General features: G+C 55.6%; 4 protein-coding genes and 1 pseudogene across 16 annotated transcripts in view; 2 read left to right on the top strand and 3 right to left on the bottom strand.

Moving 5' to 3' along the window:
* Nucleotides 1-643: 643 nt before the first annotated feature.
* Nucleotides 644-75,616, bottom strand: POU2F2 (POU class 2 homeobox 2; the record flags this gene model as incomplete). 12 transcript variants are annotated; one of them, XM_082863152.1, is made up of 17 exons in its annotated part: nt 644-1,644; nt 1,894-1,967; nt 2,101-2,302; nt 3,447-3,513; nt 4,694-4,870; nt 4,949-5,097; nt 5,188-5,329; nt 5,635-5,796; nt 8,138-8,229; nt 8,320-8,425; nt 18,299-18,535; nt 18,775-18,891; nt 22,149-22,205; nt 22,356-22,390; nt 22,503-22,568; nt 56,297-56,357; nt 75,575-75,616. In XM_082863152.1, 15 exons carry the CDS (start codon nt 22,558-22,560, stop codon nt 1,313-1,315), a joined length of 2,007 nt encoding a protein of 668 aa, XP_082719278.1. The 12 variants fall into 12 exon arrangements, with proteins under 12 accessions (XP_082719278.1, XP_082719282.1, XP_082719284.1 ...); XM_082863156.1 differs by lacking the exons at nt 18,299-18,535; nt 56,297-56,357; nt 75,575-75,616 and adding an exon at nt 30,808-30,835 and having other exon boundaries at nt 18,775-18,957; XM_082863158.1 differs by lacking the exons at nt 18,299-18,535; nt 56,297-56,357; nt 75,575-75,616 and adding an exon at nt 30,808-30,835 and having other exon boundaries at nt 5,635-5,748; nt 18,775-18,957.
* Nucleotides 75,617-80,948: 5,332 nt separating this feature from the next.
* On the top strand, nt 80,949-81,888 carry LOC309976325 (transmembrane protein 25-like; annotated as a pseudogene). Its single transcript has 2 exons — nt 80,949-80,953; nt 81,181-81,888. The product of its transcript is annotated as a transmembrane protein 25-like (transcript).
* Nucleotides 81,889-93,965: 12,077 nt separating this feature from the next.
* DEDD2 (death effector domain containing 2) lies at nt 93,966-109,717 on the bottom strand. The gene is made up of 5 exons (XM_082862006.1): nt 109,621-109,717; nt 108,642-109,008; nt 106,713-106,835; nt 103,141-103,281; nt 93,966-94,482 (listed from the first exon to the last, which is right to left on the bottom strand). The coding sequence occupies exons 2-5, from the start codon at nt 108,967-108,969 to the stop codon at nt 94,103-94,105; spliced, it is 972 nt and encodes a 323-aa protein (XP_082718132.1). The 5' UTR covers nt 108,970-109,008; nt 109,621-109,717; the 3' UTR covers nt 93,966-94,102.
* Nucleotides 109,718-113,304: 3,587 nt separating this feature from the next.
* ZNF526 (zinc finger protein 526) lies at nt 113,305-115,783 on the top strand. The gene is made up of 2 exons (XM_082861861.1): nt 113,305-113,367; nt 113,457-115,783. Exon 2 carries the CDS (start codon nt 113,474-113,476, stop codon nt 115,496-115,498), a length of 2,025 nt encoding a protein of 674 aa, XP_082717987.1. The 5' UTR covers nt 113,305-113,367; nt 113,457-113,473; the 3' UTR covers nt 115,499-115,783.
* Nucleotides 115,784-118,299: 2,516 nt separating this feature from the next.
* The window catches only part of GSK3A (glycogen synthase kinase 3 alpha), a 9,528-nt gene continuing 5,931 nt past the window's right edge, over nt 118,300-121,896 (bottom strand). Inside the window, exons 6-11 of the mRNA XM_082863601.1 lie at nt 121,791-121,896; nt 120,740-120,837; nt 120,566-120,661; nt 119,992-120,178; nt 119,561-119,653; nt 118,300-118,976 (exon numbers count right to left, since the gene is read on the bottom strand). The exon at nt 121,791-121,896 is cut by the window's right edge and continues 1 nt beyond it. Coding sequence (XP_082719727.1) covers nt 118,903-118,976; nt 119,561-119,653; nt 119,992-120,178; nt 120,566-120,661; nt 120,740-120,837; nt 121,791-121,896 — 654 coding nt within the window. The 3' untranslated portion in view covers nt 118,300-118,902. The remainder of the gene's footprint in view (nt 118,977-119,560; nt 119,654-119,991; nt 120,179-120,565; nt 120,662-120,739; nt 120,838-121,790) is intronic.

The following is a 121,896-nucleotide window of genomic DNA, read 5'->3' as shown; positions in this document are numbered from 1 at the left end:
TGGGGGCCACAGGTCACGGCACTGTCCCTGCCACACGGACCCTGATGGGGACGCCATCTCGAGGAACCCCACCACTGGGGTGCGTGCGTGTGTGCATGTGTGTGAGGGGAGAGGAAGAGGCATCTGCCAGTATCGGAGGGGCACAGGGTGGGAAGAGCGAGGTGAGTTCTCTTTTTGGTTTCTGGTCAATGTCAAAGAACGTGAAGGATCCCACGGATAGGCACTGGAATATGAATTTTTTTTTTTTTTCAGGGAAACTGACAGACGAGGATGGAAAAAAAGACAACTTGAAAGCCCTCACCTCATCCTCTCTTGCCTGAAGCTTCCACCTTCCCTCGGACTAGGGATGGGGGGGAGATTCCAGAGCAGAGGAGGGTGACAGGGTTGAGGGGGGACATGTGAGAGCTAGAACTTGGCAAAACGGCCTAGCCCACCCTTCAAAGGGAAAAAGGGGGAGGTACAAGGGGTGAAAAGTCAGCCCAGGCCTTCCCCTGAACTCTCCCCTGGCTGGGGGAGGGAGGAGGTTGAAGCGAGACCCCCCTGCCCGGGCAGGGAGAGCTGGGGGCCAGGCGAGAGGGGGGACACATGACAGGGACACATTCTGTTGAGTACAACGCTAAAGATTCTGTACATCCTTTGGATGAAGCTACTGAATATTTGGTGTAAAGTTGTTCAGGCCCTTTCTCTTTCACCTTCTGGAAAGGAATATTTGGCGGGTGGTTCTGAGCCCACCCCATCAGCCCCAGGCTGTGCCCTCCCTGCCTGGGCTGGCCCAGGACTGAGGGCTGCGGCTGGGAGGCTGGTACATTCTCTTCTTCCTTCTCTGCCCACGCCACACGCAGCGGGAGGCTTCGCCCCGCAGCCAGGGGCCCGCGTGTCCGCCCTGCCGAGGCTTCTCCGCCCCTGGCTGGGGTTCTTATTTGGTGTCGTAGCAGTGAGGGTGAGCACACTGAGGTCTGGCTCGAGACTGGTTTTTGGTTTGTTCGGTTTGGTGAGGGATTTTTTGTTTGTTTTTGGTTTTCTTTCTTTTTTTTTTAATGTTTGTTTTTCACCTCTTGTTCCTTTGGGGCAGCTGGTTTCTTTGTGATTATTTTTGGTTTTCTTTTTTCTGTTGGTTGGTTTCTTTTCTTTCTTTCTTTTCTTTCTTTCTTTTGGTTGGTTGTTTTTTTGTTTCTTGTTTTTTGGTCTTTCCTCCCTCGTCACTCCTGCTCCGAGGACCCTCTGCATCCCCACCAATGGCCTCCTCGCCCTCTTCCCAGGTGGGGGACGGAGGCGGGGGTCAGAGGAGGAGGAGGGGAGGCGTGGCGGGCCCTCACTCAGGCTTGGACCCTACCTCGGGCCCCCCTGGGCCTCCAGTGGTCTGTGCTGCCGCCTCACTGCAAGTGGAGGAGGATGACGAGGACGAGGACGAGGACGAGGAGAGGCCAGGAGACTTGCTGGAGATGGAGGCCGCCACGGCCGCCGCGGCTGCCGAGACCAGGCCCACACCGGGCGGGGCGCTGAGCAGGGGCAGCCCGGCGTGGTTCAAGAAGAGTGACGAGGTCACCAGGCCCGGACTCCCTGGGGCCGCGCCAGCCGCCCCCAGCACCAGGTTCCCGCTGCTGTCAAGGCTGGTAAGGGGCAGGGTTCCACCAGAGGCCAGGGCTGGCGGGGAGAGAGAGAGGCTGGGCTGGGGGCACCTTCCGGCGTCCCACCCGCAGTGCCCCGTCTTCCCGTGTGACCCACGGACCCCCGTCAGCACCCCTCACGCCTCCCCCAAAGGTGAGATGGGTATGAAGAGGCGAGCGATGCAGTGCGCAGGGGCAGGATGGCATGGCTGCAGCAGGAATGGGGTGGGGCTCGAGGCCCCGGGGGCAGGGCTGGTGGCGAGGGGCGTGGCATGCGGCAGCGCACCTTGGATAGTGGCCAAAGGGTTGTTGCTCGTGAGGGCTGGGCTCAGCCCGGAGCTCAGCCCCACCACTGTGCTTCTGCAAGAGGCAAAGCAGAGGCATTAGCGGGGGCAGAGACCCTCCCACAGAACTGGGGGCGCAGCTCCCCACCCTGGAAGCAGCAGCGGCCCTGCTTCTCCCCACGGCCTCCTACCTGCAGCTGCCCACTTACCCCGTGCTGGGGTTCAGGCCCGACAAGCCGATAGCCGAGTGGCTGCCTTGAGGGCTGGGATTTGTGCTGTTGGTGGTGGCCGGGGGTGGGGGAGTGACAGAGGGGATGGAATTGAGGGGGGGCGCGGCCCCGCCCCCGGCCCCACCCCCTCCAGCTGTCCGGCTGGGGTGGAGGGTCCCCACAGCTGAGGATAAGGTAGTAACTGCCAGAGAGAGACAGAGAGATGGAGACTTCAGCTTCCACTCGTCCTCCACGGAGGTCGACGCCTGCTGTCTTCCCTGCCCCGTCCCGCGGCACCTCCTCAGTCAGAACACACTTAGGCCTCCTGCCCTTTCTTCTCACAGCCATTTCTTTGTGCCTCTGCCACGGTGACAGTAATCGCAGTAGAGCAGCTGCCTCCCACCGAGCCTGTGCCCTATGCCAGGAGCGTGCTCACACCCTGCTTATCCAGCCCGGAATCTCACCTCTGGGCCCCTCTGTTCAAAGAACCAAGGGTTCCCAGAAGACAGAGCCCTATGGCTCCCTCTAGAGGCCAGGCACGGGCGTGTGGCCGTGCACACAGAGGCTGAGAGGGCTCTGAGCCCAGACTGAGACCAGACACCCAGGACAGCAATTCCCGGCCCTGGGACGTCCCAGCTGTGCCTTCAGGTGAGCACCTTCATCTCTCTGACCTTCAGTTCCCTCATCTGGAAAATGGGGCAGATAATGGAACCTATCTTATAAAATGGGTGTGAAGATTAAGTGGGTCAATATTCTTTATAAAGAGTTTAGACCAGTGCCAGGCACACCCTTATTACTTTATAAACTTCCACTTATTATTTCTTAACCTGGGGAGGGGAAATATGGCGTCTGTTTTTACATTATTCTTACATATGGTGTTATACATGCCCTACCCCAGGAAGGGGCAAAGGAGGGCTTTGGGTACAAAAGTGTGTGTGAGTGTGTGTGTGTGTGTGTACACACACACACACGTACACACTCTTCTGTGTATATATTCATGGATATAGCTTCTGTATGTATGTTATATTCACAATAATTTTATAACTGAGGCTCAGAGAAGTAAGGTCACTTCTGGAGTTCACACAGTTCATAAATGCCAGAAAGAGAACCCAAATACATCACCTTTATCAACCCCGTGCTTTTCTCACATGAAATCGTGGAGCAGATGAAGCCTGAGCTGCTCTGGCAGGGAGGGGTGAGGCTGCCCTCTCCCCTTTCCTGCCCCGCCCCCCGACCTCCAGGCTCAGCCTTGAGGCCTAGGGGTGCCCTGAACCGCTTGAGAACCTTGCGCTCGGGCCCGCGCTGTGTTCTCCCAATCCCCCTCACCATCCTCTGCCCTCCCTGACCTGTTGTGCTCAGACTGCTGGAAGCTTGGGACAACTGCAGGGTCCCGGCGCCCCCTTGGGGCGTGACCTGGGGAGAGAGGAGAGAAGGCATGGTTAGGCCACTGTCTTCCAGCAGCTCCCATGGTGCTCGCTGTGGTTACAACCCCCGCACCTCTGCCTCCAAGACGGAGAAAGGGGGCTCTGACTGCAAGGCTGTTTGTATCAGTCGTTCCCTGCCTCTCCTCTGACACTGTCCAGTTGCAGGTCTGAAGTATGTGTGTGTGTATATGTGAGAGCGCGCAAGCACACGTGCTTGTGAGGCTAGGGGGTGGGGTGGGTTATGAGGATAAGGTGTGTCTCTGCATCACAGTGTTGATACGTTATACTGCTTGATTTTCTGGGACCACCCACCAGCCTCCTTCTTAGCCTCCCTGCCTCCAGTCTCATCCTCCATCAATCCCAGAAGCCTCACTCTAAGTGTGACCCAGTCCCTCCAGGCTCAAAACTCATCCTTAGCGCCTCACTGCCTACGGTTCAAGTTCAAGCTCCTTCAGCATTTGACTTGGTGTCTGGCCCCTGCCCATCCCCCACCCTACCCCCATACTCATTCATAAATAATCATTCCAGCTCTAAACCGCACTGGAGTTCCTCAAATTGGGCTCGGCACTCTGGCTTCTAGGTCTTCATGCACGTAGATCCCTTTGCCTGTCCTTCACGTGACTAACTCTTGTCCTTAAACTCAGCTTAGATGATCCCTCCCTTTACGTCACTGGGGAAGGGGGCTCCTCTGGGCCCCTTGCTGCTCTCTGTAGTGTCACAACCCTTTCCACACTAGATGGAATAAAGGGATGTCCCAGTGTGTCTGATCTCGAGCAGGCTGTGGACCTGAGTGCACAGCCAGGGGTATAATGATCTCCCTGCCAGCGTCTGTGTGGTCGTGAACCTGTGTGAGGGGGGATGCCCGTATCCTTTACCTAGTATCCATCCCCGTGTGGCTACATCCTGTGATAACTCTGTGTTTGGCTACGTCAGTGTGTGTCGGTGGGTGCTTGTATCCCCCATGTAAGACCACAGTTCCCTGGAAACGGTGTTTCTCTGTGTGACTGTTGCCCCACCGCTGTGACAGCCTGTTCCCAAGGGTGACTCTCCCTGCCTCTGTTCTAGGAACTGTGGCCAACCGGGTAGGTTGTGCTTCACATGAGGTGCCTGCCAGGGGGCGAGGGTGTGCCAGAGCTTTGTGGCCCCACCCCTCGAGGGGCTCTTGGTACCAGATGGGGGCTGTAGCTGGCTGGCTTGCCCGGGCTGGGCAGCATGGGGGCCGCGCTGCAGGGGTTGATGCGTTTTTCCTTCTGGCGCCGGTTGCAGAACCAGACGCGGATCACCTCCTTCTCCATGTGCAGCTGCTCTGCGATCAGCAGGATCTCCTCTGAGGTAGGCTTCTGGTTCTGCGGGCAGAGGGCTCGTTAGCCCGGGGCCCCTCCTCCCGCCAGCCCTCAGGGCCGCCCGGGAGGGTGGGGCCTCACCGCTAGAAAACTCTTCTCTAAGGCGAAGCGGACGTTTGTCTCGATGCTGGTCCTCTTCTTGCGTCTCCGGCCGGGGAGCCCGTCGAAACCCAGGCTGGGACTGCTCAGCTGGTTGGGACTGGGCAGGCTTGAGTCCACAGACATAGTCTCTGTGTCCGGGAGGAGACGGGGTCATGAGAGGGCGCTTCCCCCGGCCCGCCGCCCGCAGCCCGCCCGGGAGCCCCCAGCCCAAGTCCCACCTGCGTCGTTGAGCCACTTCTCCAGGAGAGGCTTGAGTTTGCACATGTTCTTGAAGCTCAGGTTGAGGGCCTCGAAGCGGGAGATGGTCGTCTGGCTGAAGTCGTTGCCGTAGAGCTTGCCCATGGCCAGACCCACGTCACCCTGGGCCAGTGGGGCAGGGATGGGGCTGCGTTCAGAGCCGGGCAAAGGGCTCAGCCCCGCCCACCATCTGGCCACACCCCACCCCGCCCACCAGGTGACTATGCCCCCCCCTTCACCCCGCCCATTAGGCAGCTACGCTCCCTCCCCCTGCCCACCTGCCGGTCACGCCCCTCACCCCGCCTACCATATGGCTACGCTCTCTACCCCGCCCACTAGATGACTAGGGCCCAACACCCCGGCCACCAGCTGGTCACACCGCCCTGTCACCCCACGCCCACCGCCTGTCCTGCCGGGTGGCCCCAGACCTGCGTGAAGCCCAGCTTGATGCGGCGTTGCTTGAAGGTGCGAGCGAACTGCTCCAGCTCCTCCAGGTCACTGGGCTCCTCGGGATGGGATGGTGGCTCCAAGCATTTGGGGGGCTGCGGGTGCGAGAGGTGCGGGTCGGGCAGCGTGGGGCGGGTCACGGCCTGGTGGGGTGGGCAGGTGGGTGGGATGCAGGACCGAGGACCAGGACGGGGCTCAGCATTGGCTGCACAGTCCCCCCTCCCTCCCTCCCTGCCTTCCAGCCTCTTCCTGCAGACTCCCCTCCACCCACCCCCAGGTGGCCCCTCCACACTCATTGCCAATCAAGGTGACATTCTGCTGCCCCACAAGGGCCCGCTCACTGCCTGAAACTCTCTGCACATTCCTCCCAGTCCGCAGGCTTCATAAGGAGCAGCCATCTCCTTTCACCAAAGGCTCTTTCCCTGAAGCTGGGGGAGGGGCTGGTGGTTTTAGCCTCCTCTCAGGCAGGGAATCAAGGATCAGCTCTGCTACCGAATTGCTGGGTAACTCAGGCAAGTTTCTTAATCTCCCTGGGCCTCAGTTTCCCCCTCTGCAGAATGGGAACAATCATGGCTACTCTACCTACCCCATGGGGTTGTTGGGAGAATCGGGTTAAAAGTAAGTAGGCTGCAAATAAAGAAAAAGTATTTTTAAAAATAGACAAGGAGGGTGACTGGGGGAATTTACAAGGAAGCAACGGTTCTCTCTGGAATGCTTCATCTCCCTAAAAATAAAACATCTAAGTAGGTGGTGGGTACAGGGATGTTGGACGCACAAGTCCTTGATCCGTTATCCAAAACCCTGGGACCAGATGTGTTTTGGAATTCAGAATTTTTTCAGATTTTAGAAAGCCTACATGGGGCATATATCATAGATAATGTGAACCTCCACCATTAGGGTCAAGGCATCACCCCATATTCGGACATATCAACAGCTGTCAGCAAAACACAAGTACCACACAAGAGGGATAAAGAAAAGTCACACGCCGCCTGGCATCAGGCTAAGACAGGTTTTGCAGACTTCCCTGGTGGTGCAGTGGTTAAGAATCCGCCTGCCAATGCAGGGGACTCGGGTTCGAGCCCTGGTCCGGGAATATCCCACACGCCGTGGAGCAACTAAGCCCGTGAGTCACAACTACTGAGCCTGCGTGCCACAACTACTGAAGCCCGCACGCCTAGAGCCCATGCTCCGCAACAAGAGAAGCCACCGCAATGAGAAGCCCGCGCACCGCAACTAAGAGTAGCCTTGCGCACAGCAGTGAAGACCCAATGCAGCCAAAAATTAATTAATTAATTAATTAATTAACTTTTTGGTTTTTTTGAAACAGTTCATATATTTTTTAAATTTTATTTTATTTATTTTTTTGCGGTACGCGGGCCTCTCACTGTTGTGGCGTCTCCCATTGCGGAGCACTGGCTCCGGACGCGCAGGCTCAGAGGCCATGGCTCACGGGCCCAGCCGCTCCGCGGCATGTGGGATCTTCCCGGACCGGGGCACGAACCCGTGTCCCCTGCATCGGCAGGCGGACTCTCAACCACTGTGCCACCAGGGAAGCCCCCCATATATTTCTTAAAAGGGCTGTTTTAAAAAATAGGTAGGAGGGAACTTTAAAATCCATAATCATGAAAAATTATTATTAAAGTTTAGGACCCAGTGGGAATTCCCTGGTGGTCCGGGGTTAGGACTCCACACTTCTACTGCAGGGGGCGTGAGTTTGATCCCTGGTTGGGGAACTAAGATCCCTCAAGCCCCAAGGCGCGGCCAGGAAAAAAGAAAAAAAAAAAAAGTTTAGAACCCAGGCAGCAAACTTCAAGAAAGGCCATGGGGACCAGGCAGGAGGACACCAAGGCAGCCTGAAGAACTCACGCCTTCCAGGAGGGGGCCTGAGCTCACGCCATGTGTACGCAGATCCAGCCTTCCCAGAGCTTCTGGCTTGTCAAAAGAAGCTGGGAATCTGGTGTTTTCCGGGAATTTTGTTGACAACCAACTCAATTTTTAAATGAGTGTGGGCCCTTGTTGGCAGTCTCTGGTCTGGGAAGGGGACACGAACTAGTACCCAACAGACCCTCAGGGAACGCCCCCCATTTGGAGTGCTGGAAGAGACCTGAGGCATTCATGCCCTAAAGGCCTGTGAACCCCCTGAAGTTTTGTGTTTGTGCACACGTGCATTTGGGGGCAGTGGGGGCCGGATTCAAATAATCCATCAGATTCTCAAAGGAGTCCATGTGCCTGCAAGGGTTAAGAGCCACTGGTCTGGCTGACTCCCCTCATTCCGTGGAGGAGGAAGCTGACTCAGACAGGGAAAGTGGCTTGCCTGGGGTCCCACAGCAAATTAGTAGCAGAGCAGCGCTGGGCCCCAGGGCTCCTGACTCCTATCTTGGCCCCTGGGGCTGGTGGGGGGGGGAGCAAATGGAGAGGAGACCCTCACTGACCACCACTCCACGCCATCTGGCCACAGCCTGACGCACTCAGTGGACCACTCACCTGTGTGGGCAGCCCTGCCCGGGGCTGGGAGGTCAGAAGAGCTCCCTGGGTTTGCTGAGGTAGCTGGAATAGATTTGGCGTCGGTAGCAGGCCTGGGGGGACAAGAGGGATCGCACGGGGTGAGGGGGGCAGAGAGAGTTCTGTGGAGGCGTTGGGGAGGCCATCCGGGGTGAGGGCCTTACCTGGCTGACTCTGCTGGGCCTGCGGCAGCAGGAACTGAGCAGGTGGCTGGAGGTGGTGACCCGGCACAAGCACCAGCTGCTGGAGCTGAAGGAGCTGCTGGATGTCCTGACAGGGAGCGGGGTGGACAGAACGACAGCCTGAGTCCTGGCCCCGCTCTTCCCTCTGCATCGCCTGAGCCCCGAGGGGTGCACCGCAGGGCAGGCTGGCATAAGGCATAGAGGGATGGAGCATGGGTCACTGGGTGCAGCCCTGAGCTAAGGGCATCCGGGAGGCCGGAGCACCCTACATGGGTCATCACAGGAGGGCTTGCTCTCTATTTACCTTTTCTTTCTTGATGAAACATTTGCCTTGTCCTATATAGGATCAAGGATCCTATAGGATCCTATAGGATCAAATAGGATCGTTTAAAAATGTAAATCAGACCAAGTCTTCCTTTTAAAACACTCCCAAGGCAAATTACATCATGTCCGGGAATAGCTCTAAAATACTCCAACCCCTAGCGGCTGATTAAATTGGTACAGAGACTTTGGAAAACTCTCTGGCACTCTTATGAGTTGAATTGTGTTCTGCCCCACCCACCACCAAAAAAAAAAGATATGTTGGAATCATAACCATCCCCTAGAACCCCCGAGTGTGACGTCATTTGGAGATAGAGTCTTTGCATATGATCACGTTAAAATGAGGTCATATTGGGGTGGAACCTAATCCGGTACGACTAGTGTCCATATAATACGGGGAAACTTGGAGACAGACGCACTACAGCTGCACTGAGATACTATTTTTACCTAATGACAGTGCATGACACACTATGTTGGGGCGTGAGGGGAAACAAAAATTCTTGCACATCGCTGGTGAGAGGGTAATCCGGCAACGTCTATTAAATTACCAGTACACATATCCTTTGACTCAGCCACTCCACTTCTAGGAATTTATCTTAGGGATATACTTGCACTTGTGCAGAATGTCCTCGCTAGAAGGATACTCCCAGTAGCAAGCAGTGTTTTAGCAAAAGAGTGGAAACAAGCTGAATGTGTAGCAGCAGGGGATGGGTGAATGAATTAGGGTAGATCTTCATGACAGAATATTATGTGTTCATCATAAAGATCGAGGACACTCTTTGTCCTGATATGGAACAATCTTCAAGATGTCCTGTGGAATGGAGAGCTCAAGAGGAAAAACAGTGGGTATGATGTGCTACTGTTTGTGTTAAAAAAAAAAAATTATACCCTGGTACCTGCTTGGGTATGCATAGATTATACTTAAAAAACGATACCAGAAACTGGCAACGCTATAAACCCTTCTGTACCTCTTGAATTTTGAACATTTACCTTGTCCAAATAAAGGAATAAATACCCAGGTGTCCCACCCCCACTCGCCCGGTTGAGTAGTCACTTATGCCCAGCATCCCTACTTTTCCAACCACTCGTCTTGCAAGAGTTCCAGGCTGTTCCCTGTCCACCTGCAAAGGCCTCTGCTTTCTCCGTGTGCTTTAGCAAGTGGACAGAGTCCCCAGATGCTCCCTGACCTCTCAGCTTTCTCACTCTAGCTGCCAATCATCTAAGAATACAGTTTAAGGAGTCTGACATCCTACTCTATATCCTTTGAAACTGCATCCACTCTGCCTTCCCTTTTGAGACCCTCCCCACCCACCCAAGAAGGCCTCCCTGGCTATTTCTCTTCCGCACTTGGATTGACCCTGGGCAGTGAGTGAAGCCGGGGCTTTAAGGCCTGCCATTTACGGTGGACCCTTCCAAGACCCCCATACCTAATCTTGTTTTATAATTTTGTCGTCTTCTTCTTCTTTTTCTGGCTGTGAGGTGGCTTGCAGGATCTCAGCTCGCCAACCAGGGACTGAACCTGGGCCCTGGCAGTGAAAGCGTGGAGTCCTAACCACTGGACCGCCAGGGAAGTCCCTTTTCATCAAATTTGTAATATCGATTGTACATCCAGCTCCTTGCCATGGCCCTGCATGACCTGGCCTTCCTCACCTCCCACGACTCTCTCACCCCCTAACTCATCCAGCCACACTGGTCTCCCTCCTGCCACTGAACCCAGAAAGAAATCCCCACCTCAGGGCCTTTGCACGTGCTATCCCCGCCCCCCCCCCCCCGCCCCCCGCCGCTCTTGATCTGCACATGACTGGCCCCTCATCATCACTTAAGCCGTTATCAAATGCTCCTTCCTCAGAGAGGCTTCCTCTGGCCACCTGCTCTGACACGGAGATTTTTTTCCCCCTAGTCGCTCTCTTACAATATGTTCTTTTCCTTCCCTCATAGCAATATCAGCTTCCTGTCTGTCTCCTCAAGAAGGGTTGGTGCCAGCTCCACGAGGGCACAGATTTGTTTGCCTAATTCCTCACTGTAACCCTCATGCAGAAAGGTGCCTGGGCGTGGTGGATGATCCCCAAACGCTGGTTGACCAAAGGAATTCAAGAAGGAGAGAAAGAGAGAAGATTCTGGGTGAACAGTGAGCTGACTCAAGACTGGGGTTAGGGACTTCCCTGGTGGCGCAGTGGATAAGACTCTGCCTGCCAATGCAGGAGAACGGGTTCGAGCCCTGGTCGGGGAAGATCCCACATGCCGCGGAGCAACTAAGCCCATGAGTCAGAAGTACTGAGCCCGCATGCCGCAACTACTGAAGCCCGCGCGCCTACAGCCCGAGCTCCGCAACAAAAGAAGCCACCGCAATGAGAAGCCCGCGCACCGCAACAAAGAGTAGTCCCCTATCGCCACAACTAGAGAAAGCCCGCCCGCAGCAACGAAGACCCAACGCAGCCAAAAAAAAAAGACTGGGGTTAGCCAGTAGAAGGCGCCATTTCTCCACAACTTAGAGCCATCTGAATCGGCACACCAGCTGAAGCCACTTGGGGGCGCGTTAGGACGGAGACAGGGTGGAGAAATTGGAGTAGGCGGAGGGATGCCAGCGCTCCGCAGGCCCACCCCTCCCCACCCCCTCCCCGTAGTGGATCGTCTGCTCTGTCCCTAACCCGTGAGAAGAGTTAGCGCAGCCCATTAAAACCGAGAAGCGGGGAGAGAAATTCTTGCTCATCGCTATATTCTCTTCACTCCCCTGCCCCAGTGCAGGCATAGAACGGGCAATCCATGAATTTTCAGCGAATGAATAAGGTAACCCTTAGGACTGGTGGTGTTTGGGGGCAGACTGGCTGTGCTTTGCCACAGGTGGGATCTTGGCCACAGACTGGGGGCAGAAAGACTGAGACGCAGGGTTCATATGACACATATGGGTTCATATGGGTGAACTGCAGTGTAATCACCCACTGGGCTTGGTTCCACCTGGTGGGGAGAAGGCAGCCTTGAGCAGGAACTAGAGGCCGCTGGGGCCCCAGAGCCGTGCAGGTGCGCTGCCTCACTCCAGCGCGCAGGGCCGACTCCCCTCTCCCCCATGACTGGTCTCACATGCTACACTCCCGCAGCCCCAGTGGGGACGGTGTTGACATGCACGTCGACACTCACTTGCCGTCTCTGATATGGCAAATTTTGACCAGTTCTGGACACTGCGTGCTGCGAAGACGTGGACAGCCTAGAGTGACGTCCAGAGTGGGGAAGGGATGGGGTCTGGGGACCCTGTAAGTTACTTGCAATTGATTGTAGAAGGGAACGCCTAGGGAGGAAGGCAGTGAGCACCGTCCTGGGGGTCAGCTGGGTGAAACTGCACCCCCAGAATGGTGCAGAGGGAGTTCCCACACTGGGTGGGAAGGTCACCTCGGTGTGCAAGGATCCCTTCCAGCTGAGAACCGTGAGGGCTAGAGTCCTGGCCATCGTGCCTGCTTTTTTTTTTTTTTCTTTGTTTGTTTTTGTTTTGTGGGATCTTTGGGGATCTTAGTTCCCCACCAGGGATTGAACCCGGGCCCTTGGCAGTGAAAGCGCGTAGGCTTAACGACTGGACCGCCAGGGAATTCCCGTGCCTGCTTCTTGCTGTGTGACTTGGAGGAAGCCAGCTGTTTCTCTGGGCCTTACTGTATAGGGTGACAATGCACGGTGTCCTGGAACCACCTGGGCTCTGGAGATGGCCAGACACCTGACTCTGTCCCTTACACACCGTGAGACCATGGGCCGTTCCTTACCCTCTTTAAGCCTCAACTTCCTCAGGTGACACCTCAATAATTCTTACCTCATGGAGCTGTTAAAGGATTAAATGAGACAACAGGTGGAGAACGTTTAGTCTGATCCCTGGTTCACTGAAGTGGTCCTCCGTAAATGGCAGTCCTTTTTAACTGAGTCATTTCTCTCGGGGCTCAGTTTTGTCATCTATAAAATGGGAGTAATAATGTCTAACTCTTCACTGGGTTGTTTTGAGGCCTGAGGAATATTATTATTCTCAAAGCATTTTGGAAATCACAACCTACTCCTCCAACACCAGCATTTGCTAGCACTGCACCCTCACATCAGCCGCCTCATGTCACCCCGTGAGCTCTCGAGGGCGGCAGCCCCACCAGTCCATCCTCTTCCTGAAAACTTACAACTTCCAGCTCCCGCCCAGACCCTCCACTGAGCTGCAGCCCCGAATATCCATCTGCCTATTTGATGTCTCCCACTTGGGTGATTAATAGACTCTGAACACTACCACGTCCGAAGTGAAACTCCTGGTTCCCCAGCCCCACCCTCCAAAACACCCTGTTCCTCCCCTGCCTCCCCCAGCGCAGGAAACCACCTCACCACCACCAATCTCTGAAGCCAAAATCCCAGGAATCATCCTTGACCTATCGGATCCACACGAAATAGCATCCCGGACCCCACCTTCACCCTCATCGCCACCTCGATGCCTGCAAGGACTTCCCACTCCTTACTTCTAGCCCATTCTCCCCACAGCAGCTGGAGGGAGCTTTGTAAAGTGTCAGTTGGGACCCTCGCCAGCTTAGAACCCCGAACAACCTCCCATCATACCCAGCACACATTCCAAACTCCTTGATCTTGCCCGTGAGGCCCTGCAAAAGCCAGTCCTGCCTGCCTCCCCACCTCACCAGTTATTTGTGTCCCGCTCACTCTGTCCCAGCCATTCCACTTTCCCCTGTACCCTGAACAAGTCAAGCTGGTTTCCACCTCAGGACCTTTGCACCTGCTGTTGCCCTTTCCTAATCTCTCCCGCTGCCTTCTTCATGCCTGACTCATTCAGGTCTCGGTTCTCAAAGGCCACCTTCTCAGTGAAACTTTTCCTGACCACCCCATTAAAAGTGGCTTCCTCCCTTGGGACTTCCCTGGCAGTCCAGTGGTTAAGGCACTGCACTTCCACTGCAGGGGGCACAGGTTCCATCCCCTATGCCGTGCAGCAAGGCAAGAAAAAAAAAAATTGTGGCTTCCTCGGTCTAGGACAGCGCCCTGTGTCATTTTCTTCATTACACTTATGCTAAAACCGTCTTGTTTTGCTGATATGTTTACTTGTTTACTGTCTCGCCACTAGAACATAATGTCCTCAAGGACAGCCACCTCTGCCTCATTCACAGCTGTCCCCTCAGGGCCATGAATGAGCACCTGGCATACACAAGGTGCTCGATAAGTATTAGTTGAATGAATAAATGACTATGATTATTCCAGTCCCTCCACCAGGGGAAGCTCTAAAGGTTGGAGGTGGGGGGTGGACAGAGGTAGCCTGTCTCTAGCGTCGGATCTGCTATGTACCCCCGTCCCCCAGAGGTTGGCCCTGCCACATGGAGCCCACGAGGTCCTGGCGACTGGGGCAGAACACCGTGGAGCAGAGAACCATTCAACAGGGAGAAAAAAACACCTACCTGCCAATTGCACATTACATTCCATGCTACCTCATGCTAAAATTCCAGGACAGACGAGCAACAGCAGATCCCAACCCAGGAGTCCTGGAGTGACTGGCATGCCTCTGGACCGGCCCAGCTCCTGGACTCTGGGGCCTGTGGTGCCAGGTGGGCGGCTGAGCTGACCTGGCATCCCCCGCCCCTGCTCCAGCAGCAGGACCCAGCTCCTCCTCTTGGGGACCTGCCCTCCCCCCCTCTCAGGTCACGCAGTCCAGGTGGGGCTGACCCCACCCTCCTGGGAGCTGGGAGCAACGACTCACACCTGGCCACTGGGTGTGTTTCTTCTCTCTGGGTGGGGTGGCTGCAAGTCTTGAAGTGCTGGTACCCATTATGCCCGACCCAGAATGAAAAGGGAGACAGATCCCTGGGGCCAGGCCTGATGTTCCAGGCTGGGCCTTTTCTGTGATCTGAGCCAAACAAACAGTCCCTTTTCCTCTTCAGCCGCCTAGAGTGTGGCTGTGGCCCCACTGACACCCGCTCCTGGCTCACCCTTTGCTGCCTCCCACCCCTCACCTCCCCAAGCCTGCCCTGCTCTCTCGCTTTGCCTTCACCAGTCCCACGCCTGGAACCCTTTCCCCAGCTCATCCACCTGGTAAACTCCTACTTGTTTCCCGCCTCGGTTCAGATACCACCTCCTCCAGGAAGCCTTCCCTGACTCCCTCAGACACAGACCCCTTTCTTTTCCCGCATCCCCCACCACATCCAGCAGGTTTCTCTGCGAAACCCTTCTTCACTAGGTCCTACCCCCTGAAAGATCTTCTCAAGCTTTATTTGCCGTGGTCTTATTACGAAAATAGGGACGTTCCTCCCCGCCCCCACCGCCGCCGCTCTCCAAATACAAAATGATGTTTTAACAGTTAATGTAAATTTTCAGTCAGTGCCTACCCTACCCCAGGCATTCTGAATTACTCCCCTGGAGAGATGTCTTCCCTACCCTTGATTGAAAAGCTGCAGCAAAACATCCCTCATTGCTTCAGTAAACGTCTGTGTGGCCCCCTCGGTAGAAAGCATCATGCTGAGTTGAGTGCTGGACACACAAATTGTAAACCTGTATTATAGGGACTTCCCCGGTGGTCCAGTGGTTAGGACTCTGTGCTTTCACTGCCGAGGGCCCGGGTTCGATCCCTGGTCAGGGAACTACGATCCCACAAGGCAAGAGGCGCAGCCAAAAACAAAAAAAAAGTCCGTGGTAAAATTGTATTATAACCGTCCCTTCTGTACAGGCTAGGGAAATGCAGGGAAGGTTCCTGCCAAACTGACCGGCATTCCTTTGGAAGTTGGCAATAGAAGGACAGAAGGGGGACTTTCCCTTCGTACTTTATATAATTTTAAAGTGATAGGGTTATGGATGCTTTTTGACTTTTGTATTATTTTTCAAGTAAAGCATTTCTTAGTGGCTCACTGGTGTGTCTGTTTCCCTACAAGACAGGGAGCCCCTCTGGGGACAAGGCTGGGTCTGAGTCATGCCTGCTTCCCACCAGGGCCTGACCCAGGAGGCGGGAAGTGTCTGTGAAACGAGGGCAGGACAGAGCTGGGCAGGCACAGGCAGTTGCACTGGCAGGCACGCGACACAGGCTGGGGAGAGGGTCAAGCCCAGGGCCGAGGCCGGCTGTGGCTGCAGCGGGCAGCGAAGGCAGAAGGACGGTGGTCCCCACCCCGGCTTGGGCACGGTATGGTGACCGGCTCATGGGCTGTACGGGATAAACATTGGTCTGTTGGGGAAGTGAGATCACAGGGTGACAGAACTCCCAGAAAACAACTTCAGCCCAGCTTTGCTCTTGCAGGAGACAGATGGAGATCAGAGCTGAGGGAAGCTGGGGCAGGAGGAGAGAGAGGAAAGGGCTGGGCAGGAGGGATTCGAGGGGACCTTGAGAATCAGGGCGTGGGCAGGTTACAGGTGGCAGAGGGTCGGCCTGCTGCTGCTGGTGGCCGTAGGGGGTCCGGAAGAGGTGGTTCTGGGGGGTGTATGAACAGGAGTGCCTGCTGGTCACAGGGGCTGAGGGCCTGGCTGGGTCTGCGCTAGGCTGCCCCGTCCCTCCTCCCTCCCTGGGTGATCAGGGCTGTGGCAGAAGGAGAGGCAATGGGCTGGGGGCCCCCAGAGGAGACAGGAGGCAGGAAATCAAAGCAGCTGGAGGGAGGGAAGTCATGGAAGACTTCCTGTAGATGCAGGCTCCCAAGCTGGGGCTTAAAGGATGGAGAGGAGCTCTCCAGGTAAAGGGAGGGGGCTGACTTCCAGGTAGAAAGGAGAACAGGCGCAGGAACACCAAGACTGGAGGAGCCCTGAGCCTCCACCTTGCTCAGTGAAGCGCCGTGTGTGCTACAAAGCAAACAGATCACCGGCTGCTGGGGTCTCTGGTCGCCTGGGTGGGAGGGGTGCCAGTTAGAGGCAGCAGCCCCAGATCACGTGGTTAGAGCCCTGGACTCCCAGGCCTGGCTTCCAGGCTGGCTCTGCCACTTGAGCTCACGGTGTGACCTGGGGCAGGCAAGTCACTTTGCCTCCCCGGCACGCCCGCTCCTCCCCCCACCCCCCACCGGCGCCCTGGCCAGGACGAGGATTTGTGGATTCAGGGAGGTCACGTTAGCATAGTGCGTGGTACAAAGGCAGCACCCGACAGACTACCTATGGCAACGGTGGCAAGCCAGGCATTGGGAGGATCTGTTTGGAAGAGTCGCTGCAAAGCAGCGAGGCCAGATTGCTCTGCGTTTCTGCAGAGCCAGGCCCAGCGGCAGGAAGCTCTAAGGAGACAGAGACGCACTCAGTGTTAAGGACAGCCCCAAATGGGAGTGCTGGTCAGCAGTGGAACGGGCCCATCGAAGGCCTACCGCCGCCAAGGGAACAGCCTCGCGGGTGCTGGACAGCTCCCTGGTGTAGACAGCATAGGCCAATCCCTCGCTCTAGGACTTGCCAGGCCCTTCACTGCGCTGGAACACGGGCCACAGACTCAAACGCTCTACGGAAACCAGGTTAACAGCACAAATGGGTGACAAGGCAGGGGTGGAAGGAAGGGGTGGGCTGGAAAAAGCAGCCTGTCGGAAGAGGAGGCCTGCCCAGCCTCTGCTCTGCTCCCGCCAACCATCCTTATGGGAAGTCTGTTGGCCAATATCACGGTTGAATTGTGTCCCCTAAAAAGAGATGGTAGGGGACTTCCCTGGTGGTCCAGCGGCTAAGACTCCATGCTTCCACTGCAGGGGGCACGGGTTCGATCCCTTGTCGGGGAGCTAAGATCCCACATGCTGCAAGGTGCGGCCATTAAAAAAAAAAAAAGAAGAAAGAAATGGTAGGAGTTCTAACCCCTGGTGCCTATAAACATGACCTTGTTTGGAAACGAGGTCTTTGCAGATGTAATCAAGTTAAAAGGAGGTCATCAGGGTGGACCCTAATCCAATGACTGGTGTCCTTATAAGAAGGGGAAATTTGGACACAGAGACAGACACACTCAGAGAAAAGATGGCCACATGACGGCAGAGGCAGAGACGGGAGTCATCCATCTACGAGAAAGCCAACGGTTTCCTGCACCACCAGAAGCGAGAAGAGGCAAAGAGGGATTCTCCCATAGAGCCTTGAGAGAGACCCCAGCTCTGCTGACACCTTGATTTTGGACTTCTGGTCTGAGATGATACATTTCTGTTGTTTGAAGCCACCCAGTTTGTGATACTTTGTTATGGCAGCCCTGGAAGCTAATACAGCCACTCATGCATGATTCCACGTAGACCAGAAGTCTCCAGAATGGGGAGAGAGAATGCAGTGTTTCCTAACTCACAGACCACAGGCCCCTTTCTGAAAGAGCGTCTCACTGGATGAGCCAGGGCACTCGATGTGGGGCACCGATTCTGATTCTCAGCCTTTCTTTTGTAGCCACACAGGTCCTGTGCATGGAGGTGACCCCTGGTTTCCTCTGCTGTAAACTGAGGATAATGTGTCAGCCTCCCAGGTGGCTGCGGACCCTCAGCGAGATGCACAGAAAGCAGAGTCAGGCGCGCCCATCGCGTGGAGGGTGTCCTCCCCCTGAGCCTCGCTTTACCCCTCTGAGAGATGGGTGGCAGCATCTCCCGAGGCTTCCTGGGGTTGCCGGGGACCGCCTGGCCCAGCGCTGTGGTCAGAACGGTCCGCGTGGACCGGCCAGCCCCCTGCACCGGCTCGGCTTCCGCGGGGCCTCTGCTGGAGGGCGTGTGCTCCCCGGGGCTGCCCTTACCTGTGCTGTGAGCTGGATGGGTTGGGACAGGGTGAGCTGTGGGGTCCCGGGGGGCTGGCTGGCAGGCTGTGGTGGCGGCAGGTCGCCTCCCCCGGAGGAGGCTGGGGGCTGCGAGGTCGAGGAGGAGGAGGAAGAGGAGGAGGAGGAGGAGGAGGCGGCGGCGGCCGCGGCGGCCAGGAGCTGGGCCTGCGCTTGCTGCAGGAGGAGCTGCTGCTGGGCTGGCATCAGCGCCGTGAGCTGTGGGCGGGGCGGGGCGGGGGCGGGGCGGCAGGGGCCGGAGGAGGGGCGTGGGGGGAGCAGAGAAAGCAGACAGGGGTTAGCGCCTGAGCCAAGCGGGTTAGGGGGCAGGTCTTCCAGGAGGACAGAGGAGGGCGAGAGGCAGGCGTTGAGAGAGTGGCCGTGGCCGTGGCCACCAGTCCTGTAACAGACGGGAGGGGGCTGGCCTGTCCCTGCCCCCGTGCACCCCAAGTACTTACCCCGGCTAGCTGGCTGCCCGTCAACATGAGTTGGGCCTGGGGCAGATGCGGCTGAACCGGCTGGGGGGGCAGGGGTGCCGCTGGGGCTGAGTCACTGCTGGGGTCTTCAGCCTTGATCTGGGGGGGAGAGAGGCAGGGTCCGGGACCCCAGAATGTTAAGTGGAGGCCAGAGAGAATGCCCACCTGTGAACCAAAGAGAGGGCACGTGTGTGGCAACGGCAGCCCCGCGCCGCCAAGGGAGAAGACTGGGGTGCGGAGGCCGGGCCTGCAGTGGCCCGCGGGGACCTCGGGCCACCTTTCTGGCCTCAGTTTCCGCACCAGTCAGAAAAGGCTAACACACCCTCTGCACCCGAACTCCCGACAGGAGGGGGTCACCCTTGGAGAGCGCTTGTACCCTCCTGGGGGTCAGTTCGCCATCTTTTAAAATGGGAAAGGATGCCAGTAGGGGCCCCGGGACATCAAAGAAGGGGGTCCTGTGTGCCACACCCCTCATCTGCTTCAGCCAGAGGTGCACCTCTTATCTGTCCAGTGGAGTAAGACTTTATTGGAAGAAAGCGGATTAGGGTATGAAATAAAAATCACCGCCTTAGAATATGGGTCATGAATTCAAAGCCTAAGGAGCAGGCAGACAGCACAAATGGGTGATTTGGGCAAGTGTGGACGGAGTGGGCTGAAAAGAGTACGCCCGCCTGCCGGAAGGGGAGGCCTGCCCAGCCCCACCCTGCTTCTGCCGGCAAAAAAACCAAAGCAAAAATGCTGCAGGACAGCAAAGGATGTCTGCAGGCCAGATGTGGCCCAGGTGCTGCCAGCTCTCAGCCTCCACCCCAGAGTCCGCTGAGCCCCTCCTCCTCTCTCTGTGGAGGATACAGATGCATCTCGCGTCCACCACGTAGGACAGACCAGCATAGAGGGGTCCCAGCCTTCTTCCTCTCCTACCTGAAAATACCAGACAATGGTGGCCTTGCCTGAGAGGTCTGCTGGTGAAAGACACACTCTCAGGCCCAGAGGGGACATGAGGGATCATCCTTCAGCCCAGTGTCCCAACAGTGTTTTGCAAAAGGAGATCCAGAGAGGGAAAGCACCTTGTGTAAGGCAACACAGTGACTTGCCAGAAGCGAGCATGGCATTTGCCATACTGACTGAGACAGACAGACAGAGGCCTGGGAAAGGGCCAAGTAACAGAGGGTGAGTGGCATGCCCCAAGGGACGGGATACAAGTGTCAGGAAGTCTAAGGCGTACAAGGATGCAGCGTGAAACGACAGTAGATACTAGAAGTCAGAGCAGTGGCTGCCCTGGAGGGGAAATGAAGGGCTTTCTGGAAGTCTGATCGTGTTATGTTTCTTGATCTGGTGCTGGTGACACAGGTGTCCAATTTGTGAAAATCCACAGAGCTGGACACTGAGGATCTAAGTGTATGTCATATTTTAATTAAAAGTTTTTAAAAAACCAACATTGTGGGCTTCCCTGGTGGCGCAGTGGTTGAGCGTCCGCCTGCCGATGCAGGGGACGCAGGTTCGTGCCCCGGTCCGGGAAGATACCACATGCCGCGGAGTGGCTGGGCCCGTGAGCCATGGCCGCTGAGCCTGCGCGTCCGGAGCCTGTGCTCCGCAACGGGAGAGGCCACAACGGTGAGAGGCCCGCATACCGCAAAAAACAAAACAAAACAAAAAAACCAACATCGCGTGCCATGGTGAGAACACTATCACTTCATGGCTCTTTCCTTCTCTCTCTTTTAAGCCTCCATTAGGTTCTAGGACGTCTCTAACACCTTCCAGCCCTGGCTAATCGCCCCTTTTAACAAACAGAGAACCGGTCTCAGGCTTATACCCGACAGTAGGCAAGAGTCTCTGGGTACATTTTAATAATCATTGTATTTATTTCCATGGCAAGTGATTCTGGTTTTCCATTCATGAAATTTCCATTTAAAAAAACGTTTTATTTCAGCTGCTGAAAAAGCAAGACAGCTCATGAGTTGATAATTGTTGAGGCCGATTGACAGGTACCTGGAGGTTTGTTTTCGCTACGGTCTTCCTTCTACTTTTGTATCTGCTTCACACTTTCCATAATAAAATGTTTTTTTTTTATTGAGCCAATTTAACAAAACTATGATGTAAATAATTGAACGCGGTGGTGTGTGCATTTGTCTGAAATCATGATGGAAGCACATGAATCACTGCAATTAGGGAAAGACTGACACAGAAGAGCTGCAGTGAGGTGGAACAGCAAAGGCCAGGAGCGGTGACCAGCTGTGGATGGAGACCCAGAGTCAGAGGCCGCTGCTGCGCTCTCTGCCTCAGGCTTTCCCCGGGAAGCAGGCCCAGGCTGGGGAAGGGGAGCGAGAACCCTTTCTTCCTTGGGCCCCACTAGTCTCCTAGGGGAGAAGCAGGGCTGCTGTGGAGCAAGGAGAGGCTGCAAAGATTCAGCTGAGGGAGGGCTGGTGCTGGGGGTATGGGTGATGGATGCCCTCGGCTCCAAGGGCTATGGCCAGAGCCCAGCCTGAGATCAGAGGGAACACGGTCAGAGTCAGAGCCCTTCTCCCCGGGTCCCGTCCAGCGCCCTCAGAACAAGACACCTGCCCACCAAGTAGATCAAGGCACACCAGCCACGGAAGGGACCTCAGAGACTCCCCTCTCCACCCCCACCCCCATTTCCCATGTTAGAGAAGAGGAAACCGAGAAGCCCAGAGTGGGGGAGTGATTCTCCCATGGTCACAGAGCAGTTCCTGGTGCCCCCGCCCCATCCTTCTGCCACCTTTGGTCAGGGTCAGGAGTCCTGCCCGTGCCCCCTCCTCTGTCCCTGCCCTCCGCGCCATCTTCAGGCCTCTGGACCTGCCGGCTGCCGCCGCCAGACTGGAGGGTGGAGACCTGGGCCCCAGACACCCCAGGCAGCCCAGCAGTGCCCAGGAGCAGGGCCCCATCTGGATCTGGCATTTGCTCTACGTGGTCACTTCCGGCCTCCCCATGGTCCTCTCCTCCAACATCCTCACTGGGCCTGCCCTCCCCTCCCCACTCCCCAGTCCTCCGCTGGCCCCTGAGTGTGTACTGGGGGGGATGGGGGGCGGGGCCGGCCCCTGTTCGGTCAGGGACGTTGGGATGGGTGCGGGGCCCTCAGCTTCCTGTTGTTCATCGCCCTGGGGCTCTGGGGGGGATTTCCCTGGCCACCCCCACTCCCCCAGGGAAGGGGAAGGAGCCCTGGTGAGTCACAGGCCTGGGGCGGGAGCCCGAGGGTGAGAAGGGGCGGTGGGAGGAGTCCCGTCACCGAGGTACCAGGCCCTGGGCCCTCGGCAGGCATCTGGGACCCTCTCCCAAATGCCAAACCCGGCCCATCGCAGGACACCTCTCCCCCTGCCCTGGCTGCCCTGACAGGTGCTCACCTTGGTGCTGGGGCCAGTCGGGGACACAGAGAACGGGGAGGTCTTATTCTGGGGGTTCTGCAAAGAGTGAGTTGGGGTGGGAGATGGGAACAGTGAGATGAAGCAGCTTCTGACACCCTGCCCTCCCCCACAGAGCTCCCCTCTGCTCCCTTCTCCCCCCTCCCCCCCTCCCCCTCCCCACCCTCCTGCACTTCCATCCCTCCTGACCTGATGGTTAGTGTCTGGTCCATTTCTTTCCGTGTCTGCAAGGAGAGGGACAGAGTGAGTTGTCATGAGCCACCCCTAAAACTCCCCCGGCGCACCTGCCCTCCGCCCGTGGTGACCTCTGCCCTCCCTGCCCCCTTCCCCACTCACCTGTGTGCTCTGACGGGGAGTCCAGACCTTGCTTCTCGGCCTCCAGGGGCTTAGACATTCTTATTTCTGGGGACAGAGGAGGGATGCAAGTGGGGTGAGGGTGCAGAAGGCTGAAGAGCTCTGGGGCCCCTCCTCCGGCACCACCCCAGCCTCTCCCCAAATACTCCCACACCCCCTGCCGCCTTGCAAGTGTCTCTTTCCGGGAGACATGCCCTCTGCTCTGAGCCTCTGCTCTCCTCCGGCAGGACAGGTGAGGGGCCTTCGGGCCCTGGGGATCCCCTTCACCCCTCCAGGAGGTGGCACAGGGAGGGTCAGCCCCCGAGCCCCGGTGAGACCCTGGGGCAGGGTGGGAGGTTAGAGGTTGGCCGTTGGTCCTGGCAAGGCTCTGGCCGCCCAGGGGGAGGCTGGTACGCTCCAGAGCAGCGAGTCAGCCCTAGGCTTCCTCTCAGGCTGCCGCCCAGGCGCCCATCCTGCCTCACCAGGTTTCGGTGAGGCATGTTTTCCACTCTGAGTAGGGCCTGGGAGGTGTGAGGGGACTGCAGCATCCCCAAAGGAACGAGTTGTCAGATCTCCGGCTGTGATTCAGCCGCCCTCTGGCCCCCTCCCCGGCCCACCACTTTCCTGTCCATACCCCACTCCCACCGGCCTCCCCTTCAGGTACTCAGCACACAGGTGGCCCCACTCTGATCTTTGTGACCCCGACCCCATCCGCTTCTGCCCCGACCTTGTCCTCAAACCTAATCTTAGACCTTACCTGGGACTTCAGCCTTGAATTGCAGCTGCACACCCCAATCCAACCTACAGTCCCTGCCCCTACAGATGCAATCCCACCCTATAGTTCCGCGGGCAGAGGAAATGAAAGAAGGTGGCCGAGGGGAGTGGCAAGCAGGGGACACAAAGCAATGGAGGCAAACCCCCGTCCTCACAGCTCTCTGATGCTGGTCACGGGAAGGTGAGTGTTACCAGGGCCAAGCACAGCGCCAAGTATGATTCAGAGCTCATGCCGGCAGTTGGTGCTAAGATTACCCCCATTTTACAGAGGAGGAAACTGAGGCTCCAGGGGGAATGGCACCTCCCCAAGAACACAGTGAGGCAGCAGAGGCACCCTGATCGGACCTGGGTCTTTGGGACTCCAGGGCTCCCACTTCTTTTTTTTTTTTTTTTTACGGTACGCGGGCCTCTCACTGTTGTGGCCTCTCCCGTTGCGGAGCACAGGCTCCGGACGCGCAGGCTCAGCGGCCATGGCTCACGGGCCCAGCCGCTCCGCGGCATGTGGGATCCTCCCGGACCGGGGCACGAACCCGCGTCCCCCGCATCGGCAGGCGGACTCCCAACCACTGCGCCACCGGGGCAGCCCCGGGGCCCCCACTTCTGGCCAGTGTCGCTGTGGCCTCTGCTGGGCCCGTCATGACTTTCACCACCTCGTCTCTCACGGTCACCCCAACCCAAGCTTACCCTGACTCCGACTTGAACCCAGCCCTTCCTGGTCCTAGACCCCCGCACAAATCTGGGTTTCTGCCCGACCCGTTCTGAATCCTCTTTGCCCACCCTGATTCCCAACTCCTGTCCAGACGACCCGAGTCCTTCATCTGACCTCAACTCCCAACTCGGCCTCAGACCTTACCCCTGACCCTGACTCTGACCCTAAAGTCTCCCCTACAGCTCACTCCAAATCCCCACCAAGACCCCACCCCATCAAAGGAGATATCCAACTCCAGTGTGCTCTACATCCAAGATATTCAAAGGCCAGCTAGAGAGAGAGCTGGGACAGCGTCACCAACTGAAAAAAAAAAGTCCAGAAATTTTGCAATTACTCGACACGGAACGCCACTCGGATTTACAATTCCCGATTAAAAAGCCAGGTCACACACTGCTGGTGGGAGTGGAAATCAATACAAGCATGATTCAGGAAAGCCGAGCGGTGCCCCGTCCCTGTGGCCCGGCACATCCACTCCCAGGCACCCATCCAAGAGAAAGGAGCGTCCTGCCCACCATCACCGCCCCCGGCACACGTGTTCCCAGCAGCGCTTTCATAACCGCTCCCCCCCCGCCGCCGGAAATAGCTCAAGGGCCCATTAACGGGAATGGGTCAACAACACCGGTACATCCATACAACGAAGTACTCCACAGCCGGGGAAAAGAACCAGCTCCTGCATCACACACGCTGAATCTCGCAAACATGATGCCGGGGTAAAGACGTGAGACACAAAAGTGGACAGACAGGAGGACTCCCATTATGTGAAACTCAGAAACAGGCAGGATGACATCAGATGATTAAGGTCAGATTAGTGGGCACCTTTTGGGGGGTGCTAACTGGGAGAGGGTGTGAGAAAGCCTGCAAGGGGTTGGAAATGTTCTGTTTGGTGGTTATGTGGGTCTGCACATATGTAAAAATTCATCAAGCTGTACGCTTAAAATTTGAGCACTTTATGTATGGTATGTTTTCACAAAAAAAGAGAAAAAGTTTGAGTTGGGACTTCCCTGGTGGCGCAGTGGTTAAGACTCCACGTTCCCAATGCAGGGGGCCTGAGTTCGATCCCTGGCCAGGGTACTAGATCCCACACTCATGCCACAACTAAGGAGCCTGTGAACCACAACTAAGGAGCCTGCGAGCCACAACTATGGAGCCCTTGAGCTGCAACTAAAGGAACCCATGTGCTTCAACTAAGGAGCCGGCAAGCCGCAGCTAAGGAGCCCTTGAGCTGCAACTAAAGGAGCCCACGTGCTACAACTAAGGAGCCAGCCAGCCTCAACTAAGGAGCCTGCCTGCCGCAACTAAGACCTGGTACAACCAAATAAATAAATACAATTTTAAGCTAATAACAATAAAAATAGTAAGCCAGCATATAGTCCTATTAAGGCATGAGCTTATGAGGGTTGGGGTGCAGGTGCCCAGATGCTACAGGAGCTCAGGCCCTGTTTCTGGGCACTGGGAAGGGGGCAGCAAGTGGCTAAGGACACTGAGAGAGCCAGGGGATGAGGCCCCCTCCTGACTCTGGTATATCAGACGTGGGAGTCCTGCCTGATCCTGGTTCTAATCTCCCAGACCTTGGCCCTGCTCCAGGCAACCACAAATCCTGACGTGGCCCTAAATCCCACCCCTCCCAGCATCCCTGAAAGCCGTGCCCCAGCCCCCTCCCCGGCCCCCCCCTCCAGCCAGTGTCCACATGGCCACGGGAGCTCCCCGCCTGGCCCTGAACCCTTCCATGGCTCCCCATCTCCTAAGAAAAGCCCAGGCTCCTCATCCTGGCCTTTAGGGTGTGACCCTTGTCACCCTCTGCTGCCCATCTCTTGCCACTTACGCAACTTTCTCTTCAGCCACGCCAGGTATCTCCCTCTGCTTGACGGGGAGTCCAGACCTTCAGGTTCTTTACTCCCCACCTAGCTAGCGAACGTCCCTCCTGATCACAGACCAGGGTGGCCTCTGACCTCACCTCCACCCCAGAGAGTCCATGCTCATTCTCTCTTATGTGCTGAGCTGTGCCCCCCAACATTCCTATGTTGAAGTCCTAACCCTCAGTACCTCAGAATGTGACTGTCTTTGGAGATAGGATCTTCAAAGAGGTAATGAACTTAAAATGAGACCCTTAGGGCCCTTAGGGTGGGCTCTGATCCAATATGACTGGGGTCCTTATAAGAAGAGGAGATTGAGACGAGATTGAGACAGGGACATGCCCAAAGGGAAGACCGTGTGAAGACACAGGGAGCTGACGGCCATCTCAAGCCAAGGAGAGAGGTCTCAGAAGAAACCAACCCTGCTGACACCTTGACCTTGGACTTCTAGCTTCCAGAATTTTGAGAAAATAAATTTCTGTTGTTTAAGCCATCCAGTCTGGGGTACTTTGTTATGGCAGCCCTAGCAAACTAATGCAGCCTCCCTTGGTCGTGCCTTCTCGCCGTCCTAGCCCCGAGCCCGCAGGGCTGTGGTCACCTGTGTCCCTGTCCTTTCCCACTAGCCCAGCGGGCAGGCCTGGTCTGACTCAGCGCTGGGTCCCCGGCATCACCCAGCTCAGAGAACAGGTTATGTTTGCTGAGCGTCCGTCCTTCCCTGCAGCTCTCTCTGTCTCTTACTTGTTCCTGCCTCTGTCCTGCTGTCTGTCTGCCATTTAACAAATGTTTCCCGAGGCCTTGGCGTGGGCTGGTCCCTCTGCCTGGAACGCTGTTCCCCACTCTATCTGCCTGGAGATCTCCTACTCATCCTTCAGGGCCCAGCACAGGCTCTGTCCTCCATGAAGTCACCATCCCGGATGACTTCAGGCAGAGGGTCTCTCCCCTGTTCCCTCCACCCTGGCTCCATCTCTCCTGTCACTGTCCTAAAGGCTGTAGCCATCTGGGCCCCAGAATGTCTCCTCCTTCAGGCTAGAAACCCCTCAGGGGCAGCTCTGACTCATCTGGGGTCCCCAACGGGACATGTGGGTTGAATGAACAAGGGTGGCCCTGCTCTCCCTCCTCCAGGCCTTCGCTTCTGCTCTTCTTCCACCTGGGGCAACCCTCTCCTTCTCGACTAGCAAATTCCTGCTCCTCTTTAAGGCGCCAGCTCCACGTCACCTCCTCTGTGATGTCCTCCCTGACTGCCCAGGCGGTCAGTGCCTCTCTCGTCTGGGGTCACCCTGTCCCCTAACACACACTGACAGCCTGGACAGTGACCCCCACCCCAGACTGTGGTCTCCTTAGGGCCCAGGCTGCACAGTCTGCGACTGTGTCTTTGGAATGAACAAAAGCATGAAAGAGTCTCCTCTCCTTGCTGTCACCTGACACTTCGACCCTCAGCCTGGTCCCCAAGCAGCTCCAACCTAAACATTTAAGGTAACATCCCCTCTGCAGGGATACTGGCTGCAGAGGAAAAAGTGGTTTGAGGGGAAATTGCCACCACTCCATTTCCCTTATTCTCACGGATCCTGCCCCACACTAGTCCCAGCTCCCACACAGCCCGCGCACCCCTGCAGCGCTCAGCTGGGCCAACAGCATGGCCAGAGCTGTCCTTCGCCCAGGCCTCTTTTGCTGCCCTCTCCTCCTCCATCAGAGACCAACCCAAGAAAAGGGTCTCATCAAATCATCCCCACCAGCAATGAAGAGGGAACTCCATCTCCACCGCGACCCAAAGCTAAGTGCTGTCTTAATGGGGACTCCCGAGGGTGCGGCGACCCTGGCAAGGGGCCTGCTGAGGCTGTCTCAGCCTTGGCCCAGGCAGGGTTCTCTCTCTCTCCCTCTCAATCTCTCTCTCTCTTTTGACTCTAGAGAAACACTGATGCCTAATCCCTCCCCCGACACTCTGATTTCATTGGGACAGAGACGTAGGCATCAGAAACTTTTAAGCCCCCTTCCAGGTGATTCTAATTTGCTACAGCCCCCTGGCGCCTTCGGAAGACCCCCCTCAAAGCCTCGTTCACTCGCAAGGAAAGTTTGGCTGGTTGCTTCGGGTCACCCCTCCCTTCTCCCATCGCAGGCAGCGTGCCACTTTTTGGAGGAACAGGCAAGCAAAAGCAATGCAGAGCCCGACCGGGCCCCTCAGACCCCACCATCCTTGGGTCAGACCCACCAGGGGCGGCCACGCCCCGGGCTCACACTCACTTGCCCGACTGCCCCAGGCCTGGGACGCTGGGTCCCCTCCACCCTTCCTCGCCCCTCCCTCCCCGGACTTTCACTTCTCCTCTGCATTTCCCCCAGCCGGTTTTAGCAGACTTGGGCCAGCTTCTCGTTAGCACTTACCGAAAATGGGGCTAAATATAGAGGGCCCAAGGGCTTCCCCTCACCCCTCCTGGCCCCGCTTGGCCTGTCCCCTGGGTCCCCTGTCTACAAAGACTGCTTTAATCAAGGCTGTGGCCTGGGAGCCCCTGTGGGCAGGGTCTGCACTGCTGGGAACCTCTGCTCGCCCACTGGCCCAGCCCAGCCTCCCCAGGAGTCGCATTTCACACCCCCATACCCCGCAGCTGTCCCCAGGCGGCCTCCAGGGATTGAACACTTCTGAGTGTCAAGGGGGACAGATGGAGATACAGGCAGCAGACACAACAAGAGAGGTGGCCCTACAGCTGCGCTGACAAAAGCTGCCACAGACACTGAAGCCACAGCCAGGCAGGGCCCCGGACACGGACGGAGACCACGCGAACGCACACGGGGACAGGTGTGCGCAGATCCCAGACAGGAATGTTTGCAGATGAAGACACAAGCCCAGACACAACGACACAGGCAGATATGCAAAACACACACCCAGACGTGTGTGGGCACACCTGCACTTACACACACTCACACACCGAGTCACCCCCAGACACACAGATAGACACAGATGTGCATACACACACAGACACCCAGGTCACTCAGATAGACACACACAAGATGTACACGCACACTCTCACACACACACACACACATACCCAGAGTCACTCAGACATACAGACACAGATGTGTACGCACGTGCACATACACACACACACACAGTCACTCAGACATAGAGACAGATAGAGATGTGCATACACACGCACACACACACACACACACACAGGTAACTCAGATAGACATACACACAGACATGCATGTACTCACACTCCCAGAGTCACCTCCTCCTGGGAGATGGCCAAGGTGGACCCCTGAACTCAGGTCACAGATGTAGAGCCCAAGACCAAGCAGTGATCTGCCCAAGGTCACACATGTATTAATTGATGTCCATGCCAGGGATCCCAGGGCAGGCCTCACAGGCAGGGCAATTCTGTGAGAAATCCCAAGTAAAGGGTTTAACCCAGCGCCCAACACGTACAAAGCCCCCATTCAACCCCAGATAGGGAAGAGACGGCATGCGTGTACAGACGCCCTGGGTCCCTGTGTCTACACTGTACGTGCACACGCACGCGCGCACACACACACACACACACACACACACACACACATCCACAGCTGCACATATCACCTCAGTAAATAATCACACAGCATCTGGCAAGTGGCCTTCCTTCCATCTCACAGCCCTCCTTGCCTCCCTTGCCTTACTCATACCCACTCATCCTTCAAATCTCAGACCACACATGCCCTCTCCCAGGAAGCCCTCCCTGATAGCCTATCGGCTGAACTGGGCAAGTCTCCTGGGCTCCGCCAGTCCCCTGTGCCTCCCCTGTCCCAGCTGTGACCCCTTAGCCTGTGCCTCCTTCCCTGTCTTGTGACAGGTCTGTCTCCCCCTCCTGGACTGGGGACTGCAGGAGGACACACCTGAAGCTGCTTCTTTTTTCGGCTCTATTTTCAACATCCAGCACAGAACTGCTCAACAAATACATGTCGATGACAGATCACGGGGATGCCCGCATACACGGATGCACACAGACAAGCACCGAACCAAGCATTCCCACAGACACCCACAAATGGGACCATCCCCACACATCCCCACAGTCAGACCTAGAGGGCCGCAAACAACACCACCCTGAAGTATGGACGCTTGCCCAGTCCCAGGCCCCGTGGTAAGCATTTACCTATTACCTCACTTAACTCTCCCATCAGCACCGCGGAGAAATAAGTATCATCACACAGAGATGGACACATTATGTCAAATGAGCCAACAAATACAAATGCTTTGTATGGTGCTCGGCGCACGGTGTTCACTCAGTCGACTGACGTTTGGTGGATGAAGCAGTTCATGATCGCACAAACATGTAATAAATTTTCAGGCAGTGATGAGTGCCATGAAGAAAAGATAAAGCAGGGTGGAGGGACTCAGAATGGCGGGATTGGTTGCCAGTTTAGACGGGGCAGGCAGGGAAGGCCACCCCGAGGAGGGGACATCTCAGGCGAACGAAGTGAGGGAGTGAACCAAGGGAGCATTGCCAAGGCTACCCCCATAATGCCACACACAAGAGCCCCTCACACACGGGACACCTGACAGTCGCACACAGAAGACTCGGAACTACCGCGCACACGCACAGATACAGACGCACACACTCAAAGGTCCAGCAACTCAGCCTTCCAGCCCCTGTGCAGTCCCCTCCCCAGGATCACTCATGTCGCCCACGCACCGGCCCTCTGTATAGGAGCTTGCTACCAACACCTGACTCCATCCCCTCCCCCAGACCCCTCAGAACAGGGCAGCAGAGAAGGCGAGAAGAGGTCGGAAGCCCCCCGGCGCCCCCCCACCCGCCCCGCCCCGTGCTGATGTGAAAGGGGAGGGGAAAGAGAAGCTGGAGGTGGGAACCCAGGATGGGAAGAGGGGGCAGCTGCTGAGGTACAGAGTCAAAGGGCAAAGGAGACAGCTGAAGAGGAGGGGCAGGGCGGGCCCGCAACCGGCCGGCAGGACGAGCCCCACGGTGCTGCCAGTGCTGGGGCCCCTTACCTGGAGCCCCCATGCTGGAGTGAACCATGCTGCCTGCCCCGCAGGGCTGGGGGGACGACTGTGCCATCTCCCCGCCCTCTCTGGGGGCCAAGCCCTCTCCGCCGGAAGTCACCCAGGGAGGAAACCACAGGGCCCGCCCCCTTCGGAAGGGAAAATACCCGTGCCCGAAGGCCCACCCCAGCAGGCAGCGGACCCCAAATCATGCGTGTGTGTTGGGGAAGTGCGGGTAGTGGCATAGAGTGCAAGCAGGCTGGAAGAGCTGACTCCTACAGCTGTGCCCCCAAAAGGTGCCCCTAGCCCTTGTGCCGCCTCCACCTTGCCAGCACATCTGGAACAGGGCATGTGGGTCTGGGAGAGAAGATGGATCCATAACAACACCACTAAAACACTGGCTAGGAGTTTTGGGTGGGGGGAGGGGGCTTTCCCAATGCTAGGCCCCTTGCACCTCGCATTTAACAAGCATCATCTCTGGAGGCGCTCACTATTTGCCCCATTTTACAGACAAAAAGACTGAGGACCAGAGAAGTGAGGTGGCCTCCCCAAGGGCCCAGAGCCAAGAAACGCTGAAGCCAAGAAGCAGGGCAGCAGGAGGCGTTCGCGGTAGGTTTCCGCAGGCTGTGGGGAGTCGGGAACCCAACCGTGCATCTGCCCGCAGGTGAGGCGTCCGGGGCCACCACTGGGAGAATCGGTACCCGTGGACAGTGGTAGGACCGGCGGCAGGTCCTGGCCTTGCCCTGGAGCAGCAAGAGGTTTGCCAGGGGGCAAATGCGGGCGCCGTAGGTGGCTGGGGCGGAGGGAAGTACGCGGTCCCGGGGCTGCTGGCTGGCCCTTCGCGCTGCGGCGCTCCCGGACCAGCTGTTCCCTCCGCGCCCGCCAGAGGGCGGCAGCGCCCAGCCAATGGGCCAGAGGGCGGGGCCGGTTGCGGAGGAGGGAGCCCCTCCCGCCGCTCCCAGTCCCCTTCCCCGCCCCCGCGCGCACACCTGCGAGGGTCACACAAAGGCGCCGGACTCCCGGCCCACAACGGCGCAGACAAAGGCGCGGCCGAGCCCGCTGCCCTCTTCCTCCTCCCCGCGCCCGGTCCGAGGCTGCAGGGCCGCCTGGAGCCTCCAAACAACCCACCTGCCCGCTGCGGGCCCTGCAGGACTCGCTGCGCCCCACGCTGAGGGACCCCCAAACCACGCGCGCGCGCACGGACGCCTGGACTCTCATACACACGCTCAAGTATTTCTGCACATGGACCCCTGCACTTCACACACACGTGTGCACATCCAGACACACGGAAACACTCCTCTGCGCACAGGCCCTAACACCAACGCTCCCGTGTACAGATCCCCCTCCTGTGCTCCGTCACGCGGACACACGGGCACAAGGACACATCTTCCCAAGTATGCCCAGGCATACCTCCTGGCCATGTGTGCCCACATTCACACCCACAAACACTCACGCACGATATAACACACAGGCAGACCTTCGTGAGTGCCTTTCTGCCTGTACACGGGCCCTGTGCACCCAGAGATGCCCAGGCAGGCAGACCCACTCCACGGGGGGAATGACTGTGGTCCTCACATCTGCACACAGAGGGGGCAGTTCCCCCTCTAGCTACACTCCACAAGATTCCATACTGTAAAGGCCATTTCACTGAGGAGATCCAGAGACCATACAGCATCAGCTGGGCTGCAACTCAGACCTCCTGCCTCCTGGTCCACCTCTTTCCCACTCTCTCTCTCTCTCTCTCTCTCAGATGCAGGGTTTTTATACCGGAGGGTCTCCTTGGAAGCAGTCTGGTGGCAGTGGTACTGGGGGCCTTGTCTTGAAGTTGCATTGCCCAGTAAGCTCAGTTTTGATTTAGGATTTATGTTTTGGGGGACTTGGAAATGAGGGTAATAAGGACATTATAGCGGGGTGTGGGTGGAGCAAAACCCCACCAAAACACCCCCAGGCTCCACCCTAGACATAGTCAACATCATCCACGTCAGGAGCGAGCTCTGGGACATAACCCAAAGCGGGGAGAGAAGCACCACCCATTTCCGGTGCTGTCCTCCCAGGTCTGCAGCTGAGTGGCAGAGCTGGCGAGAGCCTTACACGCTTCCCCGTGGGGTGAAATCACCCCACCCCTCTTGCCTCCCATGCTGGCTCCACTATTATCGCCTGTGGCAGACCAGAACTGAGTCCCTGAGCTGGAGTCAGGGCATCTTGAAGAAGGATGGGCCTGAGACTTCCACCTGCCCAAGAGAGGACAGAGGGGCAGAGTCTGGGCCACACTGGGTGGGTAGGGCCTGGCAGCCAGGAACGGGGAGGCCTGGGCAGGAGAGATGGTGGCCTCTCAGCTGGAGAAGAAGCCTCAGGCCATGCTGAGCAAGGCAGGTAGGGCCTGGGAGCTGGGGAGTAGCGGGGGCCACTAGGGGTGCAGGGAGCCTGGGAGGGAGGCAGCATAGGGGAGGCCAGGCTGGGCTCAGGGCTGGGCGGTAATTAAAGGAGACGCAGGGGGCTCCCCAGGGCCAGCGGGGCTGGTAACTGACACACGGGCCCCATTGCTCCGCTCATATTTCTCACCGGATCGATACGTTTGACTCCCGACAAGACAATAATCGCTTGTACGCGGCCAGCGAGTCGATCAAATACATTATTAGAGCGAGGTCCCCTGGGGGCCCGGCGGGGAGTTGGGGGGGGGAGCAGCCAGCCCACCGGGGACAGCAGAGTTGGATTCTTCACCCCTCAGGGCCCCCAGCCATGGCCTCTTCCTCTCGGCCGCCCCTGGGGACCCTCTCTGTGGCTTGGTTCCCCAGCCTCTTTCTGCATCCGGCGGTGTCTGGCGGCCTCTCCACTCAGCCCCCGGCTGCATCCTCGCTCTGCGTGGGGACACAAGTAGCGTTTCCCCAAAGTGCTGCCTCGTCTGCAGGGCTGTAACATGTGGGAGCTCAGAGAGGCCCCTCAGACCCCCAGCTTGGCAGGAGGTAAGGAGACTGGGTTGCCTGTGAGTCGCCAACTGGGCCAGAAGATGAACTTGAACCTAAAATTCATCAACATCAACCTCCCTTTGCATCTTAGCATTTGGCCTTCGGCAGAGCTCAGGTGAGGGCAGCCTCTAGGGAGTAGGGGGGTCGGGGAAAGGCTTAGGGACCCAAACACATAGGAAAGCAGGATGAGGGGTGGCAGACAGACACACAGATGAAAATACATCTGGTTGGCCCTACAGCAGGGCCATGCAACCCTCCAACAGGCCTCTGATACTGTGGAATCAAACCCGGCCTGGCCTGCCCTGGCACTGCCTGTCCGCCTCTTCCTCATTTCTGGGCTTGAGCCTTCATTTCCTGTTTACACCACTGCTTCATCCTCAGCCCTGCCCTCAGAACTGCTTCTCCAGTGGCCCTAAGTCAAGACCAAGCTATAACCACCCGATGTTCTGCTTAGGAGCACCCAGCATCCAGGGACTTAAAATGTTTCTTCTTCTCCATCGTCACCGTCATCATCAAAAGCAGCAGCATAACTATCTATTCTGTGCTAGTTGGGCCACGACATTATATCTAATCCTCACGACGACCCGAGGAAGTACGGTCTGTTATTATTCCCCTTCCACTGACAAATTAGAGCTCAGGGCCTCCCCGGTGGCGCAGTGGTGGAGAGTCCGCCTGCCGATGCGGGGGACACGGGTTCGTGCCCCGGTCCGGGAGGATCCCACATGCCGGGGAGCGGCTGGGCCCGTGAGCCATGGCCACTGAGACTGCGCGTCCGGAGCCTGTGCTCCGCAACAGGAGAGGCCACAGCAGTGAGAGGCCCACGTACCGCAAAAAAAATTAGAGCTCAAAGAGTTGAAGTCACTTGCCCCACGTGAGTGGTACAGTCAGGATTCAAACCCCGCCCCGTCCTCCCCACAGCTCGCTCGTTCTCCACGCTGCCACGGGTCTGCTTAGAGCTTTGCGTGCGCCGCATCCTCCAGTGGTCAGCTGGCAGGAACACCGGAATCTGCCCGCAGCCCAACCCCCACAGCCCTTCAGCCTGTTCTTCGTATTCAGCAATGTGCTGGACCCCTGATCCGCCAGCTCCTGGCTGAAGGTGGGCCAACGCTTCCCTAGTTCTTTCAATTCAAACATTTCCTACGTGTCCCTTATTGCCAAGGGAGTGGGCTGGGGGCTGAGGATCTAGAGATGAGCTGGATCTGACACACACCTGCCCTCAAGGAGCTTACAGTCCGAGGGGAAGACTGGAGTTGATGAAAGTTTTTCTGAGATTCCATCACTGGCTCAGTAAACATCCGAAAAACTCTAGTCAAAGGTGAAGCCCAAGACACAGAAGGGCCTTTCCTGCCATAGAAAGATTGGGAGGGCTCAAGCTTGGATGAGAAAGATCCAGGAAGGGTGCTATCCATCCGACTTGAGGCTGGATTTAATGTTGTAGGTGGAAGGATTTTCAGCAGACAGTCTGTGTAAGGGAGATCCACCGGGGACTGGTGTGAGACCAGGCTGGTGGGAAGAAGTTGGAGGCAGGAGGGCCAGAGGGGAGGCTGGGACAGTGGTCCAGAAAACAAGAGAGAATGGGGCCATGAGGATGCAGATGAGAGTACAAATTCAAGTGAGAGTCTAGAGAACTTTAGTGAATCTGCAGGTGGGCAGCTGAGTGAGGTGTCTTGGTGGGCGCTCAGGCCATCACTGTTGGACAGCAGGAACACGGGAGCAGAGTAAGGGAAGATGCTTAGGTCAGTGCCGGGGTGGGGGTGGGGCGGGGATCAGCAGGGTCTGTGGACCAGGAAGCTAGCAGATCTGAATAGATTCACATTGACAGAAACACTCCTCACGCATCTCCTGCCCACCACCAGTTTCCCAGACCCACCAGCGATCCCAGGAATTCACCTCAAGGGAGAAGAAATCAAGAAGCATCACGGTACGGCTCACAGAAGGTAAAAGTGAGAAGACCAACCAGTCCCCACACAGAAACAGGCCACTTGGTGACCTAGGGCCAGCCCTCTGCACTGTCTGGGTCTCAGTTTCCGTATCTAAAAGTGGGAGGTGGGCTTGGAGGAGAACTTGAAGACTCCTTCCAGCGCTAACATTCTGGGGCTTGAAAGAAACGAACACAGGACGGACTGCTGGATCCACTAAAGGCCACGGCCACACAGCTAGACGGAGGCAGACCCAGAGCCTCCCTGACCCCAAAGCCTGTGCTCCCCACCTTGGCCTGTACGCGTCTCAGACTGCAGGTTGTCGGAGAACAGGGTCTTTGGCCTCATCGCCACAAACCCACCAGGGCATCCGAAGAAGCCAAAGAAGAAGGTGGCTGGCCCTGGGACTCCCCTGATGAGGCTCTGCCCCTCGGCGCAGGAGCCGCCACCCACCCCCAGGCTGCACCCTCGACTCCAGCCCAGATCTCCCACTCGCCCAGCACCGCCTCTGCAGGCTCACTGCCACTTCTGTCCTCCCAGCGCAAGGAGCTGTCCAAAGGCTGAAATTCAAGAGCCCTCACCGTGGTCCAGAAGCCCTCCGGGAACTTCCCTGCAGCCTCCAGGAAAGCCCAGCCCCCTCACCACGGCCTCCAGGCCCCTGCAGGACGTCACCTCTCCCTACCAGAGCACTGCGCGCCAGCCACACTGGAGAAGGCCAAGTCTGCCCCCATCCTGGGGCCCTTGACCTTGCTGACTCCTGCCCTAGAACACTGTTCCCTAGCTCGTCCCTTTCCTCCGATCCTTCAGGACTTAGTTCAAAGGCTGCGTCCTCTGAGAGGCCCTCCTTGAGCCACTCTCCCCGCCAACAGCCAGTTTTACTTTCTTCGTCGCTCTCTCTGGAACTCGGCTACTGTCGACTTGCTTTACTGTCTGTGTCCCGCTCTGAACTGCAAGCCCTCTGAAAGCAGTCCTTTCTTGTCTTGTTTCCTGTGGTATTCCCTTCTGAAATAATGCCTGGCACAGACTAGGTGCTTGAATCCTATTTGTGTGTTTTTTAAAAATGTGTATTTATTGATTTACTTTTGGCTTCACAGCATGCAGGATCTCAGTTCCCTGGCCAGGGATTGAACCCAGGCCCCCTGCAGTGGAAGCGCAAAGCCCTAACCACTGGACCACCAGGGAATTTCCAAATCCTATTTGTTGAATGAATAGATCCTTCCAGGCTCCCACAGCCCACAGAATGAAATCCAAGGCTGGCTTTCCAGGCTCAAGTGGATGTGGGCCTCTGCCAACCTCCACAGGCATATTGCCCCCAGAGCTCACCTTCTTCCTCTGTTCAACAACTTGGGTTCCCCTACGTGCCCATCCTCCATGCTTCCTGTGTTTGCCACCTCTGCTGTACTCACCGCTACTGCCTCTGCTCAAATATCCCCTCTCTGGAAGCCTTTTCTGGCTCCACCGGAGGCCCAATTAACAGTAATGGCCTCAGTCTTCCCACAGCTCAGGCAGCATCCTGGGATTAGCACTAATCATACTGCATTGAAATTCCTTCCCAGTGAGGCTGCCCCCACAGGGCAGGGCTGGAGGGCAAGGTGGGGTTTGATTCATTTTTGTGGAGTGGAGCCCAGCACTGGTCTGCATATAGGCCCAGTTGAATGAGGACATCTGCCCCCGCAGACAGTGATATCTGTATGGGTGTATATAAGCACTGATCTGGGAGTCAAACATCTGAGAGTTTGGAAACTGGTTCGTCCATTCACTTGCTGTGTGACCCTGAGCAAGTGACTTCACCTCTCTGAGCCTCATGCTCCTCATCTGTGAAATGGGGGCAGTAACATGGGCTGATAGGAACTTCATTCATCTTTTTAAAAAAATAGTTCCCTGTGCTATACTGTAGGACCTTATTTTCATTAATCTTAAATATAATACTGACCACCATGCACAAGTTCAAAAAGTTCACAAAGTGTTTATCACATCAAGGTCTGAGGTAGAGAAAATCAGATGCCACCAATAGGACAGTGGCTAGATAAACTGTAGCATAGTCATACTCAGGAATGGGATGGGATCATGAAAGATAATGGAACTGATCTATGGATAAAGGACATGGAAAGTTCTCCAAGACACTGCTGCATGAAAAGGCAAGTTGTAGAATGATTTATACAACTTAATATCACTTATGTAAAACACATACCAAAACCACTATGTATTTTCTGTGGGTGCACAGGTATTGACAAATGCAGAGGAAAAGGTCCGGGGGGTAACTAATTAATGACAGCTACCTTTGGTGAGGGGACCAGGACTGGGAAAGCAGAAGGGACTCAAATGGGATTTTAACATTTTCTGTTATGCTTTTGGTTTTCAGAATGAGATTGTATTCAGGGTTTTTTTGTTTGTTTTTTTTGTCTACGTTGGGTCTTCGGTGCTGCACATGGGCTTTCTCTAGTTGCGGAGAGCGGGGGCTACTCTTCGTTGCGGTGCGCGGGCTTCTCATTGCAGTGGCTTGTCTTGTCGCAGAGCATGGGCTTTGGGCACGCAGGCTTCAGTAGTTGCAGCACGCAGGCCCTAGAGTGCGTGAGCTTCAGTAGTTGTGGCTGGCGGGCTCTAGAACACAGGCTCAGTAGTTGTGGCACACGGGCTTAGTTGCTCCGCGGCATATGGGATCTTCCCGGACCAGGGATCGAACCCGCGTCCCCTGCATTGGCAGGCGGATTCTTCACCACTGCGCCACCAGGGCAGTTCCCTATATTCAGTTTTTAAATAAAATTAGAATATATTAAGTGAGTTACAGGTAGCTAACTACAAAGAAAAGAAAAGGAATGATTATCCCCCAAAGTGAGGACAGAGTTACCTCCAGCAGGGAGGGGGGGATAGGGAAGGTTTGAAAAGGGTCACAGGGGTGGGGGGTTCCTGGGCTCTGGCTTGCACAGATGTTCACTTGGTAAAGACTGATTAAAATGTACATTTATGACTCTTGCCTTTACAACCGTGCTTCCTGCAGGCAGAGGCCAATTCGCACGCGTTGCAGTATCATCTGCTCCCCACCCCCAATTCACGCCCAGAAGCCGATGTTAGGGTGCGCCCCGGTTGCAAGAGCTCTGAGGGGGCCGAGGCCGCTGTCCAGGGTACTAACAGCCAAAGCCTGGGAAGCCTCAGGGAGACCAGCCAAGTAAGACAGCTTCAAGGCACCTCATCCTAATCGGCCGCTGCCCGCCTCTAATATGTCACCTCCCAGCACTCCTCACCGCTCCCTCACCTCCTCCAGACTGGCTTTCTGTTCCTGCAGCCCAAGCTCTGATGTGACTCAGGACCTTTGCTCTTGCCGCTGGCCTGGTACCATCTTTCCCCAGATATGCCCGTGGTGCGTGCCCTCACTTATTCCAGACGCCCGCTGACACGTCCTCTCCACACAGGAGTCTTTTGATCATCCCACCTCACACGGTCTTTCCCCTCCTCATCGCTCTTCATCCTTCACCAGGTAGAATTTTCTTCCAGCACCTGTCACTAACATTCGCGTTTCCATGTGTTAATGTGCTTGTTTATCATCCATCTTCCCCCACTTGAATGTTCACGCTGGGAGGACAGAGAGCGTGTCTGTCCTGTTCGGTTTTATCCTCCTTTTTAAAAGGGCCGCAGGTGCACAAAATTGCATTAATCATAATCCCCGGTTCCCGTCATACTCCCATCACTGGCCTGGGAAGAGCCCTCTTCCATTATTTATTTGCTTATTTATTTTATTTATTTTTAATAATGTGTTCATGTGAAGCCACCACTCGACATTCAGATTAGAACTGTAACAATAGTCACCTTGATTCGTGCCTGACGTGTGCACCGCTGTGTCCCCTGTACTCGACACCTAGGAGGGTCCGTTTGCTAAAGGAGAAGTTAAGGGGCGCCATGCAAAAGAAAGATCACGGGAGCGCCCACCTGGCCTCACAAGCAGGTGGAGAAGAAATCAAAGGCCAGGCCCTCCGCTGAGCTCCCCTGTCCTCCCCGGTGTTCCCACCCCCTGCTCAGCCTGGCCAGAGCCTCTTCAAGACGATTCAATCCTACACCTGCACAGATGGCCCGCTGTGCCGGACCCTGTGCCAAGACGTGGGGACGCCGGGCAAATCAGCCTTGGCCACGCCCTTGAGGATTCTCAAACCTCTATGCACTCCTCCTTCCCCGCTCCCCGGCTCCTTGATGGTCCCACGATTATCATAAGTTATAAGAGCAGCCAGCCGGCACCTGCTCTGTGTAGCCACGTGCTCCGTGCATCATGTCTTGGCATCTTCCCAACGATCCAATTAAGCAGGTGCCGTTATTATCTCCTAGCTTTTCAGAGGAGCACCCTGAGGTGGGTCAGAGCCAGCAGGTCAATTCCAGAGCCCAGCTCTCCTTACCACCAGGCACACTGCCCGTGTTACACTGATCGTAGGCATCCCCTCGAAAATAGGAGCGGTCCTGGGCCGCCTGCATCTCTGCCAAAGCAAGTGAGGATGATGGAAAAGGTGTCAACTTTGAAGTCACATAACAGGTGGTTAGGTCCCAGCCGCAGGGCTCAGGGAGGCATGGGCGTGGGTGGGCAGGGGTGTCATGTGGCCCAGGTATTCTATTCACGAAGGGCCCCATTAAATGAGATGTGCATTTTTGATTTCACAGTTGGGTGCCACTGCCAGACCATATCGCCTGTAGGACGCTCTGAATTTTGTTTTAATGAATCCTGCAAGGACCTTGTAAGTATCAGTCGGTGCGGCATTTTGTTGTCGTTGCTCAGAGCACAGCCTGTAACTCCATTTTGGCCTTCCTTCATTCTGAGCATACTGGGAGGCTCACAAATGAGAAGTGGCCTGGCCTCTCTCAGCCTCTGCGGAGCCTGCCGAGCCCTTGCTGTGTGACCTCAAGCAAGCCACTCAACCTCTCTGTGCCTCTTCCGGAATTGTGCAGTCTCTGGGCAACATCCCCAGAGGGCCCTGTTCCCCAAACATTTATTCAGAGGAGTTTAACTTGACGGAATCAGGTTGACTCAGACCACATGAGACATAGTCCCAGCCATCATGGAAGCAAACTCTGAGCTCTGGACACTTGAAAGAAAGTGAGGGCTCTCGGGAGAAGGGTAGGTTTTTGGTGTGATAAACATTTACTGAGATGGCGACAAGCTCCTGGAAGAGCTCAGGGACAGGGAATCTAGTTCTGCTTTAGACAGTTAAAAGAGAAACCCTGAACTACGGTTAGAAACACTTTGCATGCATCTTTTCATTGAATGTCTTCCACGCTCGACAAGAGAACGATTGTCACCATGCCCATTTTACAGATGAAAGAACTGATGCTCTGCAAGGTTGAATCATTTGCCTGGGACCCCACAGACGGAACCAGGATTAGCATCCAGGCAAGTGGACTCCACTTCAACCCCAGACCCCTGTGGGCCTCTTCCCTTTGGCTCAGCAGGAAACACGGGACTTGGACCTGGGCTTGCCGCCTGAGACATCCATGTGCCTCCCATCCCTGACCCATGACGGCCTCCTGCCAACGTGAGCCGTTCCCTAAAAGCTTTCACATTGCTGGCCCACCCTGAGTCACAGCAAGTCTGGGCTGCACGCTGAACGGTGTCCCCGGGGCCCTGGTCACTTCTCCAAGCTCACATACCTTCAGACCCGCTCATTCCCTGCTCACCTCCTTTGTGGAGCCTCTCCAGGAAAGGCCTCTCCCTTACCTTCACGCATGACCTCTTTCTGACAATGGACTTCTTCTCAGTGCCAAAAACACCAGGCACTTTGAGGTTTGTGTGGAGAACACCAAACAGATAGAACCCGGGGCTCTGCCTCCCAGAGATTTCCCCAGAGGCAAAGCAGCACCTGTCCGGTGAGGGGAAATCCCAGGTGTGTGCAGGGTCAGACCCTCGCTCTGCCTGACCAGCTGCATGACCTTGGATTGACAACCTCACTTCTCTGAGCCTTGATGTCGGCACAGTTCCAAAGGTTCTCCCCGATTCCTCCACTCCCCAGGCCACCACCATCTCCGGCCCCAGTGACATCAGCGGCCTCCTCCCTGCAGGTCTCTGTGCTTCCACACCTGACCCTGATAGTCTCGTCTGCTCCCCACCCAGAGAGGGTCTTTCTGAAACAATCAGGCCGTGTCGCTCCCTCGCTTCAGACTTTTCAGGGGCCTCCCTGCTTTGGGGAATAAAACCCAAACCCCTTAGTCCGGGAACTCCCTGGCGGTCCAGTGGTTAGGACTCCGCGCTCTCACTGCCGAGGGCTCGGGTTCAATCCCTGGTCAGGGAACTAGGATCCCGCAAGCTGCACAGCGGCCGAAAAAACAAAAAACAAAAACAAACCCCTTAATCCAGCCTACAGAGCCCTGTGTGATCTGGCCTCTGCTGACAGGTCTCCTCTCTCCCCCCCACCCCACTCTCCCCTTCACCTACCCTGCTCCGAGCCTCGCCGCCTCCTCAGACCAAGTTCTTTCCTACCTTGGCCCTTTGCATGTGCCGGTCCCTCTGCCTCGAATGCTCCCTGCCTGGTTAAATCCTACTCATCTTTCAAGGCTCAGCTTAAATGTCTTTCCGTCTCTGTGTTGGCTCCCTATTCTTGTCTCTCCTTTAGGGGACTTGATCGCAATTTCTCATTTTGCATTTAATCGACATTTACACTTAAAGATCTGCATCTCCTCTTAGTTTGTCGGCTCCGTGGACATCAGCTGTGCCAGTTTTGTTCACTTCTTTATCTCCAGTGCCCAATACAGGGGCCGGCACATAGCAAGTGCTCAGACAAATGAATTGTTTATGGGGACAAGGACCCGAGGCAGAGGACTTGAGTCTTCTGAGCCTCAGTTTCCACTTCTGTCAAATCAAGATAATAATGCCTCAGGACTTCCCTGGTGGCGCAGTGGATAAGACTCCGCGCTCCCAGTGCGGGGGGCCTGGGTTCGATCCCTGGTCAGGGACCTAGATCCCACATGCATGCCGCAACTAAGAGTTCGCATGCCACAACTAAGGAGCCCATGTGCCACAACTAAGGAGCCCGCCTGCTGCAACTAACACCCAGTGCAACCAAATAAGTAAATAACTAAATATTAAAGAAAAAAAGATAATAATGCCTTCTTTACAGGTAGTGAGGTGGTGAGGATCCCAAGAGACGAATATTGACGGTGCTTTGGGGAAAATGCTCTTCAAATATAAAAGCTCGCAAGAGCTGGAACCTCAAGGATGGGCCAGAATCAGAGAAGAACAAGAGAGGAGGGCATGGCCATTTTTCAAGTAACTTTATCTGCCAGACATTTTACATCTCCTTGTTCACTGTCTCCTATGAGATGGTGGCACTGACCCAGAGGAGGAACTCAAAGTTCAGAGAGGAGAACCACCTTCCCACAGTGTCACAGCAAGTCCGTGGCAGAGCTGGGATTTGAACCCCTCACAGCGAGGCAGTCACGTTTCCCATGCACCTCCAACAAAACTTGACCCCTCGCAGTGTTTTGTTTTGTTTTTTTCCATGCCTAGTGGCATGCGAGATCCTAGTTCCCCAACCAGGGATCGAACCCGTGCCCCCGCAGCGGAAGCACGGAGTCCTAACCACTGGACCACCAGGGAAGTTCTCTTGGTTCTTGACAACCATTTGTGGGTTGGACCAACGCAGAGGGCCTGAATGGCAGTCCTGGCTCTGCCAGTCACTGGCTGGTGATCTTGGGTGAGCCACGTCCCTTCCCCAAGCCTCAGTGTCCCCGTCTGCAAAATGGAAATAATGATCACGCCTACCACTTAGGGTGGCCGGGGGATTCGGCAAGAGCCCAAAGGTCGAGCGCTTAGCGTGCAGTGAGCGGTCCGTGAGCAGCTGCGACCTTGTTAATCTTCCACGTGCGGGAACAGCGTGAGCAAAGGTTCGGGGCACATCAGGGAGATGATGAGAAGCCGGTGGAGAGAGGGTCCCCAGAAAGGACCTCTCAAATGAGGGGCGTCTGGAACCAGACAGAAAGGGCCTCCCAAGTCTGCACCTGGCTGTTGAGGAGGGAAGAGGGAAGCTGTGGAGGGGTCTCCTGATCTCCTTCCCCTCTCTACTCTACCAGAACCCTTCCTTCCTTCCAGGTTTCCTAGGCCTTGGCCAGAATCCCTTACACCTCAGTCACCGGCTAACCTCGTCTCCGTCCCAGGGCCCAGGCCGACTCCAGCTCAGCGGGGCCCGGTCTTCCCTACACAGCCCACAGGGACCCTTCTCTCTTCTGTTAGTTGGAAAACTATAATCTGAAGATAATAGCAAACAACTCACAGAGGTGAAAAGGGAGAACTGTTTTAGGCATAAGCATAAGCATAAGCAAGCATAAGCATAAGCATAAGCAAGCATAGGCGTGTGAGTAGGCGCATGTGTGCATACCTCACCTTTTCAACAGGCTGCCCCTTCCCATGTGCCAGAGGGACCCAACACCGAGCTCTTCACCCCCCTTGGCAAAGGGGTCGCTGTGAGACCCGAGGGGTGGGGGGATGCGGGTGCAGCGCGAATGCAGGGATTCGTTGACGGGTGGGTCGCTGAGTCCTCGGGGAAGGGTGGCGGCTTGGCAAGGAGACCTGGGGTCATCTCAGAATCCTCCTCCTCTGCAGTGTCCCCCAACTTCCCATGGATTCAACCCACAGGTGTCTGAATCCCTCTGCTCTTTCCCCCGCCACCCGCTCTGCCCCATCTCTGCACCCCTGTCCCCAACTCTGCCCCATCTCCCGGCCATCTCCCTCTCTCTCTCTCTGTCTCCTCTCCAACCTGTATATTGCCCGGGTCCTTCCTCACTTCCTCACCGGTTCCACACATATCTCCTGAACACCACCCATGTGGCAGACACTGAGCTGGGGACAAGTGAAGCAGCCCCTGCCTTCCGGAGCTGACAGTGGAGGTGGCCCTGCGCCGCTCCCTAAAGCACCACTCCGGTGGGGCCACTCCCCTACCCAAACAGAGAGGGAAAAGCTTGGCACCCTAGGCTCTCTCCGGCTTCACCTTCCCCAGCTGCTAGGAGAAGGGGAGACGGCAGGCTTGCAGCCTTGAGATGCCTTGGTAGGGGCACCCGGGTGGAGGGGTGACCATGCTCCCCGGCAGAAGGATCCTGTCCCCCACTCCCTCCCCAGAGAACTCTGGGCCTTCAAGGCACAGGTTTTCCGAAGGAGGGGCCAGAAATGCCCTCTGAGCAGTGCACTTTTCAGGGGCAAACCAACGTTCAGAGCAGGCACGTGACTGGAGCAGAGCCACACAGCAAGTCTGTGGCAGACAGACAGGACCCAGCCCCAGTTCTCCAGCTGCATCTCTGCAGGTGTAGACCCGGCCGCCCTCCTCCCGACACTGGCACCCCCAAGAGAAAGAGAGAAGAGTCGCTGAGCTCTGTTCTCTGTGCCTTCTGCTGCCTCTCCCAGGACCTGGGCCTCTGTTTATTTCCCCAGCTGTGGGAGGGGAGGTAACCCAAGAGAGACGGCAGTGAGAGGGGCACGTGGGGGGACAGGCAGGACAAGAAAGTTCGAGGGAAAAGCATGCAGCCGGGCAGAGAAAGAGGGGTGCAGGGGAGGAATGACCAGGACTGTGCAGGTAGAACAGAGAGGGATGTGGAGATGCTTAAATCCCTGGAGGGAGAGGCAGCAATACAGGAGAGTCACACAGGGAGAGACAGAGACGGAAAGATGCAAAGAAAGAGAAACAGAGACGGGTAAAGTAGAAAAAGAGACAAAGAGACAAAGAGAGAACAGAAAGCGGGAGGAGGAAGAACTGGCGGGGTGGGGCCGCCAGGACCTTCTGCAAATTGTTTCCCCGACTCCCTCTCATCTGGCCCTCACACCCGCACTCCTGCGGGGTGTGTGGTGCGGTCCCCAGACCTGAAGGGGCTGAGGCGGGTATGTGGGAGCAGTGTCCAACCCCAGCCTATCTCTTTCCCCTGCCCCCAGCTGCCTCACCGAGGCAGGGGCCCAAGTTCCGTGTGCAAGGGGTAGGGCAGACCCTGGAGGACCTCGACGGGGCGCCCCGGGGGTCCCCCACCCGTTCTTGTCCCCTGCCTTCTGCTCCCCTGACTTCCGCCCACGCCTCCCTCAACCTGTGGCCGTCACCTCCCTGCCTGCCCAGGCTGACACCCTCCTGTCCACCCCTGCGCCCCCCACACCACGCATCCAGAGACCACCTCTCTGCTCGCCTGCGGGTTTGGGGTTAGGGAAGGGTGCCCAGCGGCCTAGCTAGGGAGGGGGCTGGTGGATTATCGAGGATGTACAGGACTGCGGCTGACGTGGACCAGGCGGGAGAGGAGGGGGTCGTGGTGATGGACGAGGCTGATTCTGCGGTGTGGGGGGGGGGGGGACGGCAGGAGACGGGGTGGAGGAGGGCTGGGGGAGGGGTGGTGAAGACGCGGGTTGGGGGGGGGCGCAGGACCAGGCTCACATTTGGCATTCAGGGCAGCTGACAATAAAAATGCTTTATTGCCAAGAAACTGGATCGATCGGGGCTGGAGGGGGCCGGCAGGGGGGACGCGGAGGGCTCAGCGCAGAGACCAGCGGCCGGGCCTCCGCAGCGACCAGGGCCCGAGCCGCCCTCCCCCCTGCGCCCCCCTCCTTGCCTCCTGCCCTTTCTCTCTCCTGCAGCCACCGCTTAGTTCTTATTATATTTTTTCTTATATATTTTTTCCCCCAGCTTCTCCTGCTCCTGTTATTTTTTTTTTCTTTTAATTTTTTAAAAAACTCGCTGCACTCCCAACGCCGCAGGCCGGGTGGGGGTAGGGTGGAGGCCTCTACCGAGGCCGGGCCCCAACCCATAGGGCGTCCAGAGCTGCCGGCTCCGGGGCTGAGCCCCGCTTTGCTTCCACACACCCACCCCCCGCCCCCGTCCAATCAGGCTCCCCCCAGGATACGGGTGCCTATCTTCCCCTGCCCCTCATCCTAAGGGCCTTCGCCCACCCATGAAATGACACCCCCTCTGGTGGGCTCAGGGCCCTGGCTAGGCCTTCCTCCCCTCCCCCCTACCTGGCCCCCGCACACTCCCAGAGCCATTTGACTGATGGTCAGAACTGTCCGTCAAGGGGGCTCTGAGCCCCTGGGGACCCAGATGGGAGGAGGGAAGGGGAGAGGTCGAGGGTCAGGCCACGTCCCCTCAGCTCAGCTCTTTCCCCTCCCCCTTCCTAACAAAGGGAGCAGCGGCCTGACACTCGGGGGGGTGGGGGGTGGCCTGGTACTGGGGGAAGCAGGGAGGAAAAAGGTTGTGGGGATGGCCGTGGGCAGGAGGCGGGGCTGGGGCCTGCCTGCCCCTCCTCTGCCCTCCCCCTCGGGTCAAGGCTAAGGTGATTCCTCAACCTCTCTGGGAGGCTGGGCTGGCAGGGGAGGAGGACCTGGACAGACAAAGAGCCGGGGCCCTGGGGAGTTGGATGCTGCGGGGGACGCACCTGGGACCCAGGCAGTCCTGGCTGAGGGAGGGGCAGCAGACACCCCTCTGGCCTTGGTCTCACCCTCCGGCTGGCCCTGCCTCCCCTCCGTACCAATCCCTGTGGATCCCAGAGCCATACCGAAGCTTGGGGAGGGTTGGAGCTTGGGGGTGGGAGGGAAACTGAGGCCCAGAGAGGAGACAGAGGCAGGGTTGGATCCAGGATAGAGGCACAGCCCCAGGGTTCTCAGCACTGTCCCGGAGGAACCTCACCTTCGTTTCCCCTTCCTGCCTAGGGAGACACCCCTCCCTTCCTGCCCAGTCAGAGGAGCCCTAGATGGTGGGGTGGGGTGGGGGGTAGGCAGGGGTAGAATGTTCTTCAGAGACGGCAGAGGAGGCTGAGGAGAGGGAGAGGCCGCTGGGGTGGGCGGACCAGGAGAAAGAAATTCTAAATGTGGTCTGTCTCTAGCACTGGCCTGGTGCAGTTTCGAGGTGAAACTTCAAGTCAAAAAGGGCAGAAAACCAACGTGGACAGAGCCCTCCAGCGCTAGCGATGGCTTTGGAAGAGGGCGTTCAGAGAGGTTCTCTGGCACGCCCAGGGTCACACAGCAAAGAAGGAGGATGTGCTCCCGTCCGTCCTTGACCTAACCGGACACTGCCTCTGGGCCTCCCACCTGCCCACCCCGACTGAGGGCCAAGGGGAGCTGAGGCAGTGAATAGCTGTGAGCCCCCCACTCCCCATGCCCACGGGACAGATGAAGAGCCTCTAGAGAGAGAAAGAAACGTGCACAGCTTCTGCACTTAAATTCTTCTGCCAAGGTGGCTCTCGGGGAGAGGGCCACAGCCAAGAGGAAGAGGAGGAAGATACAACGGGCCTCTTTTGGGGGGGGGGCGGCTGGAACAGGCCCCCGTGGCCTGCCAAGAGGGCCCCAGATGGGCCAAGGACTATAGGGGGTCCCACTGCCCTCCCCCAAACCTCCCCTCCCTTCTCTCCCTCTCTTTCTGGGCTGGCTATCGACCGGGTCTGTGACATGGTAGATCAATACGGCAGGGATATAAAGCCGGCTGGCTGGCTGCCTGCCTCTGCCTCTCTCTCTCTCTCTCTCTCTCCCCCGCTTGCCTTGCTTCCCTTTCCCGGAGCCGCACCCAGGCCCCACCCCCCCACCCCCGTGTACCCCTTACCCATGCCTCTGAGGGGCCAGGGCCCCCCAGCACCACCCCCCTACAGCAGGAGAGCTTAGGGAGGCTGAGAGGTTGAACAGCCAGGAGAGGGGGTGAGTATCAGAGTGGGCAGGGAAGCAGATGGGGATGGGGGTCACGCTGGCAGGTAAAGGGGCTGGGAGAAACTGAGGGACACACGCCCTGGGGGAAAGCAGGCATCCCCTCAGTTGGAAGCAGCGCAGGGAGATGGGGCCCTTTGAAGGTATGAGACGGATGGACCTCTGGGAGGTGGGCAGGGGGTACCTGGGGGCTGGGGAGACATTGTCCTGAGCCCATGGGGGCGGGGGAAGGCCTGGGGGTGCTGGATTAAGCTTGGGTGAGTGGATGCCAAGAACAGTGGGGCAACCCCCAGGCAGCCTGTTGCCCACCCCCAGAACCCTGGCTCCCCCTCCTTGGGCCTCGCCCCAGGGCCTGGACTGCACTGTCGGGGGGGAGGCGGGGAGGGCTTGTGAGGCATCGGACAGGAGATTCCAGGGGAGGGCTGTGGTGTCTGAGCTGCCATATGTGTAGGGTGTGTCCCCGGTGTGCCTGGGTGGCCATGACTTTGAGTCCTTCAGCTCTGCGTGGGACTCCGGGACTGTATGTCCCCGAGTGTCTCAGCTACTGAGTCACCTCTGTGTGACCAGGAGTCTGTGGGTGTGTCCCAGGGGACTCGGGGGCTCTGTGTGTGTGTGTGTGTGTGTGTGTGTGTGTGTGTGTGTGTGTCCTTCCATGGGTGTCTCCTGTACCTGGATGTCCCCAAATGATGTCTAAATATGTGTAGGCAGAGCTGCCTGTCCCTCGAGGGAGTGTGGGTGTGTCCCCGGGAGCATCTCAGTGACCCCGGTGCCCAGGCAGTGTGGCGGCTACGTGGTCCTGTGTTCCAGGAACTCTGTTGTGTGTGCGCGAGCCCCCATCCGCGTGTATCCGAGCATGGATGGCTCTGTGAGTGTCTGGGAACCATGACACAGGTCCCCAGGTGTCCGTGTGTATGGATTCTGTGCCTGTGTCGGTGGGTGGCTGTAGGTGTGCTTGTCTCTGGCGTATTGGAGGCTCTTTCTTTCCGAGAGTGTCAGAGATCCCGTGTGCACCCCATGCATCTGTGTGACTTCCGGCGTCCCTGTGTGCCGATACCCGGGTGTGTTTCCGTGAGTGGGTCGGAGGCTCTGGCTGTGTCCCCGTGTGTGTCGTGGTGACTTGGTGCATATGACGGGGTTTCGGGTTTGGGGGGTTTCTGAATGGGGGAGGGTTCAAGGCCGAGACTGCCACTGCGATGCTGGCTAGCCCGTTTTATCACTACGTCGTCTCCAAATCCGAACGTGAGGGCCTGTCTGCCTTCCTTCCTTCCCTGCCAGAGGCCCCAGACCCCTGCCAGGCTGGGCCCAGGGCCCCCTTCCCCAACCACCTTGGGTGGCCGGACCTCTGCTCCTCAGCACCCCCTGCGCTGGAGGAGGCCACCTCAACTCCACCAAGCGACCTCCGTCCCTCCCAACCCCCCCAGCACCACCGGCTCCCCCCACCCTCCCCCCACCACAAGTCCAGTCCAACCCAGACAAAAGCAATTACTCCTGAGGTAGGATGTGAGTGTGGGTGTTAGAAACAGAAAAAAAAGGGGGGAAGGGAGGGGGGAGCGACACACACACACACACACACACACACACACACAGGCAGGGATGGACAGCCAGAGACCCGCAGAGACAAGGGACAAGAGAGACACACAGAGAGTGTGAGAGAACAGACGGGGAGAGACAGAAGATGAAAGAGACCAGAAGAGACATAGACAGACACAGGAGGCAAAGGCAGAGAAAAAGAGCAGAGAAAGGGCAAACGGGAGGACCCGATGGAGAGACACACAGAAACAGACCGGAGAGAGAGAAACAGAGAGCACCAGAACACAGCAGAACCAAAAACCCAGGGATGGAGCTGCATGGACAAGAGGTGCAGATAAAGAGAGGACGGGGCCAGAGACAGGGAGAGCTAGAAAACAGGGGGGGGGGGAGAGAGAGAGAGAGAATGGGAGCGATACACAGAGGAACAGAAAGACAGTGAGAGAACGAGATGAGGTTGAGAGATAGAGAGATAAAAGACAGAGAGGGACGGGCAGAGGAGACAGAGAAAGTGAGAGACAGCTGGTGAGAGGGACCCAGAGAGACAGGCAGCTAGAGGGAAGTTGATAATGCAGGAGAGACAGACAGCAAAGCTGGAGCGGGGCTGAAGGGAGACCAAGTCCAGAGTGACCTCGAGCGCGCTCTCTCTCTCTCTCTCTCTCTCTCTCTCTCTCTCACACACACACACACACACACACACACACACACACACACACACACACACACGGCTTCCCCCCTCCCCCAGGCCACTAGTCAGGGCTGCCCAAGCGCTCCCCACGGCCCTCTGGGCTCCTGTGAGCCACAGCAAAACAGAACCGAAAACCCAGGGATGGAACCGCGCAGGAGGGGACAGGAAGGATGGACGGGGAGGGTCAGGGCAGCAGCAGGGAGGGGACAGAGCGGACTGGGCTCAGGACCACAAGGGCAGGAGGGAGACTCCCTGTCACCGTCTCCCCCTGCCACACACAGGGACACGCATACCAAGGGCCTTGGCCGTTCCTTACACTCCTCCAGGCACAGCAGGCTGGCCAGGGGTGGGGCCCCCAGAGAGCAGGCACGAAGCCAGCCCCTCCTGGCCCACAGCCCTGCGCACCTTCCCGGCTGCCCTCAGCCCCGGCTCTCTTATAGCCCCATCCCCCAAGCCCGGTGGTCTCAACAGCACGCTGGCTCTCACGCGCGCACGCTCGCACACTCTGCTCTCGGCTTCCCTTTCCCGGAGCCTGACTCTGCTCCCCGGCTGACTTTCGTGCTGCCTCCGTGGCTCTTTACCTGCTTTTCTCCGTTGCATCCTCTCACCAGGCATTTCTCTGTCGTGGGACGCACTCTGGGTCTCCCCGAGTCTCTCTCTCCCACTCTACTCCTCTCTGGCGTATTCCTGGATCCCCCCTTTCTCAGATGACCCCTCTGGCCCTCCTGTCCCCTCGCACCCCAAGAGGAGGACGGCCGATGGCTGTGCAGGGGCCTCAGAAGCTGTCCTGGAGTCGGGGGGTGGAGCACCTCCTTTCTTGCTTTTCCTTCAAGTGCCTTTTTTCCTTCTCTCTTCCTCGCCCCCTCTCCCCACCCGCGGCAGGTCCACATCTCCCCATGGCTCTCTCTGGAGACAGAAAGCTAGACACGGACCCATATACACCCTGCACGCAAGACTGCAAACAGATCCCGGCTCAGAGGAAGAGGAGGCAATCAGGATGGGAGGAAGAGGCCAGACATGGACGAAGACCAAGACAAGGAAAAAAGAAGAGGGCGATGGAGGTGGAGCCCCAGGGAGAGGAAGACGAGAAGAGAGAAACCAGAGACCTGCAGAGACCGCGGGCAACGTGAGCTGGACAATGCCAGGGGTGGGGGTCGCGCGCTCACTGCTGAACATCTAGGGTCAGACTCTGTGACCTGTCCGCTGCCACCAAGCCCTCACCAGTGTCCTCTGTGTGAAGTCGGGGTCAAGTGCCTGCCCTCAGCCCCTGGGGCTCCATGCTAGCCGGGACGGCAGGCACTCTGGCCTTCGTTTGCTCTAGGACTGTCTGGGATGCCAGGGACTCATCGGTCCCAGAAGCTGTAAGACTTGCCAGCCACTGTCACCCCCTCTGCATCTGTAATGCCCCACCCCATGGCTGACAGCCACTCCCAGGCCTGGGTGGGTGGCAGCTGTCTCCACCCAGCCAGGGACAGCAAAGGCAACCAAAGGGATCTCCAGCGGCTTCCCGGCACCCCACAACGACAAACAGCCCCTCCCATCCCGACTCCACACCCAGCGAGGAGCGCCACCGCCTGCCTGCGCCCAGCAGCACAGCCCGGCCCTCAGCCTCACACAGCCATGGCCCATGGACCAAGCCCTGGGGCCTGCCCAGCAGCAGCCTCAAGGGGCCGCCCCCACGCCGCACCGAGGCTGCAGCCTGCCCCACACCCCAAGGCCACATCTGTAACAGCACACATCCTATTCCTGGAGCCAAAGCCCTCACCCCGGGCACAACAGAGAGGTGGCTAAATGGGCCTGGGGGATCAGAGAAAACCCCAGGACCCTAGGGGGACCTACTGGCTTCTTGGTTCTTGTCTGCAGAACACCTGTGCTGCCACACAGGCCTGCACTTCCCGGAGCATCCCAGGGCCACACCTGCACCCTCCAGAGAGGACGTGCCCACCTTGCAGCTCAACGTCTTCTTTCTTACACAGCCCTGGGTGCTGTGCAAGTCACCTCCCCAGACCCGGCAATGGAAGCCGGGTCTCACCCACCACCAAGCTCCTGCTTCCGAGGTATTCCAGGCCCCCTCGGGGTGTGCGGGCACTCCAGGCAGGCCCCGGCACTCATGCCAGAGTCACCTCTGGGACCCCAGGGCCTGGTCCACACCGAAGGCCACTGTGTCTTTTTGTGGAAGGATGAAAGGACAGAAGGGAGGGAGACAAGGTAGGGACACAGCCCTGCTCCTGCCTCAGGTGGCCATGGGGACTCAGACCAGGCCAGCATCCATGGCCCCCAGGAGTGAACCCCCCAGCCCGAGCCATAACTTCCTCCTTGGCTTCTCCTAACCCTCAGGAGACGCCTTCCCACCCCTCCTCCCAAAGACTCCCTGAGGCCCCCCGGGCAGGTGAATTACATCCTTCTCTCGGGATCTAGCGGCACAAGGCTCAGCACAAAAGAACCCCCCGGAACTGGTGGCTGAAGGAATAAATGGATAGATGTGGGTTTATGTGTCTATGTGTTCACTTATTTATTCATTCAACAAACACTTTTTTTTTTTTTGGCCATGCCATGTGGCATGCGGGATCTTAGCTCCCCGACTGGGATCGAACCCGTGACCCCTGCAGTGGAAGCTCGGAGTCCTAACCACTGGGCTGCCAGGGAAGTCCCCATTCAGCAAATAGTTAATTGAGCATTTACACTGTGCCAGGGACTGGGTGTCGATGTGTCAGACAAATAGAGACGTCCCTCCCTGCCTCAGCCATGAAGCTTAGGGCACGGAAACACTACCCGGAGAATGTACGATCAGATACCGCGACAATGGCAAGACGGAAGGACAGGGTAGGGGGGCCAGTGCAGGCCAGGGGGGTTGGGGAGCCCTAGATGGAGATCTGAGAGAGGTGGAAGGGTGAGTCCAACCAAGAGTGGAGAGAAGGCCCTGGCAGGGGTGGGAAGACAGCCAGAGGAAGGGCCAGAGGGAGTGAAGGAGGGGGAGCCGCGTGGGCGCCAGAGGCAGACCAGCGCCTCCAGGGCTGGAGGGGGGCTCGCTCACCCCGGGCTCTATGCTCCAGCTCCCTCCAGGGCATTGAGGAGGCCTCTGGACACGTTTTGGGGAACCACTCACCTTCCCAGTATGGTTATAAAGCAAAGACAATGGGGGGTGGGGGCAATGTTGGTTGTAATTGTTTTGCAACAAAATTAAATACCTAAAAGGGTGTGGCTCCCTTCAAACATGTGTCCCTGGGAGGCTGAACTTTCCCTGGAACCACTCAGATGTTTTGGCCACAGCTTTCAAGGCCAGTTTTAGTTTACGGACTCCATCAACAAAACATCTCTATTGTATAATTGTCTCTAGTTTCTATCAAAACACGAACAAGTAGCCCCAGTATGATCTGTGATTAATATTAGCGCTGCTAAATTTATCAGGGTTGGCTCCAAATAAGACTTCAGGTGTTCCCTTCTCCACCCCACCCCACAAATCAAAATCATTCCCAAAGCACAAAGATTGGCCACACGGAGGAGACTCCAAACCTGGAGTGGATTTTGGCGAAATGGAAGAATGAGAGCTTGAAGTTCAGACAGACCTGAGTCCAAATTCTGACTCTATCATTAAGGTTACCATGGTAACCTTAGGCCACCTTAGGCCAGCTGCGCCTTCCTTCTCTGTGGCTCAGTTTCCTTCTCTTGCAACAGTGACTCACAGTTACTTCACAGGGTGGGAGGGAGTGCCCGGAACAGGCCCTGGCATAGAGGTGGCCCCCAACAAACCTCAGTTTCCTTATTAGGATATAACAGCTCTCTGGCACGTGTTACCCAATCTGTCGTGCGTATGTCCGTGAAACCTTGCATACTTAACAAACATCTATCTGAACACAAAGAACTAAAATCACAGCCCTGACTGCAACCTCCACCAACTCTGACACATAATTCCTTTTAAACACCTCTGTCACTTTAGCCCAACTTTCAGGCATTTCTCAAAGGCCAGCCTCTAGCCCCCAAATGAATTCTGCAGCCTGGAGGCTCCTTGACCTTCTTTTCAACGTCAAGAGCATCAGCGGATATGATGGTTCCTGGGAAAGCTACACTTCTGGTTCCCTGGAGAAAGCACACGTCATGTAGTTCAGACGCCTACGTTCCTTACCGGCTAGAATAGGGCCCATGGATGAGCTTCGGGGGGTCTGCGAACATCCTGAGGTTGGAGCACAATTGGGTAGACATAGGGATGCGTTTTCCTGGGAGAAAGTCTACACTAAATATTGTAAAACTGGAAATCCAGGGGCCAAAGTTTGCCTGAAACATGTGGTTTGGACCACAAGGGGCTTTATGAAATGTGGGGGTAGTTGCCAATATTGAAAAACTGAGAGATTTCACATTAAAGTCTGGACTCCTGGCTTCTCTTGAAAAATCGGAAAATCTGGCAAGTGGCAGGTACGTCTCTGCTTGGGGACAGTCAGTGGGGCTGAAGGGCAGCTCCCCCACCCCTGCCAATGCATTTTCCAGTCCACCGCGGTCCCTACCACACCAGATCGCAAACCCTAGCTAGCCTACAGCTTTCATCTGCTTCTTAAAGTAAGGCTGTGACACGCCCCGCCCACCCCCAACCCCAGAGCAACGAGGCTATGAGGGCAAGCAGAGGCCTCCCTGGGGGTCCTGAGGCCTGTGGGTTAAACCGCTCTGGTTGGGGCAGCACGAGGCAGGGTCCCACCCCAGAGGCCCTGTCCCTACCCCTCCCCAGATGCTCACTGCCAGGGCCTCACCAAGCTGAGTGGAGCCAACCTCAGAGCAGATGCCCAGAGCCTCTGCTTCCTGCAGAGCTGAGCGGCTAGAGGACTCCTGCTTCTGTCTGAGAGGCTCAGCGGGCTCAAGGAGGGGCCTCACAAATCCTCACTTGCTCAGGGGCGCTTCCAGCTGCATTTCAGGCTCCTGACTCCCGAGGCTACATGCTTTCATGGAGTAACTTCTTTCATCCTCACATCCTGTGTGTGTGTGTGCAGGGGTGCTGTTATTACCCTCCTTTGACAGATGGGGAAACTGAGGATCGCACAGCTGGCAGCGGGCAGAGCTGGTGCTGTCTGGCTCCCGAGCTGGAACCTGAAGAGCCTCACTAGGCTTCCGTCCTCGGGACAGCAAGTAAAGTGGGTTCTGTTATTATGCCCTTTTATAGACGAGGAAATGGAGGCTCTGACTGTCCCAAGTCACTCGCAGTTAGGAAGGGACAGAGGGCTTCCCTGGTGGCGCAGTGGTTGAGAGTCCGCCTGCCGATGCAGGGGACGCGGGTTCGTGCCCTGGTCCGGGAAGATCCCACATGCCGCGGAGCGGCTGGGCCCGGCCCGTGAGCCATGGCCGCTGAGCCTGCGCGTCCGTAGCCTGTGCTCCGCAACGGGAGAGGCCACAACGGTGAGAGGCCCGCGTACCGCAAAAAAAAAAAAAAAGAAAAAAGAAAAAGGAAGGGACAGAAAAGAGATTCTGACATGGGAGGGCCTGACCCCAAGCTGTGATCTGAGCCACCAAGTTACCCCCATCTCTCTCCTACTGAGCCTACCTACCACTCATTGGCAGAAATCCCCACGGTCACCAACAACCAGAACCACGGGTTTGGCCAGAAAGCCGCAGGACACACAGAGGAGGAAAACACGGATCAGTCAGAGTAACCTCGCGGAGGACAGAGGCAGAACGAGGAAGGGCAGCATCCCCGGGGTGGGGCCGGAGGTGAGGATGGGAAAGCAGGGCCTTCCGAGAGGAGACTGGAGCCGGAGCACAGCAATAAGCAAAGCTCTGGGACCGTGGCCCTTACCTCTTGGGCAGAAGCAGCGAAGCTAATACATTCAAGCCACCAACCCGGTCCAGTAGAGAACCTGGAGAGAGAGGAGAAGGGATTGAGCATCCTGAGGAAATCGTGAAACGTCTCCACCTCGGGCAGAACGAGGCACTCCTGGGGCCAAGGGACCCTGCACACCACCAGGATCCACAGGTTGGTGAACGTAAACTCAGGTCCTGACAGCCACTGGTTACCTTCATTTCTGGGCTCTAAGTCTCAGTGTCGCCATCTTATGAATGGGGATAACGGATGCCTTCTCTTGTAGAACATCTGTTTTTCCCAGCAGACTGGAAGCTCCTTAAAGGGCAGGGACTGTGTCTTACACCTTTAGCCTTTGACAGAGGGCCTGGCAAACGTGGGGCACTCATTAAGTACATGATGGATGATTGAGTGAATGGAGGGATGGAGGGAGGGATTAATGAATTGACAAACTATGTATCTCAAAGGACTGCAGGGAGGGTCAAATGAGAAAGAAGTGTGAAAGGGTTCTTCATTATTAGGTGCCTGTGTGCTGTGGGGAGACGAACACAAAAGTCATGATGATGTTTCTAACTGGTATATTTGTTCACTCATTTATTCATTTGGTTAACCAGCAAATACTGAGGCTCATCTGAGCTGGGCTCCGGAACGAGCGTGGGAGGTACGGAGATGGATTAGACAAGGTCTCTGCCCCGTCTGCCGGGAGCACGAAGGCAAGCTGGGGCGACTGAATAAAGAACTGATGTCCACACACTGGGGTAAGCAGAGGATGCAGTGGGAATCCCAGGGGAGGTCAGGGGAGACCCAGGGAGGATACAACCCCCGAGCCAAGCCTGGCGGACGAATCCACTTTAGCCAGGTGGAGGGGCCGCATGGGAGGAAAGAGAATGTCAGGCCTTTGGTCACGCAGGGCTCAGCGAGAGACATGGGAAAGATGAGGCTGCGGAGATGGCAGGGGCTGCACCCAGCAGGGCCTGGTCCAAGCAGCTGCGGGGGAGGGAGATGATGCCGTTTGTCTTCAGAAAGGTCCCACTGCATGCTATGTAGAAGATGGGGAGGACGGAGAGGTCTACAGGAAATGGGGAGACCTCCTCCCAAGAGTGTTTGCTGAGTCTCTCTGCAGCCCTGCAGGAAGGCAGAGTGACGGCTGGTGTCATCCCCACTTTACAGATGCAGCAGGCGAGGCTATGAGGAGACTGACTTCCCCAGAATCCCGTACAGCTCGGTGAGGGGTGGAGCTGGTTAGAAAGCTCAGGCCTTCGTGCCTCCTACTGAAACCCTGTTTCCTGCCCTCTGGGAACGTGGTCTTCTTGGAAAAGCTGCTTGAAGCCACACAAAGACCACCCTTGCTGTGGGCATTCAGAGAAGGAGCAGGGACTGGAGGAGAGGGAGACACCTCCCACCAGGCGGGTCCTGATGAGTGGACGGTGGGCGATATCAGAAGCAGTGGCTCAGAGAGGGAGAGCCCTGTGGGTGGGCTCACCAAGCCAGGAAGCTCACGGCTGCCTGACATCTGTGTGTCCCTGTGGGTGCACTCCCCAGACGGGAGACCTCAGGGGGGTGGGCAGGACGGCGTGGACCTTAACGTTTGGCAGGCTACTTTTCTATCTCACGGCACATCTGCCGGCACAGATGGGGAAACTGAGGCCCGGGACCAGCCAAGGACACAAGGAATTGGTGGAGGCGGGACTGGAGTCCAGGAAGAGAAAAGAGAAAGAGAAAGAGATGGACTGAGACAGTGGGGAGAGTGCTGATAGACAGATAGACAGATAGATAGATAGGAAGAAAGGAAAGAGAAGAGAGATGGGGAGACACAGACAGACAGACAGGCGGAGTGGAGGGAGCGCAAGCAGAGACCAGAGAGAAGCCCAAATGGGAAAGTAAAGAAGGGGTGTAAAAGTAACAAGGGGTCCGCCCAACTCCTCCCCCTCCCCCCCCCTCTACCTGGGCCTCCATCTTCAGGGGTCAAGGGGACCCGGACCCCTGGTCCCTGTGGGGAGGGAGGAGCTGGGGTTTCTTCCCCACTCGAAGGCTGCCCGCCACCCGCCCCCCCGCCCCCGGAGCTAATCAGCGGCTGTCATCTCCACGGTGAGGTCTTGGTTAAGGAGATTTAGGGCTCGGATCAATAGGAAATTTAAAAATCGATGCAGCGCGCGGGGCAAAATCGATGGCGTTTAATCGCCTTGCCGATTCCCAGTCAAAACAATTAGCCGCGCTGAGTGTTGAGCACGGTGGCGACACGGCATTAACCGTCAATATTGGTGTAAGTGACGGCGGGGCGGGCAGGGGAATCCCCGGGCCTCTTAGGGGCCCGGAGTCAGACAGTGCCTTCAGGCTGGGGTCCTCCCTGCAGACAGCGCCCCCCTCCTGCCCTGGTCTCTGCCCTCTGCCACCCTCATCTGCGATGCCCACAGGCAGGACCACCCCTGGCCCGTCGGCCTCCAATTCTCCTCCTCGTGCCATCTCCCAGGTCCCAGAACCCCCGTATTCCCCTGACAAATCCCTCTCCCAAGTAGCTAACATCTCCCCAAGGGACAGGCAAGCCCTGTGGGAGCTGGGAGCCGTATTCCCAGCAGGACCTTGAGACCGGAAGATGGGAATGGGAGCTATTTAGAAGGTGCCCTCTCCGCATTTCACAGATGGGAACTCTGGGGAACAGAGGGCAAAAGCAGATGGCCCGTGGTGGCCTGGCACGGAAGCAGAACTGGAACCCTGACTTCTCGGGCTCCGGAGTCCCTGTTCCCCGCAGCTGCGCCACACAGAAGGGGAAGATTCCAATGTTTCCTGGGGAGGGAAAGAAGGTCCTGGCCCCTCAGCTCTCCTTGAAGCCACTAGAACTGCTTCTGGAGTGTAGGCTGGAGCCTGGCTCCACTGGGGGTCCCTACACCACCCAGTACAGGGTATGGCCCTGAGCTGGAGCTTGGGACAGGCCTGAGGATGACAGCGCCCATCGGCCCCACACACACACTGCCCACATACACTTCCACTGAGGAGCAGACGGACAGAGCAACCATCTCCCACAAACACATCAGCTCAGCTAAATTCAGCAGAGTAGCCCATAGTGACAGCAGCCGGGGTTTCCGGGGTGCTAGCTGCGTGCCAGGTGTGGTTCGTTGCTCTGCGGGCATGACCTTGAAGAATCCTTACAACCCTTTGGTGAGGATCATTCTCACGGTACAGATGAGGAAATGGAGGCTCAGAGAGGTGAAGTCACTTGCCCAAGGTCACACATCCAAGAGGGGGCAGCTCAGTCTGACCAGACTCCGAGGGAAACGGGACAGAGTGAACAAGGTCTAATGACCGCAAGCAAGAGAGTGGATGCAAGGAGGGGGTGCAGGAACCCGGCGCCTAGGCAGAGGTCCAGGAGGGGCCCACAGAGGCCCCTGAGGCAGGGGTGGGGCAAGCAAGGGGCGGGGCAAAACTGGAGACAGCCCTCGAAGCTCCTGACCTGGCAGGACGAGGATGGGAGATGGTGAGGCCGAGGCTGGCTCTCACCTTCTCTGAAGTCGCTGGAGGGCTCCGAAGAGCCCCGAAGGGTCCTGGGGTGCTGCGTGGGGAGGGTGGAGGCTTCCCCAGCCACCTGCTCCCTGGCGCGGAGGCAGGGAGCGTGTGCGGGCAGGGGAGGAGGTCCGTGAGATGAGCCAGGGATTGATCTGACAAGGTCCTAATCAAATGGTCAATATCGCTGACCTGACCACTTAACCTATTGATAAGCTGGCAAGGATGGAGCAGGCGGCGAGGGCTCAGGAAGGACGGCAGCGAGAGGGCTGGGGGGGCAGCCCGATGGGCAGTGCTCAGGCCCACAGTGTGCCTGGGTCTGGGGGCCTGGGAGAGGGTGGGCAGTTTCCTCCTCAAGTGCCCCCACCCACCTCCCCTCTGATAGGTCATGTGTCTTCTTCTTTTTTTTTTTTTTTGGCCGTGCACACAGCATGTGGGATCTTAGTTCCCCGACCAGGGATCAAACCCGCGTCCCCTGCATTGGGAGTGGACCACCAGGGAAACCCCATGGTCATGTGTCTTCTGCGTGGGGCTTCTACCCAAGCCTCTCCCGCTGGTCAGGGCCCCTCAGCCCCACCCTGAGTGAGGCTGGGAACCGTCCCCAGCACCCAAGCCATTCCCAGCTCTCCTTGGATCATGCCTTAGCTTCTCACACATATGAGGGACTTCTCTGTGCCTCAGTGTTCTTTTCTGTAAACTGGGGAGAATTACAATAGGAAATGCCAGGAAACAACCTAGATGTCCTGTGACTGGGGACTGGTACAGTTCATGATGGTGCAGCAGCCGCCTAATGGAGGGCTGCAGAGTGGTAGAAAATATGCTTGAAATAAATTCATTGACAAGGAAGCTACATTCCTAATCCATTGTTAGGAAGGAAAAAAAGGCAGGTTATAAACTGGTATGTAGTTTCTGGCTCCATTTTTATGAAACGCACGCACATACACACACACTTTTTTTTTATTTTCCTGAAGAGAAAGGCTTAGAGCAGAAATCAGAACTCTTTTTTTTTTTTAAGTTTTTTTTTGGCTGCACCGCGCAGCTTGGGGGATCTTAGTTCCCCGACCAGGGATTGAACCCGGGCCCAATCCCTGGGCCCCAGCAGTGAAAGCAGAGTTCTAACCACTGCACCGCCAGGGAAGTCCCAGAAGTCAGAATTCAGAGTTTGGTCCCAGGCATCTGACTTTTAATACATTCTTTGGGTAAACTCGTAGGCATACTCCCATTTGAGAAAAAGCTATCTAGAAAGATAGGCATCAAGAAATTAATTTTTTTTTTTTTTTGCGGTACGCGGGCCTCTCACTGCTGTGGCCTCTCACGTCACGGAGCACAGGCTCCAGACGCGCAGGCCCAGCGGCCATGGCTCACGGGCCCAGCCGCTCCGCGGCATGTGGGATCTTCCCGGACCGGGGCACGAACCCGTGTCCCCTGCATCAGCAGGCGGACTCTCAACCACTGCGCCACCAGGGAAGCCCAAGAAGTTAATTTTTTTTTTTTTTTCATTTAACTAGATGATCATGGTGGGATTTTTTATCCCATTGCATATCTGCATTTTCTACTTTTTCTACAATGAACATGTGTCACATGAGTTAACACCTGTTTGTAATTGCAAAAGGCGGGGCTCATGAGTCCTCCATCAGCAGGACTGTGGCAAGGCGCTCGGCAGACACACGATGAGCGGCGTTTCTCTGACCCCTTTCCCTTTCCCAGACAGGCTCGTCTCATGTTCCCCCTGCCTCCAAGCCCAGCCGAGCCCAGAGCCCCCAAGAACGTGAATGAATCTGAAATCTGAGTGGAGAAGCTCCTCTGGTTTCTCCTCTATTAGAGAGGACAGGGTAGGACCTAGCCGAATTCTGTGCCCTGTCCCCGCTTCAGGAAACTGGCTGAGGGCTTATGGGCAGGAGGGACAGCTGGAGGGGAAGCCGAGGCCCAGAGGGAAGGAATGGATTTTCCCAGCATCACACAGCTGGTTGTAACAGAGCTGGGACCAAAGCCGGCTCCTGGGTTGTGGCATCCCACTGCCGAGAGGAGAAAAACCTGAAAGATCAAGTGTGCACGTGGGCCAGAGGACTAGTGAGAGGACGTGAGATTCTATGGAGCAGAAGAGCATGGTGGTCAAAAAGCTGTGTGACCCTGGGCAAGTCACTTCATCTCTCTGAGCCTCAGTTTGCTCAAACATAAAACGGGGATAACACCTGCCTCACAGTGGTGGTGTGAGAAGTCAACAAGACCATGCTTACAACCAACTTAGGAGAGGGACTGACACAGAAAGGGGCAAGTAAGTGGTGGAAATGATATTAGGATGATCAGCCCACAAATGATGTACGTGAGTAGGATGTGCAGGGTGCGGAAGGGAACGCAGTGCGAGGGGGCAGGAGGAAGGCGTGTGCTGGTACTCTGTCTTGGGGTGAACAAATGCAATGAAGACACCAGGCTCAATATGTCCCTTTAGGGACTTCCATGGCGGCCCAGTGGTTAAGACTCCGAGTTTCCACTGCAGGGGGCACAGGTTCGATCCCTGGTCAGGGAACTAAAGATCCCACATGCAGCGTGGCACAGCCAAAAATATATATTTATATGTTCCTTTGTTCACTTGTTCATTCATTCATCCATTCATTCATCCAATAAGCACTTCCTGAGGCCAATTCTAGGTCAGACCCTGTGTCAAGCCCTGCAATCCACATATGAACAATGGGAGTTCCCGCTGAGTTAGTAAAGAGGGATTGGGGATGGCTGGGCTGCTCTCTCATCTGTGAGAGTTGCTTGCCTCAGTGGCCTCCAAACCACCCTTTGAGGCTTCTGCTGAAAGGGGCCTAGCAGGAGCGCAAGCCCCCACCGCCTGCCTGGTGCGGTACTGCAGGTGGGTGTGCGAGCACACGTAGGAATAGTAAGGTCTGTGCAGACGGGCTGTGTTCACCTTTGTGATTCACAGCCCCGCACACCAGGCCTGACACTCTGGGGACACGCCGTGCTCGATTTTTTTTTTTCCTCTGTGTTTTTTTTTTTTTTTTTAATGAAAAAAAAAAAATGTTCAAAGCGCCTAGCACAATGCCCAACACCTGGCAGGGCCTCAATAAATAGCAGCTATTATTAGCATCATCATCACACACCAGATCACTCTTGATCCCTACAAAAACCTTATTTTGCCGACGAGAAAAATTGAGGTTTTAAAAGGAGTGATGTGATTTGCCCACAGCCGTGGCTGGGACTCAAAGCAGGGTGTGTGCGACCCTGCAGTCTGGGGTCTGCCTTCTCCTGTCGTGGGGTGGGTTGTCAGGGTCAGGGAGTGGGGGAAGGGCAACAGTTGGGGGGTAAGCGGACGTGATGATGCGGGGGCAAGGGTGCGTCGGCTGGGGTGAGGGGAGCATTGTCAGGAAGATGGAGTGGAGTGCACAGGCCCGGGAGGATGGGTGTGGAGTCTAGCTGCTTCGGCCAGCTGGCTTCCTTCCTCAGGCAGGAGGTGGCCTGACTGGCCGATGCCCCTACCACACTGGTAGGTGCAGGCCCCCTTCTGCCCCGGAAGGTGAGCTCCCTCCACTCGTGTTCAGCACCGCCAACGCCCAGCTCTACTGTTCTGCTGGACAACTGGGTGGCAAGGGGCCCAGCTCCTGTTCATCTGACAAACGCCCACTGTGCGCTCACTGTGTGCTGAGCATCGTTCTAGGCAGTGGGGACACAGCCGTGAACAAGGCAAAGTCCCTGCCCTCGCAGTGCTGACGTTCTAGTGGAGGAGGAGGAGATACAACAGATAAGAATATACACCTCAGAGCTAAGAAGGAAAATGAAGCAGGTGAGGGGGTAGGTTACAAGGTGAGGCTACTTTAGACTGAGAGGTCAGGAAAGGCCTGTTGGGGAAGGTGGGCTTTGAGTAGTGCTGGGGGTAAGAGCTTTCCTGGCCAAAGGAACAGCAGGTGCAAAGGCCCTGAAGCAGGACCAAGGTTGATGTGTTTGCAGAAGAGCAAGAAGGCCAGAGTGGCCTGAGCTTCTGGAGGCAGGAGGAAAGGCGCGGAAGTTGAACAGGCAAGCGGGTACCAGTTCATGCAGGGCTTCCGGGCTAAAGAAGATGTTCTAAGCGTGTTGGGGGACTCACGATGGCAGATGAAAGTTGGTCTCACCTTCAAAAACCAAGCTCCATCCTCACTGCTTCCCCATATACCACGTGGGGCTTTCTGACCCATTCATTCTCTAAGAACAAGCTCCAGACGCCTTCAATAAACCCTTGGAGTCCCAGACAAGGCTCCTTCAGGGTCGACCCTCCCATCCTGGGGACTCCACTGGGGCAGGGAAGGGACTGGCTCATCCGTGCACCTTGGCACCCAGCTAAGGCCTGGCCACAGGAGGCCTCAGAAAACAGCAGAGTGTCAATGGTCACTAAAAGGGATTGTAACCCTTGACCTCCACCTCCCAGCAAATCTCCCTGTGGGAGCAAGTTGTAGCTTGTTCAACTCTGCCCAGTGGCAGAGAGAAGGGGCTGGAGCAGGGGGAAGGCAGCTGTGTCACCGCCCTGGCCAGGCCTTGTCCAGGGTTCCCAGGGTGGATGGGCAGGGCAGGAGGCCTCCTCCCGTCCCTCCTCCTCACCAGAGTCTGAGATCCCTGACTTAGTACGTGGCTCACATCCTGTCAAGCCCCTCCTCAAAGCCCTTCTGTCTACGCGGTGCGCCTGAAAGAAATCCGAGCCTCACAGCCCTTCCCAGTGATGTCAAGCTTCATTTCTCGCCCCTACCTGAACACACCTGCAAGTCCAGTGATGTGTACATTTGCTCACACCTCCGTGCCTGTGCACAGGGACTGCCTCTATTTCTTTATTTTTTATTATTTTTTATTTTGGGCTGCACGGCGAGGCTTGCGGGATCTTAGTTCCCGACCAGGGATCGAAGCCACAGCCCCTGCAGTGGAATTGCGATGTGCTAACCACTGGACCGCCAGGGAATTCCCGGGAGTGCCTCTATTTGGACAGCCCTCTGCCTCCCCTTTTCCTCTGGACCTTGCCCACAATTCTCCATGTCACCTCCTCAGTGAAGCCCCCTGGACCCTCCCAGGCAGCACAGCCCTGGCACACTCTGTGCATCTCTGTCAGAGCCCAGACAGCTGGACCCCAGCCAGGGGGACCCCATGTTCCACCAGAGGAGTTTTCTAAAGGGTCACTGAGGTACAGAGGACTGGGGGTGGGGGCATCTGCGTCCTGCATTATTTATGCCTGTGCGGCCTCGGTAAGTTTTGGGAGGGATGTGTGTGCACATTTAGAATCAGTATGTTGTGTCTAACGCTCAGCTGAAATGTCATGTCCACAGAGGTGTTACACCTGACCCACCAATCTCAACCAAGTTCTCCCACGATCCCTTCCCCCGGCCCCTTGTTCCTTTCCTTCCCAGATGTTATCACTGTTCATAACCAACTACACACTGAGGTCCAATCAGTACCCATCCTGTTGGCTCCAAGCTCTTGGAGAGCAAGGCCCAGGTCTGTCTTGTAAATCACTGTTCCCCAGCTTCTAAGATAGGGCCTGGCTCACGTAGGGCCCAGTTCCTGTGTGATGAATGAATTCATTCCGTGAATGTGTGATGAATGAATTCATTCCGTGAACGTTTTTAGACCTGAGCATCTACCCATTTTCATTTTGCTCTAAGGGAACAAGTCTAAAGTGGGGAATGTCTGTGTGCTATAACTCAGAACACGTCCCTTCAGGTCACTGTGAGTGGCTTCCCTGTGGGGCTTCTGAACGTGGCCTGTGTGCACCCATGGGCATGTGGGCTGAGATGCCGCCATATTTAGTATCTGTGTTTGTACCTTTCCTGTTGAAAAGACTCTCCACGTGAGGAGCACCCTGGTGTTTTAGTATCTGTCTTGCCGTGTGATGTTTCTGTACCTACGAGCACGCATAGATGTCTGGGCTTTCATACCTGTGTGTGAGTGCGTGCTTATCCTTGTTTTTATATCTGGTGTGTCCGTTTCAACATCTCTGGAGACGTGTGCACAAGCATCTGTGTGGATTTGTAGGCTTTTATATCTACGTGTTTTCTAAAGAAAATCTCTGGCCAAGGGTACAGGTACCTGGGTCTCAGGACCCACAGGTGCACAGATCTGTCATGTATTCGAGCATGTGTGTGCGTGTGTCTATTTTAGAACCACTGCATGTGTCTGCATGTGTATCCATTTCAAAATTTCAAAGTCTCTGACTACACTTTGTAGTTTGGAGGGTGTGTGTGCGTATGTCTCTGTGTGTGTGTATGTGTGTGTGTCAAGAATGACATGGACGTGGGTACAGTTGTGTGTCCCTCTTCCCCTTTCCAGCCTGGATGAGTACCTCTTCTCTGCCTCTCTCTCACGCACACCCACCCATGCTCATATGTGCCGCGCAGATGGGGAGGGGGCCAGGGTGTCAGCGAGCTCCTGTGTCACAAGGTTAATTTCTCCGCAGCCAGGCAGGCTGGGCCCTGAGGGGAGGGGTGGGGAGGGGCTGGTCCCCACAGCCCCTCTGATAAATATGTATTTGGGGCTGCTGTGCTCAAAGGTCACGCGGGGAAAAGAAGGAGGAGGGGCGGTCTGCACTGTGCGGTGCTGCTGGGTCCCAGCCAGGCCCAGCCGGGGTTGTGTGACCCCCTCCAGAGGGATGAGGCATAGATTCAGGGAGATGTCCCCCTCATCTGGTCTAGCCCACCCCACCCACAGCTATGCTCAGAGGGAGATGCTGTGTGGACACACAGATATTCAGACGCTGGAGCAGGCAAGCACACAAGCCCACACCCGCTGATGCCCAGACAGAGGCTCTGACGGACGCACAAAGGCGGCCTTGTGGGCCACCAGGTGCATGGACAGCTGGAGTCCGGGCCACTCCTTCTCCCTCACCCCAACCTTCACCCACCCAACACCGAAAAAAATACAAGCGCACAAGAGTGCACAGCATCTCATGAAAAGAAAGGTCCTTGCACACTCAATGCACACATGCAGGTAGGAGCACAAAGGTACACGAGGTGCCTCCAGAAGGGTCCCTGAACACTTTGCGGGTGGCTATGTACACACACACACACAAATGCACACACAAAGATGCACACAGATGCACCACCACCAGAGTGCCCAGGACACAAAGTTCTACGGAGGCAGGTGCACGCTGATGTATGTACACACACACACGCACACAGGCACACTCACCCATACAAAGACCCCAAGACACGCACACCAGGCAGGATGCCGGCAGGACCAGGCTGGGAAACCCACCCCGTCGCAACACAGCCGGCTCTGGCCCTCTCCCCACTGAGGCGAGAAGGGCCACCGGTTCTCTGGTCTGTGGCCCCCCAGCCGGCTCCAGCCAAAGGCGCCATCGTTTGTCCAGCCCCGAGTCACATCACTGTCGAGCCTCCCTCCTCGCTGACCGGCCATGTCGGCCGTCAGCGGCCTGGCCATTAGTCGGCTCCCGCCTCTGGCCTGTGTTTGTTGAGTCTCCCTTACCTGGCAGAACCGTCCAGACCAACGGAGCCCTTTCAGGGTCTGCCTGACCCCTTCCCCAAGGGATTCTGAGGTCCCCTGTCGTATGACCCTCAGCCCAGGCCTCAGGGCGACCCCCTCCCCTCGGCGCACCGCTCAGGCGGTCATTCTTCAATGACCGCTGCCCACGGTGGTTCTGGTGGATCTCGAGGCTGTGTGTTTGAGTGTGTATGTGCGTGCGTGAGTGTGTCTGTGTGTGTGTGTGTGTGTGTGTGAATAAGGGCTTAGGATACCATCAGGTGTGCTTAAAGTCAAGGAGCATCTGAGCGTGTGGTTGTGCATATGGGGAGTTAGGATGTCGGGGCGTGCTTCACACGTGTGTGTGTGCATGTGCACATGTGTGCGTGCTGGAATGCAGGGAGTGACGAGGTGTTCGGGTCTGGCCTTGGTGCAGGGGGCTGTGAGGGGCTGTTTCTGCCTCGGGCATGGGGGTTAGCGCGGTACAGGCGTCTGCTCTTCAAGCAGTTGTGAGCAAGCGGAGTGTGTCTCCCAGACTCTGCTGCCTGTGTTTGTGAAAGTGGCAGATGCTGCCTCCCTGGCCTCGCTGCGGGGGATTAAGTCTGTGAATGCCACATGAGTCCGAACCCCGGTGGGGGAGGGTCCCCAGCCTGCTCTTACACTCACGTGTGCGGGCCACAGCCCTGAACGGTATAGGGTCTTGGGGATGACGGCTAAAGTACCCCCTTGCCAGTTTCTCTGAAGGAGAGCGCGTCCGAATGGACGCCGGGGTGAAGGGCTGTGTGCGTGTGTGCACAGGCGCTCACTCACGCTCACACACTAGTCCGTGTTGTCCAAGGCACGCTGTCGTAAGATGCACACGTGCGCTCAAGATCACACACGTGATAGCTCCCCAGGGCCACAGAGATCAAGTCCAAACTTCTCAGAACCTCCAGAGACAGGCCCTGCGACAACGTGCCAACCTCAGCTCTTAGGGCCATGCCCCCAACCTGGGCCGCTTCCTGCCTGCTCCCCACTTCCCTCAGTCATCTTTCCGCCCTCCCCGCTTGCCCCCTTCCTCAGTGCCCGAGCACCCTCAAAGACCCACTTCCCTGTTTAAACACACACCTCCCTCCTCCAGATTCCCGGTGACCCAGAAGCTCCCTTTGTGCTCCAGGCACCCAGAATCTTGTCTAAGGCTGGGTCCACTTCAGAGCCCATGGTTGGTCCCTAACAATCGTTTTCAGGTAAGGAGTGATCATGCTGCCATGGCCTGACTACCTCAGGGAACTAACTGTACTTCATTAGCTGGGTGACTCACACCACTCAGTAGATACCTATTGAATTTGGGGACCTAGGAAGTGGGGTCACCACCTCCAGCCTCCTTCCGAGTGTGTCAGAGCTGGAAAAGCTGCCTGCCCCAAGGATCTAAAGAAGGTGGGGCTGTGGATGAGTGAGGGAAGGGGCACCTGCCTCTCAAGGCCACCACCTGCATCTGGGAAGGTGGCTGTGCAGCACGGGGCTCACCAGCAGGGGCTGGAGAGGGGGGGAACCTCAGCTCATCGGTAACCCTGTCATTGGAGAGGGCCAGCCCCAAACTGTCACCCACAGAGAGGGCTCTCAACCTCACTCCTTTGCTGGCTTTCCCTTCAAGATACAAAGCGAAACCCAGGTCCTCAAAGCCCTTGTTGAGGCACGTAAGGCATCCATCCACCTGACAGGTCCCGGGAGACGGCCTGTGGATGGACGTCTCAGGGGGCAGGGAGGAAGTGGGGGAAGGCGCCGAGCCAGGGAAAGGAAATGGTGCTGGGACAGATAAGAGGAGAGGGGCAGACCTCCAAAGATAGGCCAGGCGTGATACCAGGAGTCCAAGACCTCAGTCCTAGCACCGCTCGGGTGCTCATAGGCTGAGAGAATCAAGCCCTCATCTGTGAAAGGGGCACCATCAGGGCTGCCGTAAGAGGTAGGCGGTTGTAAGAGGCGTCGTCATCGTTATTATTATTATTATTATTATTAGATTAGGAGTTGTTAGGCCCAAGGGAAAGACAATGAGTGATATATATTTAGAAGAAAGAACAGACCCCGGTCTGAGGAGACCCCCACCTCCACTCTCTCCTCCAACAATTCCCCACACTCAGGTTTCTCAACCATTTCAATCCTGAAAAAAATACTGGAAATTAACCACCACATGCCAGACAGGGAAACTGCTTCCTTGCCCCCATCTAAGTCCAAGTGCCCACGGGCATAGCCATCTGTCCCTCCATCCAGGGTCATGCCCCAACACACTACGAACATGCATCAGAGCTCTGACAAGCTCTACCCAGGGGGGTGCTGAGGTTGGGGGCCCTAGCTTGGCTGTCACATCGGTGGGGGAAAGGATTCTGGCCTATGGCCCCTGCATGCAAGGAGCGAATGTGTATGAAGCAGAATGCAGGGGGCCTGGGGTGACCACTGATGGGTCTGCTGGAAAAAAATCTGGCTAGCACGCTGTTTAGGATGTGCGGGCTGACCTCCATCGCACACACAGCATGGGTGTGGGCGCACACACACACACACACACACACACCGTGGCTCAGTTCTTTCCATACCACGGTCCGTGAAACAGTCACCCTCCATTTTCCCTGCAAAGACTGACAGAGGGAAGTGAGGGCAACCAAGGCCCCCAAGGACGGCACGGCGACCGGCCGGAGGGTTGGCCAGCGGCCTACGGGAAATGGGGACCTGGACCTTTCCAATGGACGTGGATGGGCCTCTGTCCAGCCTTAACCAGAAATCAGGAAGTAGATGCGGAATCCCATTACCAGCAACTGGAGATGCTGCCGGTGGCCTTGGTGCGATTCCCTCCTGGCCTGCCTGCCACCCCCTGCCACAGGACGCTTTGTTACTACGGAGGAGCCAGGGAAGGTTTCTGTGGGCTGGCAGACTTCGGGGAGGGGGGATCTTTGCTTGTTTTGTCTTCTTGAACCCAGCTTCAAGGTTGCTGTGCAAGCATGCTATTAAGCCCACCCCTACGCCCACGACCTCTGTGCACATTTCTAATCACTAAACCGGGACCCTGCTTCACAAACCCACCCTCCCTCTGACCCAGGACACACAGAGACCCAGAGACACCTAACGAGAATAAGAACAACAACAGTAATAATAGCTGTATGTCGAAACGGTATTATACGTTCACACAGGTGACTTTATTTCACGTGTACTCTTGGGGCACACACCACAGTCAGACCTAGTGCTTGCACGCAGAGCCTGTAGGCCAACCACGCTGCACGTACAGACTGACGTACTCACCGCCGATGCCAGACTTGGCACACAAACCTGCACACGCGCCAACGGCCGCCACGCGCAGAGCCAGAGTGCCTCCCGAGTGCACACGCAGCGAGGGCTCCACGGACATCGAGGCAAGGAAAGGAACTCCCAGGATAAATACTCGCACCAACTCCCCCCTGCACGCGCATCACCCACAATGGAAACCCCGGGTACCGGCCCCACCCCCGCTGGACACACACGTCATGATTCTACACCTTTTCTCTTCACTCCGCCGAGGCTCCCAAGCCCTGCACACAGTCAGTCCGTCCTGCACGCCTCTCTCAATGCCCGAAGGCCGTGTACACATGCACACGGCCGCCATGGTCTGACTGTGCCCTCCAGTCCTTCACTGCTCACTGACACCACACTCTCCCTTCCTCCCGCCTCCCTTCCCGCCCTGGGGGAGGGGGCAAATTCACCTGGCAGGATGGTAAGAGGCTAACAACTACTGAGTTAAGAGTCTCCTTGGGTCTTTCCCTAAATCCAGGACCTGCCCCCTAACTCTGCAGGCCTCAGGATGGAGGGAGAGAGCGGGGAGTGGTCAGCAGGCCAGAGGCTTTCTCTTTGGATCTTTCACCTGGGGCGTGAAAGCTCTGAGGACCCTCCCAGATGGACCCCCGCACACACGGCCTCCCCTTTTCACTTCCCACTAGCCATCCGTGTCATTTTCTTTTCCGTCCACACCCTTCTCTCTCAGCGGGGCTGAGTCCAGAACCATGAGCCCTCACTTGAAGTCCTCCCCTCCCCCTGCCATGGCCCCAGTAAGCATCCAGTAGGACTTCTCCAGGAGGCCAGAGGAAAGAGGGGGATGGCGCTAGAGCCCCCCCACCCGGGGCAGACCCACGCCCCCAGCAGGGATGAAAGAGGGTGGAAACACATGGGTCTGCGGAATAAGGCTTAGGCTCTGGTGGGAACTTGGGGCAGTCCTGTCTTTGCACAGAGCCCCTCTCCCTGGCACGCTGTTCAAGCGAATGCTACAAAAGTGATGAATAAATGAAGCTGAGGGAGGGGGTAGAAAGGACGGGGCGACAGGGAAAATGAGTGGCAGGGAGGGAGACAGGGGGAAGGGGGAAAAGAGAGAAAAAGAAAGGGAGGGTGGAGAAAAGGAAGATGGCAAAAAAAGAAAACCTGAGGGGGTGGGGGGTAGTTTTTGTGGAGAGGAGGAAGAGACAGAGAAACTGGAAAACAGGGAGAAAGAGACACCAGCAAAGGAGATGGAGAAAAAGGAACCCGAGGTAGGACGTGAGAGGAAGAAAAGAGAAGGGAGGAAAGAGGCAGGAGGAGGCGGCCAAGGGGGTTCCCCAAGTTACAGACTTTGCCCAGAGAACTGAGGGGCGCACCCTGGCTCCCCAACATCGCTCCGGGGCCCTGGAGCTCTGCTGCCCACCTCTCCGGCCAGAGATGCCGATGCCTCTTGGAGCCCCGATCCCGGCTTCCACCCTTCTGGCAGTCCGAGGCACCCCGTTTCTTTCTCTTGCCCCTCATTCCCACCCCCAGCCCTTGCTCATTGCCCGTGCCCTCTTACCTCTCCCCCCCCCATGCACCCTGCTTGCTTCCGAGCTTCAGACAGCATCACCAACCAATAACCTCACCATCATCACACTACACCGGCCCCCACACCCCCAGGAAAGGGAGGAAACAAACAAACAAACAAACAGGCGGCACCGCCACCAGCCCTGACCCCCTCTCGCCTCATTTTCTCCACAGTCGCCCGCTCCCCAAATGCAGGGTCCAAAATGGGGATCCCGCCCAGCCCGGGGAGCCTCTCCAAAGCGCCGAACGAAGCCAGTCGGGCGCAGATGCCACCTTGTCTCTCCTCTCTGCGCTCGCTCCTTTTTGTATATGATGGCCCCAGCCGCGATGTGGTTTATTTTCGTCTTTTTACTGGTGTTATTTTTTTCCTCTTTTCCTTTATTTTTTTGGCCTGGGGGCGGCAGCGATGAAAGCGCCCACCGCCCGCCTCCTCCGCCAGCTCCCGGCCGGCCGCTCTTTCTCTAGTCTGCGCTCCTGGGCCTCCCTCCTTTCTCTTCTCTGTCTCCGCTCTGCTCCTCCGTCCTTTCAGTTCCGTCCCCAGTCGACTGCTCTCTGCTCTCTCCTCTCTCTACTGCCTCCTCCTCTACGTCTCTCCTTTCCCCTTCCTTCTTGCCCCTTCTCCCCTTTTTCTCTCCCTCTTCACCTCCTCTGCGTCCCCATTTCTTCCCATCCCTCCCCCCCACAACCACGCACATCTCTCCTTTGGTTCCCTCGCTGCCACCGACAGTAAGCCGACCCCCCACACACACCTCGCCCCCAAATAATAAAAATACCCAGCCAGGGGGCAAAGCCCCGACGCCGGGCGCCGGGAGGGAGGCGAGAGGGCCGGGGCCGCAGCGGCGGCGGGCAGCCCGAGCGCGGTGCGGAGCGAGCGGCGCCCGCCCGGCTCCCGCCCGGAGAGCTCTCTGCAATAGGCCGAGCCGGCTGCATTAAGCTTCTTGCAATCAATAAAGCGCGGGTCAGATTATGCAAAGCGCAGATATTAATATGCAAAGTTTTAAAGATTTTTAAATGGAAGGGCGAGCGCGGCGCGGGCGGGCAGGCAGGGGCTGCGAGGGGAGAGGGAGGAAGGGAGGGCGGGCGGGCGGCGCGCAGGCGAGCTGGGGAGAGGAGGAGGCTGCCCGCCGCCCGCCCGCCCGCCCGCCCGCCCGGCTGCGCCGCGCCGCCTTGCCTTACCGCTGCTCCCATCGGTAGGCGCCGCTGTCTTCGCCATGCGCGTCAGCTGCACAGCTCCGAGGGGATGGCCGAGGAGGAGCCGCCGCCGCCAACGCTACCCCCGCTCCCGCTCCCGCTCCCGCGCCCGCTCGCTGCCTGCTGCTGGCGCTGCTCTGGCCGCTGCTCCTCGCCTGAGCTGCCGGCGCGAGCCCAGGCGCGCGCCATCCCCGGCTCCCACCTTGTCCCCATGGCAACCCCGGGCCCAAGGATGCTCAGAGAGAGAGCGCGAGCGAGAGAGCGAGGGGGGAGAGAGGGAGAGGGAGAGGGCGGGGAGCGCAGGGGACACGGAGGCAGGGAGAGGCCCCAGACTCACAGAGACACAGAGATTCACAGAGACAGAGACACGCAGAGATAGGCTGAAACAGACAGAGGCTGAAACAGATAGAGATGCGGTAACAGAGAGAGGGGAGAGGGGTGGGGAATAGAGGGGGACACAGAGACAAGGAAAAGCACAGAGACCTACAGAGACACACAGAGATACACAGAGACACACAGAAGGAGACAGAGGGGAAAGGGAGGGGCAGGGAGCAGAGGGGGACTCAAAAGCAGGGAGGTGCCCTGAGGCCAGGAGACTCACAGAGACACAGAGACATCCAGAGACAGAGACAAGGGGAAAAAGGGAGAGGGAATAGGCAGGGAGCACAGAGGACTCAGAGGCAGGGAAAGACTCATAGAGACAAAGAGATGCCCAGAGACAGAGACATAGAGTCAGAGAGACACAGAGACACACAGAAACATATGAACACAGAGACAGAGCGAGAGGGGTGGGGAACAGAGGGGGACTCAAAGGCAGGGAGATGTCCTAAGACCCAGAGACTCAAAGAGACACCAGAGACACAGAATACAGGAAGGAAAGGGAGAGAGGAGAGGGTGGGAGTACAGGGGATACGGAGGCAGGGAGAGACTAACAGAGGCAGAGAGATGCCAGAGACACACAGAAACATGTAGACACAGGCATGGGCGGGTGGTGAGGAGAGAGGTGGGGAGAGCAGATGGGGACATGAAAGCAGAGAGAGGCACTAAGAACCAGAGACACTCAGAGACAAAGAGATAAGGAGAAGAGATCCATGCAGAGAGAGAGATGAAGAGCCAAAAAACAGCCACAAAGAAGCAGACAGACAGCAGATGTGAATAGTCACAGAGAGAGACAGAGACACAGATAAGAGAGAGAGACATGCAAGAACCAGAGATAGGAGAAAGAGCCACACTCAGAGAAAGAGGGAGGAAGAGGCAAGACAGAGCTGGAGAGATAGAGAGATAGGAAGACACAGAGACAGAGACAGGCACAGAGAGATAGACACGGAGATAAGAGAGACATGCAGAGTCAGAGAGATATGAAGAAAGAGCCCAAGAGAGGCAAAGCCAGAAAGACACTGACAGAGACCAAAAGATACAGAGACTGAGATAGAGAAAGAGAAAGAGGCACAGAGAGAGAGGGGCAGAGGCAAGGAGATAGACGACTCGTGAGATGTAGACAGAAACATAGAGAAACACAGGGATTCCGAGAGGGAACCTAAGAGACAGAAAGCAAGAAATGTGCAAAGAGAGACACAGAGGCCAAGACGGAAAAAGAGACAAGAAGAAATACAGACAGTGAGAGACAGAAAGCAAAGACAGATTTACAGAGGCAAAGTGATGACGCAGAGAGGCACAGAGATACAGAGACCTGGACAGAGACTGCAAGAGACAGAGGAGACATCTAAAGAGACAGAGAGAGATATGGTCGATGGAGACAGACAGACACTGCAAGAGGCGCCCTGGTGGACAGAAATCCTCAGGGAGGTACAAGACAGAGACACCAAGAGATAAATGGAGAGTCCGAAATACAGAATGAGACTGGAAAAGGTGTGTGTGGCAGGGTGGGGGACAAAGACGCAGAGCCTAGGGAAAGCAGAAAGGTGCAGGCTGGGGTGAGAGCAGAGACCAGGAGAGGAACAAGGAGGTCTAGGGGAGCGGAGGGGGAGAGAACAGGAGAGCAGGTTGGGGGAGACAAAAATAGCAGGGAGGGGAGGGAAGCAAGGAGGGCAGGACACGGTCACTGAACACCTCCCCTGTGCCCGACACAGTAAGGCTGGGGAGGGAGAGCAAGGAAAGGGAGGCTGAAGGGGAAGGGACCCTGGGCCCCGGGCAAAGTCGGCTCTGAGTCTGAGGAGGACACGTGGCCGCCGGCCCCGGCCGGTGGGGGCGCTGCGGTGCAGGGCAGAGGATGGGGCTGCGAGTGGTACCCAGACCAGGAAGGGGTTTGGGGGAGGAGGGCGCGGGCGCGCCGCTCGGTCTGGGCTCAGCAACTGCCTGTCGCTTTGTTACCCGTCATCCGGCTGCCCCGTGCCGACCGAATGGGCACACAGGATCGTCGCGTTGGGTGCGTGAGAGAAACATGAGAATCACCAACTGCCCACGTGTACCGTACCGAGAGGGCTCCCGGGACCTACAATGCAAGTGCGTAACAGAAATAAATACAGGAAACACCTACCCCGCGGGCGTACAAAGTAAGTACACGGGACCGTGCAGCGTTCTTAACAGACACGGAAGTACCTACTACCCCGTGTGCGCAGCAGCCTCTTGGGACCCACAGTGTGTGCACAAAACAAATAAATGCAAGAAATACTCACCCCATGTGCATACAAAGTAGGTACAGGGACTTTCGCAGCCGTGCACAAGAGATGTGGAACCACTTAATACCTCCTACACATCACAGGCCCTCAGGCCCTCAGGCCCCACCCACCCTGACTGTGCAGGACACAGATAAATACAGGAAATGCCTGCCCCACCTGCACACAAACTAGGCACACAAGAACTACAGGGCATGGATGGAGGAACCACATACCAAGCAGCTTGCCAGAATCCACGCTGTGTATGCACAGCGCAGATGAACGCAGGGAGTACTGTATGGCCTGTGCCCATAAAGCAGGCGCACGACCTAATGGGCCTCCCTAGTGTCAACGTGAGAGAGGCCCATGAGCAGATCCTGGAGACCCACAACATGAGTATAACACAAGTTACTATAAGAAACTCCCACTCCGTTTGCAGACAAAGGCACATGGGTCCCGCTAGTGAGAAGGAAACCCCCCAAAAAAGGTGTGTGTGTAATGACAACACAGGAATGGCCCACCCTGGAAGGAGCAAGGAGGAACACGGACCCTGCAATGAACTACCCAACAGACCCCGGTGTGTGTGTGCACAACAGACAGAGGATGACTGCCAGAAGGGAGGTTCCAGGCCAGGGCTGGGGCCAAGGACAAGGATGGGCTGTGCTCTGCCTCGCCCCCCAGCACCTAAAAGGATGGCATGCGGTGAGGGCTCATCCCTTCTAAGAATGATCAAGTATGTAATAATTATGTGTATGATGAATACGCACTAAGGACACTAGTACCGGTGTTAAGGACCCCAAAATATTGATTTGCTACGTGGGAAGTCCATCCATTTCAGACGCTCCCAAGACAGTATGCTGAGTGGCCCACATGTGATAGGTATCCCCTAATTATCCAGAATATCTATATCAAGCAGGAGCTGACATTCCTCATGTACCAGAAGCAGATGCAGGAGGACAGCCCTGGGGGCAGGTTGTCCTAAACGCTCTCGAGGGCTCCACCCAGCCCTGAGTCATAACCCTGGGAGGGTTGAGGCAGCCACCAGGCACGTTCGAAGATGTATGCGGGACAAGGCACACAATGCTGGGAAAATGTGCATGCTCTCCCTGCTTCTGAAAGAGCGCTGATTCCAGAAGTGTGGATTCCTCTGAAGAGTGTGTGTGTGTGTGTGTGTGTGTGTGTGTGTGTGGGTGGGTCTGAGCGAGAGCCGTGTCTGGGTACAGATATGCATGCACGCAGTTCTTCGCCTGTGAGTGAACTTGTGTGCTTAGCTCTCACCCTTCCTCGTTCGGCCCATTCACATTTCAGAAACTTGTGTAAAAATAACGGTACCTGGTGTTATAAATGCAATATGTTGTAAGCTATGGATACTTATAATTGTGTCTGCATATCTGAACGCACCTCTGGATAGAGGCACATGCTCGCTAATGCAACGTGTCTGTTCACGCATCTGTGGCCGTGTGTGTGTGTGTGTGTGTGTGTGTGTCTTTGTGTCTGGCTCACAAGTCTTGGGTCTCCCTTACACCCCTGAGGGTAAAGGGGGTAAGATATGGGAAACGGAGGCACACGGGGTGGGGGAAGGAAACTGAGAGAAGGAGGAAAGAAGTGGTACAAGAAGAAGGGGGGGAAAAAGAGAAGTAGAAGTGGAATGGGACCTCGGGAAGGAAGGAAGGAGGCCGTGGGGACAGAGGCAGACAGGAGACAGTGGATGAGAAAGGGCGGAGCACAGGGACAGCAGGTAAATGGATGGAGAGAACAGAGGGGAGACTGGAGGAGAAAGGAGGTAAGTGGGGCGGACAGGAGACCAGCGAGAAGAGAGTGGGCTAAGGGTGTCAAGAAGAGGGACCCAGACTGGGGAGAGGAGAAAAGAGATGAGAGATGGAGGGAAGGAGGAGAGGGAAAGAAATCAGAGAGATAGAGGTTTTTCTGGCCAGTACAAAATTTAGAGATTCCCCCAAGGTCCTCCCATGGGAAGGTGTTTGAGTGGGGCATGAAGGGGGATGGCAGGAGGCAGAAGAGAGGAGGGAAGAGAAATCATAACTCAGCATCCCGGGATGGGGCAGAGAGCTGCCTCCAGCATCCCAAAAGGAGCTCAGAGAGAAGGGCTCCTGGGGCAGAGAATGGTACCCAGAGCCAGCCCGAGGTGTGGAGGCAGCGGCAGGGGGAGGGTCCAGGAGGCGGTGGTAGGAGGAGCTGGCAGACTCAAGGAGGTGAGGGCTCCGTGGTACAGAGGTTTCCAAAGGCCAGAAGGGCGGGTAGGAGTGGAGAACCAAGGACCAGGTAGAGGAAGAAGCTTAGAAAGGAGCAGAGGAGCGAGAGCCTGCTGGCTAGAAATGGCCAGGGCAAATGGAAGAGCGGCTGGAGAGCGACGTGAAGGCCACCGGACATCTTGCAGATGGGCCTAGCGTTATGCACTTCCAAGGATCAAGAAGCTCTTCTAGGTTGTCTCTCCCAGAGCATATGATTCAGTCCCATTTAAGAAACATTCACTGAGTGCTAGTCTGCGCTAGGACCGTGCTATGAGTTGAAAACACAAAGGTGACCCTCACAGAGATCCTGTTGTGGGGAGGAAAAAGACAAGAAATACGCAGTTACTGACACACTCAGCAACGCAGATGAACCCGAAAAGCAAAGTGAACAAGGCTTGTCACAGGAGACTATATACGATAGGATTCCATTTACACGAAATTCTAGATAGAGCGAAACTCTAGTGACAGAAAAGTAGCTCAGTGGTGGAAAGGAGCTGGGATTGGGAGGAGGGACTGTAGCAAAGGGACAGGAGGGAACTTTGGGGGGTAACGGAGATGTTTTGCATCATGACTGGGGGCAGTTACATGACCCTGTGTGTGTGAAGACCCATCACACTGTACACTTACAGTTGGTGAATGACTGTATTTAAATTATACTGCAATAAAGCTGAGCAAAAATACATAAATAAACAAAAAATTATGCGCCAGAAGGTTAAGGCTCAAGATAGGGAAAACTGTGCTCAGTAGGAACCAAGAGGAGGTGGAGGGGGCAGTGAGGGAGGGCTTCCAGGAGGAGGTGATGCCTGAGATAAGACCTTAAGGATGGAGGTGGAGGGCAAGGCGTTTCCATGGAAGAAGGACTTTCACATGGTAGCAGGTGAGGACTGAAAAAAGTTCAGTATGCCTCAAACACAGCATGCAAAGTAGGGCTATCAAGTAATGAGAGTAGAGAAAATCAAGGTCCAAAATACAAACCTCATGACCATTGGGAGTACTGGGTTGAATAAACCCCACCTGCACCTGCAAAGGCCCACAAGAGGGAAACTGCAAGCAAGACAGGACTGGGAATTGCTCATCTGCCCTCGGCCGCCCCACAGACAGGGGTTCCTTCCCCTGTCCTTCCGGAACTTCATTCCTGCTCCCTTCACGTGGGAACGTCCCTCCCCACCAGGCAACAGCCTCTGAAGTGGGCCATCCCCCCGCCCCCCCAGTCCCTGCCCACTGCCCACATCTATCTGCAAGCTTGCTGGCCCCAGTGGATCCCTCCGGCCTGGATTCCATGTGGCCACTGCCCCCTGGTGGCTGGAGCTATGCATTACTGAGGATGAAGGGACAGTGTCAAGGCCAGGGCCTAGTCTCTGCCCCACCAGAGCCCAGTCCAGACCACCCCCATCAGTGTTCCCCCTTGCAGACGGCCTCCTCCTTGCTACATCCAATAGGCGCTTTTCAGTCCTATGGGACTTGCCTTCTCTGCAGCACACGGTCACAACCATCTTTTAAAAATGCTCTTTACATCTAAGAAAGTTCACTCCTCTGGTTCTCCTGCTGTCTCGGCTGCTCTCCCAGAGTGAATCATCCCTACCCCAAACTGTCTTCTCTCTGCTGGTAACCCCAAATTTGTCTCCAGCTTATCCCTCTCTCCTAAGCTTCAGACCAGATATCCAGCCACCTCCTGGATGGGGTGCCCAAAGGCACCTCAGAATCAACAAGTCTAACCTGAAATGCCTCTTCCCCATCGTACCCCCGCAACACACACACACACACTTGAGATCCCTCCCCCCATAGTAGCAGCTCCATCTGATCTAGCAATGAAGTCAAGCAAAATGGCCCCCAGCCTGACAGCCTCTTCCTCACGTTCATATCCAAATCGGGCTTGCAATCGAATTCAGTTCATTTCCCGCCTTAATATTAAGATGAAACGGTGGGGAGGGATAGATTGGGAGTTTGAGACTGACATGTACACACTGCTATATTTAAAATAGATAACCAACAAGGACCTACTGTATAGCACAGGGAACCCTGCTCAGTATTCTGTAATAACCTGAATGGGAAAAGAATTTGAAAAAGAATAGATACATGTATATGTATAGCTGAATCACTGTGCTGTACACCTGAAACTAACACAACATTATTAATCAACTCTACTCCAATATAAAATAAAAATTTAAAAGTAAATAAATAAAATGTAGAAACCAACTGAAAAGAACAATAAAATTATTTTTTTAAAAAGATGAACCATATGAAAATTACCAATCGTCAATCAGCTTTTTTTTTTCTTTTTTTCCAAAAGAGCAGTTTCAAAGAATTCAACCTAATATTTCTCAAATGCATCTCCTCTTCTCTTCCCTGCCTCCAGTGTCCTGGTTCAGGCCTCCACACCTCCTGCTTGGCCCGATGCACCTGCTTCCTACCTCGCCTCCCAGTTTCCAGTCTGGCCACTGGGGTGATTGCTCCACAACATGCCTCTGATGAAGTCCCTGCTTCAAACTCTTTCAGGGCTCCCTGCTGCCAACAGGACAAAAGCCAAACCCCTTAGCCAGCTTTTCAGGCCCTTTGCAATATCTGGCTCCCCTCCCCCTCCAGTCCCTGCCCACCATGCATCTTATCCTCCGACCACACCGGACCACCACTACTTCCTTGAATCCGCCTCCTCTTACCTCCTGGCCTTGGTACATGCAGTTCCCTATAACTAGAATGTCCTTCCCACTCTTCTCCCCCTGGCTAACCGATTAGACTTCAAGAACCAGCTCCCAGAGGCAGGGGCGGGCGTGTTTTGTGACCCCCGCCTCCTGGATCCCCTCCTCTTCAGCCCAAATCCAGAGGAGAGGAAAAGGGGCGTAGATGGGGTGAGGAAAGCGGGCAGGAGAGAGCCGGGGTCGGGAGAAGGACGGTCCTTTTGGGGGAGGGGCACGTGTACCCGAGTGTTTATGCGTGTGTGTGTGTGTGTGTGTGTGTGTGTGTGTGTGTGTGTCTGGGCCTGGTGCAGGCTGCACGTTTGCTGGCTGTCTCTGTGTACCTGCGAGCGTGTGCCTGTTTGTCCCGTGGAGTCAGTGCTCAGTTCTGTGCCTGCAAGGTGTACAGTTAAGCTGGAGATTGCCCAGGTTGGGGCCAAGTACCAGGAAGCTCAAGGCCTGGGCCTCCTGGTCGTCCTTTTTGCCCTGGCGCGTGCAAACCCGCCTGCCAACGTGACCTGGATCGACCAGGATGGGCCGGTGACTGTCAATGCCTCTGACCTCCTGGTGCTGGCTGCCCAGGACTACCCGTGGCTCACCAAACACACCGTGCAGCTGCAGCTCCGCAGCCTGACACACAACCTCTCCTTGGTGGCCACCAACGATGTGGGTGTCACCAGCGCCTCGCTTCCGGCCGCAGGCCCCTCCTGGCGCCCATCCCTGATCCCTAGTGACTCCAACAACCTGAAATTCAACAACGTGCACCTGCCGCGGAGAACATGTCCCTCCTGTCCCACCTGCAGCTCAGTGACCTCACTCCAGACTCCAGAGGGAAACCAGCGGACCAGCAGATGGCTCAGGACAACAGCCAGACAGAGTTTCTGGATCCGGAGCCCGGCGGCCTCCTCACCAGCCAAGGTTTCATCCGTCTCCCAAGGCTGGGCTACATTTATCGGGTGTCCAGTGTGAGCAGTGATGAGATCTGGCTCTGAGCTGAGGCCAAGGCAGAGGGTGCATTCTTGGCCCCTGGGCACCCTCCCGGTCCTCCTCCAAGGCCTGGCCACATTGCCAACGGGAAGAGGCCACGCCACTGCCACTTTTGCTTGTCCTCTGGGTCACTGGTATCCTTGGCAAGGCTGCCAGCTGGACCTAAGCCCTTGTTCCAACTCTGGTTGAGGGCCTGCATGATTGCCTGTGCCCAGGCGGATGGGGCTCTCTGTCCAGGTGTGCCTGGAGGTCATCCAGCATCTAAGCGTGGCATGGCCTGTCGGCTTGGGGCAGCTCTGTGCCCCACCGGTACTCCTCAGCACCGGGGGCAAGCCTGGTTGGGAGGGCCCTGCACGTCCTGGATCTCCTTCCCATGCTATGCAGCTTTGCTCCCTCAGGGAAAGTTTAGGACCCTGCTAGCTGTCGAGAACCAGCCTGCCCTTTGCACAGGAACTCACCTCTGGCCCAGCAGCGCCGGCCAAGCACAAACCAGTACCCTTTGCTGCATACCTCTCTGCCCCAGGCCCCCTTGGGCATCACAGGTTATACATTGGACCTTCTCCACTTGGCACTAGACTTCCCCTCTGGCCTGGGCCCTGGTGGTGCCAGCGCCTGGTGTTAGCACAAGAAAGGGGAAGAATGGGAGGTGAGAAGTCTGGTGCGTCCAGGCCTGCATGTAGCTATGCCTTGTTTTCTTACAGTGTTAGCACTTTAAGCACGTCTTCCGGGGAGGGGGTGAGCAAGGGCCCCAGGGCCCTGTCTGGGGCTTCCCCAAGTCTGGCCTTTTCATGATTCACTGTGAGTGCCCTGAGCCCTCGGGGTTGACGGGTTCCCGCTGAAAGTATCTACCCGCTATAGGACCCCAGCCCTAACTACCCCATCAGAAGGAAGCTGTTCTTCCTGTCCCATCCCCTGTTCTTTAGGGGATGGCCACAGTGGCACATAACTTGAGAGTGCTGGAAACCTTAGGGGGACATGGAAAAAGCAGGGAGATCACATCCCCAAACAACCCGAGAACACTTTTGCAAAGCAACGTGGAAAAGATTGCAAATTAACAGAGTGCAAAGTGTATTTTTCCCTTCTTGATATCTTGTTTTGTAATTTTTCTCACGTCACTGCCAAGGACAGTGCTGAGCACGTGGTAGATTCTCAATAAACTTGACTGAGTGAAAAAAAAAAAAAAGAACCAGCTCCCATACCCTATGCTACTGTAAATCTCCAGTTTATACATTCATCCATTCCATACACAAGCTGAAGTACCTACATAAGTGTGACTTCCATGGAAGGTGCTGGGGATCAAAGCAGGAGAGGATATAACTCCTGCTGTCAAGAGCTCAAATTCTCTTGAGTTTTCAAGGGGAAATCATTCTCCCGAAATTGCAGGGGGCATTAAACTCAGAGAGGACAGTATGAACAGAAAAAAACGGACACATGAGGAAGAGCAGGGTGTGTGCAGACAGGCGGGCGGGTTGCTAGAGCACAAGTTGTGAGAGAAAGATGCTGCTGGAGAGGCTGGATGGGGCCCAGTCATTAAGCATCTTTTGATCTCAGAGGCCATGGGGGTTTCATCAAGGGCAGTTTTGCATTTTTGAGTGGGGGCCAGAGAAATCAGGAAGCTGTTGCAATAGCCTAGGCAAGAGGTACTAAAAGCCAGTATTACGATGTTGGTGTCAGGGACACAGAGGAGGGCCCAGGCTGGAAAAACCTTGAGGAAAATCCAGTCAGCAAGGCTTCACATTTGGATATGAGGGTAAGGGAGAGAGTGGTGTCAAGGGCACGCTCCTCAGCTGGATGCCAGGGTAGGTGGAGGTCCTGTTTGCTGAGCTGGGAGAAAATAGGAGGCGGCACAGAACTTAGTCAATGAAGTTCTTTTGTTGTTGTTGTGTTTGTTTTTGGCTGCGCTATGAGGCTTGCGGGATCCTAGTTCCCCAACCAGGGACTGAACCTGGGCCCTCAGCAGTGAAAGCAAAGAGTCCTAATCACTGGACTGCCAGGGAATTCCCCAGTGAAGTTTTTACGGAACTTTTCTTTTTAACATAAATTTATTTATTTTTGGCTGCGTTGGGTCTTTGTTGCTGCGCGTGGGCTTTCTCTAGTTGCAGCGAGCGGGGGCTATTCTTCATTGCGGAGCACAGGCTTCTCATTGCAGTGGCTTCTCGTTGCAGAGCATGGGCTCTATGCGCGTGGGCTTCAGTAGTTGTGGCACGCGGGCTCAGTAGTTGTGGCTCACGGGCTCTACAGCGCAGGCTCAGTAGTTGTGGCACGCAGGCTTAGTTGCTCCACGGCGTGTGGGATCTTCCCAGACCAGGGCTCAAACCCGTGTCCCCTGCTTTGGCAGGCGGATTCTTAACCACTGCGCCACCAGGCAAGTCCCTTTATGGAACTTCTTATGTCTGCAGTGCTCATGGGACATGCCCTGGGTCCAAGAGTTTATATTGGCTCTGCAGTCAATATTTGGACGTATTTATGTGCAGTATCATGGAGACAGGTCTGCACTGAAGATTTGGGCATCATCAGCATACAGGTGATAGCTAAAATCATGAAGGTGGAGGACATCTCTCAGGAAGAATATGAAGAATGAGAGAGCTATGGGCCAAGGAAGGAGCACAGGGGAAGAGCCACATTTCAAAGGCAGGGCAGAGTAAGAGGAGCCCCTACAAGGACCAGAGAAGCTGTCAGGGAGGAAGGAGAACCATGAATGTGCTGTGTTATGGAAGCCGAGGTAGGCAGCCCCTACGAGGCCCCCGGTGACCCTGCCTCCTGATACTCATGTGGTTGTGTGATCCCTTCCCCATTGTGGGCTGGACCTAGTGACTCACTTCTAATAAATAGAATATGGCAGAAGTGATGGGATGTCACTTCCAAGATTAGGTTATAAAAAGGACCACACTGGGAATTCCCTGGCAATCCAGTGGTTAGGACTCCATGCTCTCACTGCCGAGGGCCCAGGGTTCAATCCCTGGTTGGGAAAGTTAGATCCTGCAAGCCAAAAAAAACCAAAACAAAAAACACCACAGCTTCCTTGCCTGTGTAGTGCATGTCTTTCTTTTTCCCCATCTCGCCTGTCTCTCTCCTTCCTCCCTCTCTCTCTCCCTCTCTCCCTCTGTCTCTCTGTCTCTCTCTCTCTCTCTCTCTCTCTCTCTCTCTCTCTCTCTCTCTCTCCCCCTCTACTGGATCACTCACCCTGGGGGAAACTAGGTCATGCTATCTATCCACACACACACACAACCCAAGCCTTCAGAAGAGACCACAACCCCTCAGCTAGACTGCTCATGGATTTCTGACCTGCAGAAACTATGAGATAATAAATGTTTGTTATTTTAAGATGTTAAGTCTTGGGTTGATTTGCTATGCAGAAGCCAAGGGAGGAAAGATTTTCAAAAGAGAGGCACTGGTCAATGGAGTTAAAAACTGCAGATAAAGACTGAAAAATGTCCTTGGATTTGGCAAGAGAAGGTCATTAACAAGCTCGGTGCAAATGGTTTCGGTGAGTTGAGGACTCAGATGGGAGATGAAGGCTGGGGCTGACTGACGAGCAGGAGTGCACGGACATCTATTGTTTCTGCCTGCCCAGAAGCCATTTCCCCACCGTCTATGACAGCTCCCTGATTTTTCTCTGAGTAACCACCCATGGCCTACCAGATACGTACGATTCCATGAGACTCTGTCCGCCAGGGTGCCCAGCTGTCCACAGGCCAAAGGGAGGTCACATGACTCAAACTGCACCAATCAGAAGCTCTCCCTGGAATTTGAATTGTGAGCTTACGTGACAGGACGCCTGAACCTGGTTGGAGCTGATTCATGCAGCAGCCAGGGCCCTGAGGAAACCGCCATTCCTTCCTGCTCTCTCGATTCCCGCCCCTGCCCTGGCTCCAGTCTTTTCTGAAGCCTGGTTCTTTGGTCTTTCCTTCCACTGTGTGTGCCACCTTTATTTCCTTCTAATAAATTCCTTGCTTGCTTAAGTTAGCAAGTCAGTCTCTGTTGCTTGCAGCCAAAGAACCCTAATTCATACTTATTTTCAAGAAATTTTGGGTGCGATGAGGAGAAAGACAAAGGGCAGGCACTAGAGGGGGCACAGAGTAAAGGGAGGTAGAGGTTTTTTGTTCTTGTTTTTGTTTTTTTATTTAGGGTGCACCGGGTCTTAGTTGCAGCACGCGGGATCTTTAGTTGCAGCGTGTGGGATCTAGTTCCCCGACCAGGGATGGAACCCAGGGCTCCTGTATTGGGAGCCCAGAGCCTTACCCACTGGACCACCAGCAAAGTCCTTGTTAGCTGTTAAAGTGGTAGAAATTTGCATATATTTATAGGCTAAGAAGAAGGAGCGAGAAGGAAGCACTGTTGAAACAGAGAAGGGAAGAATGAAGGAGTAATATTCTGGGAGTCATAATGATAGGCGATGCATGGGTGGAGAGGCTGGACTAGAAAAGAGCCTGGAGAAGGGAAGTAAAGGTGGGTGTGAATTCCTATAGGTGTGTATAGGAAGCTGAAAGAAATGAATGACTGATTAGCCTTAGTTTTATTTGTTGAGAATGAAAGGGTAGGGTTGGGGGATGTTCATGGGAGCGTGGTGACTGACAGGGGGTTGACCAAGAAGTCGGAGTGGCACCTATATGTACCACTTTGCCACCATTCTTCTCTGAGCCAATCTCAGCCACCTGAACCAGGGTTAGGGATGTGCTGATAGATGAGGCAGAGGCCAGGGTGTACAGGAACCCAGAGCGCGCTGCCCATTTTCCATTTGCCCTCCAGGCCCACCTCCACCCTTCTCTGCCCGTATGAACAGCATCATCCAGGCTGCCGTGCCCTCTGACTTCTAACTGGGTCATTCTGGATATGTCACCTCCTATTCCCAGCTCTGGATCAGTACCGTGGTTTGTTTGTTTCTTGGCCATGCCACGTGGCTTGCAGGATCTTAGTTCCCCAACTAGGGATCGAACCTGGGCCCCTGGCAGTGGAAGCACGGAATCTTAACCACTGGACCACCAAGGAATTCCCACTACCATGGTTTTTTGTCCCTTTTCTTTTTTGGCGGGGGGGTGGGGGGGAGCCATGTGGCATGCGGATCTTAGTTCCCTGACCAGGGACAAAACCTGCGCTCCCTGCATTGGACGCGCAGAGTCTTAACCACTGGACCGCCAGGGAAGTCAGAGTACCATAGTTCTGAGAGTGGCTGCACCCTCCACAATGCTGACGCTGCTCAGGTATGTTCCACGGTCTCACCGGGCTCCAGTAATATCATTTCCTCTCCTGACCCCTGCAGACCTCAGAGTGGTCCCAACTTCCCGCTGTCTTCACCTCCCTTGTTGGTTCTCTCAACCTGACCCACTCTCTCTGCAAAAAGTCCCTTCATTAAATGGTCTTTGAAATCCCAGCTGTGGTGCCCTCTGTTTCCCGCTGGGACCCTGACTATTAGAGAGCTAGCCAGAGAGATCAGATGGTCCAATGTGAGGCTCTGGCTGGGCAGGGAAGGGAGAGGAGCCAGGAGGGGTCTGGCCAACTGGCAGAAAACAGAGGGGTCAAGGGAGTGGAGCTCTCTCTCTGAGTTGATGCTACAGGTATGATGGCAGCGGAGGCCTGCCAGGCCTGGAAGGAAGGTGCTGGGATCAGAGCAGAGGATACTGGATTTTGAACATGGAAGATAGTACTGGGTTGTGGTTAAAACCAGGGATTTTTAATTTGGGACCCAGAGAGTGCTCTGTTACAATCTTGGCTTTGCCACTTTATTAAATGTGTCACCCAGGGAAGTGACTTCACCTTCCTGAGTGTGTATCCTCATCTTTCAAATACCAACCCTACAGGTTTCGGGGACGGGTAAACATGTAAACCGTTTGGCACAGTGCCTGGCATGTGGTATAAGTGCTCAGTAAATGTTCACTGTGTGCACTGCCCTTCCGGGTCATGACTAAGTGTGGTCATGGGAGTGGACGGCTGGTGTGGGAGGAAGGTCACCAAGGATGAGGTGGAAAGAGACTAAGACGCTCGATAACTAGAAGGATGGGTCACCACACGGAGGTTAAGCATCCCAGCAGAACGGCGGGGGCTGGGGTGGACAGGAAGTCTGTGAGGATGTGCTACAGTCTTCAGGAATGAGGGGGAGTAGGCAAGGAGTCAACAGATGTCAATGAGGAAGTGGAACAGAGGGTGATAGAACCCGAGGACCTAAGGCTCAAGGAAGCCTGGGTTCTGTGAAGCCAGATTAGAGTTGGTGTCTGCCTCATCTGAGTTCCCACAGTGATCACATCCCTCAGTGATCACATCCCCCACAAAGCCAGAGCATGGCAAGAGAGGGACTGGAGCTGACCCATCCTCTAGTAGCTAGAAGTATACCCTGGTAAATGATTGTTGAATGATTTGGGGGTGAGGGAAGGAGAAAAGTCATGGGTAACATTCAGTAAAGGGGCAGAGCCAGGATTGTAACACGGGGCTCTGTGGGTCCCAAATTAAAACTCCCTGGTTTTACAGAAACAGACTCATAGACATAGAGAACAGACTTGTGGTTGCCAAGGGGGGGTCGGTGGGAGAGGGGAGGATTGGGAGTTTGGGGTTAGCAGATAAAAGTATTATGTATAGAATGGATAAACAACAAGGCCCTACTGTATGGAACATGGAACTACATTCAATATCCTGTGATAAACTATAGTGGAAAAGAATACAAAAAAGAATGTATATGTATAACTGAATCACTTTGTCGTACAGCAGAAATTAACACAACATTGTAAATCAACTGTACTTCAATTAAAAAAATAAATAAAAATTTAAAATCCCTGGTTTAAACCACAACCCAGTACTGTCTTCCATGTTCAAAATCCAGTATCCTGCGCTCTGACCCCGGAACCTGACTTCCAGGGCTGGCAGGCCTCTGCTGCCATCACACCTGTGGCATCAGCTCATAGAGAGAGCTCCACTCCCTTCAGCCTTCTGTTTTCTGCCAGTTTGGCCAGACCCCTTCCTGGCTCCTCTCCCTTCCCTGCCCAACCAGAGCCTCATATTGGACCATCTTATTTACCCTTGACTTTGTTCCATTTATCTCTCTGCACACTCTTTACTTTTAATAACGTAGTGCTTAAAAAAAAAAGCAACCTCTTACTCAGTTTAAACAAATGTTTCCTGAGACCTTTCATACATGGTATTCCACCTGTCTGGAATACCCTTGCCCATTCTATCCACCCGAAGATCTCCTACACCTCATTCAGGAGTGAGCAGAAATTAATCATGAGGGAGAAGGAAGATAAACCACAATGGTATCCTACCACAAAATTAAAAGTGTCTGACAATACCAGGTATTGGCAAGGATGTGAGGCAAAGAGAACTCTCACTCAGTGCTGGTGGGACAGTAAATCGGTATAAACAATGTAGAAAAGAAATTTGTCAGTGTAGTAGGCTGAAAAACGTCCCCCAAGGAAATTCCCCGGCAGTGGTTAGGACTTTGCCCTTTCACTGCAGGGGGCACGGGTTCAATCCCTGGTCAGGGAACTAAGATCTCGCAAGCCATGCAGCACAGCCAAAAAAAAAAAAAAAATGTCCGTGGCTTAATGTCTGGAATCTGTGAATGTTATTTTATGTGACAAAAAGAACTTTGCAGATGTGATTACAGATTTTGAGATGAGGAGACTATTCTGGATTATTCAAGTGAGACCTAAGTGCAATCACAAGGATCCTTATAAGAGAGGCAAAGGGAGATTTGACACTGACAGAGAGGAGGCAATGTAACTACAGAGGCAGAAATTGGCGTAATGCAGCCACAGACCAAGGGATACTGGCAGCCACCAGAAGCCAGAGTAGGCAAGGAACAAATTCTCATGTGGAGCCTCCAAGGGGAGTACGGGCCTGCCAACACCTTGACTTCAGCCCAGTGAAACTAATTTTAGACTTCTGGACTCCAGAACTGTGAGAGAATACATTTATGCTGTGTTAATCCACTAGGTTTGTGGTAATTTGTTACAGCACTCATAGGAAACTAATTAGGCAGTATTGACCAAACCTGAACATACTCTTGCCCATGTCCAGGAATTCTCCAATTCTCCTTCCAGGTATATCCCAACAGAAATGTAAGCATTGGGCTTCCCTGGTGGCGCAGTGGACAAGAATCTGCCTGCCAATGCAGGGTACACGTGTTCGATCCCTGGTCCGGGAAGACCCCACATGCCATGGAGCAACTAAGCCCGTGCACCACAACTACTGAGCCTACGCTCCAGAGCCCAGGAGCCACAACTACTGAAGCCCGCGTGCCTAGAGCCCGTGCTCCGCAACAAGAGAAGCCACCGCAATGAGAAGCCCGCGCACTGCAATGAAGAGAAGCCCCTGCTCGCCACAACTAGAGAAAGCCCAAGCACAAAGACCCAATGCAACCAAAAATAAATTTAAAAAAAAAAAGCATTTGTTCACACACACACACCACACCACACACACACACACACACACACACGTAAGAATGTTCACAGCATTATACAGTACAGCTCCAAACTGCTAACAACCCAATGTCCATCAACAGTGCAATGCATGAACTAACTACCTGTGGGATGGTCATACAATGAATACTATGCAGCAATAAAAATGAGTCAACTACAAATAAACAGAACGTGGAAGAATCTCACAGACACAAGGTTGAACAAAAGAAACCAGACGCAACAGAAAACATATTGTATGATTCCATTTATATCAAATTCAAAAAGAGATAAAACTATTTCATTGAGTGACATAAAACTAGAAAGTTAAAGAAAAGCAAGGAATTATTACTGTAAAAGAAAGAATAGTGTTCCTAGCTAGGGGAAGAGGAGTTGTGATCAGGAGGGTGCACATGACAGAAAGGGGGTGGGGGGAATTCTGGGGTGTTGCTAATGTATGTCTTATCATGGGAGGCATGGGTGTTTCACAACAGCTTATTAACTGTACAATTTATGTTTTATGCACTTTTCTGAATGTTATATTTCACAATTATATGTTATATTGTGATATTTGTTATATTTCACAGAAGTATCTTGGCGGGACTTCCCTGGCGGTCCAGTGGTTATGACTCCGCACTTCCACTGCAGGTGGCGTGGGTTCGATCCCTGGTCGGGCAACTAAAATCCCTCATGCCGCATGGCCAAAAAAAAAAGGATCTTGGTGGCGGCGGTGGTGGTGATAATTTTTAATAAAATGAACAGGGAGCTTCCCAATCCATGAAGATTTCCTGGGTCCCTCCATCCAGGGTCATCTGAGCACCCCCAGCCTCTGCTGCTTGTTCAGTCACTGACCACTCTGGGCTGTGACCCACAGTGTCCCAGTCTGGCTCACCCACCAGAACAGGAGCTGTCCAGAGCCAGCGCCCAGGCTAGAGTCCTCTCAGGATCCCCAGCAGAGGCCAGCCAGCCCAGGGCTGGGCAACCGGGAGGCCTCTCGGAACATGTGCTGCTGTGCAGGTACACTGGGCCTGCCTCACCTACCACCTGACGTTGTCATTGTCAGGGCCCCTGTGTGTCTGCTAGCAATGTGGTAGGAGATGATGAACGAGGGCGTGGCTGACTCTGCATTGCCACTTACCTTTGACTCAGTCCATCTGTCTCTCTACATCCCATTCAGGAATGTTCCCTAAGGCCTCCTCGAGGAATGTTCTCTGCCTGGAATGGCCCCTCTCTGTCATTCTGCTGAACTCCTACTCATCCTTCAAGAGCCAGCTCCAGGTTCCTCTCCTCTGTGAAACCATGGCCCGCCTTCCTCTGAGCTCCCACAGGCCCCTATTTCCCTTGGCTGCAGCCTGTCCATGTCCTGCCCCATAGAATCTTTCTCGACTTCTGAAGCTCTCTGACCTCCCTGGGTTGTCCTCTTAGCCTGGGTCTGACTCACTTAATAGGCCTCCTCAGGACTCTGTCAAACACCCAACACGGGCTCTGGCAAGCCCAGGCGAGCTCCCTAGCGCATGCGCGCAGGCAGGTTCTGGAAGCGCAAGACTGCCTCGAGGTTCCTGCCACCGCGGACTCTTGGCACACACTGCGCCCGCGCAGGCTCCCGCGGCCTCCGGCTCCCGCGGCCTCAAGGCTAGGCTCCCTTACTTCCGGCATGCATTCGCCACGAAAGACGTACCCCCCGCTCCCCACCCCCGACCCCGGCTGAAAAGGGTGGAGCGGGCGGGGCCTAAGGCATGGGGCGGGGCTTGTAGGAGTGAGGGCCTAAGGAATAGGGCGGGGCTGAAGCAGGGGGCGGGGGCTTCAGCAAGGAACTGAACTGGTGATGGGAGTGGAGGTGGGTAAGGGCCAGGGCCTGAATCTTGTCCGCTAAAGAGGCTGGGCCCAACGCTGGCAACCTGGAGGTTGGTGGGGAGACGCCCCAGGGCCTGAGGGAGAGGCGGACGCTGAAGTTTAGCTCAGGGTAGGTCAAGCAGCAGCCCCCACCCCCCAAGCACGGGAAGCCCCAGGTAGAGGAAGACCCCAAATGTTGACAGGTCGTGAAAAGAAAGCCTGTGTCCCACACCAGCCAAGGAGACTCCCCTAGTTGAGGGAAGGAGAAAGCACCTGGAAGCCCCCACCTGCCTTCCCAACCTGACGGCATCCACCAGTGGAGAGCTGTTTTCCATCTCAGTGCTTCTCTACTCCTGCGGCAAGTCACTTCCAAAATCCCTACTTCACACAGCTGGCTAAGTATTAAATAGATCTTATCTAGGTGCCCAGCAGACATTACCTCCCTCCCAGAGAAGGTAAATGGAGACAGTCTGGGATCACACAGCAACTAGATGGATCAGGTCTTGACTCCTGGACAGGATTCAACTCCTAGACTTGCCGCTGTATCCCTGTATATCAACACAGGTCAGGGGTCCAGGACAGGTTCCCAGGCGTGGATAGCTGCATCCTTTCCCCCAAGAAAAGCCGGCAGTTGGGAATCCCTGCCCTCCCCCTCCCCAACTCCCAGCCCAGGTCCCCTTCTCGCCCAGGAAGGAAAGCTCCCAGTATTGTGTACGGAACTTGAGTTCCTACACTCTTAAAACAAGGAGTAGGGAAACAGCAAGAGGCCACAACCTCAGCTGCAGCCACGGGGCAGCAGGAAGTAGTGTTTGGCCTCAGGAGGAGAAACAACAGAGATCCAGATTTAAGGTTAGTAACTGTCCAGAAGCTGTGAGGGGTGAAGAGCCACCGGGAGAGGGGCTCTAGGCAGAGAGCACTGGCTGCCGACCCATTTGGTTTCCAAACCCTTGGGCTCTGTCGGCCTTGGAGATAGACAGCTAGCCCACCTCACCGAACTAGTTAAAAAATACCAGCACTCCCAAGGACATACAGGAGCGAAGCATGTGTGAATGAGGTTGAGAGAGTCTATGACTCCAAGGCAGTATGTCCTCCTTCAACAGATGAGGAAACTGAAGCCAAAAGGAGGGCAAGACCGTGGCAGCAGCCGGCACATGATGGTCCAGCATCCTGCACACCCTCCAGCCAGATACCAGGCGAGGAACTCCGGGATTGGTACTGGGCCCAGGCTCTAATCAGCTCCTTCCTCCAGCCCATAAAGGAAAGAGTACAGCCGTGATGCCCACCTATGCCCTATCCAGGGCAGTTTTATTGGTGTCACTCGTAAAAGGCCTTTCCCATCAGCCCCAAGCCTTTGCCTTCCCTTTCTGAGAAAGAAGTTGGTTCCTGGTCCTGGCCTCCTGGGAAACAGCACAGTTGGTCTGATGCCGCTGCAACACATGTGTGACACTCGGTGCAGGTCCATGTGCAAATCTGTGTCCAGCTTCGGGGAGCAGGAGAAGGGGGAGAGCCAGGTCTGTGTGTGGAAGCTGGGCAGAGCCCGGCTGGCTGTAGAGATGTGCGGGCAAGGTGAGCAGGCCCCAGATGCACCCCAGCTCCAGTGCCCACTGGTGTGGCTGAAGCTCAGGGTTGGGGGGCGGTATAATCAGAGATCCTGAGAGAGAAGCCCTTAGGCCAAAGCAGTAAGTGGAACAGGCCAGGGCAGGAGCCCAGGAGAGATTTCAGAGGGGGCAGCGTGTGTGCACGCACACAGCCCAGGGTCAGGAATACGATGTGCAAGGGGCCTTTGGTGTGTGGCTATGCCTCCCTTCCTTTCGGATCTGCAGGCCTGAGCCCCTGGCCTCCTGAAGCTGAGGGAACGCACCTGATGGGCGGGGTGGTGGTGGTGGGGGGTGGTGGTAAGGGGCGGGGGGGTTGGAAAGGAAACTCAGCTGGAAGTGGTTTAGGCCTCAAAGCCCACATCCTGTGGGAGGGTCTATCAAGGGGCCTGGCTGTCACAGTCCTCAGAGCTAGTAGAGTGACAGTCCTCTAGGAGTAGAGATGGTCGACATCCTCCAGGGGAGAAGGTGGCCCAGAGGCTAGGAGGTGGGGTCAGTCCTGCCAGATCCAGGATCAGGAGGCCTCAGGCGGGCCTTCCCCCCTCCTCCTCCATCAGCAGCAGGCGGCGCCGGCCAGCCTCGTAATCAGCCTCGTCCACACTGACCAGCAGGCGGACAGCCTCCCGGCCCACGGCTTCACGCAGAGCCTCAGTCAGGAACACGCCCCGCAGGGCCTGCAGCAGGGCACCACTCAGGTAGTCACCCCAGAAGGCGTCCAGATAGGAGAGCTCTGAGAACTTGATGTCACAGACCACAGAGCCCAGGTCCCGAGAGCGCAGCACCGCCGTGGCCTGCCCAAACACGTCCAGCTGCCGTGCCAGGGCCTGGGGCCTCCGGGATGCCACGCCCTGCTCCAAGGCCGGCCCATGCTCGCAGTACTCTGCTCGCACCCTGAGCCGGATGTCTGCGGAGAAGGAGGGACTGGTCAGGGAGGGGCCGACACACGGCGCAGCGGGGCCAGGGGGAAGAGGGGGACCGCCACCCTCCCTCGCTCCCTCCAGCCTCCTCCTGCTGCCCCTCACTGTGGGCTGCACTGCACCAGCCCCACAACCTTCCCCCTTCTGGTAACCACACCCAAGTACGGGTGACATCCTCACTCGGCTTCTCTCTTGTGGTCTGACCTGTTACCTCCTGACCTGGTGGCCTTGCTCTTCCCCTCATGTGCCCCACTCCAGCCTCACCACCTCCTCGCTGCCCCACCACCCCCCCACCAGCAGGCAGGTTCCGCCCAGCCCTGCCTCTCCTTCAGCCCGGGGTGTTCTCTCCCCAGCGCCCATGGGACTTACTCCCTCACTTCCTACAGGCCTTTGCTCAGAGGCCACCTCCCCAGTGAGCCTACCTCGACCACCCTGTTTACCACCACCACCCGGCCCCGGGATTCCCAGTTCCCCTTTCCTTGCTCCATTTCTTCCCAAGGCACTTATCGCCTTCTAACCTACCCTAAGCTCTCCCTTACTGTCAGGCTTATCACCTGTCTCCCCCCCAATGTGAGCTCCCTGAAGGAAGGGATTTTTGTCTGTCTTGTTCATTAGTGTAGCCCCGTGACATACAGTAAGTACTCAATACACATTTGTGAAAGAACCAACGCACGAATGAATGGACTTGCTTTTAGGTAAGCAGCTTTACCCCTCTTGCGTCCTCGAACAGGGACATTCATGTGGGGCCAGTCATATCCTCAGCCCCACAACCACCAAGCAAGCACCAGGCCCAGGAGACTCAAGGCTGGAACTGGGCTGGCTCTACTGCAAGCAGGAGCTCTCTTTCCACAGAGGCTGCCAAGAAGGTGGGCTGTTAAGCCCATAGCTGCTGGGGGCCGTTTTGCCACCAGGAGGGGAGAGAATGAAACCTACACAAGGCCAAGGACAGAGAGGAAAAGACTCCTGAGGTTCATCACGTGTGCGTGGAGCACCTGGATCTTCAGCAATAACCAAGTTCCTTTTTGCTTAAGCCAGTCTGAGTTGTGTTTGTCACTTATAACCCTGCCTACATCCACCCAAATGTGGTGGCAGTTCTGTGCAGGGGACAGGACACGGAACTTCCAAGGCTATCCCTGTAAATGTGATCTCAGGCATATCACCTCCCTGTGGGATTACTGAATTCCCACCTGTGAATCGGGCTACTAACAGAACTTCCTCTGCACTCACAACACAGGCTATCCTGAGGATCTGCTATAAGCTGGAAATGACAAGCAGCAGAATCACAAGAACTCATTTAATTCACAAACGACCCTGTGAGGCAGGCCCTATTGTCACCCCAACTTACAGATGAGGAAATGGAGGCAAAGAGAAATGATTTGCCCAAGGTCGCACGGCCAGGGAGTAGCAAGGCATGACAGAGGGCACTGACTCTCCCACACCCGACAGAGCAGCCTCAGGTCAGTGGAGCTGATTCTAATCCAGGAGCCTTCAGGCGCTAGCTATGTGACCTGGGACAAGTCACCACCTCTCTGAGCCCAGGTTCCTGCCTAAACCTGGGGACAACCCCTACTGGAAAGCCTGTTCAGATGACGGTCCACCAACGGGTGCTAAAAAATGGCAGCCACCAGCAGCTCTGATGTGCCAAACGCTTTGCCCTTGGAGATTCAGCCTGATCAGCCCTGTGGGGCAGGGGCCACAATGAACCCATTTGACAGATGAGGTAACTGAAGCTCTGGGAGGGGAAGTGTCATACCCCTGACTCCTTTCACCTTTCAAAGACTGTGTCACCACAGAGCAGAAAGTAGAAGGCAAGTCCCTGCTTCCCCAGGCAACTTCTCAGCAGCACCCACTTCCTCCTCCCACCCCAAACCCCAAATGCTTCCTTTTTCTGCCTTGAGGGGAAGCTCACCCTCTCTGCTTGAGGCCCAGGAAAACCTACCTGGCCTTAGCCCCCAGGACTTCCCACAACACTCAGACCTGGCTCCCTCCACGCTAAGGATCAGATAAGACCTCTGGGGCCACATCCTGGACTCCCAAGTGTCTAACCACGCCTCCGTAGCGTGGGCTGGGAGGCAGGGGGCTGGAGGAGCAGCACCTGTCCAAGGCCACACGGGCTGCTCAGTGGCAGAGGCACAGAGCCTGGTGGCGGAGAACGACAGACCTTGAGGCGAGTCCTGGCTCCGCCACTGTCTAGCTGTGGGGCCTTGGGCATGTGACCTCACCTCTCTGAGCCTCAGTTTCCCCATCTGAAAAACAAACAAACAAGAGGTCCCTGCTGCACGATGGGGTCATGAGGATTACATTAGGCAACTCATGAAGCATGTGACCCAGGGCCTAGACGCCGAAGGCACCCCAAAACAGGAACTGTAATTTCAACACTCACCTCTCTACCACCACAGCCCCTGCCTAGGCCTCGCCCTCTCTCACCTGGGCCCCTGAGCCAACCTCCTCCCCTCCCCTCCTCCTTCAATCCCAGCTATATCCTCCCATACCCTGCCCTCCAGTCACAAGGGAAGTGGTCCCAGTACAAGCCTTACTCACAAAATGACCTATCCACCTCTTCTGACCAGAATGCCCATCACCCACCAAGGCCCGGCTCACGGGACCTGTGGCCCGCCCAGGTGAATCCCCTCCCAGATGGCCTTTATCCTCAGCACAGACTGCTACTAGACCTGCGGTGGAAACTGTCTATCCACCCAGAGCCCACCGGGCATGGTGGGGGTGGAAGGAGGACAGGATCAGGGGGGACCCTCATGTGTCCCATTCATCCTTCCATTCAACAGACATTTACTAAGTGCCAGGGACGGTGGGGAGACACGAGCCACAAGTGGGACTGGAAGACATGTAAGCCCCAGTCAAGGAGCACTTTGTATAGGCCAGACCCTACCCAGGTCTTAACCCGAGTCCTCACAGCACTTTCATTATCCCAAATACAGGTGAAGACATGGCCCAACCTCTGGTCTGAAACACAAGAGGACAGTACACAGAAGGGGAGGACAGGGAAACTCCACTGGAGAAAAGGAGAGATGTGTGTTATCTGAGCCACCACTCCACCCCAGCCCTGAATCATGGGCATCACTCTCTTTATTCCTCGCCAAAATAATTTAACCGTAGGTGACACTTATATAGTACTTACTGCACTACCGTCACACATTTCACATCTATTGACCTTTTTTTTTTTTTTTGCGGTACGCGGGCCTCTCACTGTTGTGGCCTCTCCCGTTGCGGAGCACAGGCTCCGGACGCGCAGGCTCAGCGGCCATGGCTCATGGGCCCAGCTGCTCCACGGCATGTGGGATCTTCCTGGACCTGGGCACAAACCTGTGTCCCCTGCATCGGCAGGCGGACTCTCAACCACTGCGCCACCAGGGAAGCCCTATTGACCTTTTTGATCATGCCTGCAACCTTATGAGGCAGTGCTATTGTCCCCTTTTTGTAGATGAGGAAACTAAGGCACAGAGGATGAGTCACCTGCCCAAGGCCACACAGGCAGGAAATGGCAGAGCTGGAGTTCCAACCGAGATGCCTGGCTCCAGAGCCCAAGCTCTTTTAACTATCCCTATCCTGTTTGCTGCCTCTCATACAACCATACACAGAAGTCCATAATTAAAAGACATTCCAAGGGTCAGGAGAGGAAATTATAGAGAACGATTTAGATCGAAACAATCAGAGAGGACCTCTCCAGGAAATGACACTGGAAGTAAAATGTGAAAGAGGACAAGTAAGTCGAGACAGGAAAGCAGTGAAAAGAGAAGAGCGACTTTCCCAGAAGAGATCGGTGTGTGTTAAAAGTCCAGAGGCAAAAAATGAACTTGGGGCATTCACAGGCTGGGGGCCAGCATGGTAGAAAAGGGTACAAGGAGACAACTGGAGGCGCAGGGCTGACCACGCCCTGGCAGGCTGGGGCAGGGAGTCTGGGGCCTCCTGAGCTGACCACACCTCTCTGCACCTCAGTGGCCTCCTCCATAAGACAACCTCACCCCAGTACCTGTTCTCATGGGGCCACTGTGAGGATTACAAGGCTGGATGCAGCAGGAAGGAAGTGGCCTCAGGATACCAAGACAACTCCAGCTGCTCTGCAGAAGCAGCAGGGCGGTCAGAAAAGGAGCCAGGGCAGCACTCAGGGAAGGCTGAAGGTGGCTGAATAGTTTCCTCCGGCCAGGAACACACCAAATGCTTGATCAACAGCATTTGTCAACAGTCCCTCGCCAATGGTAGGGAGATGCTCCCTGCCCCCAGGACGGAGGGTGGGGCCCTGTCTTCCTCCAGAGGAGAGTTGCTCCCGCTTCCTGCACTCAGGTGGGCCCCCACACTTTTTAAAAAAAAATAATAAATCTGTTTATTTATTTTTGGCTGCATTAGGTCCTCGTTGCTGCGCACGGGCTTTCTCTAGTTGTGGAGAGCGGGGGCTACTCTTCGTTGTGGTGCGCGGGCTTCTCATTGCGGTGGCTTCTCTTGTTGCAGAGCACAGGCTCTAGGCACGTGCAGGCTTCAGTAGTTGTGGCATGTGGGCTCAGCAGCTGTGGCTCGTGGGCTCCAGAGCACAGCCTCAGTAGTTGTGGTGCCCAGGCTTAGTTACTCGAAGCATGTGGAATCTTCCTGGACCAGGGCGGATTCTTAACCACTGCGCCACCAGGGAAGCCCCCCAACACTCTCTTGTTCCTCTACCCGACACCTCATCAGTCTCTCTTCTGGGACAGAATGGGCCGCAGAGGGAAATGGGAGGGGCTTTCCAGTGGGAGATCAGGAAAGGTATGAGGGACAGGCCCAGGTGAGCAGGTGAGCAGCGTTCTGTGCCAGACCCTGTGCCGGAGGCCAGGGATGACTCTCACTCAGGTCTTCCCTCCAGGAAAGGCTGGGGACACAGAGGACCTGTGCCCAGGAGAGAGAATCAGCCAGTAAGCTCTAAGGGACAGACTCCACCCTCCAATGCCACACCAATACCAGCACCTCCTCTGGACAAAAGCCGGCTCCCTCTCCTGCTCCAGTCTTTTCCCCAAGGCACAGCCAGAGTCACGGTGTCACTGTAAAGTTCTTCAACCTTTCCTGAACTAATGGATGGAGGCAGTGAGCAGCTGCTGCCACCAAGGGCAGTTAAGAGACAAGCAGCCTCTGCCTGCTTCCTAAAGGAAGAGAACAATACCACCTAGGAGGTGAGCTTGAAAAAAAACAGAAGGGGGGCTTCCCTGGTGGCACAGTGGTTAAGAATCCACCTGCCAGTGCAGGGGACACAGGTTCGATCCCTGGTCCGGGAAGATCCCACATGCCACGGAGCAACTAAGCCTGCGCGCCACAACTACTGAGCCTGCGCTCTAGAGCCCTCGAGCTACAACTACTGAGCCCGCGTGCCACAACTACTGAAGCCCGTGCACCTAGCACCCATGCTCTGCAACAAGAGAAGCCACCGCAACGAGAAGCCCACGCGCAGCAACGAAGACCCAATGCAGCCCCAAAATTAATTAATTAATTAATTAAAATTTTTTTTTTTTTTTTAAAAAAAGGGCATTTCCTGGCGGTCCAGGGGTTAGGATGCAGCACTTTCATTGCCAAGGGTGGGGGTTCAATCCCTGGTCAGGAAACTAAGATCCTGCAAGCCGCACAGTGTGGCCAAAATAAGAAAATAAAAAAACAAAACCATCAAACCAGAATCTGATCAAGGCTCTCCAGGCCCAACTACCAACTTTCAGGAACTACGACAGGGGAGCATGTTCAGTCAGTCCTACCACAGAGCAATCGGCAAAAGCCAGTCTTCGGGAAACACTACGCGACAACTACTTTCAACAGATACAAGGGTGGTGGGGGAGAGATCAGAGGTGATGGAGGAATCCTATAAATGGGAGAGACTTAAGAGAACCAATATTTATAAGAATTAGAAATTAAAACACCGAGCAAACACATGAGAGTAAGAAGTTATTGTTATTTTTTTGGTGTGATTTTTTTTTTAAGAATTCTTACTCTTTGTTTTTTTTTTTTTTGGCTGCACAGGTTGCAGGATCTTAGTTTCCCGACCAGGGACTGAACCCGGGCCACAGCAGTGAAAGCGCCAAGTCCAAGTCCTAACCACTGGACCGTCAGGGAACTCCCCAATTCTTATCTTCTAGAAATACACAGTGAAAAATCTACCAGTGAAATAAAAGGACACCTGGAACTGACTCCAAAACAACGTGGCTAATGAAACAAGATGAGCCATGACCTGACAACTGCTGAGGTTGGGGGCCGGGGAGCCAGGATTCGTTATGCTAATCTGTCTGCTTCTATTTCTTCTCCATAGGAAACACTGAAGGAAAAAAAAGCAAAGCGCAGCCTGTCATTCAAGTCCTCCCACTGCTTTCCATCATTTAAACAAACGCAAAGCCTGGCCCGTGGCTCCCAGGCTCTGCAGGATGGGCCCCTGGTCACCTCTCCTGCCCTCACCTCCTGGCAGCCTCCCCGCACTCCCTCTGCTCCAGCCCTGCCAGCTTCCTCTCGGTCCCAGCACCACCACTGCCATGTCCCCACACAGGCCTCTGCTCCTGCTGTCCCTTCAATCTGAAACACCCTGCCTCAGCCGTCCACACACTCCTACCTCTCCTCCTGTCTTCTGAGAGGCCTTCCTAGACCACCCTACCTTGAAAATCCACCTAGAACTGCATTTTCCATCATTCTCTACCCCCTCTCCCTGCTTGTTTCTCTTCACAGCTGACATCTGAAGTTTCTCTTCCTTCCCTTAGCCTTCTCCTCCCACCAGAACACAAGCTCCATGAGGGCAGGGGCCTCCAGTCCCTTCTGTGGGATGTAAGCAGGTAGTCAATGCTCTATAAACACACGTGGAACAACCAAATGAGCAAACCCGAGCTTCGGCCCAGCCCTGCCCCTCCGCACAATGGGGGACGGCATCCCTACCTCAAGGGCCGTCTTGAGAATTCAAGGTCAGGTGAGGAGCACGCTCAGCGCAGGGCGCAGTGGACGGCCCTGAGAGGGATGTGGAGACTCAGAGGTCCTGTGTCTGAGCCCAGGATCCCCCATGGCCCCTTCCTCACACTCTTGGGGTCTCCGGAGTTCAGTCTGGTTCTATCCCTCAGTGGAAGGCAGCTGCCTGGGGCTCAACCCCCACAGCTATCACAGGTGAGGAGGAGGCAAGAATGGCAGACCCGTTCCTCACTCAGGTTTGGAGGGACCTCCTTCCACCCCTGGGACTAGGCCATCTCCATTTTCAGGGCCCTACTGGGGAAAGCCTCACTCCAGCCCCACCCTGCCTGGTGAGTCAGCAGTCAGACCTGCGCAGCCACGCCCCACAGCAAGAGACAGCCACACCCAGGGTCACAACCTCCCCACCCTCAGAGAGGAGACGGAGGCCTCCAGCAGCAAGACCCCTCACGGCCTCAGCCTGGCCTGCTCCCTAGGGAGGCAGTGACTCTCTAGGCCACCCAGCCAGCGGGTGGCTCTGGTAATTAACTCCTGACTCTGGGGAGAGTCACGACCAAACAGCCACCCCCTCAAGTGCGGGCTGTCTGAGGACTCAGGCTGGCTCCACTGGCCTGTTCCTCCTGAAAGCAGCCGGCACAGGTGTCTACAGCCTCATCTAGGGAGCGGCTAGGACCACCAGGGTCTGGGGGACCGCAATGGGCACCGGGAGGAGGCAGGCTCATGCACTCTGGGGGCTGGAGGCTCTGCAGATGGCAGGAGGAAGCGCCCTGAGGCCAAGGTCTCCTGGGGGATGCAGAGCTGCTGCCACCTGCCCCTCAACCTTCCCTCCTATAATTCCACCCCCACCCACCCAGCCTGAGCCTCTCACCAGCTGATACCCTCTGTGACCAGAGCCTTGCCCAACTCAGAGAAGGGGGTACCAGAGGGGCGTGTGGGAGTGTGTGAGAGAGTGTGCGCCCTACCCGTGCCCGTGTCCTCCCCTCAGGACCAGTGAGAATTTCTTAAGGGCAAGGTCTGCATGAGTCTGCATAGCAGAGTCCCCTAACCCATCCAACCCACCTGTCTGCAGGTACAGTCTACCCTATATCCAAAATGTTTATTTCCTTAAGTCCACCTCCTTCTCACCCTCTCCAACGCCACTACCCCAGGCCAGACCTCTGCCTCATCCCTGTTGGACTGTGAAGCCCCTCCACTCGTTTCCCTGCTTCCACTTTGTTGGATTTATTTCATGTGCACCTACAGAGCATGTGCTACATGTCCAGCACTGTTCTAAGCACTTTGCAAATTGTAACTCATTTATTAACTGATTTTCCAGATGAAATCGGAGTTCCTTTAAAAACTGGTATCAGATCACTTCACTCCCCTGCTAAAAACCCTTGGAAAGCCCTTGACTCATAGAATAAAATCTAACTCCCATCTGCTCTGAGGCCTGCCAGGCCCAGCTGCTCAGCCCCTGCCTGGCTCCTCCAACAAAAAATGACATTGAGGGCAGGGGACTGTCAGGAAAGGCTTCCTGGAGGAGGCAGCACACAACACAATCCTTCAACTATGGGCAGGATGTAGACAAGCGAGTAGGCAACAGAAAAGACAGGGATTCCACTGTGCTGTAAAGATGCATGGAGCTGCTGCCCACCCACTGGGTGTCACACCCCAGATGAGGGCCCACTCTCCCACCCTTCAGCTCTACTGGCTGCAACGGGCACTGCACATGCACTCCCAAGGCACGCACAGACACCTACCACAGGTCACTTTGCCTTCTGAGGTAGGTCCGGCTGGCTCCTGCTGCTGCTGGGGGGTGGCTGGACCTCCTCTCTGCCGCCGTCTGGCGCCACCACTGGGACGGCCCCGACTCCGCCGCTGCCGTTTAGTTGGGGGAGAACCTGAGGAGAGAAAGATGGTGTAGGTTGAAGACCAGATGATGGGTGGAGCACCAAGGTGGGTGCCCAAGGAAGTGCTCAAGGCTGGACTCCACGCTGTCAGACCCTGGGTGAGCCCCTCTGCTTCCTGGGCCATAAGATGGCGAGTAAGTACAAGTTAGCATCATCTGGAAGGACAGACGAGCACACCCCACCACCTGGCAGTCCCACTCTCAGGTGTGACCCCAGAGAAACCCTGCCTACTCACCCCAGGAAACAGGCAGGACGCCAGGAGCTGGAGCTCTGTTTATAGTTCCTAACCACATAAACCTGAAGACAATGTAAATGTCTGGCAAAAAGTACACGGAGTAATTTCCACAATAGACTGCTTAGTGAACTAAAGCAAGTGAAAAACAAATATCTACAGTTTGCTATGTTTTGTATAAAAAAGGAGGGGAAACAAGAATATGTACATTATTTGCTATTTTTGCAAGATGAAACACTGTAAGGCTATGTTAGAAATGAATGAAATTGATTATCTACTGAAAGGGAGAAAGATACCAATGGAAATGATACTTCTAAGAACACCTTTTTTACATACTTTAGTTTTGACTTTGGAATCACGTAACTGTTTTACAACATACTCAAAAATTTAACAAGAAACAAAAGAAACAAACCATAAAATTAAACAGAAACAAATGAATCTAGTATATATAAAATCAGTAACAAGAAGCAGAAAAAAAGAAGGACCTTAAGTAACTAGGAGGAACATTCTGACTGTAAACTCTCAGTAGGATATACTCTGAAAACAATTAGAACCACAAAAATATCGTATGTTTCATTCAGTAGACACAGCAGTGGTACTGACGTTATAAATTTGAAGCTATTTCATTATTGTTGTAAAATAAAGCAAAATAAATCCATGTCTTAATGTTACCAAGAACCAAGATTTTCAGTGTAAGACAAAAAAGTCCTCGTAGGACTACTGAGCCCGTGTGCCGCAACTACTGAAGCCCACGCACCCTAAAGACAGGCTCTGCAACAAAGAGAAGCCGCCGCAACGAGAAGCGCGCGTACCACAACGAAGAATAGCCCCCACTAGCCACAACTAGAGAAAGCCCACGTGCAGCAACGAAGACCCAATGCAGCCAAAAATAAATTAATTTAAAAAAAAGTCCTTGTAGGGAATTCCCTGGTGGTACAGTGGTTACAACCTCACAGTTTCACTGCTGAGGGTGCAGGTTCAATCCCTGGTCAGGGAACTAACATCCCCACAAGCAGCGCAGCCAAAAAAAAAAAAATCCTTATAATGTTATGTTTGAATTGAAAATGCTAATGTGAACTTTTATGTGTGTGTGTGGTACGCGGGCCTCTCACTGTTGTGGCCTCTCCCGTTGCGGAGCACAGGCTACGGACGCGCAGGCTCAGCGGCCATGGCTCACGCGCCCAGACGCTCCGCGGCATGTGGGATCCTCCCGGACCAGGGCACGAACCCGTGTCCCCTGCATCGGCAGGCGGACTCTCAACCACTGCGCCACCAGGGAAGGCCCTAATATGAACTTTTACGAAAAGCAATTTCTAGTTCTGTTCACTGTAAGCGCCTAAAAACAATGCGCATACTCGGCACCCAGATCTTGGTCTCCAAATACCGCTGCCTCTGAAAGAAACCAGGCTTCTGGAAACAGCTGATTCCAGGGCTGGGGAAGGGAAAATACAAGTGAATCCTGGACATCTTGCAGTCCATCTTGCAGTCCTACAAAGCAGGAAGCACCCAAAGAATGATGGAGACACATCAAAAGGACACAGGATGTAGCCAATTTGAACATCAGGAAGAATAACTAATTGATTATAACAGTAAATAAATAAGAATATATGAGTCTATGGTGACACCCCTCACTAAGTAAAGAGAGGGAGGGATGGAGGGAAAGAAAAAAGTAAAAGTCCTCTTGAGAAAATGCCAGCTAATAGACATAGGAAAGAATTAGAAAACCACCATTTCATGAACACCAATATAGTAACTGGTTCAGGCAGAGCTCACCAATGGCTGCTAAACACACTGGGGATGCTGTTGGTGAACACGACGTGCCAAAGTGTCATCTCATAGATTATTTACTAACCACAAGGGGAAAAAATATCTCTGTACGAAGGACAAATACAGCAGACACCACCTTAACCAAGTGATCGAACTTGCTCACTCACAACAGGAAAACCAGGCCTCCTGATGTGAAGACCACGGCATCAACCAAGGAGCATTCCAGCCAAAAACACGTAACCTGAATCTAACCAACTCTCCAAACCCGATTCCCAAACTACAGGGGACAGACGGATAAGTTAAATGATACCATCAGGAAATTATCAGGCATGTCCGGAAACAATCAGGACATTGCACAAAACAAGTGGCCTGGTCAATGTCATGGGGGGAAAAAAGAAAAAGGTACGGGGTAGCGGTGGGGGGGGGGTTCCATAGTAAGAGATTAAGGAGACTAATAACTGAATGTACAGCAACACAACTATGAGTGGATCCTGAAAGTGCAGACAATATTGAGAAGATCTGAAAATGGACCATTAGGATATCAGAGAATAAGTACTTCTGTCCTTTCTTAGATATGACAGTAGTCTTGAAGTGGTTTCAGACAATCTTCTGATTCTCAGGAGATGCCTGCCAATTTCGGGGTAAAGTGTTCTGATGCCTATAATTTACTTTCAAAGAGTTCAGCAAAAAGAAAACAGAATTAGGGACTTCCTTGGTAGTCCAGTGGTTGAGAATCCACCTTCCAATGCAGGGGACGCAGGTCCGATCCCTGGTCGGGGAACTAAAATCTCACATGCCACGGGGCAATTGAGCCCGCAAGTGCCTCAACTAGAGAGAAGCCTGCACACTGCAACAAAAAATCCCAAGTGCCGAAACTAAGACCCGACGCAGCCAAAAACAAACAAATAAATATTAAAAAAAAGAAAAAACAGAATTACACATACATGCACATAAAGCAAACCTGGCAAAATGTTAAAATTACTGAGTCTACGTGGAAGATACAAACACATTCACTGCACTCATCTTTCCACTTCTCGGTATATTTGAAATACGTTTGAATGATTAAAAACTTGGGGGAGGGGAGGAGAGTGGATAAATTAATTGCCATGGCAATTAAACAAAACCAATTAGAAACCCAACATGAATAAATCTCAGAAACATGTCCAACAAAGACAGCCATGTGAAGAATGATACCCATGACGTGGTGCCATTTAAATGACATATAAAACCACAAGAAACAACTCCGTAAGTTGTTTCTAGACATGTGCTTTTGCAACAACAAACACACACACAAACACAAAGCAAAAATGAGACAGAATCACCCCCACGGGCTCCTTCCTTGATGGGTCAGGATGGGGTAGGTTCATCAGGGTTCAGGAGGGAGAGAGAGAGACTGCTGGCGCGCCCACAGGGCTGGGCTCACCTGTCTCCCACTGACCCTGCTCAACATTTGAAGAACTCCTTGACTGCTGACTGCGACGGCAGCCGCCCTCCGTCCTCTTTGAAGAAGAGCTGGATGTGCCATAGCTGGAGCGTTCTGGAGACACTGTGGGGAGAGAAGAATGGAAAGAAGTATTCAAAGCCTGCGACTTCTCCCAGGCCCAGCCTCCAATTCCCACCCCCTCACCCCCACCCCAGAAGAAAACCTGCCCCACAGGGTGCCTGAGTTCCCCAGAACTCAAAGCCCAGATACCCACTCCCTCTCAAACACCTGCAGCCCAGTAATTGTTCGGCGCCTCCCGGGGTAAAAGTCTCATCACCTTCTGGGGCCACCCAATCCACGTCTACAGCAGCTCCAACTGTCAGTTATCCTGTAAGCTGAGTTATGGTCAGGATTCCTGCCATGCTGGCTGCCCCCATCCATCAACTGCCCCCGGCTCTCCCTGAGGCCCCGAAGAGTAAGCAGGCCTCTGCAGGGTCCCCAAATCTTCTCTTCCAGAGCCTGACCTCCAGACATATTTTTCCAAAAATGCTGTCAGTTCTGCACAAGGGATGCCTTTTTCCTGGTTACCCAAATCCCATGGGCTTACCCTGGGCAGGAAAGCTCACAAAACCCCTCCCTAAACTAGCCACAGCACCTCTAGTAATCCCGCCAAGGGCTCAAAAGCTCAAAGCCAATGCACACAAGGGGCTCTTCACCTTCTCAGGACTGCTGTCCTATAGGAGCACTTCCCTTACAAGGATTAAGGGCACCAACTCTGGAGACAAACCAGCAAGGTTTAAATCCTAGCTCCCACTTTCTAGCTGTGTTATCTGCAAGCTCCTATGTGGCATGGCTTCTCACCTACCTCTGTGCCCTTACTTTGACCTCTGCTCCTGCCACACTGGCCTCTGATAATGCCAAACTCAGTCCTACCTCAGGACTTAAAAGCTTGTCTTTCCCTCTGCCTGGAATTTCCTACTCTGAGATCTATGCACCAGGGTGGCAGTGCAGCCTCAGTTCAAACGCCAACTTCTCAGAAAGGTCTTGACTGGTTATGGAATCTTTTTTTTTTTTTTTTTTTTTTTTTTTGCTGTACGCGGGCCTCTCACTGCCACGGCCCCTCCCGCCGCGGAGCACAGGCTCCGAACGCACAGGCCCAGCCGCCCGGCGGCATGCAGGACCCTCCCGGACCGGGGCATGAACCCGCGTCCCCTGCATCGGCAGGCGCACTCCCAACCACTGCACCACCAGGGAAGCCCTGGTTATGGAATCTTAAGGGGGCCTCCTTTCACTCTGAAGCATTCCACTCCCTACTTCCTCTCTCTGCTCCATTACTCTGTTTCAGTCCTTCCATAACCACATCTAAAAGTAAATCGTTCAAATAAAGTCATCTTCATATACAGAATTTAAAAAAGTAAATCGTTCACCTGTCTTATAGTCTTGATACTCCTCCCAAATGTTTGTTCCTCATGGAACACTTTGTCAGTCCCGTCAAGCTGTATCTCCTGTTCCCTATTCCCCGGGCACACAGGATTCAGCTGTTATATGTGGGCAATCTGCCTAAATTCTCCAACCTACTGCTTTCCCTGTACAGTGGGGACGGTGACAGGACTTCCTCTTAGGATTACCGGGAGGATATAGGATGATAGTACATATGAAGAAGGGCTTACTGCCGTGCCCGGCAAGAAGTAAGCCCTCTGTAAACAGACGCTACAAACATCACTATTGATGTAGCCAAATCTCACAGGCTCACCCCTCCCAATGCTATGCCTCCTCCCTCTTGTGTTTCTCATTGATACCCTGGGAGGAGGAAAGAGTGCGATGGGACACGTACTGAGATGGCACTCTCCATATCAGACACCGTGGAGGCCCAGCGAAAGCAAGGCCCTCTCCCCACCGGAAGTCTGTCACCCTCCCATTCCACGATACCTGGCCAGCGCCTCTTGCGCGCCAGGTGTGGCAGCAAGTCGTGACGGGACAGCACGCGCAGGAGTTGCCCCAGCAGCCGCAAGTTGCTCTCGTCGCACTGCCCGCGGCGCTCCAGCTCCAGCAGCAGCTCCAGGCCGCTGCGGGCGCGGGCCAGGCCGCCGGCGGCGCCGGGAACCTCGTCCAGCAGGAAGGTTAGCAGCTCCAATTCGCACTCGGTCAGTTGCCCGCCCACCACCTCGAACATACGGTGAAGCGACAGCATCCCGTAGTAGTCCAGGCACTCATCCTCCTCCCAGCTCGGGGCCGGGGTCGACCCGGACAGCGCCATACCCGGGGGAGGGGGGCGGAATAAGCTCAGAACCAGGGCCTAGAACACACACAGCGGGGAGGGGGCAGTGGTCAGCGACGCGGAGGCCCGGACCTCACCCGCGCCAGTGCGTCTCCCCTTCCGAGTGCCGCCGGGCAGGGCCACCCTCACATCCCAGCCGTTTTAGCCTCCCCCTTCTCCCGCAAGAGAATGGTATCGCCCGAGGTCCCCTAGTAACAGGTCCAGACGCCAGACCCCTCTTGTCCTCCGACCAGTCGGGCAGGCCCAGCCCGAATGCCCCTCCCCAGGTGGTATGTTCCGAACAAGCCTCCCACCCGACTAAGTGACTCGGTCCGAACAAGCCTGGGGGCCCAACGCGGGGCACCCCGCCAATTGCCCTTTGACTATCGGTACTACTGTCCAGACATGTTCCTTGGCTGCGTCCAGAGGTACTGTCCGATCAGCCCCACAGCTCCACCTAAGTGGTACAGTCCGAAAGTGACCCTCTGCCCCCTACAATGGGACCGACCAAAGCAGCCCTTCGCTCCACACAGGTGGCGCTGTACGAATCCGACCCCCTCGCCCTGTAAGGGCGGTACCGCCCTCTCCCCAGCACCCAGGTGGTCCGGTCTACCCGCCACCAGTAGCTTGTAGGCCTCTCCACATCCTCACCGAATTCCGGCGCCTCACGACTCCTGGGCGACGGCCGCGGCCACTTGTTTTGTATCTTTCTGGCACCTTCTCTATTATTACGCCTGCGTCACCTCGCTCCTCCTCCTTCCCCCATCTCGCGCAGGTGCGACCGCCACGCCCCTTAGGCGCAAGCGCAGAGAGAGGCTTCCAAGCCCCTCCCTCCGGGCCCGCCCCCAACCGTAACGTCCGGCCGCCCTGTACTGCGCCTGCGCAGAGCGAGAGCGGTTCCGCGTCTGGGCTGCATCTGGTACCATTTTGCCGGATAGCTTCTGCCGGTGACATAAGCTACAGAGTCCTTAGTGCCCTCACGACCTGTTGAAACTACTTATGTCACTGACTACAGCCCCCTCCTTATCACGACCTAGACGCCCACATTAACCACTGCTCCCAGCTACTCATGGCAAAGGACCACAATCACGACCGTACTGGCTCCGAGTAGCACCCAGGTCCCTTATGATCCGGACTTGGACTCCCCTCCGTTAGACTGCCCCTTACTTCTTTTGGAGACCTACATCCCATCTGTGCCATCTCATGATCTCGACTGCAATCCCTCCTCATCCAACAGAAATCCCCCATCTATAAGTTCCTTCCCCAATCAAGACCAAGACTCCCTCATCTCATCTTAGGAATCAATACCTCCTTCCTGATTACAATAGGCCCCTCCATCTCCACTGTGCACCTCCTGATGGCGTCCATCAGGACTCCCCCATTACACTCAGACTCCCCCCTCAAGGAACTCTTAACGCCCCCCCATAACCCCTTCCAATCTCTGCTCTCCAAGGTCACGGGGACTCCCAATAGCCCCTCTTTAAGCTGCACCTGCCAGTTTCACTCTGGCAAGAGCAGGTCTCTCTCAGGAGATTTGGCATCAAGGCTGCATGTCTGAGCACCGCCACCCTGCCCCCCACTTACGTGACTCAAGGTCAGGGCCCGCTCGTGCCTTGAGACAAGGCCCCTCCCCGGACCTGTTCCCACCCCCGGAATTATCACGCCTTGGAAGGCGGAAGGCCTGGGTCGTGCCTGGCACTGGCTCAGCACTAGCTCTGCTTGGGCTGAGGCAGTGACCTCCGAAGAGTCCCTTCCCCTCTCCCTGATGGCAGTTGTCACCTATTGAAACCCAATCCTGGCCCGGACACACAGTAGGCGCCCAATAAGTGAATATCATTAAATCAACCAAAGAGGGTGAGGGAAGGGAAAGCAATTTTACAAACAGGGAAGGACTATCTATGTCCATGTTAGATAAGTTAAAGTGAGCATCCACGGTGTATCAGGCCCTGTGCTGACTGCTTTTACCTGTTTGATTTCATCCAATCCCCTCAACAGCCTTTGAGGTGGACGTGATTCAAGCCCATTTTAAATAGGAGTAAAAGTGAGGCCCAGAGAGGGGAAGTACCCCAAGTATGCTTGACTCTAAAGCTGTGCTCTCAGAGATGCTCTGTGTCTTTAGCTATGAAATGACAGTTCTGTCAAGGTCTCCCGCCACCCAGTCCACTCCATGATCCTTGCTTTCCAGTGATGTTCACTTATCTCCACTTCACTTTCAGACTTGGCGGAGGAGCGGCCCGGGAGAACTGCGCAGGCGCTTCTCCGAGCCCGGAGCCCCGCCCACAGGGCACAGTTGTGTGCGTGGAGAAACTCGCCGAGCCCCGCCTAATCGTCCATACGCAGGCGCAGGAGCGCGTGCCCTCCGCTTTCGGCTCTGATTGGCCGCCGCGGGTAAGGGCAGCGTCCAATGGGAGGCGTGGATAGTGAGGGGGTCCCACACGCCTGGAGCTGAGGGTCTGTGTCAAGAGCGGCGGGGCTGCAGGAGGCGAGAGAGACGGGTGAGGGCGCCGCGGGGCGGGCCGGGGAAGAGAGAGCTGGGCTTACGGAGAGGGCGGAGGGAGAACGAGGGGGACTCCGGGGGTCGAGGAGCTTTGGGGCCTGCGCTAGGGCGGGAGCGACGCGGCGTGGAAAGAGAGTGCTGCTTCCTCTGTGCCCTGGACCGTTGATAGAGCGCCTGAGGTGTTCCGGACCCTACGCTCGAGCTCGCCCGGCCCCCACCGTTTGCAGGGAACTCTCAGGTTGCGTAGTTGATAAGTCTGGTCAGAGAAAAGGGATGTGTCTCAGGAAAGTTGAACTTCCAGGGCCCTGGTGGGTTCTTTCCTGGAAGGACTTTTATTGGTCTACTGTATAACAAAAACCCATCCGTTCCCCCAATAATTCACAGTCCAGGATTGGGAAATGGGGAATGCAGACTAGGAAAGTCCACATATCAGGTCCTTCGGGCCATCTTCTAGACCTTTACTGGGTGCCTGTTTTGTGTAAGCCTTGCGCCAGGCACTGGGCCTCGCTGGAGGGGAGTTCTCTGTCGGGAGTGGTGCTGTAAACGGTGCAAAGCTGAACTGTCAGGCCCCTGGTTGACTGTTTCCAGGAATGTCCGTTATTGAATGGCTTTTGTGTGCCAGGGCCTGAGCAGCTCAGAAATTAGTGAGGGAGTTGGAAAGTTTAGCTCTTGGCCTTTCTGCGAATCATTTACTTAAGGAGCATTTACTGGAAAGCAGCTGATAGCAGGGCCCTGTGCTGGGCCTCGTTCTTGTGGGAATTCACAGTCTAATAGGAGGGCTGGTCTGGTGGGAAAAGTGGAATGTGCACAAGGACAGTTAAACTCTCGGGGCCACACTTCCTGGAGGGAGCATAATTCATTCACCAGATCTACTCAGTGCTTATTATGGTGAGACCTGTGGGAGCTGGCTACACATGAGCAACTTCTGTGTGCAGAGCTGGAAGCTGAACGCCACCTGCCCTCTGGCACTAACAGATGAGTTGAAGAAGAGATGGAGGTGGTGGGGATTATATTTGGAACATTACTGCCTAGGCCTGCATGGGCGGCAGTCATTTGCTGTAGGGACTCTGGGCCCCTGTTGTGTGAAGGGGCCTGCGTTAGGTTGAGCCCACACCTGTAGAGGGAGGGATGGGGCACGTAGAGGGAAGTTCAAAAGTTAAAATCCCTGTCCTCGGTCAGTGGCTTTGTTGGTGACAGCAGCCCCTACAATAAATCAGACCTGCCCTGCCGGCAGGCTCGGTCTGGTGAGAGGCGCACAGACTCTATCCCAAGTTCATGATATTTGCTGTGATGGAGGTGGCACAGTATACTGTAAGAACCCCAAGGAGGAGGGAGTGGCCACCACCCTATGGATGTAGAGTCTGCTAGAAAAGAAGAGAGAACTTCGTTGGCAGAAGGAATAGCAGCATCAAAGACTTAGGGTTCAAAAACAACATTTCTGGAGAATTACAAGTAATGGTTCTATCTAAGCTTTACAAAGTACCAGGGACTTTGTGGTCAGTACTACTTTTAGTCCATTTCACAGATGAGAATGCAGTCTCTGAGAGAAGAAGTAAGTGGTGGAGCTCAGATTCAACCCAAGGGCAGTCTTGTCCAGAGCCTATGCTCTTAAACACCTTGCTACATCTCTCTGTGTACAAGTAGATAGAGGAAAGATGCTGCACAGAGAGGAAACTGCACAGGCCAAGGCCAAGAGACCCCAAAAGGCACATTCTGTTCTTGGAAAGGGTGTGACCAACCCTCTGGGTAAGGAGGGTGGCATCAGAGGCCAGACTGAGAAGGGCTGTCTCTCTTCTGCAGATACCTGGCTGCCATGGGGTGCAGTTCAGCTACAGGGTCACAGGCTCACTGAAGACTGAGATATAAATATTGGATCCAGACTTGCTGATTGTTAGAGGCTGGTGAGTGATGGGATGGGCAAGGGAACTCCTGAGACATCCCCCCTCCCCTTGAGTTCCTGGTCTCACTAGGCACTCCCTTCTTTCTCCAGGTACTGCCTTTCGCACAATGGCAGAGGTGGTGGCTGAGGCAGCTGAAGTGGCTGAGATGCCAACACAGATGTCACCAGGGGCAGTGGAGATGTCAACACCGACGTTAGGGGAGAAAATGGAGATGTTAACGGAGGTGACTGAGATGACACCTGGCGAGGCCCTTGCCTCATCCCTCTTCTTCCAGTTCATGTGCTCTGAATGTGGCAGCCTCTACAACACACTGGAAGAAGTCCTGTCACACCAGGAGCAGCATGTGCCCACTGTCACAGAGGAGGAGGCGCTGACCACCCAGGACACTGGCCTGGAGCCGGAGCTGGTGCCAGGCACTGAGGATGGGCCTTTCCAGTGCGGTGAGTGCAGCCAGCTCATCCTCTCCCCCAGCGAGCTCCTGGCCCACCAGGATGCCCACCTGCGGGAGTCTGCAAGCCAGATCCAGTACCAGTGTGGAGACTGCCAGGAGCTGTTTCCCTCGCCTGAGCTGTGGGTGGCTCATCGGAAGGCCCGGCACCTTTCTGCTGCTGCAGCAGCTAAACCTCCGGTGCCGCCTCCTCTGCCTCCCCTCCCCTCCCCACCTCCACCCCCTGCTCCACCCGAAGTCAAGATGGAGCCCTATGAGTGTCCTGAGTGCTCTGCCCTGTGTACCACCCCTGAGGAGTTCTTGGAGCACCAGGGCACTCACTTTGACTCCCTAGAGAAAGAAGAGCGCAATGGGCTAGAGGAGGAGGAGGAGGGTGAGGATGAAGAAGATGACGACGAAGAGACAGAGGACGAGGAAGAGGCAGCAGCAGAGGTTGGTGATGATGCTAAGGGAGCTGACAAGTCCACAGCCAGCGAGGCCCAGGGCTGTGGGGATTGTCCTCAACGCTGCACCTCAGCAGGGGCACGCCGGCGCCACCGGCGGGCGTCCCGTGGCCCAGCGTCAGTGGCTCACCCCTTCCACTGCAGCCAGTGCCAGCGCAGCTTCAGCTCGGCAAACCGGCTTCTGGCTCACGGGCGGGCCCATGTTGGTGGCACACACGAATGTACAACCTGCTCTAAGGTCTTCAAGAAAGCCGCCTCACTGGAGCAGCACCTGCGGCTGCACCGCGGCGAAGCCCGCTACCTCTGCGTGGACTGCGGCCGTGGCTTCAGCACAGAACTCACGTTGGTGGCCCACCGGCGGGCCCACACCGCCAACCCACTGCACCGCTGCCGCTGCGGCAAAACATTCAGCAACATGACCAAGTTCCTCTACCACCGGCGCACTCACGCCGGCAAGAGTGGGGCACCTCCCATGGCGGCGGCGGCGGCCGCCTCCCCGGCTCCTGCCGAGCCCACGCCCCCCGCGCTGCCCCCTGCCCCACCTGCCCAGCTGCCCTGCCCGCAGTGCACCAAGTCCTTTGCCTCCGCCTCCCGGCTCTCCCGGCACCGGCGTGCGGTCCATGGGCCCCCTGAGCGGCGACACCGCTGTGGTGTCTGCGGCAAGGGCTTCAAGAAGCTGGTCCATGTGCGCAACCATCTGCGGACGCACACGGGCGAGAGGCCCTTCCAGTGCCATTCCTGTGGCAAGACTTTTGCTTCTCTGGCCAACCTCAGCCGCCACCAGCTGACCCACACGGGTGTGCGTCCCTACCAGTGCCTGGACTGTGGCAAGCGCTTCACGCAGAGCTCTAACCTGCAGCAGCACCGGAGGCTGCACCTGCGGCCAGTCGCCTTTGCCCGTGCGCCCCGCCTCCCCATCACCGGTCTCTACAACAAGAGCCCCTACTACTGCGGGACCTGCGGCCGCTGGTTCCGTGCCATGGCGGGCCTGCGACTGCATCAGCGGGTCCACGCCCAAGCTCGGACGATGACACTGCAGCCTCCCAGATCACCCCCTCCTGCCCCGCCCCCGCCCCCCGAGCCTCAGCAGACTATCATGTGCACCGAGCTCGGGGAGACCATTGCCATCATCGAGACATCCCAGCCACTGGCACTTGTGGACACGCTGCAGCTGTGCCAGGCGGCACTGGGGGCCACTGAAGCGAGCGGGCTGTTACAATTGGACACGGCCTTTGTGTGACACAGCTGAAGAGCAACAATAAAAGAGTTTGGTTGCAGAATCAAGTGTGGGCACCTCTGGGGAGAAAGGGGGCCACGCCCTGGCAAGCCACTCTGGCGCCCACCGGGAGCCAGCATTCACCCACCCTGGCCTCTTACTCACTCACTCCTCAGAATGGCCCCACCAGGCGTCACCTTTCTTTGCCTGAGGGGACACTGAAGCTCTGAGACACGATATGATGTGTCCCGGTCACCCCACTGCGTTGCAAAGCGGGGTTCTCCAAGGCTCTTTGCATCACCCTGGTGCCCAGCAACATCAGGTAACCTTTCCTGAGCCCCAACCATGTGCCAGCTCTGCTGGGCCCTGTCACATACCTCTTCACATCCTCTGCTTGTCCCCCCAGCCCTAGCCTTCTCTGGACTCTGGGCTCCCAGGACTTGGCTCTGCCTGGTGGAAGAAGGCACTTGACTTCTCTGGGCTTCCTTGATCTCACTTTTGACAACGTGGAGGGCAATCTGTAGGTACCCCGGTATTCAGCTGCAGGTGGGTGATGTTGGAAACCCAGGAATGAGTCAGACGTGGGCTCTGCCCCAGGAGCCACGCAGTGTGGTAGGAGGAACACCCACAAATACAGATGGCCTTGCTCTCTGAATGTCTTGTTGATTTATTCAGCCTGGGTGTTCTAAGGCCTCCCTCCCGTGTGCTGGGGGCCAGAGACGAATCAGGCCTCTGCCCTGCCCAAGTGGGGGCAGATGGATCTCAGCCCCAGGACCCTCAGAGCTGCAGCGGGGATGTGCAGGGACAGTAGGATCCCAGAGCAGGGAACAAACCTCCATGGTAGATCAGGAGTCAGAGACTTCCTAAAGGAGTTAATCTTTGAAGAAAAAGTAGAAATCTGCTAGTGGAAGACGAAGAAAATATTCCAGGCAGGCAGCACCGCAAGGAGGGTGAGTTCTTGCTATACTTGGAGGTCGTCCAGTTATTGACAGCTACAGTAACAGCAAACATTTGACTGCCCGGCCGTGGCAGGCACTGCAGTTAGCACTATACATGTATAATGATCTCAGCAGGCCTGTGAGGTGATCTCAGTATTATCCCAAGTGAGAAAACGGGGACAGAGACTCACCCAAGATCTCATAGCTGGGCAGAGGCATTGGCCAAGATTTGAATCCATGGGGTCCTTTTAGCCCGTATCTGTAACTGATACAGCTGTGAACTGACTGTGACCTGAAACCACTGCAGGGGGCGGGGGCTCAGAGGAGGAGTCATGGTAACTGGAGGAAAAGTGAGCCATTGTCACAGAGCAATTGGGGTTTAAGGGGCCTCAAAAGATAAAACGTCTTGGCAACAGGAAGGAATCCCCAACCTTTTCAAAGGTTACCTGGGCTGACAATCCTTCCCTCTCCAAATGAAATTAGGTGATTTATGGCAGGTCCATCGGGAAGGCTTGTCTCAGGCCTCTGCAGACCAGGGTACTCAGACAGGTGCAGCAGGACGTGGCTGCAGCTGAGCTGTCTGGGATGGAGGCTGGGCAGAGGAGGGGCGACAAGGCAGGGAAGGAGGGAAGCCTAGACCTGGGAAGGCCTTGAAAGCCAGGCTGAGAAGTTGGGGCAGTGTGGGGGATGGGATGGGGTGAGGGTCATAGGTGGGGTTAGGGCTCCCTGGCATCAGGGTCGGGCAGGGGAAACTGGAGATGGTCCAGGAAGTAGAGGATGGGGCCAGACCTGGGCAGAGGCCATGGGGGTGGGAGGAGGGTGTAGGACACCCTCAGTGACCTCATGGCCCACTGGGTGTGAGCAGCCGGAAGGGGTCCCCAGGAGCCCGAGGTTAGCCCCTTGTCCAGACCAGCCCTCCTTCTCTTACCCAGTCCACTTGCTCTATGTGTTCATCCTACAAACAGGGTGACATCTGGATGGCGTTGAGCAGGGCGGGCCAGGGTTTGCTCTGGGCAGTATACAGATGCCCCTGGGGCTTGCCTACGCAGACAGCGGAGCCCAGATGCTACAGAACAGTCCCCGAACACCCTCTGGGATATGTTCAAAACTCTTCTCCCTTTTTCTTCACAAATGGAATCCAGTGGAGGACACGTCAGTTGCTCCTGTCCAGGCTCCCTTTTACTTCTAGGGCCTCCTGCCCTCGCCTACCATTGGCACTATGTGGAGGAGGTGCCATTTTCCTCTGCCCATGGCCCCACCACCTGGCCCCAGCATGTTTTCAAAGCAAGAGAAAAAACCATACTCTCTGCGACAGCCTTCCCAGGGTTGTCACTTCCCAGCATCCCTAAAGAGATGGGCCAGGTGGGGCCTCGTTTAAGACAGAAATGAAGGCTTGGGGAATTGCTAGGGTTTGGGGACAGCTCCTCTGCCCCCATCCATGCCCACTAAGAGTCCATACCAAGGTTGTCTTGGCCTGAGTGACCCACCTCCCATCATCCTGTGTCCCCCTGAAGTGGCAGGTAGCTCAGGCTATAAGATAGGGAGCCCTTTGTCCAAACCTTGACTTTGCCACCTATACTCTGTGGCCTTGACCTATCTGATGGCCAGTTCTCTCACCAGTCACCTGGGAATGACAGTGCTTCCCTCCCTCAGTGGAAGCAGATGATTTGTGCTGCAGTGGATAAGCCAGAGCTAGCTCATCACATGTGCAGAGGAGGGCTGGAGCACAGGAAGCTTGGGCACCTGAGCCAGGGCCAGCCTGGGTTCATCCCACCCTGTTCCCCTGCCTGAGATGCAGCCCACTCCTGTCCCAGGAGAGCCCCCCAGGCACCTCCCTCACCTCTGTGAAAACAGGTGTCCAGACAGCAAGCAGGTTTTCATGCCAATAATTTATTGAACGGAGGTCTGTACACAGGCAAACCTTACTGTGGAAACTAAGACATCAGGGGCTCCCCCACTGCCCCTGCCCTCCAGGATGGGGAGAGGAGGGAGGAGGCCTTAGGGGCAGAGGACAGGACGGGGGGACACAGCTGTTGGAGGGGAAAGGGCCAGTTTGGACGGTGCGAATCGACATTTTCTTTAAGAAAAAAATTATAACAATCTATTTACACCCGGGGGCCAGGGAAGGGAAGAGGAGGAGAAGGGCTGGTCTGGTTCTATTTACAAGGGATACAGGAGGGGAGGGGGGTTGGAGGAGGTGGAGACCTGGGGGGAGGGGAGGGAGCTGAGGGGGTAGGAGATCCTCATGCCGCCCCCCCCCCAAATCCCCGGTCCTTCCTTCTCTTCCCTCCCCACAACCAGTTAAAATCCTCTTAAAAAGCCCACCACAGGGGTGAGGCTGGTGAGGGAGGGACTGGAGGTGGGGATAGGGACTCATTTACCTCTGCCCTCTAGTCTAGGGGCCCGGTCAGGGCAGGAGCTTGACAGGCTATGGCCCCCCTTCCCAGCCCCACTGGGGGCTCCCAGATGGAAGGGTAGTTGGTGGCGCCCTCAGGAAGAGTTAGTGAGGGGAGCTGTGGCATCGGTCGACTGCCAGTCTGGGCCGGTCTGAGCCTCACTTAAAGCTGAGGGGGAAGGAAGGAGCAGACAGTTAGCCTTTGCCTTTTAGCCACCGCCCACCCCCGCCAAGAGTAGGAAGCTGGTGTGAGATGCTACATTAGAAATGGAAAGCTGTCACTTTAGGTCTAGGGTTGCAAACTCAAATGCCAAAGGGCCAGGTTGGTCATTGAGTGACTCACCAGAAAGCCAGGCCCCACAGAACAGGGGCAGCTGGAACTCAGCTCCAGCTGGTAATACTGCCCTGAGCAGAGGCAGGCCCACTGCTGCCCAGTCTTATTTTCTTCCCCAAGAGAAACAGGAAATCTGGATTTGTACATAAAATGGCCCCTGTTTTTTACTGTGAGCAACAAATTTAACTTTTTGTTTGTTCAGGCTAAACTTATGTCTTTGGTTTTCCAGTTTGCATTTAAACACAAATACAGGCAATAATGCCTCACAAAGGTGGCCATTCACATGTAAAATACACTTTCTGTCAGAATGTCTACAATTTTGCAGGAAACGCAGTGGTTGTGAGAACAGAGAACAGACCCATCCCCACCCCTGGCAGAGAAATGCAGCTTTAATGCTCAGAAGATGGCCCCCAACTTACCTTGTGAGGATGGGGTAAGGGAGGCAGTGCCCGCCGGGGATCTCAAGTGAGGAGGGATGAGAATGGCGTTGAGAGATGGTTGGATGGTGAGTTCTAGAGACAGGAATGGACATGCCTAGTCAGGGGACAGGGCACCTGGAGACCCAGTCGGGGTTAGAAAGGGGCACCAAATAGGGACCCAGCTCTGGGCAAGGCCAGTTGCCTGGGACACACGTAGCCACTGAACACTTTAAATGAAAAACTGGCAAGAGCCTAACACAGGAGGATTGCAGAGTGCAGATGAAGTCAGTTTGGGTCTCCCGGAATCGGGGGTATTTCCTGAGCCCCAGAACTGCCTTGCAGCCCACCTCCCGACTCCTGTCTTCGACACCAAGCTCTTCACAATCTTTGGCTGCCCCTCCAACAACCCAGATCCCAGGCTGTGCCCTCACCGCCAGGACTGAAATTGAAGAGAGGGGGAAGCGGGCGGTTGTTGGGGAGCTGGGTTCCAGGACATCGCAGTTCATCAAAGAAGCTGTGGGCACAGGCTTCCAGCGGGGAGAGCCTTGAGGACGGTGTGTACTCCAGCAGGCTAGAGCAGAGCGCGATGGCCTCAGGTGGCGTTCGGGATTTGAACACCTTGGGGGGGTGGAGGGGGCAGAGGTGACAAGGGTGAGACGCCCTGGGCCCTGGTATACTCCTGCCCACCTCCCACAAGCCCACTTTCCACATGAGGCAACTGAGGCCCGGCCTCTGAGGGGAGGTCAGTTTGTATCAGATGAGCAACCCGCTCAGGTCCCATGACTGTGTGGGCCCTGCCGTGAGCGTGTTTCCCCACCAGAAAAACAGGACTCTTGCATTTACTGTGGGTCCTCGACTTTTAGAGTATGGGACATTCCATAAACTTTGAAATGTGATGAAATTTACTGACCCACTACTGAGCCATGACTCTAGCCAGGTCCCCAGACCGGTTGGCCTCCAATGGGGACCTCAGCCATGCTGCCTGAGCCCCTAGCCCTGCCCCACCTTTGTCCAGGGGTGAGCTTTAATCTGGGGGAACTTGAACTCCGTGTAGTTGGGGTTCATCTCTCGAATCTGTTCCCGGGTTGGTGTTCCCAGCACCTGTAGGGAAAGGGAGGGGTCTGAGCCAAGGCCCTTAGTGCTTAGCCCAATCCCTGCCCACCCTGGCCCTGCCCTCACCTTGATGATCTCCACCAGCTGGTCTACCCCACTGTCCCCAGGGAAGATGGGCTGGCCCAGGAGGAGCTCGGCCAGTACGCAGCCAGCTGACCACACATCTGAAGAGGAATGGGGCAGGGTCAGAGCTACCATGCCCAACCCCTGGCATACATTTCTATCCTTCATGGTCATCCTGAGAGATGCCCGGCAGCCCCATTTTCTCAGCTCAGAGAGGAAGTGCCTTGCTCAAGGTCACACACAGCTTAGGAACACAGGAGCCTGACTTCGAACCTCCAAGTCTACCTGACTGCACTGTACTCTCCAACCTAGATGTTTCCATTGCCTCTCTCCACTCTGTGACCCCAATAAGCCTTTTCTCTGCCTCTAGCTTCAGAGGACAGATCAACAGGCCAAGAACAGGTACCTGTGTTCTTTGGGCCTCAGGAAGTTAAAGCATTAAGTGGGCTGCCTTACTCACTTCTGGCCTCTATCCTGCCCTTGGGAATAGCTATAGGCCGGTAGTCACCCCTCCCTGGTCTGAACCTTGACCGCCACAGCACAAGTTCACATCTAGGGACCATGAAGTTTCCTCACACTGCTGATGACTTCTCTTCCAAACACTTTCACACCCTCTCCTAATGCCTGGAAGTTGGCGCTGTCATCCCCAGCAACAGGGAAGGACATGGAGGCCCTGTGAGCAGGTCACACCCTCATGATGGCAAAGCCTTACCTCCCGATTCCCCCAAGGTCACCGTCAGCCCCTCCCCCTGCCTGAGAAGAGAGGACTGACTGGGAGGTTCCAGAGCTGGTATGGACTCTGGAGTCAGGTCAGCTTTCAAAGCCCGGCCCTGCCCAGTCCCAGCAGTGTGACTGCGGGCAGGTGGCCTCACCACTCTAAGCTTCAGACTGCTCAACTGTAAAATGTACGTATGACAGCATCACCTTCCTGAATTTGAGGACTGGCTAAAAGAACAGATGTTAAGCTTTTATCACCGAGCCTGGCAGACACACAGAAAGAACTCAAAACCTGCCATGACTGCTATTCCCACCCCCACCCTCCCTCAAATCTGACCGATGGACGAGGTGTAATCAGTGGCTCCGAAGATCAGCTCTGGGGCCCGGTAGTAGCGAGAACAGATGTAGGAGACATTGGGCTCTCCTCGGACCAGCTGCTTTGC

Source organism: Leucopleurus acutus, assembly GCF_964270905.1.
Source record: "Leucopleurus acutus genome assembly, chromosome: 20".
NCBI lineage: Eukaryota > Metazoa > Chordata > Mammalia > Artiodactyla > Delphinidae > Leucopleurus > Leucopleurus acutus.
Note: the sequence above shows the minus strand (reverse complement) of the source record. Positions and strands in the feature narration are given on the sequence as shown.

What these genes read in the sequence shown, in the direction of transcription:
- DEDD2 (XM_082862006.1), bottom strand. Translation starts at nt 108,969, where the DNA reads ATGGCGCTGTCCGGGTCGACCCCGGCCCCGAGCTGGGAGGAGGATGAG. An exon ending in GCGCAAGAGGCGCTGGCCAG is followed by an intron (nt 106,836 to 108,641) that starts GTATCGTGGAAT and finishes CTCTCCCCACAG; the next exon opens with TGTCTCCAGAACGCTCCAGC. An exon ending in GCAGGGTCAGTGGGAGACAG is followed by an intron (nt 103,282 to 106,712) that starts GTGAGCCCAGCC and finishes TTCTCTCCTCAG; the next exon opens with GTTCTCCCCCAACTAAACGG.
- ZNF526 (XM_082861861.1), top strand. Translation starts at nt 113,474, where the DNA reads ATGGCAGAGGTGGTGGCTGAGGCAGCTGAAGTGGCTGAGATGCCAACA.